The sequence below is a fragment of the Podarcis tiliguerta genome (genome assembly GCF_965153285.1).
Source record: "Podarcis tiliguerta genome assembly, chromosome: 2".
NCBI lineage: Eukaryota > Metazoa > Chordata > Lepidosauria > Squamata > Lacertidae > Podarcis > Podarcis tiliguerta.
This window is the reverse complement of record NC_139535.1, coordinates 78270973-78401648: the sequence shown is the minus strand read 5'-3', so window position 1 is coordinate 78401648 and position 130676 is coordinate 78270973. Positions and strand designations below refer to the sequence as shown.

At 42.2% G+C, this 130676-nt stretch overlaps 3 long non-coding RNA genes across 9 annotated transcripts; 2 read left to right on the top strand and 1 right to left on the bottom strand.

The window, feature by feature from the left end:
- The first annotated feature begins 32429 nt into the window (after positions 1-32429).
- LOC310673106 lies at positions 32430-40922 on the top strand. Its single transcript, XR_014508857.1, has 3 exons — positions 32430-32704; positions 38233-38361; positions 39615-40922. It is a non-coding gene; the product is annotated as an uncharacterized lncRNA (long non-coding RNA).
- A 16606-nt stretch (positions 40923-57528) lies between these two features.
- LOC310673089 lies at positions 57529-121118 on the top strand. Of its 2 annotated transcripts, XR_014508834.1 has the most exons (5): positions 57529-57766; positions 118201-118241; positions 118630-118665; positions 120683-120925; positions 121034-121118. It is a non-coding gene; the product is annotated as an uncharacterized lncRNA (long non-coding RNA). The 2 variants fall into 2 exon arrangements; XR_014508835.1 differs by lacking the exon at positions 121034-121118 and having other exon boundaries at positions 120683-120965.
- Positions 103211-127334, bottom strand: LOC310673071. 6 transcript variants are annotated; one of them, XR_014508803.1, is made up of 6 exons: positions 126653-127334; positions 125882-126008; positions 109989-110182; positions 105849-105941; positions 104689-104853; positions 103211-103518 (listed from the first exon to the last, which is right to left on the bottom strand). It is a non-coding gene; the product is annotated as an uncharacterized lncRNA (long non-coding RNA). The 6 variants fall into 6 exon arrangements; XR_014508804.1 differs by lacking the exon at positions 105849-105941 and adding an exon at positions 105266-105495; XR_014508805.1 differs by lacking the exon at positions 105849-105941.
- Between the last annotated feature and the right edge of the window lie 3342 nt (positions 127335-130676).

Sequence of the window (130676 nt, the reverse complement as noted above, 5' to 3'; positions counted from 1 at the left end):
CGCCGTTGCCCAGTGAAGGGTCATAGTGAAATCAGAGTGCTTGTCATAGCAGGTAGTGTCTGTAAAGGAAATATGGAAGAACCCAGCCAAGTTCTAAAGGGAATGAGTGTGACGTGACTTCAGTATGTGGTTTTACATTATCTCCATCACACGCCTCTATTTACATATGGTTGATGGTTTCATTCGGAGCATCATAGCCACTAAAGATAAATGGACACTTTAGCTAGTGATCTAATATCATGTATGGCATACAAATGCATTGTCATTCCTCTCCCTCCTATGTTTTGTTGAATCTCTTGTGCTCTCCCTGCCTCAGAAGAATGATTTTCAGACTTTTTTTTTTCAAAGCAACAGTGCTTCTTGGAAACCTAACAGTGATTCTTAACAAGATCATTAATACTGGACAGCTTCCCTAAGGGAAATTACCAAATCTTCCCCTGCAATGTGCACAGGAAATGGCAATGTCATATCCTAGGACTGCATTCTCAGTCTGTGAAAGGCAACAGCAGAACCCAACAGATTTTGCCATTTCCCCAAGGTACCAAAGAGTGCTCCCTCAGAGTCTTCTGTGCAATGCACAGAAGTTTAATGGCCAACTCACATTGGTGCAGGCATATCAAAAGGGAGAGCTCACTGAAGATCAGAAGTTTGATGGGCAGCAAACCAATGGGAAACTTGGAAAGGTGAATTTCCACCATGACAATTCCACCTGACAATTCAGCTCCTCCATTGGAGGGAAGGAAATGTTTGGAACTAGCCATACCAGCAAGTTGCAAGCAGCGACTTCCCAAATGCATTCTCATACTTTCAATCAAACACCAGAAGCACTACAAATCACACTTCAGTCCATTTAAAAAGGAATCTGCAACACTTGCCTTCCTAACAATATTTCCTAATAACTACATAATCCAGGTGCATTTGTGAGTATGGTGCAGTACTTTCTTTGATAACTCCCTCCTGGAAAGAATCTGACTGTGATACATCTCATTGCCGGCCAACACACATTCACCATTGAGTCCCCTCCTGTTGCATTTATGTAATATATTGATGGCAGCCTACATATACAATTATATGAAGGGGAAAAGCCAGTCCCCTTCCACTGAATTTCTAAAATCTGCAAGACCCTTAGACTAACTTAACAGCCATGACCATTTTGTTATTTAACAAAATCTATGTGTTAGAACTATGATTAGCCACAAATGGGTTCACACCAATTTGTTGAATGGGATGTAACACAACAACAATCTTCACATTTAGAAAGAGAGAAAGATCCTCTAAAGGTGTTACCATGTCTGTGGTGTCAACAAGTTGCAGCACTTACATGTTCTCTACAACAGCAAAATTTGGAACAGGGAACCATCAAGGAACCAAGAACTATCAGGGAGGTCTGGAAAACATAGCTGTATAATCAGAAAATGCTGCAAGTTTCAGAAAATCCAAGGCAAGGTCAAAGAAGGGCAAGTGAGTGAAAGAATTAATGTGTGTGTAGAACAGTCAAAAGCATGGATTATGAAAGAACAGAGTCCACAGCGTTTGGAGACAGATTCTTTTTTGGCATCTTGAGTTCCAGAGCCTTTTGAATGTGCCTAGCCCACCAGAAACTGCCACTCAGAGGAGAGTCCAGTGGATGTCATTAATATGACAGAAGGCTGAACCTAGACTGAGTTCCTTCAAGACACCCAGCAGAATTGAACATAATCTGTAGAGGCACCCAGCATTACATATTCCACTTCTCCAGTGGTTCCCCTGGATTTCAGACATCTTTCCTCTGAGACACCCCCTGTTTTTGGAAACCCCAGTGCTCAAATCTGGAACTTTAATGTGCTTTTCCTGCTGACAAGTATGATCTATTATATGTCAGATCAATTATCCTTATAGCTCATTCTATCAAAACTTCCCAGCACACCCACTGGCCCTTCATAATATGACTGAATATGGGTCTTCCTACATGCAAAGCATGCTCCCTACCACTCCAGATTCAATTTTCTTTCTTCCCTCTAGTACAGCTCCACTTGGGCTGAAAGTAGGTTATTTGTTATTTTAATCTGTAGACAAAGTACAAGGTATGGTTATGATCCCACACTTTTGCAGAGCTCCTGCTGTTCTTTTGTTCCTGCTGTTGCACACAGTCTGCTCTCTAACTCTGTGCAGAAAATAATATAGGGAGGATGAACAGTCTAAGAGAACATGGACTTTCTGGCCTTGTGTATGGTCTTTGCACACTTATCTGACCTTCTGTACAGAGGGTACTTCTACAAATGCATGCATGTTTTAGTCCCTCCACCCTCCATTATTTCAAGAGACTGCATAGAGAGTTCCACCTATATAGATGTAGGCTACGTGCAGAGGTTTGAATAAATGTATGGCACAGGGCAAATGGGCAGCATGACAATCCATCTATGTTTGTTGCTAGATTGTATAAGGGCTTCTGGATTTTCACTGTCATACATAGCTCAGTTGGTAGAGCAAGGGACTTTTAATCTCAAAGCCATGGGTTTGAGACCCACGTTGGGCAAAAGATTCCTGCATTGCACGGTGATGACCCTCATGATCGCTTTCAACTCTTGAATTCTATAACCCTATGCTTCGATGGAGGAGAATTTCATTTAGTCCACATTATAAAGTGGTCCAGACTAATTTTCCAAGTGTGGATTAGAACACAGTTAACAATGGGACTGTTGAAACTGCAATGCAGTTTTGATTAAAAAGTGAATGCAAGTGTGCATATTGTACAGGGAAAATGAGTGCAGAATGCATGCAAAATTGTGTTTTAGGGGGGAATTGATAGAAAAATATACAAAATTTGCATTTTAAATAAAAAATGCATATCATTTAAATGAATTTGCTTTGTGTGTGTATTTAAAAAAATAAAACAGAAATCTGCAGAAAATGGCCCAAAACAGACTTATGATTAGACACACGTAAAACTGAAATGAAACAGAAATATTCTCAGCTATCCATCCTAGTTGAGCCTGGATTAAGACAATAGAAATTCCTGTTGCATCTGACAGTATGTACTGGCCCTAAGGCTCAACTACCTACCACATGTAGCCTAATTTGTTACTGGAACAACCTTTTCTATGGCAATGGAATTTTCATTGTACCATTTTCCCATTCTTTTCCTTTCCCCTCTCACTCAGGGAAGCCCATTGTTCAGCTTGTTATCCTTATCTGTCCTTTTTCATATCTGCCCATTGTCTGCTAGCAAAACCAGCTCTTTTGAAAATCACTACCCTGACTGGAATTCAGAATCTTTTTCTTGCTCCCATTCTGAGGGGGAAAGAAAATATTGTGGAGAAACTTAAAGGAGCAAGTGGGCTTTCAGAGTTGCAGGTTTCTATACCTTTGTAGGAGCATGTACAGCTATAAAGCCATACTAGGCTCAGATGCTACAATGTCTGGCACAGATAGATGTGAAATCTGCTCTTCCTCCTAGGTTTGCAAATGCCATAACATGGCTTCAGATGTGCCCCTCTAGTTTGGTCTTAGAATGTGTTTCTTTCTACAGAGGAACAGCACGTGTTTATATGCCAAAAATCCTAAACTCATTTCTTGTTATGGGGCTGGGAGAGACTCCCTATCCTAAACCCCGGAGCACCAGTGTCAGTAACAATAGAGAGCTAGATGGAGACATGTTCTGACTCTGTTGAAAACAACTTTCTACAATATTTGTTGTTTCGTTAATAAAGCACACATGATGCCCAGGTCAGCATGCAGTAAACTCATCTTGAAATAGGATTAGAATCATGAGCTGGAAGTGGCCTCTAAGGTAATATTTGTCTTCCAATGTAGGAAACCCACTGTCAACAACATTTTGTCATCTTCTCTCATTTAAGTAGGCTGTTCACACCACAACGTCTCTTAGGAGGCGGCAGGGGTTCTTTGGTAGCATTCATTAGAACAGACTGTGCTCCCAAGACTCTCTAGGGACTTTAGTTTGTTAGCATATCGTTAAATGGTAGAGGTTCAGTCATCTGACAGGTAATAGAAAGCAATGTAAGTAACAAAACCTTTGCTAAACTGGCCTTCCACTAAGCCTAAGGTAATGAGGGTTTGCTTAAAATGTGGATTCGTGACAAAACCCTCAGGATATAAAATGAATCTTATTAATGGGCACACAATCATACATCACTCAGCAAAGTGGTACTTTCCCCCACTTTTTTACCAAGTTTGTATTAGAGGTGCACACAAACAAGGTTTAGTTTGGATCAGGATTTGGGCTTTGGAAAAAGGCTGTCTCAGTCTGTGGTGCAGCCCATTTCAACTTCAGATCATCCTAGTTTACTTCATCCCTCCATTCACTATTGGAAATAAAAAAAAATGTCAACAATTCCCCCCACCTTTTGACAGATGTGAATGAAATGTATAGGCAAAATACATTGATGAAGCCTGCCAAATTACAGGATTTTTTTTTCTGGTGACATTTAAAATGTAGGCTTTGTTATTTTAAAGTAAAAGTCTATGGCTTTATTTTATTTGGGGGCATGACTGAATGAAATTTGCAGGCATCTCTCCTTCTTAGGACATGAATCATGTCAAATTCCAGAAGGATAGCTGCTGTAGTTTTGCGCACAAGAGTAGCTATTAGAATTTTAAGATGGATAAGAAAATTAATCACTTAATCTCCTGCAGTGTTTTGTGGACAATTGGCCTTAAGACTGCAGACATTAGATGGGGGCCCCTGGGTAAGAAACCTACCAAATTACAGGCAAAAAGTCCAGAGCTGATGGGCTAGACCGCTTTAAAATTATTTGGGGAGGAAGAACTAAATGGGCTTTGCTTTCCAGTTGAAACCATTCCCTATAAGGCTATAATGGAGCTCTCCCTCTGCCCTCTCCCACTCTGGTGTTTGCTCTGCCTTCTTTAGCATCCCCACCTGGCATTATTCCTTATAAAAGTGATCTTAGAGACATTACTTTTACTTTTAAGAGACACTTGACTGCAGCATTTTTTGAAATGTCTGGATTTTCAAGGAGCAGCAGAACACTGCAAGAGTCATGTGTACACAGATCCTGGTATGCCTCAGACATGCCCAAATTCCCTCTGGAGAACCTTGTTTTACCTCAGGATGCATCCAAATCCAACACGCATCCCTAGTTTATACTCCCTGGTCCTGAATGGAGACCTGCTGAGACCTGGTCCTGCTGAGACCATATAACACCGGTCCTGAAAGACCTACATTAGCTCTCAGTATGTTTCCGAGCACAATTCAAAGTGTTGGCACTGACTTTTAAAGCCCTAAATGGCCTTGGCCCAGTATACCTGAAGGAGTGTCTTCACCCCCATCATTCAGCCCGGACACTGAGGTCCAGTGCCGAGGGCCTTCTGGCAGTTCCCTCTTTGTGAGAAGTGAGGTTGCAGGGAACCAAGCAGAGGGCCTTCTCAGTAGTGACACCTGCCCTCTGGCACACCCTCCCGTCAGATGTCAAGGAAATAAACAACTATCTGTCTTTTGGAAGACATCTGAAGGCAGCCCTGTTTAGGGAGGTTTTTAATGTTTGATGCTTTATTATGCTTTTAATTCTGTTGGGAGCCACCCAGAGTGGCTGAGGAAACCTAGCCAGATGGGCTGGGTATATAAATTAATTATTATTATTATTATTATTATTATTATTATTATTATTATTATTATTATTATTTTATATGCCTTTATTTTAAAAATTGCATCAAGTAGGAATGAACTCCACACATCAAAAGAGCAATTCTATAAAAGGGCAAAACAAGAATAACAACTGGCAGGGTGGTAAAAATTAATAGCTCAAGTACTTTAAAAATATTTCCAGTTTAATAAGGCTGTTTTCTTACGTGTATTTACTTTGATTCAGAGGCATTTGCATCTGAACACAAAAGCTTTAGATTCTTACTAAGAGTTTGCCAACTTCTTACAAACTGCTGTTCATGTGCCTTTGACAACAGTTTCTTTGACACACATTAACACAACCATCACCATCTTGGTGCTATCCATACATTTGGAATGAAAACTCTAACAGTTGGCCATTCTGGCTGCAAATGATGGGATTTGTCATCCTAAACCTTTGGAGATCACAGGTTGGGAAAGTCTACACTAGTGGTTAATGGTTGTCATCTATATGTAACATGCCACAAAAAAATTCCCCCAGTTGATTCTTGAAGTTCAATGTGCTCTAAAAGGCAAAGGAGCGGGACAGTTCAAAGTCATTTGGCAACACTGCTGTGCTTGAGGTCTTGAAAAACCTCTTAGCATAAATGATTGTAGGAAACCCCACTACAGTATTATCTCCACTCCGATAGCAATATTATGTATGATTTATCAAGCTTGTTCACATAGAATGGCAGCTTATAGTTGTATGGCTTAGAAAATATATGTTCTTCCATAACACTTTGCAGAACCCATTCAGATTCTTACTATTTTTCAGTTATGTCAAATAAAAAAAGTACTATAAACATTTATAGGGCTATTTACTAGTTTATGAGACAATACTGCTAGTATATAGCAGCTATTCTGTTCATAATGATAAATCAGAATTCATGGGCAGCTGAATTATGCTTGAGTTATGAGGCAACATTAACACAAGAATGCCATAAATAACTGTGCTCTATAAACAAAATGCACAATATAGATTGAATCTCATTTGCCATTGTGTTTCTCATTCAACTAGTTGAGAAGGGTCCTCTTTATGGTCTGCTTGGGTTTTTACCATTCTGAAAAACATAGTGTTCTCCACAAAGTTGGTTAACTTAGTGCTCATCCCTGACTCCAAATCACTTATTAATAAATCATCCTTGGGAGATGCTTGCTTCCCTCCATTATGAAGTTGAAAATAAAGGAGGACATCAAATGAAATAGATTGGAAATTCAGGTGAATTCTCCTGCAATCCCTGTTTTCTCCCTCCTGTCCTCTTCCTTCAGGTTGTTTTGATTTCTTTTTCTTGGTTATCTGCCTACCTGACCTCTACTGTTGCCATGTCTTGTTAAATAAAGAGAAAGGAATCTTTTGTGACAGACAGAGGTGAAGAATGTTGGGATGCTCTGTCGTACATTTATATATATACACACACACACACACATACACACACACTGGTATTTCTAAATTGACTAGGACATGAACAAATATCAACACAATCCAGTGTTATTCTCATCAGTGAGGTTTCTTCAGTCCTCTGCAGTGTTCTTATTTAGGAGAAGATGATGAGAAAAGTCTAAAAATAGAGGGTGGATTGCTGAAGGGAGCAACTAGCTTGCTCTATTTAGTTAAACCTTATTTGCAAAGCAGACTATGAAGGCTCCTTATAGAACCATTTTTTTAATACGTTACAGAAGGCACCTCTTTTCTGTATAGATGTCGTGTCATTTCTTCTTATAGCAAACGTAGGTGGGTCTGCTGCCTACCATTTTAGTATTGAAATGGAACCATCCCAAAAAAAGATAGCAGTCTCTATTCCACCCCCCTTCCATCTACTATTTAGAAAATAGGCATCTCCCCACAAATGCAGAAATACAGAAATTTGTAAATTAGAAGGAAAAGAATTGCTAGGTTGTTTTAATAACAACAACAACAACAACAAAACCCTCATAAGAAGAGCCTTGACGAAAAGCCAGGTTTTTAAAAAACTTGAAGGCAGTTGAGGTAAGAAATAGTTTACACCTTGGATAGATTATACAACCAAAGTCAGCTATCTGAGGCACCCTGCCTAATGGTAGAGCCAGACCTCACAACAGAGAAATGCCTCATGGGTGGAAAGAACAAAATAGTGCATACCCTCCCAAGATTTCTCCAATGAAAATGGGGACTTCCCATTTCATAATGATAGTTTTACTATTTATAGCCCACACATTTTATTGGGTTGCCCCAGCACTCTGGGCAGCTTCCAACGTATATAAAAACATAATAAAACATTAAACATTTAAAAAACGTCCCTATACAGGATTGCCTTCAGACAGCTTGGGAAGGGGGGTCAGATAACTCCATAACCTCCTACCTTTCTTCAATGAAAATAGGGACATCCTAAGGAAAAGTGGGACATTCCGGCATCAAATCAGAAACTGGGACGGCTTCTCTAAATCAGGGATGTCCCTGGAAAATAGGGGCACTTGGAGGGTCTGAAAGTGGCCTGGCCCACACTTTTTCTTTTTTTTTGACACACACACACAAACACACACACACGGCCTGAACACGGCTTCCAGCTAGCTAGAAGAATTATTCATACGGGGTGGACATGCACTATAAAAATGTTGCTTATTGCAGGTTTTTTTTGTGTGTGTGCATGTGCAAGTACAAACAAATACCCACACACACATGTTTGTGTGCATGCATACTTGTGTCCATGCTTATCAGTTGATTAAGAGCTTTGAGAGTATTTATCGTGAGAAAAGCTTTGCAATTATGCCAAGACATAGCACAACCAAACTAGTTGCATACCGTCCACTTACGCTGACAACAGCTGACAAGGGCCTCCAGTCCTGCCACTTGAGAGCCTTTCTTGAACCATCTGCATAGAACCTTTGTGGTGTAATGGTTACAGTGTTTGACTAAGACCTGGGAGACCAGGGTTCCAATCCCTGCTCAGCAATGCAACTCACTAGGTGACCTTGGGACAGCCAATCACTCTCAGCCTAATCCTACTTCACAGGGGTTTTGTGAGGATAAAATGGTGAGAAAGAGAACTATGCACACCACCTTGAGCTCCTTGGAGGAATGCTAAGATATACCGTATTTTTCGCTCTATAAGACACACCAGACCACAAGACACACCTAGTTTTAGGAGGAGGAAAACAAGGAAAAAAATATTCTGAATCTTGGAAGCCAGAACAGCAAGAGGGATCGCTGTGCAGTGAAAGCAGTGATCCCTCTTGCTGTTCTGGCTTCTGGGATAGCTGTGCAGCCTGCATTTGCTCCATAAGATGCACAAACATTTCCCCTTACTTTTTAGGAGGGAAAAAGTGAGTCTTATAGAGCAAAAAATACGGTAAATGCAATAAACAAATAAACAAACACCCAGCACAAGTACAAAATAAAGAATATAGGTTCCACATTGCCCACTGATGCATCAGGAATGTGCCATTCATTACTTGACTTTCCAGAATAACCAGGGTCTATTTAACATGTTTGTTTATTTCACGTTGCATGCATTGCTCCCTCGCACCATATGATACCCTTGATTGTGGGTTGCTTTGTACATTTTGATCAAACTTCTACAACAATTTAATAAGCTGAAGCTGAGTCATTTTTGTTCAATCTCCATTCTTGACAGAAATGACATAATTTGATTTCTTAATGAAAACAGCTCAATGTGCAGACCCAAAGATGTGTTCTTTAATGGAGAATAAAGAACAGGCATTATGGCAATATAGACAGGGACTTAATTTTTTTGAAAAATAATGTAATGTTCTCAAGGCTCATTTCCTTCCACGACTGGATCTTCAAATCCTTTCAGTTGGCTCTTATGCCCTAATTAAATGAATTAGTCTTAACTATGGTTTAAAGTTTGTTTTTTTTATTAACACATCTGCTGAAGAAACACTCAGAAAACATTGGTAAAGTTATCACTACAAAGCAACAAAAGCAGCAGCAGCAGCAGCAGCGTCTTCAATTAGAGCTACCATATAATGCTACCCTTACAAATCAAACAATAGATATTAAGACCACAGCAGACAGCAAGGTGTGGAATGGCTTCAGTCCATTTAAAACCAATGAATTATCCACAAACACGTTACCATAAGCACCAGGCAATCTCTCTGAGACCACAGAATCACAGAGCTGGAAGGGACCACAAGGGTTATCTAGTCCAACCCGCTGCAATGCAGGAATGGTTTTGCCCAATGTGAGGCTCGAACCCATGACTCTGAGTTCTACCAACTGAACTATCCTTTGTACAGATGAGTACTGAATTCCAAGTGAAGCCTCCTCATGCTTCATGTTGTTGTTTAGTCATTTAGTCGTGCTGGTACCTTCGAGAACACTGTCCAACCATCTCATCCTCTGTCGTCCCCTTCTCCTTGTGCCCTCCATCTTTCCCAACATCAGGGTCTTTTCCAGGGAGTCTTCTCTTCTCATGAGGTGGCCAAAGTGTTGGAGTCTCAGCTTTAGGATCTGTCCTTCCAGTGAGCACTCAGGGCTGATTTCCTTAAGAATGGAGAGGTTTGATCTTCTTGCAGTCCATGGGACTATCAAGAGTCTCCTCCAGCACCATAATTCAAAAGCATCAATTCTTTGGCAATCAGCCTTCTTTATGGTCCAGCTTTATGGTCCATGCTTCATACCAAGGATAAGTAGGAGTAGACTCACAAGTGGCAAGTGCTGAATATTTCAGTGTGAGGCCCAAGAAAGCCTGGCCTTGGTAAAAATTCTAGCTGTGTCAGAGTATACTAGAGCCCCATCTGAACTATACTTTCAGAGCATTTCCAACATGGCTTCCATAAAAGAATCTTGGGGCCTGTCGTTTGTTGAGGGTGCTGAGAGTCATTAGGAGGCCCCTATTCCCCTTCAGAGCTACAATTCCCAGAGTGCTTTAAAAATCATTCCCTCTGTGAGGGAACTCTGGAAATTGTAGATCAGTGGTGTGGGCAGGGGTCTCTTAACTCTCAGCCTCCTAAACACTCTACAGTCCCCACAATTCTTTAGGGGAAGCCATGACTGTTTCAGGAGGCATGACACTGCTTTAGGTGTACAGATGGAGCCTAGGAAGAAGGGTTGGGGTAATGAGGGTTTCTGGTGGATCCAACCTAGCTCATTGGTACAGGCTTGTGTCCCTGGGAACCAATACTAAAAGTTAAAAGGAGAGTGAGGGACCACTGGAAAGTTTTTTAAGCTGGGAAGATGAGAAGAGCTCCACCTAGAAACCTTTTACAGTTTGAGGTCTTTATTCCCATCTGAGCAACTTTCTGAGAGCCACATGCCATTTTGGGGCTGGGGGGAGGTAGAGGCAAAAGCAGGCAGAACATTAAACATATATTTCATCTTTGTACAGCAGGCTAGTTTTGACACAAAACCCTCTTTTCCACCCACACAACCAAGAAGCATTGTCAGATGTCAAGGCCATATTCCAGTCAGGCAAAAACACTCTGGATGCAAAGCATGGCCAGTGAGGGATGTGCCCCTGGGCAGAGGGCATGAGGCAATCTGTGGAGAGTTCCAAGGGCCAGATAGAGAGACATTGAGTACCATATTTGGCCTCTGGTCAGGGCCTGAAGTTCCTCATCTCCTAAGGTTGCCACCAAGGTTCATCTAATACACGATTTGAAGCAGACTCTGTGACTCTGCTAATGTCCAATTGTGCTGTGAAATGCAGTCCTTGTAGATTGCAAAGTCGCCAGAAATATTTCACACAAATATTTTTGTTCTCATTAGTCATCTATCTCTGCTGAGCAGAGGGTTCATTTGCTCAATGTAATGGCATCTACCACATAGCCTCATTATTTTATTGCTACCAGACCTTTGTTTCTATATCAACGTGGAACCTATTCTTTCTGAGAGAAAGGACAGTCACTAGATACCTCACATTCTTAATAAATCAAATGACTGGCTTCAGTTGAAAGAATGCCCTTTTTCATAGTGTCAGGATGATCTAAAGCAGCTTGTCGGATGCCCATGAATGAACTCTGCTACCCTCAGAAAAGAAGATGATCCTATTAAGACCAAAATGAAGTGTGTGGGGAGGGGAGGGGGAAGCAGTCTGGAAGGAATAGGTTCAGTTTTGTACAATGGTTATTGTATGAAAATGGCAATGCAATCTCCCCTTTTCAATGGGTAGGAGACAGCCACCTTTCCATCTCTATGCCAGATTCCTTTATACCAGGCATAGGCAAACTCGGCTCTCCACATGTTTCGGGACTACAACTCCCATCATCTCTAGCTAACAGGACCAGTGGTCAGGGATGATGGGAATTGTAGTCCCAAAACATCTGGAGGGCCGAGTTTGGGAATGCTTGCTTTATATTATTTCACTGCAGCTAAACCATGCATGCCAAGCCTGGCTTACCGAGCACAAGGTATATCTGCTGAGTAGAAGGGCCCTTCAACGGCAAAAAATGGAACAGTAGCTATGATGTCACTTGTTATTGTCAAGTGTTACACAGCCTGCAAAGGAGTGTGATATAAAAGTCTGAGCTGCTCAAGTAAAAAAACAAAACCTGTTGTCCTCTAGTTTCTTAACCCTAAGCAAGGTTCTTTGGGACACCACCAGTGTAGCTCACAGCTACCTCTGCCTCTTCTAGTAGCAGACTTAGTGCTCTCAAATTTCAGTGGCACCCTGTGCCAGCCAAAATTTGACACTCCCCTACCTTTCGCCTTCTGCTCTACATCGTTGTTTTGGCACCCTCTTGGCATGGTGCCCAGTGTGGGTGAACCAGTTGCGCTCCACTAAAAATGCCTCGGGACGCGGGTGGCACTGTGGTCTAAACCACTGAGCCTAGGGCTTGCCAGTCAGAAGGTCGGCGGTTCGACTCCCCAAAACGGGGTGAGCTCCCATTGCTCTGTCCCAGCTCCAGCCAACCTAGCAGTTCGAAAGCAAGTCAAAGTGCAAGTAGATAAATAGGTACCGCTCCAGCGGGAAAGTAAACACGTTTCCGTGAAATGCTCTGGTTCACCAGAAGCAGCTTAGTCATGCTGGCCACATGACCCGGAAGCTGTACACCGGCTCCCTCGGCCAGTAAAGCGAGATGAGTGCCGCAACCCCAGAGTCGGTCACAACTGGACCTAATGGTCAGGGGTCCCTTTACCTTTTAAAAATGCCTCTGTCTCTTTCCATTTGTACTTTGTAGTCATAGCCACAAAGGAAGTTTCTGGTGAAGTAGGTGAGAAAACATAGCTCTCTCTTACCATAAAAAGGTAAAGGTACCCCTGCCCGTACGGGCCAGTCTTGACAGACTCTAGGGTTGTGCGCCCATCTCACTCAAAGAGGCCGAGGGCCAGCGCTGTCCGCAGACACTTCCGGGTCACGTGGCCAGCGTGACATCACTGCTCTGGCGAGCCAGAGCTGCACACGGAAACGCCGTTTACCTTCCCGCTAGTAAGCGGTCCCTATTTATCTACTTGCACCCGGGAGTGCTTTCGAACTGCTAGGTTGGCAGGCGCTGGGACCGAGCAATGGGAGCGCACCCCGCCGCGGGGATTCGAACCGCTGACCTCTTGATTGGCAAGCCCTAGGCGCTGAGGCTTTAACCCACAACGCCACCCGCGTCCCGCACATCTCTTACCATAGCAATATTCAATTAAACAGGTCTGTAAATAGTAGTGCTTTTTTCAGGGGGTACCCAAGGGTACACAGTACCAGCTCCTTTGGGGGGAGGGGGGAAATGTGACACTTACTGTAACAACTTCTCGGTGAGTACCATCACCTATTTTTTCTAGGAAAAAAGAAAGCACTGGTAAATAGTAGGCGACCATGCACAAAAAATTGGGTCACAATTCAAAATAGCAAAACGAGGCATGTTGCCCAACTCAAATCACCCCAAAGGCCATTGGAGTGAGAGAGGAATAAATACCGTATGTCTTGTATCTTAGATAATAGTTGGTTTAACTCTGAGGTGGGGAAACCTCAGTTTTCCAGTCAGATGCACATCCAAATTTCATGCAACCCTCTGGATTCTTTCCCAACTATTCTGTGGGAAAGAAGAAGAAGAAGAAGAAGAAGAAGAAGAAGAAGAAGAAGAGGAGGAGGAGGAGTTTGGATTTGATATCCCGCCTTTCACTCCCCTTCAGGAATCTCAAAGCGGCTAACATTCTCCTTTCCCTTCCTCCCCCACAACAAACACTCTGTGAGGTGAGTGGGGCTGAGAGACTTCAAAGAAGTATGACTGGCCCAAGGTCACACAGCAGTTGCATGTGGAGGAGCGGAGACGCGAACCCGGTTCCCCAGATTACGAGACTACTGCTCTTAACCACTACACCACACTGGCTCTCCAGTGTGAAAAGGGGCTTTGATCTTGTTAAACATCCATTGCATCTACTTCCTGTGTAAGACAATCAGCTAAAAGCAGAAAGGTAATTGTCTCGGCAGGCTTGCGTTCCTAGCAAAAACTAGTTCATGCATTTTGCAATTAAATGCATGCAAGTTTCAGGGTGAAATTGCATTTTGAAGTCTGAGAATCAAATAGCCGTAAGGCAGGCTCTGCATTTCAGCTGTGCATTGACTTAAGTCTGGGTGCTTCTGTTGGGACTACTGAGCTCTTTTTGCCTTTCCCCCCACAGTCAGAACAGATAAAACAGAGTTTGAAGAAAATAGAGGTTGAGATATAAGATTGTGTATGGGTCTGCCCACACCCACTTTGGGATTTGACCTTCCCCATGGCTGGAATGTCATTGAGCCCATGGATTTGACATTAATGGCTTGCACTTCCTACTTCCTTTTTGATCAGCTCACATTCTGGAACCTCCTATTTTGAAAATTAAATCCAGCCTACGGAGTACAGACATGCCTAGTCTGATTCTCACAAAAATTCAGTGTCATGCTCTCCTACAGCATGTTCGGTAATCTAAATTCACGTCTGCAAAGAATGCTTTTCTTGGTCAGGGATGAATCTTCTCACCTTTCAATTCAACTTCACACCTCCCTCTATATGCTGTGTTCTTGATGCCATTCACCAAAGCTTTTGGGAAGAATGGCTTGGAAGAATCTCATATGGACTGCAACTTCAAGTGACACCGTCTCGAAACCAAACAAAACCCATCATCAAATATTTGTCATATTTTCTCTTCGTACCCCCTCAGCAGATTCTGACAGTCTGCCAGGCTAAATCTCAGAATGTGTCAAGTGAAATATAAATTAATACTCCTTGACTATTGCCATTCAGAGAGCAAGGAGAAATTCAGGCAGGTGATGCCAGCTTGTCAGTTATTCCTTCAGAAAGTGTGGAGCTAGAGATACACGCTTGGGGTTTCAGTTTGCCTGTGTATCCTCTTGTCAGTGTGTAGCTGTGGGGAAAAAGCCTTTTGGGGGGTGTGGAGGCGGGGGACGCTCCAGCTCTCCTAATGCTAGAAACAAGCTACTGCTGCACATCATTAAGACTTTCACATGTTCCTTTGGGGAACATATACTGAGGATCTTTTTAAGAAATCTTACTGGCATTCCCCATATAGCTGCTCTTCACACATCCTAGGTATCCAGGCTCTGTTAGTTTGGGAAATGCACATTAAGGTTAGGAAACCGCACTCAAAAGATGCACATGGCCCCTTTTGGTTCCCTGCACCTTTTTGCATGCAATACATCACTGCACATTTGGTCATCTGGCTGTGGCCAAAATGGCCTTGATTTCAGCAACTGCCCATAGAATGTTCTAGAACAAAAATTCTCCAATTAATAATCCACAGTGCTGGCTGCCACCATCCCTTACTCCTAACCAACAAGGAAAAGCTGAAAGATTCTTCAGATCCCCTTGATCCAGCCTCTGAAGGAGACCTATGACCCATGAGGATGGCAGTAGCGTATTCACAGTCATCCTGAGAGCTTGCTCCCTATGAAATGAAAATGTTTCAAGTGAACAGAAGAGATTGTGGGTCTAATTGGTCCTCAAATACTTCTATCACACAGGGAAATAAAGCCATACAGTGGTACCTTGGGTTACATGCGCTTCAGGTTACATACACTGCAGGTTACAGACTCCGCTAACCCAGAAATAGTACCTCGGGTTAAGAACTTTGCTTCAGGATGAGAACAGAAATCGTGCTCCGGCGGCACGGCGTCAGCAGGAGGCCCCATTAGCTAAAGTGGTGCTTCAGGTTAAGAACAGTTTCAGGTTAAGAACGGACCTCCGGAACGAATTAAGTACTTAACCCGAGGTACCACTGTAATATGTTTTCCATACAGATGTACTGTGGATGGCCAGGGTTATCAATTGTATATTACCAGCCCACTCCAGAACAGCTGCTTACGAATTATCATTGACACTGAGCTTCTGCTATCCTGGCATCAATAGGCATCATAGAAAAGCTACAGACATATGGTTCTACCCTTATTTTAGAGAACCTTTTCTAATTTCTACCAACTTAGTTTAGTTTAGGTTTTTTTGGAGGGGGTGTTGATTCCTATTCAACCAGGTGCATAACAATATGAGACATTACATTCAATGTAATTTATTCATGCTCATTCAGGCATTCTGCAGTGTTTTGTTCCTTCATTCAGGTGCAGGTTGGGTTCTTTTCAGGATCACAAAGCATTTTTTATCTTTCTCGTTATACAGCTCAAAATTGCATTACAAATGAAGAGCCATTGACCAATCTCAGCCCTTTATTAATGTTTGTGAAATATCTATTTTTTCTGAGCAGCAAGCTGTAAAATGAAAACTTATTCAGCGTGTGAGCCCACCTGCCAGGTCAGGGCCTGTTGGCACCAAATCCCATACCTCTCTCATGCTTACTGTGACTAGATTATGCAAATGAAGCAGTGTTTGCTATTGAATTAAAATCAGATTCATTCAGTTAACAACTCTGTACCTCAGCAAGAGTTGTGGATTTAATGTTTCCAGGCTTTTGAATAGTCTCTGGAACTGTCTCTGCATGTTCAAGCTTAAGAGCTTTCTTCAACTTGGATCTCCATAAGTACACCTGGAGATTTACTTCCTTCATCTTTTCGGCATCACTGCCACCATTACAGTGGTCACAGAATTGTAGAATTGATGATTGGTAGAAAACAAATGTGAAAAAAGCAACCCACAGGAAAACATGAAAAAGTTATGGATTCTCAACACTTGCATGCTTGTCTCTTTGTTTTACCCATTCCTTCTGTCTGCCCACCCCCCGCCGCCGCCCCGAGGAGCAAAGGTTCACATTGCATCCAGTGGTTGCCATTAGCTTCACCTCTTTCCTATATCCAGAAATCCAAAGAAAGTGTATGGCCCACGCTTGTATTTAATGTCTTCATTTAGAGTTAACAAAAAGCTATGTTCCCTAAATTCCACTACATCTTCTGTCTGGCAGACAGAGAGAATAACTTGATTCCTAACCCAAACCTACTGCCTTGCGTTAAAGATATAAGTTTAATATGCATAAAATGTAATGTTTGTACACACTGAAGTTTGGGAAAAAAAACTTTGTAAAGGGTAGCATTTACAAAGGGAGAGAAGTTTGCATTAGGCAGGGAACAGACCTAGCTCAGAATGTTGGCAGAAAGAACTCCCAGCACGCTGGAGGAGAAACTGGGCTCCATGTTGAGTATCAAGCAAGATGCTTTCATAGGATCTCTCTCTGGGATCAGAGAGAGGAAAGACACTGAACCATTTTAAGGACTTAAATAAGACAGGACTGCATTGCTTTCTTGTTTAAGAGCAATGTGTTAACTTCGTATTTTTGCAGTTTATTTGTAACTAATTTAAAACCGTTTCCTGCAAAGCTTTGAAACTCATTCTTATGATGGAGAGCAAATTCATATCTACTCTGCGCAAGGTCTGGATCAGGGATTCTGCTTGCAGCAACTCTTAACACTTTGGACTAGGGATTAAACACTTGGAAATCTTCCAAGGGTTATATGCCAATGATGGGTGGGACCAGAAGTGAAAGTGGGCAGAGAAATGGATGTGGCCTTTACATTTGTATGGTAGACTACATTCCAGCTATGCAAAAACCAGAGGTTTCTACATGCACAAACATTTCCCTATCCTACAGCCTTCCAAACAAGCAAGAGAGATTATCACAATTCAAAGACACGTTCCAGCCAGACATAAGCCTTTGAGGGTATGGAGTGGGGTCAGTGAGACATCTGGTCTGGGTAGAGAGCTGTGACCAGGAGAGGGGATGTGAACCAGACAGAGTCTCAAGTACCAGAGAGAGAGAGAGGAGCTTGAGGAGATACATTTGGTCCCTGGAACACCCCCACTGTATAAGATGGCTTCCTATGTTCTCATGTTACCTTCACCTTACAAAGAGCTAACCGAATGGATGCCCAGTTCATTTACCAGCCTAAGTTGCTGTTGGACTCTAGTTTCCATCAGCAACATTTCAGCAGCGACTAAGTCCTCTTTGGCACAACATAACTTCCACACTGTACAATAAATGTAACAGCTAAGGATGCACTTCTAATACATTCATGTCCAGCCAATGGAAGGTAATTATTTCATTTAAAATAGATGAGAATCATTAGGCTGAAGCTGAATCCAGACAAGATAGAAATGAGTTTTGTGGGGAATCCAACTGTTTTGGGACAAGTGATTTATGGAGTAAATGTGACCCTATTGGATTAGGTGTGCAATCTGGACATGCTTCTTGATCTGACTATGCTGCTTGAGAAAAAAGGTGTTTGGGGTGGGGTCAATGTTGCCATTGTCCAGCTAAGCAGTTAATAATAATAATAATAATAATAATAATAATAATAATAATAATAATTTATTTATACCCCGCCCATCTAGCTGGGTTTCCCCAGTTTGTGCTGAGCCAGTGTGATGTAGGAGACTACCAGATTAGGATCAGGGAAACCACTGTTATTGAAATAAATGACCGTGGGGCTGTCATGATCTTTCAGCCTAACATAGACACCTGGGTTGTTGAGAGGTCAAGAATGGAGAGCATAGTTATTCTACTTTGAGTTCCTTGCACAAATAGAAAGAAACGCAGGTTAGGTGTGCAATAAGTAAGACTAAATTTATAAACCATCATAAAAGCAGAGCCCATAATAAAATCATAGAGCTGGAAGAGACCACAAGGGTCATCTAGTCCGGCAATGCAGGAATCTTTTGCCCAATGTGCTCAAACCCACAACCCTGAGATTGAGAATCTTGAGCTCTTCCAACTGAGCTAAACCAATGGGATTGATTGATGTGGTCAGTCTTTGATACTTTTCAATACAGCTTGTGAAATTTAGCTGAGCCTGGTTCCTGATTGCTACTTCCTGGTTGGGGCACAGAGATTGAATCATACTCTGCCATTGCTGTGAAAACCACACTGGCTTCACATTAGTTGCCAGCCCAATTAAAGGAGACAGTCTTAAACTCCAGTGGTCCTTATAACAGGCACTTTTCCATGTGTTATTGGATTAGATCCAGTGTTCCCATTACTCAGGATGCCCTCACTGAAAAAAGTGCTCATTTTTTTCCTGATTCCTCCTACCTGTGCCAAATGAATATCTGCTCTGGATAATTGTGAGCAGAGTGTGGAAGGGGGGCAAAAAAGGCAAAAAAAAATGGCTTCCTCCTTTTGTTTGTACATAGGCAGCTCAGTGCACAACCCAACAGGAAATTTTAGGTTAAAACATTTTGCAAATGTTGTACAGAGTGGGCGATTCCTGTGCAACACATACCCTCACTTGGCAGAAAGAGGGTTCTTTCATATATAATGCAGCCATGGTACAGTCAATTATGAAGATATACTAATTTATATGTTAATATATACTGCCATATAATCTGTTCCTACTATTGCAAATGTGACTTTGCCAGAGTTGTTGAATCCTTGGACAGTTAATAATAGACTTTAGCCATACACCATTACAAATCCATCTCCGATGTCAAAAAGAAAATTAAACAATGCAAAATTATAGTAGATAAAAATATATACATAAAACATAACTCGCTTCAGTCCTATCCGTCAAACTGTACAAAAATACACAATAAAAAACATAAACAGTCTCTACATCAGCATCTCAGAAACATTAAAAATTAATTTAGAACAACATTAGCTTCCACAAACTGTTGCCTGCTTCTGCCAGTGGCACAAGTACTGGATCCTGCAGCCTGAGGAGGAAGCTGGTGTAAGGCTAAGCATGTTTATTCAGTCTACCAAGTTCAGCAGGACTTACCCTCTGGTAAGGAATGCAGCATCAGTATATTTGTCTACTAGCAAATAATTCAATAAGTGGGGATATTTAAAAATAATAGTACTGTGGCTGCCCTAATCTTAGGAAGAGTGTCTGAACATATAAGGCAGGAATTTGATGTTCATCAGCAAACAAAGTTCTGTGTTTGCCTCTAATGTGCGGAGCAGAGCAGGAGAACGGGTTGGCCCAGGGCTTCCCAATGTGACACCTACGATTGCTACAGCACCACAGAGGTCTTTCCCTGGCCCACCTGTGACTCCCTCCACTCAGTGCCTCCTTGGTCATCAGTTGGTGAGGGTGGCTATCTCTTGAAAAATGCACCCATGGTTAATGACCCATGGGTTAATCAGTTCCTCCCCCCTAACACACACACAAATGGTTTCCCACAATGATCCATTTATTGGGAACATCAAGAGTAAGTTATTGCAATGAGCTCCATGTGGGGCTACACTTGGGCCTCGTCTGGAGGCTCCAGGTGGTTCAAAATGCTGTAGCTAGGTGGTTGGTGGGGACAGCCTATCACCTGCTGGCGCTCAAAAACCTACACAGGCTACTCATATGCTACTGGGCCACATCCAAGGTTCTTGTATTACTTTACAATGCTCTTCACAATTTGGATCAAGGGTACCTCAAGGACTGCCAAATTCTTTGCAGGGGTTCCAACATGAACAATTGTTGGAGGTGGAGAACAGAAAAGTCCCTCCCGCATAATCAATCACATTACGTAGTTCATGCACACCATTTGAATAGCAATGCCCATTATCTGGGGTGTCTCCCTCAAATATTTTATTTGGGGAATGAAGACCCTTCAGCCCCTAGGAGTTGGCTCCTATGATCCTTTAAAGCCCTGCCCTTTAAAGACCTGCCCTGCGACTTCAGGGGAGTTGCTATTAGTGGTCTCCCATGACTTATGTCCACCAGGTGCCATGCATTTAGTATGGTGGACCTAATTTTGTGGAGTCCCATTCCAACCCGATCCAGCACTTACTATAGACTTTTATTAAAAATTCCAGCCGGCATTTTAATTGAAGTTTGATTTTATAGTTTTAATTTTTTTTTTAGTTTTTGAACTGTATCTTTATAAACTGCTTAGAGACTATTACAGTGAAGTGGTATATAAATCATTTAAATAAGAAATATTCTATTTAATTATCACAATAATACCAGAATCATGGGGAACAGTTAGGAAAAAGAGTTGACACTGGCAACTAATGCCAGATTTAAGGCAGGGAGCACCCCAGTTTTTGGCTGTGTTCACAAGTAAATAATCCCCAGGTGCATTTTAAACTGCTGCTGCAGCAGTTCATGGCTCTGTAGAGATCAATTTACTGTGAAACACAAGCCAAAGCACTTCCCACAGCAAAACTAGCAGTGACTATTTGGCAGCAATCTCTCCTAGCTACAAATCAGTTCGGATGCTATTGTGCTGATCACTGTACAATGCCATCCAGAACAGATCTCATATCTCAGGTTCTGGATAGCATCACAAGGCAGACCAGGGCTTTCTTCCACCGCTGAGAGCATGCTATAAATGGGAAATAGCTTTATTCACTTACAAACTCTGCACCAAGCACAAATCTGCTAAAAACATGCTCACAATCCTTCATTGCAGACCCATTGCAGCTGAGAGCTGGGAATAGACCTGTCCAATTGTTTAGTAGTTGGTTTTCAGAGCCAAACCCACTATAAAGTAGCATACAAAGAGAAACAGAACTGCAGAATCTCAGGGTATGGGGCACTGAGGCCAATCACAGGCTGAGGCCAAATCTCAAACATCATTGGGTTGACCCAGGATTTGGCTGGAGCAAGTGCAGGCAGCTCTGAGTTGGACCAAGTCCACCCAGCACTATCCAGAACTGTCAAGCAGCAGGGGTGATGGTGACTGTCCATTAGCAAGGAGTGGAGGAGAGAGAAAAAGACACAGGCAACCTGCCTACATCTCCTCCTTTCTCCCTTTCCAAACATATATTTAAAATCCTCATTAAACACTGTGCAAGTCCCTCCATACAGTTTGGGCCACAGATCTGGGTCAGATTCATCCCCCAAATCCAATTGGGAGCAGGGTGTCAGCTCATTCCTAATGGATATATACTAGGGCTGTGCAAGCAATCTGACAAAGGCCTGAACTGAATCGGATCAAAGAAACTTCAAATCAGTCTGAACCAAATCAGATGGATCCTCATTGCTCTAGGAAGTATAATACCCACACTCTTGTTTCCCTCTTTTCTACTCCATTTCTCTTTCTGTCTCTCTAATTCTCAAGCAAGGTAGGCATGTTGTTGCTTGCCAGAGCTCTCTGTGTTCTATCTCCCCTCTCAAACCTATTTGGAATCAGCGTCTTCTTTTGTTTATGGCCTCCTGACATTAATTCATTGCTCCTGGTCTGATTTAAATACTGCTTATATTGTTAATAGTTTGCTTTTACAGCGACTTGTCCATTGATAATATTTTCTGGTTTTGTAAGGCATTTTATTCTTAGCTTTGGTTTGCTGCCTAATTCTCCTTGGTACGAGTGCAACTTGTGCACTGTGACTCTGAGCTCCAGACCCCAAAATGTGATGGATCCACGTGTGCATGGACATCTGTGCACATGTGAAGAAAATGATATAAAGTGATGCTATGAATGAGAGGCGTGAACCTCCTCTACAGGTGAAGCGTGTGCCCTGACAGATCACTTGTAGTTGTCTGCCCTTGTAGCAAAATCATAATGGTATCTTTTAGCAAAAACAGGAGAATGGCCTCCCTCTTGAATGCTACATTCAAGGATGAAAAGAGAGGCAAATCGCTGGCTCAGATAACGTATTGCTGGCTGGGACCAGCGCTGCGTATTGAAAGGGAATCGAGCTTTGCTGGGGGAAGGCAGCAGGCTATCTTCGGCTTCCAGCTGCTAAGACAGGTTACCACTGTGATCACTCCCTGCATTCTCCTGGGAGGCGCTTCTGTGCTTCAGTTAAATCGCACAAGAGAGAAGAATACCAAGGCTAATCCCCAGAGCTGCCTATCCTGGATGACAACCCTGGCATCCTACCCTTCTCTTTCCACAGTGTGTAAGCATGTCGTGCTTGCCTTTCCCCAAAGGCCAGCACAGGCAGCTGTGAGGAGGGAAGAGTGAAAGCAAGAAGTCCTTCTTTGTTGGCAAGCAGGAATAATTAACTACTAGGTAAAGGTAAAGTAGCCCTGGATGGTTGAGTCCAGTCAAAGGCAACTATGGTGTGCGGAGCTCATCTCGCTTCAGGCCAAGGGATCTGGCATTTGTCTGCAGGCAGCTTTCCAGGTTGTGTGGCCAGCATCACTAAACCGCTTCTGGTGCAACGGGACACTGTGATAAGTGCCAGAGCACATGGAAACACTGTTTGCCTTCCTGCCACAGCGGTACCTATTTATCTACTCTCACAAGTATGCTTTCGAACTGCCACTGCATTGACTTGCAAAACAGTACTGGAGTAAGAATCGACAAGTGTTGTGCTAACGCAGATTTAACTATTGCTGGTGCCCCTGTAACCTTAGAGATGCTAAATGCTGACCCCTTTCCACATATTATCATAAAGCAGGAGGAGGCAGTTGCTTCCCTGTTGCTTCTTTCCAGAGATCTGATTTAGGGATGCACAAGAAATTTGGACTTTGTGAATTTGGATACAAAGAGAACAGCTACAGACTCTTTTTTCCCTGTTGCTGTGCCAGCCTACAATCTGTTTTACATGAAAGGCAAATACATTTATTTAGATAAGCACTCACAAATACAGTATGTTCCACATGGAGTGTACGAATAGTTCATTGGCTATTTAACCATCCATGAACATTGATATTTGTCAGAGTGCCAGGCAGCCAGGCATCTCCAATCCCGGGTAGCGAGAATGGATTTGGTATAACACAGGGCTAATAAATGCCACCATTTGAGAAGCATTAATTATTGTCAGAGGCAATAGAAAGTACAACTGTGTGGAACAAAACAACTTGAAGGAGAAGTAGTAATTGTGGAGAGATACCAATTCAAAAATCACTGGCTTTTTTCCTTTTAAAGTTCTTGACTATCGCCATACATCCAGAAGCAATTTTTCAGAACTGTAGCTTCTCTTTTATTTTGCAGAGGAGATAAATAATTTTTGTTACCACAGCCAGGAAATAAAGAGGTGTGACACATTTGTTTAGGTAACACATAGAGCCATGTTTATTTAAATTCATGTAAATTAACTGCAGTGTGACTGTGTGGAAACCTGTTAACAAATCGGACGAGACCCACCTTGCCACGTAAAAGGGCATGGCTCAATCTCCACATTCTTCTGTCAGTCCCACCACCTTCCTGACTCACCCCCTGTTGGGGTTCCACAACTGAGCCACAAGTCAGCCCCATAGGTGAGCCTTACTCTGACAACAGGTCCCACAAACCCAAAAGGTACGCCTCGGGTGTCACTTTAAAACATGGCCAAATTAACCTGGGAAGCAAAGCCAACCCGACAGACTAGAAACCAAATTAACAATGCCAAATAGTCAAATCAACACTGAGTGAAACAGTGCAGAGGAGGCCTAGGGTGTGTGAGTGTGTGAAGCCAACCACCCAAAAAGAATGGGCAAATTCTTTTAGGGCGGAAGTCATTCTTGGCTCCCAGAGGTGGTCAGATGACCCTGCACTGCATGCAAGGTAGAGTGGGCAGGCACCAAGTAGAACTAAAGAGGTCAGCCTGGGAGGTGGAGTGAGCTTAAATAGCCATTGCTTAGCCCCGTCCCTCTGCACTGGTGCGGTATACGTTGGCACAGTGTGCATCAGTACCCTGCATGGTTGAAGCCATGACCATGAAGACCCATTGCCGCCAGATCGCTTTGAGCCCAGCAGCTGATCAGGGACAGGAGAGGGGAGGGGGGTTGGCAGTGCTGTTGTGTGGAATTAGGTTGCAGAAAGGTTCAGCATGTTGTGAAGCTGAAGATATACAAGGCAGATTAATCAAATCTGACCTACTGGTTTTTGCTAAAAAGCTCTGCTAGCTTGCAGTTCCGATTCCTGGTTGATCCCTCGCCCAGTTTCACTCCATCAGGAGATTGTCAAAAGTCACTCCACTGACTGTTAGGGCCATTTTAATATTCATTAGAAAACTCCTTTGTAGATAAATTTCTCAGTCAACATATTTGAGTTTTCCTCCCCATCTAACCCGTTTCATTTGGGAGAGTTTTTTCTGCGTAGTCATTGCCTCTTTGAAGTCCTCAGTGATTAATGAGGACAGACCTTCATCAGAAATCTACCATTTGGAGGATAAAGTGACACAATGTACCTTAAACTCTTCCTACAGTGCACTGTGCAATACTGAGATTATCGTTAAGTGTCTCTGTAAAGCGACTGCAGTGCTTTATTGAACAGTAGTAAATGTAGCACTGTTATCAATTCTTGCTACTTTACAGATGAAACTTCAAAAATATAAAGTCAAAATTCAGGATCTTTTCCTGACAAAGTGAGACTAGTACATTCTGGACGAACGGGTAACAGCCATCACATGTCAGTATTCTTATTGTAACATATATATTATTTACTCAGTGCTAAGTAGAGCAATGCTAATTCTGTCAGTGCATTCTGATTTTTTTAAAAACTGTAGTCTCCAAACGGTGTTATCGTTATCACAACACTATTCCATTTTAATTTTTCATCCGTTATAGTTTCACACATTCCCAGAGCCAGACATTCCTTACTTGCGGTCCACCAAGGCAAATAAAATGCTGTCACCCATATTTGTATTTTGGCCTACCAGGTATGTAGCAAAAACAGATTTATCCAGTGCCTGCTAAGCTACCAAATAATATGTCAAATTTAGTTCCTCATTTTTCCAGTTCTCCACATTTTAGCATCAGTTTGAAATGCCTTTTTTAACAAAGGAACTCCTCAGTCTCCTAATACACCACATTTTTGCATAGCAGTTTTTCCAAATATAATGTATTTCTGGATCTAGCCTATTTTCTCTTATTAAAAATCACAGGTATTGTAACATTTACTAGCCTTAAGGACGTTGCAAATTTTCCAACTTGATTAATGTTTCTTAGGAAAATTACTTCCTATAAAATACACATAATCCCAGCTTTATCACATACTATATGACATTAAAATATCAAAACAAAGTTACTTACACTTATTGGTTTCCAACTGACCTGCAGTGTACTCACAAGAGGCCCAAAATTCTATCTTCCTTGATCAGAGGAGGGGGGAAAACTCAACCTAGGTCACTATTTATATCAGCTGGGTCAACTTTCACCCACTTCCTTAAAGGGGCAGTGATACATTTGAATAACACCAATGGCCATCAAACTATCATATTCAAAGTGGAAATAAATGTTAAAAGAATTAACCTTATTATTACGGAACCACTGTTAAATTAAATCTCTCAGTTAAACCACTGGAAGTAACTGCCTGCAATGTAGCAATCCAATATGCTTTGTGTTGAGAATAATAAATAATTTATTGAGATATACAATTGCTTACATTGGGGAAGCAGTCCAGCTAACATGCTCATGCAAATGATGCTCAAACTGCATTTACTAAATACAGATAAACATTCAAACTATTTGCAAAGGTTCAGTATATAAATAGGCTGCCCTCCCTGCATTCATTTTTGATCAGTGAGAATTTCACAGCCTAATTATTAGAGCTATTATTAGACTTCATTTTTAAATGAAGTCTTTTAATTCATTTTGAAACTGTAGTCTTCTGAGCTAAATGAAATTATATTAAGCTTTATCTAGATCTGCATTCAAACCCCTATTTATTAATACTGTTATTTTAATTGCCCCCTTTTCCTATTGAAAGAACATTTTCAGCAAGAATTTACTTTTCTCGGGCATCTCTGAGTCATCAATAATTTTATTCTCATCAACAAAGCTACGTCTTTCTCCCTTTGGCTAATGCTGACTCATTTTGCTTCCTGGTTGTTCTGCTTCTGAATGTTGTTCTTTTCTTTTCCATGTAAATATACACCGTTAAGCTGTCCTGTATAAAGGAACACTATTTTCTTTCTCTTGTACGCTTTCTTTATATGAACAGTATGTGATCTATCTATCTATCATCTATCATCTATCTATCTATCGAGATTCAATAAGTTCATATGCTGGGCAGCTTGAATTTACTCATTGCTGAACTTTATGACTGCGTGGGCACATTCAATTAATTCTTCTGCATCTAGTGGAAATACCTGGTACAGTAGTGATTTGTGGTGGTGCTCGTTGCTGATGTACTTACATAAAGCATATGACAAAAATGGTCCCTGATTCACAGGTTTTATATGAGGACAGTGACGTTTTCTGGGTACCATTTCCCTCCAAGAGTCATAGAACAACAAGTCTATCTTTCTCTGAGGGTGGAGGGAGGCTGCTACATAGTACTCAAGGAGCCCCATGCAGGCCTTGGTGGCTGCTTTACCAATTTTAACAATTTAACGAAATGAAGTATCTTTAGATGAACAGAAGAGGCACTGCTGCCCTCAGACTACCTCTCAAGTCCTTTTTTTTTTTTACCTTCATGTTTCCATGCAGATTTTTAACTACCTTTCCTTTAAAATTAGCATGGAAATGGGCCGAGACTGACTTAGCCCTGGCCCCATGCAGAACTGGGATGGACTGGACGTCAATGGACTCATAAATCCCTCCTTCCTAAAGCTGCAATCTGAGAGACAGATGTTCCTAGCACTTTTCCAAGTTAAGTATCTGATGGTTTTGCCGCAATGCTCTAACAACAGTAATTGCTCAATTGGCAGGTATCAGGGACACTGTGAGTTGTTTCTATGCTTACGTGAAACCAGGTTACAAGAATCTCGCTATTAATATTCATTCCGGTGGACAAACGATGACACTGAACCTGTATAATCAGTGTGCAGCTTATATTAGATATTTTTAAACATCTCTTTAAAATGCCTGAAGGCACACATCTGGCATGACAGTTATGGCTGGCCCACATTGTGTCAGGCCAACCACAGATCTGCCTGGAAACAGTAAAGTGCAGCAGGAGCCAATAGGTTTTATTAATCTATCGTTTGATAAGAACCCTATGTGATATGTGAGTATCGTCTTCTGTGTCCTGCAGTGACTTGGGTCAGCGGAACTATAGATGCAAGCTTCATCTGCTTCATCATCAAGCTTCCATGAAGATATCCAGTGGCCATCCAGATGCCTCAGGGAAGTCCACAAGCCATGCTCAAAGGCAATAGCCCGTGTTCTGTTGCTGTTCCCTGTCAGCTAGAATTCCCTGGCATGCTGGTCTGGAAGCTCCATTTAAGCCAAGGGTGGTGGATAATTTTTTCAACCCAAGGACCAAAGGAAAAGTTCCTTGTTGCACTTGTCATCTTGAACCATGTCACCCCCAGCCTACATAATGTTTGTCTACATCCAGTCATCTCCTTTGCCAGATGCACAAATTGACTGCATCAAGGCTGCTTCACACACCAAGGGGAATGTGACTTTCCCTGGGTCCTCATTTACCTCACTGTACTCTCTAGTACAGCTGATTCTTCCTATTAACTGGGTACATCGCTGCCCAGCAAATATGACAGTAGCCTAGCCTAACGAACTGTATCCAACAAATCTGTTCCACTTGGAAAAAGGAAACACAACTTAGGAAGGAAAAACAAATTTCCCCTTTTTAAAACAACATTATGCACTTCAAAACGAAATCTAAAATTGTGACAACCATTCAAATGTTCTTAAAAAACCAAAACCTTTAGCCCATGTTTCTAGGGATTCAAGTTGGCAATGAAAGTTGCAGAAATAATCATGCTATCATGGAGAATGCTTGCCACCAGGGGGAGTCGAAACCTACAGTCAACAGTTAATAGACAGGAGGGAGCTGTCTATGAAGTCATGCAGAGAGAGCATGGTATAACATCTTGATGTCAGGCCACCTGTCTAGACTCGTAATGAGCCAACCCTTCTTGACTCGGTTTGGAAGTGATTTGATGGAAAGCTTTCCCAGCAAGCTTTCACACAAACACCAGCACTTGTGTCACCTTTCTGAGAGTTCTCCCCAGATTTGTAATGTTGGCACAAGCACAGAGTTTCGCACCTCTGCACATTATTCACTGCTCCCTGGGAACTGTGGATGTGTTCCAATTGCCTTGCACCAACCCCAAACACTAGGTATAGCACACAGCTATCTGTAACTTCAAATCTCCATAAATATGTAAGAGAATATTCTAGTTATGGAGAGGTAACAATATTCATGTAAAATACAGTGGTACATCCAGTTACGAACGGAATCCATTCTGGAGACCCGGCCGCATCCTGAAAACTTCATAACTGGAGGCGCCCTTCTGCACAAGCACGCGGCACGATTGCGCACTTCTGTGCATGTGCGCACAGTGAAACCCAGAAGTATACACTTCTGGGTTTGCCGTGTTCGCAACCCGAAGTTTATGTATCCAGAGGGATACGTAAGCAGAGGTATGACTGTATGTGCAAGAAACAGTCAAGAGAATTGAATAGCCAAATAGACAAAGGCTCACAGATCAAGTGGGTTGATCCCAAAGTTTACAGCAATCAAGAGTTTCATCAAGAGTGAAGGGGTAATATTAAAGAGCACATGTACCTACAATGTGGTTGGTTTTCAGTGCCAGTTCTTGTCCATAAATGCTCAGCATTGGGGTTAGTAAGATAGAGAAGTGCTTTTGGATTAAGTGGGGTTTGCGACAAAAAATGGCACAAAACCAGCACACCAGTTTGGCACTAGTTTGGAGACCAGTGCTGGCATTAAATTAAACAGTAAGGGAAAGAACAGGGAGGAGGTGCAGAACCCTTCCCACTTCTTGTTATTAACCAAGTAGTTTGCTATTGGTGCACTTAGCCGTGGGCCTGAAGCAGTGCTGCATCTGTTGTGGGACAACCCACTGAAATGTGTGCTGTGCAGCCTGGGAAGCAGCAGGGCTTCTTCTTATTTATTTGTTTGGAATTATAAAACCACAAGGGGTGATAAACTGGCCCTATAGGCATCTCTGATAATTAGTTAAAAACACAATTTAAATAAGCAGAACATAACCAGCAGCATAGTCACAAAGTTAAATACACTGCTGGGAGCAAGTAAACAAAATTTAAGCACCACTTCAGAGCAAGAGGTCCCTCTATTAAAAAAAGGAACCTGAAAAGCAAACAGGTAAGTCCAGGGCCTTTTTTTTGGCCAGAACTCACCAGAACCCAGTTCTGCAACCTCTTTTTCTAGAAGAATAGCACTGGGTACATCTACAACCACCATATTAAATCAAGACTGGAGCAGACTGGTTATGGCTTAAGGAGGGCCATATAAACCAGTATTTGCACTAACATGATACAGTTTCCATCTTTCCATCTTTAAACTTCCTATCAGCTTGTGTTATGCTGTGTTATTGTGTTACTGAGGATTAGATGCATTTTGGACCCTTGTCCTGCCCCCCCCCAATGGTTTTTCCATTTGTGGACATGTGGGTGTGTTTTTCAGTGACATCTCTCAATCCCCAGGAACTGCTTTTCAGGGAACACATAAGATTAAAGGGTGGAAGGAGAAATGTCAAACAACAACAACAACAACAACCTTGTTCCATCCTTCCTCCAGCACAGCCAAACTCAAAGTTGGTGGTGTTGCTGTTTTTAAAAAATAAATTAATATATAATAACCTTTAATAGAAGGGAAAAGAGATGCAGCATCAAACACATTTGACATGCTACGTATAATCACTTTAAAATTTTACAGACCTTACAGGAGTGGCTGTATTTCCTAGACCTTAGGAAAGCAGAATCCACAGTTTCCCTCCCACAAGGAGTATCCCGACTTCCCCCATTATTTTGTTTGGTTTTTAGGCTCCAAGTGCTGGGCCAAGGCTAGACAGTAGTGCCAAAGAGGAAGTAATTCCTGTTTCTTCAGGGAAATAATAATGTATAAAATCAAGCCTTTGTATCATGTATGAAAACATCCCTCATATAACCTTATAAGTAAACCACTTTCTCCCACACCAGCCTGTTGGTATTTTTAAAAAAGGTTTCACTTGTACATCTTGTCAGGGGTCCCCCCCCCCCTTAATGAAAGGGAATAGCACAAGTCTTCACAAGAAAATCTGCCTGCCTTGTGGTTCTCTCTAATTGGCAAGTGCCTCATTCAGTCATCAGCCTTCTGGCAAAGTAGGACAAAACATTTATGTAAAACACTGTCAAAACTTTTATGAGCAACACCAAACAAAGAGCTTAAGCTTGTGTTCTTGTTAACATGGCTGCACTTCCAATATACAAATCAAAGGCCTCTTTTAGATCTCCTTCTCTGACAGAGAACAGAGTGCCACCTCATGATAGTTTCACAACAATAGCTGTGGCTATAGCTCCAATATAACATTATCACTTTGGTGATTATTAATAGCAGTGGTGGTTGTGGGGTCAGCAAAGGAGGGATGGTGTTGTACACCTGGCTTCTGAACAGGCAGCACCACTTCCTGGGTGGTGGCACGGGAGAGCGCAAAGCAGTGCATCGCCATTACAACATCAGGAGCACTGATCTGATGCCACCACCTATGCTTGCACGGAGCTCCCTGTGTCGTGCCCCCACTGCCCAGTAAGTAGCAGCAGTGCTTACCCTTTGGTAGCCGGGAGCCCAAAACACCCTGCCTTCACTGCCCCACCAAGCATGACTGAATAACAGACCTCTTTGGTGCATGATGGTACAGCACATCCTTTCAGGACTAAGGAACTGCTTTGTATTCTACTATTGCTTGTCATACATGTGGCAGTAAGAGGTGTTTATAGGGCCAGCTCAGGGGCAGATTTAGGTTTGATGAGGCTCTAAGCTACTGAAGGTAATGGAGCCCTTTATATGTCCAGCTGTCCTTTGCCAACAACAAATTGTCACTGTTTTTTGTGTTGAATATATGCTATATGGTAATATATGGACCTAACAGATATCTAAAGCCATTTGCACATGTTGCCATGCAACCAGTCCATGCAGAATGTAGGCACCCTAGATAGAGAAATGAGCAAACCAGTGATATTTTAGGAAGCAGGATAGCAGACGTGGCCCATTATTTACATCATAGGAGCCTACACAAACACTGTTGCTGTATGTAGGTTTTATTTTATTTGTTTTTTATCTTACATTTTGGAAATGTACATCCAGTTTTCCCCCTTCAATTGGGGGGGGGGGCACCAAGAGAGTGGGGCCATAAGCTATAGCTTGTTTAAAAGGTAAAGGGGCCCCTGACTATTAGGTCCAGTCGTGACCGACTCTGGGGTTGCAGCGCTCATCTCACTTTATTGGCCGAGGGAGCTGGCGTACAGCTTCTGGGTCATGTGGCCAGCATGACTAAGCCGCTTCTGGCAAACCAGAGCAGCGCACGGAAATGCCGTTTACCTTCCCGCTGGAGCGGTACCTATTTATCTACTTGAACTTTGACGTGCTTTCAAACTGCTAGGTTGGCAGGAGCTGGGACCGAGCAACGGGAGCTCACCCCGTCGCGGGGATTCGAACCGCCGACCTTCTGATCGGCAAGTCCTAGGCTCTGTGGTTTAACCCACAGCACCACCCGCGTCCCATAGCTTGTTTAGCTTATACATAAACCTGGCACTGGGCCAGCTCAAGACATTTTGTTGCTTGAGGCAAAGGCCAACATGGCACTCCTGTCTGCCCCTTCCTGGTTTGGAGGCTCAGTGTACTGCGTGTGGAATCTTAGTTCAAAATAGGCAATGCCAGGGCACTTAAAAAACACAAATCTAAAGTAATGGCAAAACCCTCACTAGTTAAACCCCAAACTTCTTGACCACTAAAGGTACCATTTTCACTTCACTTAGCTTGTTTCTTCAGTATGAGGACATGGGTCCCTTTGCTCCTCTGCTTCTACCAGTAAGCTACCCGAGTGCCACTCACATTGCCCTCTCCAAAATGTATTGTTCAGCGCACCAAAGAGACTAAAGCAAATGGCAAGCATGCCCCCTGGAAACAAGGCGACCTTATGACCCAGCTGAAGGCCCAGATGGGAACTGTGAATGCCAGTGGAAATGTTAGGGCTCCAGTAAGGTAAAGGTGGTACTAATTGCTCACTTGGATAACTTTCTGTTTTAGAAAGTGTTAAATTTCTTTGAACAACATTTAGAGTGGAAGACACAGGGATTCCGCTGAAAGGCTTCATTAGGTGAATCCCCCTCTTAACATTAAAATACTTTTCGCGGAGTGGGTGTGTCACTGGAAGCTGCCACTGCCCTCACAGCATGTCCTGCCTGAGGCAGCTACCCCCCTCTGCCTAATGGTGGGTGATCGGGTCTTCCTAGAACAACCTGCATCGGCTACCAGACAAAAACAAAAACAAACCCTCTTGTTCATTAATGCTTCCGTTTAGGATAAAAGCCAGAGTTAATTGAACAGTTTCCAGTAGATGCTCAATTAAATAATGAATGCGTAAGCAATTCTTTTCCTTAATGCAAACAAAGGGCTTATTTGACCCATATCATTACTCTATTTGTAAAACTCGCTTTGATGTTGTATGGTTGTTTGATTTTCAGGAGGTTCTAGCAGAATTGTTCTCCAGTCTGGCAAATCAATTAATCAGATCTTATTAATGGATGATTTTGGCCACTGCAGCTGATGTAATTTTGTATTGTTTGCCTTTTATTTTTGACCTCTCGGAGACTTGCAGTCCCATTTAGCTAGACTTGAGTTGGCCGCGTGCAAATGTTGATTGGCTTTGGTGCTCTCTTGACTCTGACTTCACAGTAACATCTTTCTGAATGCCCAACTAATTTTTTTTTTAATTCTCTGTCTGCCTGTCTAACCCCCTCTGTCTGTCTGTCTGTCTGTCTGTCTGCCACTTTCTCTTTCCTCCCTTTTCCTACATTCATTTATTCCTGATTTGATGACCTCTGCTGGTTTGTTTTTGGTATTACACTACTTACTATGCTCTTCTCTGAATCTTATATCACAAGCAGTTACAGGTTCATTCTCATTCCTTTCTATGACAGATTGCTCCAGCAGGAGGGCTGGTTCTTTTTATATATTATAAACAGTTTTAAAATTGCAAAAGTTTATGCTCAGTCAATTTGTGCATTAAAAATCTATGTGGGTAATTTATTAAGGAGGTATGCAGCAAACATAGTTTTAATAAATAGTTCTGTTTGTACTTTTTTATAGGCAGCTTGGTGAAAAGGCTATTATTAGTATTTGAATTTTTTAGTGTTTTCTTATTGTTGTCTTGATTTGTTTTGTGTTGCATGTATGCTTTTTATTTTCTACTGTATTTGCAAGCTGCTAAAAGAAGATACTATTGACTTTACTGATGGCGTATTAATTTTAGAAATAAATAATTTCAGTCCTACATTACTGTGCCAAATCCACTACTCCCAACCATAGCCTTATAAAGTCAATGTTCATGTGTTAAATGAAGAATGAAATTCATGCCTTGACAAAGCACAGGTAAGAAAATTTTGTCATCAACACACAGCACAATGTATTAGGATTGCCATATTTCAAAAAGTGAAAATCCAGTGGTTGAGCTTTTTTTGCCCAAAGTTGTTAAGCTATTTTGAAAGAAATTCACCAAAATTCACATGGGTTGCCCAGCAATTGCCAGCATAATACTGTTTCCAATGGCAAAATCTGTAGCAAAATGTGCTATGGATTAACAGAGAGATAGAGACAGACAGACAGATTATATTTTGAAGAACTACACTATCAAGTCCAGAATTATGAACATTTTCATAGCATCTCCACTTCTTTTCCCCTCATGTACATGCAGCTAATTATAATATGTACAACTCTTGGGTTAACTTACAGCTTTAAAGATGCAAATGTGATTAGAGGTTTTCATTGCTTATCAGTGCAAGGCATAGGTAGTGAGCATACTGTTTTCCAAATGTTGTGGACTCCAGCTCCCCACCCATATTCCCCATACAGAGGTGATGGAAGTTGTAGTCCACAAAAGTGTTTGTTTCCCAGTGTTTAAGATCCACTGAACCTAATAGGAGAGAAACTCAATTGGCCACATCCTGGTAAGGAAACTCTTGTGTAAAAAAAAGGGGGGGAGCTTCCCCTTGGCCCACTATGAAAAGGAAAAGCACCACATGGCTGAAAAACTACACCACAAATTAAAAGTAGTGCAGTTTTTGAAGGCTGCCATATTGTTTTGGAAAGTGTGAATGTGGTAAGTTTGCGTTCATCATAAACAGTTTGACATAGCAGAGGAGTCATTCCATGGGTTGCCTTAACCCTATAGTCTCTGGGCTAACCCCTCCTATTTCTCTTCAGAAGGAGGGAGAGAAAGGCCTTCTCCTTTGGTGTACTTTGACCCATTTCAGTTTCACATCTTCCTTTTCGTTACTTCTTAGGAAAGAGTTGTGGGATATGAGTGTAACTGATAAAAATGCAATTTATTAATGGAGGAACTGTAAATCATAACATACAAATATATAACCCTCAGCTGCCAATCTGCCATCATGGTATCTGGTTTGACTTTGGCATGTAGCGCCAAGGTTTAACACACCTGAGAACTGAGAGCAAAAGCAGTCACGTTACCTTCTAAAGACTCTCTGGACACAACAATTTGTTTCTCTGCTTGCCTGAATTGCAATTGCGGAATTTTATATTGAGGTCTCCCATGTACACACATCTGCTGTATGTCTATTAGCATATGGTGTTTCACTAATTAATTGCTAGCTTTCAGCCAGCTTCCTACTGTTCCCATCAAATGGGAAATGTTTTCTAGGGTACTCATGGTAATGAGCATTACACAAATTATGCAATATAGGTTGCAGGAAGTGAAAGGCACCTCTCCCTCCCCACCCCACCCCACCCCATCAGGCTTTCTGCTGGCATTTGGCTCAGGTCTAAGAAATAAATGGGAAGGTCCAGTGCACCTTTGCTTCATTCTTTCCTTGTAGCCTCTTTGAAGAGCCTGGCGAAAACCAGTTTTTTGTTGAGACCCCGAAACCAGCCCCTCGTTAAGAAATAACACACACAAGGACACAGATATTTGATTAATGTTATTGGGCAAATTTTGGCCACAGCTTTATTGATTACAATATGTGAGCGGTATTGGCTTAGGCATTGAATGGACCCGACTCTATCTGACTCCTGCCCGTTGTGCAGAGAGTCCGGTAAGGGTAAACCACCAGAAAGGGGAGCCCCGCCGATGCAGACCAATTTGAGCTCCCCCAGGTGTTCCCCTCAGAGTCGTGTCATAGCCCCATCCCTTCCCCGGGCTTCAGACAAGATCCACACCCCTGGATTCCTTTAATGGAATACCTTAAGCTTAGAGGGGCAGGTGATGGCCACACCTCCTCTCCCCCCCTCATAAGGTCAAACAATGCCTAACCGCCAACCTAACAAAGTTGTGACAATTGCTATAAGGTAGGCAAAAACCCAATGGCCTGTACCAATTTTGTCAAGTGGAAAAATTCCTACCAGGCCCCTCAATGGCAACCAACCACGGTCCATAGCAAGACCAATGAAGAAAACCTGCAAAATAGGGAGGGAGGGTGGGTGGGAGATTGAAGAAGCAAGCCAAGAGAAAGCCCTCTGGCTCACGCCTCTGCTTAAATGGTCCCGGCCATGCCCCACCAGCCAACGGATTGGCTGGCCGGTCACTGACGTGGCTGGGATCCCCTGGGCAATGTGGGACTTTGTCCCCCGTCCCCCAAGGGAGAGTGGTGGCCACGTGGTCCACTGCAACTCCTCCCCACGGTGAAGTGGAGCTGACTTCTGGAAAGATTCACACAGAAAGTACCTGGAATCCTCATTGACTCAAGCAGTATCTAGCTTTGCTTCTGAGATTCTTCCCTCTGCCCAAAGACAAGCAAAGTCTTACCCAAAATAGATAACTGAGGTATCTATGAAGCAGCTACGCCTTTAACTGAGGGAAAAGGGAAAACAAGCTTCATGCATTTTGTTTCAGCAATGTAGACTGGTGGCCAAGATGCAAAAGTGGGGGGGGGGGGAGAAAAGTCCCAACAGAAAGCAACCAAGGAAAGGCATGTTTGGAAACATGCATTAGCTCAATAAATGCCTCCTTCAGGGAAAACAAGGCTAGCGATGAACTGGGTCAGATGATGACTTTCCTCTCTCAGATGCAGTGGCCCAGTTAGAGCAAATCCCAGTTTCCAACTCTGCATTTTGACAGGGAATGTGAATTCATGTGCGTCTTTGTGTGTGGGAGAGAGACTTTTTAATGTTGCGTTGGTTCTCATTGTTTTTCTTTCTACTTATAAAAATAAAATGTAAAAAGTAGAAATCAGTAATGAAGTGAAACAAGAAGGTTTACTTGAGGAGAACACAAGATCTTGAAAGAAGCAAGGCGGCAGGCCCAGGCAGAGCTTTCTGAGACCTGTGGCAATAGTTTGAATAAAGTTATGCAGTGGTACCTCGGGTTACATATGCTTCAGGTTACATATGCTTCAGGTTACAGACTCCATTAACCCAGAAATATTACCTCAGGTTAAGAACTTTGCTTCAGGATGAGAACAGAAATCGTGCTCCGGCAGCGCGGCAGCATCAGGAGGCCCCATTAGCTAAAGTGGTGCTTCAGGTTAAGAACAGTTTCAGGTTAAGAACAGACCTCCAGGACGAATTAAGTACTTGACCTGAGGTACCACTGTAGATTCAAACAAAGAAATAGCTGGTCCCTGCCAACCCCCCAGTCCAGCTCTGTAAAGGGATGACTCTTGGTGACTTGGAGGCTGTAGTGTGAAGATAGCAGTGGCTCTGCACGCTGGAAGGCTTGTTGCAGGTTCCTTGAACCAACGAACCATAGAATGGGCAGACAACTTAAAGACAGGTGTACACAGTTTTCACTCTCCTGCTCCAAGGAGACATTGCTTGTTGGATTCTCACTCTGTGTGTGTTTGGCCCAATACGTGTGCCATACATCATACTTCTAGCCCAAAGTACACCATTTCAGGTTTAGCTGCTCTGCTAAAATATCTAGCACGGAACCTATGTGGGAAAACATGGTGTAATCAAGCTGTAGAGCAGCAGAAGCCAATACAGTGCCCTTCAGATGTTTTCAAACTACAGCTGCCACCATCCCTGACCACTGGCAATGCTGACTGGGCCTGAAGGGAACTGCAGTCCCACTGACATTTCGAGGGCACCACGTTAGTTATCCCTGATACACAATGTGTTTGATAAAGTTCCACCCCTGTTGTAGAAAGTCACGGCATTTCAGCCAAGGAAGAAAGGAAGAAATGACTGAAAACTCAGGCCTTGGAAATGGTGCTCTGAGCACCAATTTCGACTTCCCATGTTGCTTAAGCTAAATTACAACCCATCTCAGTCTGGAATGTAAGAGCTAGTTAATGAAACATTAATACTGCTTTAACTGTCCTAGTGCAAATAGCCCAGTTGTAAAGTGCAGTTGCATTTCACCACAAGACTTTCCACTGGATAATGAGAGATCTGATGTGTGTGTGTGTGTGTGTGTGTGTGTGAAATAGATGTACAAGTGACCTTCCCCCAAAGCAAAAGAATTTCCTTTCAATTTGAAATGTAGTTAATGAGTCCGATTAGAAAAAACCTCTGCAGTCTCATTACGGCTTTAAAATTCCAGTGTTGTCTTCTAGACAAAATAAATTCTTTGGCATTGACGCAAAAAAAAAGAGCAGTAGCCTATGAAAGAAAGATACAGGGAATAGTCACCTTGAAAACGAGCCTGAAAATTGAACGGAGGTGTTGCTTAGACTGTAAAGAAGGTAGGTGCACGTTTATTTATTTATTTATTTTCTTCCAAATGAAACATTCTGCTTCAATTGAGCTCCTTTGCTGATAAGGTTAAAAACAACAACAACAACCCCTGCTGCACAGAGGCACAGAGTATGATACCATGGTGGGGGCGGGGGTGGGGGTTATATACTTGCTTTCTGGAACAGAGACATGCCTCAGTGGTGCCATTAATTGAGATTTTAACAGATTAGAATATGGGACGTTTCAGCAGATTTGCTTTGGGTGTGTAGATTCTGAAATCACCCCGAATGAATGCATTTAGTGAAACAGTACCCCTGGATTTATTAGCTTTGATTTCATGGCACAAATCGAGGAATAGTGGCAGAAAGCTGGCGTAATCAGTGTTAAGGAGGATGCATCAAAGGTTCAATTTATGGTAGTTTGGCAATATGTCTGCCATCAAACCTCAATTCCATTTGGTCTGGGTTTTGCATCACAACCATAATGCACCTAAGTCACAACCAAGTAGACCCATGGGATTGCATGGTTAGTTCACATACCAGCACCACACATCAATAGGCTGTTCCTTGTGGTTGCTACTTTCACATGCTATGGCTGCAACGCGTCAGAGCTGCAGGATTATTTTTGGCAGCAGTCAAGTTACCACCTGTCAGGAACTGGCTGGATGAGGAAGAGTGGTGGGCACCACCTGCCCAAGAGCCCCCCAGGGAGGACACAGAAGAAGAAGACTTAGACCCCGGATCATGGCAGTGTGACGCTGGGCAGCAGTCTGAGGAAAGGATGAGCTGGGAGGTGCTAGAAGCAGGAGGTTTGAGCGATCAATGGGGGGGGGGGGGTCAGAAGAAGGAGACCCACCCAGGACAGGCCTTGAGGCTTAGAGTCTCAGTGTGAGCCCAGACTAAAACAGAGAGGAGTCAGAGGTGGCCCCTCTACCCAGCAGCAGGACAGTCCCAATCCTTCTGGCTCTTCTCTTCCCCTGACATCCCACTTCAGGTGAGTCCTGCATGTTGCTGAGCAATGGGCCAGACAGGCCCAGATAGGCTTGGAAGGAAGTGAGAGGCTAGAGGGAAAAGGCAGGGCCAGTGGTCAGCTTCAGCAATGTCTCCAGCTAGATGGGACAACCTAGAGGACCTCTTGCTGTGTTGTTACTTTCTGTGAATAAAAGCGAATTGCCTCATGGTCTTTCCTGCCCTGTGGATGACCTGTGCTTGCCTAACAGCTCCTTGACACTAACCCACTTCTTTTCTTTTGCTTTCCCTAGAGATTCCAAGACCTTGCCCAAGATCCCTACCGTGTTTTTCAAAGTTCTTCAAACACAAAACCGCTTTGATGGTGTTTTCCACAAGAGCTGCTGAAAGAACAAATATACCCTCAGGCCCAATTTGTAAGACTAGGCTCAGAAAGAGATCAAACACAACAAAACAAATAGTTTGGCTTTATTACCACTACCATCCTTGTACATGGGAACATAGGAAGCTGCCTCAGACTGTGTCCCATCACTGGACCACCTAATTTAATATTGTCTACACTGAATGGCACTGAATCTCCAGGATTTCAGACAGGTCTTCCAGACCTCCCTGAAGATGCCAGGCATTAAGCCTGGGACAGTCTGCATGCAAAGCAACTGCTCTACCATTGAGCTATGGCCCTCCCCCATTTATGCTGAGCAACAGAGTGGTACAAGCCAAGCAAACCAAAGAAGTCAGAGACCCTTCTTTTTAAATCCCTTCCTTTATCATATTGTGAATCTGCTTTCTACACCTAAGCCCTTGCATGCTGCAAAAACACTTTCCGTGAGGAAAGCTATGTGAGAGTTAATCAAGCCTCATAGGATTAGCTCCCCGCGAATAAGAGTTATAACTGTGCACTATGAGCAGAGTTCACAGGCTCTGGGAATATCAATAATGATTTTCTCAAAATATAATTAGAAAACAACAGGTATCCTACCAATGACAACTTAAAGTCACAAGGCAGATTAAATCCATTGATTGAGAAAGGTTGGACACTCAACAGCAGAGACAGAAAAATGTTGAATTCCTCCTTCACAAGACCATTCCTTCAGATGTGACACTCTTCAATGACTCCTGTTCCTCTTGCCAAGCAACTGAGAACTAGTGTACCACTAACTCCCACAACAACCCCTCCAGAACCTTCCATGAACCCACCAGATCACTTTTAGAGATTGTTATTCAGTTCTTGCTCACCCCTAGTATCATTAGAACAACAAAGCATGTGCCTCCTAGGTCATCTCAGGGTGGCCTGGTCTGCAGAATAAGACTGCAGAATTCTGAGAACAGAAAAGGCATTGTACCGCTTCTTGTGGAAGGAATGCCATTTTGAATTATCCCTGTGTAAAGATCTACCTAGCTGGTGGGTTATTTGGTCAATGCCAAAGATCATCTAAAATGTGACACCCCACACTTCTTTAGTCTAAAGTAGTATAGTACATTTGGCACCCCATAATTCTATCACTTGGATCTCACCTCATTCTGCCACATGTGATCAGCCCAGTCTTAATGCTACCAAAGAGGGGTGGGATGTGACCATGGCATATGTAAACCACACCATCCTTATGATATGGAACCAATCCTTACTATATCACATTATAGTTGCTAAATCTATGGTCTATCCTTTGCCCTGTTTGAGTTCATTCATTTCATTAGACTCCATTCTTATGTGTTCATCTACCATCTAATGCTATAAGTACACCTCTAAAATAAAGTAATGAGAAAACTACAGTCTCTGATATAATTCCAGAATTGTGATGAATAATATAGGGAGCAGGGGATTGATGCCTTTCTTGTAAACACGGCTGAATTCAGAGCAAGAAGAGTAATATATTCACATCTTTTATCTGTAAGGTGACTTTCTGTATTTTATCTCCTTCACCCTCTCTTATTAACTATCTTTCTCTCTCTGCCTTCCTTTTATCTCATAAAATTGTCCATCCTCCTTTATCCTCCAGATATGCTTAGCTGTATTTTGCCTCACTCTCAGGGGGGGGGGGGGAGACGAAAACTGTGCTCTCGTAACAAATAATATATGAAAGAAAGAGAAGCTCTAAAGCCTTCAGTACCTTTCCTCAGGAAACTACCCTCACCATTAACAGCCAGTTTCAGCCAGTGAATTTGGTGCTAGAATATTTGGGACAAAATATACCTGTCCTTGGTGCTAACCTCCTTAGCTCTTGTTGTTGGAAGAGGATTGCAAGTTCCCAAAAGCTATTGCTCTAGAGAATTATACTTACATCCTTGTGATAGATATCAGCAACCATTGAGTACCTAGATAGAAACAGTGGATGATAGCCAATGTTTTGCAAGTGAATTTCCACATCCTCTCCTCCATCGCCAGACCACTGTCCCACCCTTCAGATCTCTTTCATAGAGTCCCCAAACCTTAACAAAACAGATTTGGTGGGCAAGTAGGAGGCTATAGGGCGAGGTAAGGAAGAAGTCCTATTGCGTGAGTGGAAGTCCATTCTGCTAGTGGATGGGCTCAGAGGGATATCATTTATTAGTTTCAAATTAATGTATGAAGGGCCGATGCCATCGTCCATGGGGTGGGGAGTTTACTTTTATAATGCTATTTGTATTATTAAATGGAACTCAGAGCTGTGCTGAAAATAATAATACAGAACCAGCAGAAACATTTAATAGGGGTGTGGATTAGCTCTGCATGGAGGTCAAATAAAGAGGTGAATCAGGGTGATTTGAGGAATGTTTCTTTTTGAAAAATTCCCTATTTTAGAGAATGTGGAACACAGACTCTCATTTTATAAACAGTGGCTCAGAACGAGCATGTACTTGACTTAGAAATAGATACATTTTTAAAAAAAATACACAGATACTAAGCCAATATTGGGGACTGTGCAAGATGCTTATTGTTGGGAACTGAAAAATTAAAAACATAACATCTATAAAGGACTAACTTTCCAATTATGGAAGGTAATGTTGAAGAGCAATATTGCTGCTTTGGCCAGATATTCATTCCGCAAAAGTTAATGCTGCATGGCACTTTGTGTAAAGATGGCAGCCATTTATTACTGGAAGACAGAAATGCATTGGATGGTATTTGTTTGCCAAATATTTTTTTACTGTTTTTATTTAAATGATAAATCTAATGTTATGGACAGTTTAGAAGGGCATAAGCTGAAATGTAATTAGGAGGAAAGGAGCACGGGAAAGAAGAGAGAAAATAGGGGAAAAGGGGTTGTGCTTTATAACATTATCAAGGATAATATGTGATGATACATTTCTCTATGTCATCCTTATACACAAATTGTAATGTTTTGCAAGTTTTAAACTGTTCTAGTTGCATCTTTTTTAATATAAAAAATGCTATAATAGAAAGGGATATACAAGGGGGAAATATGTTTGGCAACCATGTTATTTCCACATCCAGTTCACTCATATGCAACATATTCCCACTCCCCACTCCTCCTTTTCTTTCTTCCTTTTCTTTTTCTCTCCTCTTTCACATTTTTCTTTAACCTATGATGGCCAAGATGGTAGCCATTCTGGGGATTTGGTGCTATATCCAGCATTTTGGTTGTATCCAATGTTAGAGCAAACCCATGTTGAATGGACACAACTAATTTAGTACCATTCACTTCAATAGTGAGCCAGAGTAATGTAGTGGTTAAGAGTGGTAATCTGGTGAACCGGGTTCGCGTCTCCGCTCCTCCACATGCAGCTGCTGGGTGACCTTGGGCTAGTCACACTTCTCTGAAGACTTTCAGCCTCACTAACCTTACAGAGTGTTTGTTGTGGGGGAGGAAGGGAAAGGAGAATGTTAGCCGCTTTGAGACTCTTCAGGGTAGTGATAAAGCAGGATATCAAATCCAAACTCCTCCTCCTCCTCCTCCTCCTCTTCAGTGAGTCAACTCTGAACAGAACATAGTTGGTTACAAGCTTTGTTTATTCAGATAATTTGTTGATGCTGTTCTTTTCATTGGATAATTACATTTTAATTCTTATACATTTCCTTTAAAATGTGGTGTTAAAGCATTAGAGGAACAAAGGGTAGGGAAGGGGGAACGAAATCTACTGTTGACTAAATTTGCTAACTACATTAGCTAACATTACTTATTGGTATGTATTTATATCTAGTACCTAAATGATTCTGCAAATTGATCTGAAAAGGATCTCTATTTGACAGGAAAAAGAATGCATGTTTTCAGAATACAAGGTAATCATAACTTGTTTTTGTAAGGATAATGACCTGTTTGTGGAGCACATTTGGGTTATCAGCAGAGGCATGGGATTTATTTTTGACGAAGAAGTAGGTCCATTTTTAATGATGCAGACCTCATGCTTCTAGTCACCAAATTTTCTGTAGTTTAAAAGGCTGTTTTCTGTTTCAGTAAGTATAAATTAAGGAAGACACACTGGAAGTAGGTGAGAGATTAGTCATACTTCTTTATTTAGTGTGAAATGCCAATAAAATTTCACCTTTGCAATCAGAGTTCAAAGAAGTTAAAATTAAACTTTTGTTAGCAGTATTGAAGAACTGCCTGCCTTATGTCATTGTGACCTCTAACTGTCCTTGACTGCTGCTGAATTGCTACGGTCAATTGATTCAGAAACAAGGAGGGCAATAGCCTTTTACCAGACTGTTCCCAGCAGTTATCTTCAGTGTGCTCACTGACATTTAGTGTTGGATTTTGTCTATAAAAGCTGCTGTCAAGTAGGCACTGAAGTAGGGAAGTTACAGGTATGTTAGCAGCTAGATGAAAGCATGTGAAATGAATGTTGCTATCTTAAATATATTTGAATGTAGTATGCAGGTTTGGAAAAGTGGGCAAGAAAAACGTATTGGAGCTGAAGCCTTTTAGAAGCCACACTCAGGCTTGGTTCATAAAACTCTGAGAATGAGCAAGCAGCCAGAAAGGATTTCCTAGCCACTTTGCTTCTTCCCAGTTGACCTGCGTTGACCTAAGCCAAGGTTTGGCTTAGCATGTTGTCTGAGCCAAGGCCTGTGATGAAGTTCTCTTCTCACAAACCACAAGCTGTAACAAGGTTAGACCCAGTGCTTTTTTCTGAGGGTACGCAGGGATACACATACTCCAAAACATTTTGTGAATCTTTGTACTTTTGTCCATTTACTGTATTTCTTTTTCCCAATTTGAACTACAAAATGGTGATATTCTTGAGTCAAAATGAGAGTACTCCTAAACATTTTTTTTTAGAAAAAAAGCACTGGTTAGACCAGAGAGAGAGAGAGAGAGAGAGAGAGAGAGATGGGTGAGTTTTCCACAGCTGTGTTCAGATCAGCACAGATATGTCCCTGATAAAATCAGAAAAGTCCAGTGTTTTTTCTGAGCTAGTCTAGGGCTTGGAGAAAAACGCATTCTACCAGCCCTTCCCATCCCCCAAAGCCTTCCTAGCCCATGCCCCAATATATTTCCCCCCTTTTCCTCACATGCAAATTGCACGGTGAAGAAACCCTCAAAAGAAGTACATAACTATGGTCCCTTATCATGCCATGTTGCTACCCAGAAAAGGAGAGAAATAGGGGAAAATCCTCCCTCTTTCCCACGCAAATGCTGATTGTGCTCCACTTACCTCCCTTGTGAGCTACCTGAAGGGAAGAGAGCAAATACATTGGGCCGGAATAGCTGGGATGGGGACAATGAAGGCTAGGAGGGATGAATGATGATGGGGAGGAATTGCTTTGATCTTCATTGACTAAGAATTTAGGAGGCTTTAAAAGCTTACTTCTCATTTGAGCTGGGCTTTCACAAGCCCCCAAAGTTCGCATCCAAGCCAGGCTCTGGAGAATTTTGCCGGCGTTTGTACATTTTAAAAATAGAAGCCTGGAAGGAAAAGATGCTAGGAGGAGTTAGGAGATTATTCTGCTTATCAGAAAATATACATGCCTTAACATCCCAGGCCACGTCTTTGGGGGTTGAGTACTAGCATTGAAAATGGGTCCTGGAGCTAAGCTCTTCTGAAGCCTGGCTCAAACTCAGCTTTGCATTAAGGGCTTTTGAAAGAAAGAAAAAAGTCTCAGGCATACTCTTTGAGTTTCATCCTTTTGCCTTGCCAGTTATCACTCCTCTTATACTTGTGCATTTCATTTCTCTTTGCTATGTGTGTAATGCTTGACATTTGTTTGTATCAGGGGGTTGCAACTTGAATAAAATATTGGTAAGCCCAAGACACAGCACACACACACCATTTGAATGGCAATGCCCATCAACCTGGGAGGAGGGCATCTCCCTAAGTATTTTATTGGGGGGGGGCGGAGGCACATCAGCCACTAGGAGTTGGCTGCTATGGTTTGCACTGGAATGCACCTTATTGTTTTCAGCTCAGTCATCCAATTTAATTAAAAAAGTGAACTGCTTCAATGGGAAGTGTGGGGTTGTGTTTTTCTCTGCCAATTCAAAGTTTCAGATTTTTTCCTTTCTATGAAATGCCACAATATTTGGATGTCAAATTACAACCTGGCACAGAACCTAATTACTGCATGTCAGTATTTCTTCCAGAACAAATATCTATCCATTTTTTAAAATAAAAAAAGTCCTAGTACAGTATACTAAAGCCAATGAGAATTTTACACTTCTCATTTAACAGGGAGATGAATGAATAATCTCCCTCTGACTTTAATAAGCAGTGTTCATATTTAAATTTACAACCTATTTCCCCTTCCCTTTCTTTTTCTGGGCTTCACTCCCCACTCCATTCCCCCACTCCAGTTAGACCACAATGGGTATCCTAGTTTTATGAATATATATATATATATTTCAAATTCCCCTGAACTGAGGGTTATTGGGTAGTATTGCTCTCATGTCCTCTCTGCCATTTTCCTCTTATTACCCTAATCACTGTACTAGGGAATTATTTTCTGTCATAACCTACAAGCTTCATATTTTCTACTTTTCAAACTGGTGGAACTAATAACACTTATACTATGAATATATATTTATTGGGAGAAGCCTGATGATAACTGAGGAGGAAAAATGCTCCAGGACAGGCCAACCATATAACTTGCTTAAACAGCTTTGACAATGCTGCCATAAAATTCATACCAAGCTTGTTTTTCTTCCATTTCATGCTACTTTATATATAATAACTAACCGCTGCACTTTCTCTAAACCTTTCCTAAGTGCAAACAGAAGTCAAGGTCAGCCAGGCAAAGTCGCTTGTCTGAAGCCCTGTGATAAAAAGTGGCATGATTGTTCTAGGTGACAAGCTGTCAGAGGTTATGCAGATATATGTCCTTGGAATCGAGTAGATTTACGACTCTCAAATGACAGGATATGCGCACAAAGATCACAGAGGAAAACAGGATCTAGATTTAGAGGCTAACATATGCTGTGGTTGCTAGGTAAGTAAAAGGTACCCCTGCCCGTATGGGCCAGTCTTGACAGACTCTAGGGTTGTGCGCCCATCTCACTCAAAGAGGCCAAGGGCCAGCGCTGTCCGAAGACACTTCCGGGTCACGTGGCCAGCGTGACATCGCTGCTCTGGCGAGCCAGAGCCGCACACGGAAACGCCGTTTACCTTCCCGCTAGTAAGCGGTCCCTATTTATCTACTTGCACCCGAGAGTGCTTTCGAACTGCTAGGTTGGCAGGCGCTGGGACCGAACAGCGGGAGCGCACCCCGCCACGGGGATTCGAACCGCCGACCTTTCGATCGGCAAGCCCTAGGCACTGAGGCTTTAACCCACAGCGCCACCCGCGTCCCATAGGTAAGTAAGTGCTGTCAATAACTGAATTCCTAGAATCCTTGATCTTCTCCCACCATTTGCCACCATAGAATAAATTTTCAAGGCCAAGAAGCCTTGGTTAGTAGCATGTGAGAGTGAAGAGAAGCCATTTGCAAAACGTTTTCTTCTTCAAAACAATAGCCCAATGTGTTGTGTTGATCTGGGTGGGCCATAAGTTGTGAAGGCTTGATGTGCAGAGAAAAACAGCAGTGTGACATTCCTTGTGAAAGAGTTATTTGTTGAAAACACACCATTTGCTAGGCTCAGCTGTGTGAAGCGTCATCCAAGAATGTGAACCCCAGCTCATAAAGTGGTGGCACTGATCCCATGGAACTTGCTTGCCTGCTGAGAGCATAACGTATAATTAAGTCCAGTCTCTCTGATACAGAATTATGGTGCAAAGTGCATCATTTAGAAATTGGTGAAACTCAGCAACTCTGCTCTGGAAAAGACTTCTTCATTCAGTGTGTGGACCTTGACTAAGAATATGGCTCATATAGCAAGGATTGGATCACCTGAGTGCTATTCTCTACCTGTCTGAAGGCATGCTCTGCTTGAACAGCAACAGCAAAACTACTGCGCGTAGTCCTTCTTGCAGATACCATGGACCAGAGTAGAGAAAGGGGTATCCATACATTACATTCAGTGGGTGTACATTCCCTGTACTTGTGTACACAAATAGACAAGCCGTGTATCCATACTGAAATTCACATGTAATAGTCAAGAAGGGTACGGTCAGTGTACCTGTGTACACAGATGAACAAGTGTGCACTTGTTCACACAAGTTGTACCCATGTCCAGTGTAATGTGTGAACAGCCTTTGAGAAACTCTAAAAATATATAGATCTATAGTGTATGGAAAAGTAAGAGTACAGAAAAAGAGTGATATGAGATTTTTCTGAGGGTCCTGATCTAACCAGTTGTGCTCTGTTGGCAGTGTGGTTCAAATCAGGGAGGTGTGAAATCATGCAAATTCACCTTATAATTTGGCCCCAACAAGAACTGTTGCACATTCCAAGACATGCTCAAGATGCTGCTGCAGCTTCTGCTAAGCCCCACAAAACATGCCATCCGAAAACTGAAGCTGATTCTGGTAGGGGTGGAACTTGACACCCACCCTAGATGTGAACATACAATAGAGTGTGGTTCTTCTTTTTTATCGTTTTCATGCAAACAAAAAGCGAGAGGTTGGAGCATTAATAAGTAACAGAACCACACAAAGAAAGGTGTTCACTGTGACACTGTGAGTATGAAAGCATCAGTAGATAAGAGATAAATATTGGCAGGAGTCATCATTATGAATAACCTTAAACAGAGATGGGTCAGCATCCAGAAGTTCTCCTTGCATTTACTTTGCAATTACCTAAGCTCTTCTTTGAAAAACTGAAAGAATTTGAGGAATATTTCTAAGCTAGTAAGAGGTTTCAGAAAAATAATGCTAGTCTCAGAATCCTTTTTCTATCCCAGATAGCAACTGATTGAGTCATTAGTGTCCACAGATGTGAGAAAAATATGATGCAGGGACCAAATCAGGAGGTAGACGTCAAAGGCCACCACTGACATGGATGAACCCAAGGGGTCAGCCTTTGGCCTTATCCTCCAACTGAACATCTACAGTATCTTTTTCCTATGGAGAAAATAGTCCTCAGGGGAAAAGCAAGAGAACAGTAGGAACATAGGTAGGATGGGATTCTTCATTATCAAGTAGATCGAAAGGAATTTCACCTGTGCATCCTTTGAAATAGGCCGTGTATAATGTAATGGAGTTACCTAGGCCTATTCTATTCCACAGGGCCAATTTTGAGAGGCTTTGGGGGACTTTGGCAGCCCAAATGATGTGGCTTTAGCTGTCAAAGCCCCATGATCCTGGGCTGACAAAAGTTTTGCTCAGGCCATGGAAACCATTTGTCAGCCGGGGAAACCAGCAATTTCTCTCCCACGTGAACTTCAATCCATGGAGTAGAAGAATATGGGGGATTAAATGCTCACCTTTCCTTTAAGGCAGGCTGTTATGAGTTCCTGAAGCTCTTTTCCACATCTGGCACTGGATAGCTTCAGCATCCCTTGTCTCAAAGTGCTGAACAAATTGTGACTACAATGAGTGGTCCTCCTATTTCTGTGTCATGGGAAAGGGCACAGTAGACCAAGGATGAATGGGCAACCATTTGGCTACTCTGAGCATATCAGTGTGGCTTTCTTCTGGCACCATTTCTGCTGCCTTTTCCCTAAAATGAGCATTGTGGCACAGCTCTGCTTTGCAAATAGCATATGGGCATTATTCCCAGACTGGAGGAAGATTTTACAAAGAAAATGTAATCAAATGAGATGGCGCTTTTATCATCCAAAGCAAAAACATATTGATCTGCAAAAACAAAGCACACTTTACACTGTTAGCAAGACAAGAAAAGAGACACCAGCCCAGGAGAGGCAAGAATATAAAAAAGAAAAGAAAAGAAAAATATTTTTTTCAAAAAAAGAAATGTGGGGGAATTAAAGCAGTGAGTTGAGCAGTGTATGCCTCAAAAACAAAAGAAAAACCAGCAGCAAATACAGGGTGCCAGCAACATTGCCATTTTCTGCAGGGAACCTCCTTAAGTGTCTGCCAGAAGAGGTGATTTCTGCTGAGAGCTGTCAGAATAACTAAACTGAACCATTGGGAGGGGCTGATTCCCTTATCACCAGAAAGAGCTGATTTCTTGAAAAAATGACATATGAAATTCTCAGGTGCCAGTTGGTTCTGCGATTTGTTGCTCTAGTGTCTGAATATGTAGAGAGTGCTTCCCCTTCACATTTATCTCTGGCTGACTACAACCAACTTCCATACATTTGGGATCACAGGAGGAGGGAGGGTTTTATTTGTTAGTTAGTTTGTTTGATGTTTATTTATTTAGTTTCTCCTCAGGTGCTCAGGGTGGCTACTTAGGCATTACCGAGATAGATGAAACACATCACCCAGGAAAGAGGGCACTGATTTGCATACACTAACACATACTCCCAAGATAACTCAGTTGGTGGAGCATGAGACTCTTAATATCAGGGTCATGGGTTCGAGCCCCATGTTAATCAAAAGATTCCTGAGAGCCAGTGTGGTGTAGTGTTTAAGATCGATAGACTTGTAATCTGGGGAACTGGGTTCGCATCCCTGCTCCTCCACATGCAGCTGCTGGGTGACCTTGGGCTAGTCACACTTCTTTGAAGTCTCTCAGCCCCACTCACCTCACAGAGTGTTTGTTGTGGGGAAGGAAGGGAAAGGAGAATGTTAGCCACTTTGAGACTCCTTCGGGCAGTGCTAAAGCAGAATATCAAATCCAAACTCTTCTTCTTCTTCCTGCATTGCAGGGGGTTGGACTACATGGCCCACATGGCCCCTTCCAATTCTATGATATAGTGGGGGAAGAGACATTGACCTGCTCAGCCTGCTTGTGCTCTCAGCTTTTATATTTTAATTGTATTTGAACCAGCCCTCCAAATGAAATAAAGGTGGGGAAATGAATCTAATCAGTGAGTCGGATCTTTATCTGACTCCACCCACTGAGTTTGAGAGTTGAGGGGGATATGGTAAATAGGGGGCTATTTTTGCTGTGGAAGCCATGGAAGAAGGTAGCAGTTTTTCATTGGCTCTGTTTTATGCCAAGGATGTTACCACATGTGTATGTGTGGCGGGGGAATTCCCCTGTAGATCTATTGAGCTTCTCACGCAAGCACACTAAATGGCTCTAATGCGGTAATGAGGATAAATACAGAGTCTGCTTCAGAATGAAAGTCCAGTGGGATGAGACTTGGGACTTCTGACCATGAATTACTAGCTTCTGGTCTAATTTGGCCCTGAGAGTAAAATGAGCCATTTTTTATTTTCAAAATCAAACTAGACTAGAATCTAGAAATCTATCACCAGCTCTTCAGTCTCTGTTTGACCTTCACTATGAACAAAGCCAGGCTTTTCTTTCATCTGCTGGGATTAAACCAGGCTATTAAGGGAAGAAATAATGACTGTTCCAGTTAAAGCAGAACAGCTTGGCCATTTGCAACAACAATCCAATCGTAGCACAGGTGTATTGTTGCCATATCCATTGTCCACTGGCTGCCCATCTGCTACTGGGCCCAGGTGAGAGTTTGGTGCTTGTGTGATGGATATCAATGGCTCAGAATCCAAGTACTGAGAGGAGCAGCTTCCCCAATATCAACCAGCTGGAGCATTAAGACCTGGAGACCCAAGTCGGGAGACTGCTTACAACACTAAGCTCAACCAGCAGAGAATGGTTTTGGTCAGAAGTTCAAATAGTAGAAGACAGAAGGATCACCTTGGCTACCCATTGCAGTTCCCATCACCCTCCAAATTATGGAAGGTGAACTTCTGAAATAGGGAGCCTTCTGAATTGTGGATGGTCTCCACAAATTTTAGAAGTTTGCAACAATCAGGGTTTTAAAACACATGGGGAGCCTCTATGGGGCCAGAAGTCTCCCACTTCACAAGTTGGAAGCAACAACAATGGGGGACAGACCTAGCATGTTCACTGCTGCTTCTCCCCATGTGTTTACTCAACACATTGCAGATTGCTGTAGAGAGTCCCCATCTTTCATGGCAGAAACAGTTTTGCAGCACCTTAAGGACTAACAAATTTATTATGGTAGTAGCGTCTTGCATCAAAGTCCAATCATCAGAATGGCACAAAAGTGCTTTCATGTGAAAATACTAGTCTGTAGAATATTGATGACTATGACTGCTACTCTCCCTAGCAGCAGTCATAGACTTCGGCTTTGGAGACTTCTGCTCAAAAACAATGATAGCATAATGCCCTGAAGAAAAAACAATCTCTCTAACCAAATAGAAGGCTTCAAATTTCTCTATAATTAATGACTATTCCCCTTAATTTTGGTACCATGGCCTTGGTTATTTTTAATGCCTCCTGCATGGAGGCATTTTGTGCAATTTATAGCACAATTCTGTGCATGTCAACTCAGAAGTACGCCCCACTATATTCAGTGGGACTTATTCCCAGGAAAATGGATATAGGCTTGCAGACTTTCAAAGGGTGCAACACTATTCTTTATACTTGACACTACTTTTGCCAAAGGAATGACGATGACAAATGATGCACTTTAAAGATCAATTACTCTAGATTGGGCCAATAGTTGTTTTGCCATCAAAATATAAATCAAACTCATGGTGAGTAATGCAGCCTCAATGTTCGTCCAGATAGTGCCATGATCTTTGAGAAATTGGTAGCACCGACTCTAGTTGAAAGAGACCAGTGAAAATATTTGACAGGTGGCAACTGAGTCTAAGGTCATAAAATATGTGGCACCCTGAGCATGAGATGAGCCAGCTGCTCCACACTCAACTTTCCCTTCTAGTACATCTGTTCTTCTCTTGTGGCCAATGTCTAGGCATTGTGGAGGAAGGCAGTTGGGGTGTGTAGATCTTGCAAGAGAGGGCTCACCCACAGGGTCTTTGACCAAATAGAATGTAAGTATTTATCAGGTGCATTTTCATAATTATGGCCTTGGTAATTATTCTCCCAACAACAAAAACATTGCATGACCATGATGTAGTTGTCCCTTATTTGTTCTTTCAACACAGTATTTGCTTCTTTTGTGGAATTAGGTGTGTTTGTGTGTGTGTAAGAGAAAAGTCAATGCTTACTGAGCCAGCAAGAGAGATCCATACATGGAATGAGATGAACTTTCATGATTTGCATATCCCTTGATGGTTGAAGAGGTACTTGTGAAAACTCATTCTGCGTGCATGATTTGCAGGAACGGCAGAAGTTTTGTTCCACCCAAAATACTACCAAACACTATGTCATATAGATGCAAAACTAAACAACACACACAACATGACAGGCTTTTTTTAGAAATTCTTTTTAAATTTTTTTAAAATACGATTCAACATATTATATCAAAACATGTGGTTCTGTAGACCAACTTATCATATAAACAAAACATATTATTTGAAATTAGAGTCCAGCAGATTGACCAGGAGATACAATCTATTTAGTTCTTATGTTAGCAATATCCATGAGGTGGAATTCTTATATCAATCTTGTAATGTTCCACGTGAAGATGCTTTTAAGAATTCTGGCGTTCCTTGTATGCAGGTTACAGACGAAAGACTTAGAAGTTTAGTTTTGTTCCACCCAGCATCAAGTACTATGCATGTCCACCCTCTGAATGACACTGCTGATTGGGAATGGGGAACAAACAGGGAGAGGGATTGATGCAAAGTCCACCAAGGTATTGGGTGCTGCTGTGTATGCATCCTGAATACTTGAACATCCCATGTGGCCATTGGACTTCCTATGAAGCCTAAGCATCTTGGATGTGTGGGATTTGCCAAACGTGTACAGGAGCATCTGAAGTAGGGTGGCCACTTACACATCAACAAAAAGGACAAAAGACACATTTGCATGTGGTGATTTTTATGTACTAGAGGTGCAAATTTAGAAATAATTTCTATAATTTACATATAGCCACAATACATCTCATTAGCTCAGCCTGGGTGCTTGATCAGTCTGCTAATGTTCATTGTCAGCTTTAAAGCCCCTGTTCTCCTTTCCGATGAATCTTTTTCTTCAAATTGGACTTAGACTAGGTAGCCCATCAAACAGAAGACTCATTTGAACAGAGGACTAACAGCCCTTCAAATCAGAAGCCTGGCATCTGTGATATACAGCATGTGGCCATCCTAAAGAGACACCCTTCTTGGCTGGTCCATGTGCAGCAAGGAAGAGGGAGAAGACTTTGTTTGATCTCAGAGGGGTAGAATGCTCAAGGAGATATTTAGGGACCCGTTTCCGGATGTGCAGATTTTACACATAATACGAAAAAGGGGGGAATATAAAAGACCCTCAGATGTGAAGGAAAGATCCAAATGAATCTGGAATCTTGAAAATCTCCAGAGTTGACACAAATCAGTAGTGCTGAGAAGGCTTAAGCATGAATTTGGCAGAGAATGAATTTGCATCACCCAAGTGGTTTGCAGCATTCTTTCCACAGATATTTATTACACCTTCACTCTACCCTGTTGGCATTCCAATGTGTTAAAAACAAACAAACAAACAAACAAACAAACAAACTACTAAACTTCACCAAAGTATGATATAGCACTCCTCTTACAAATCATTCATGTCATTTATATTTTGAGTTCAATAATATAATAGGCTTGATTTGCTCCTTTTTAATGCTGCAAATCAACATTCTTGATGAATATTTATTTATTCTCTTCACAAACTTTAATAAATCCTGTGATTAATCCATTAGTTTGAGCTGGCCTTTGCCTCACTTTCACACCTCACTAGGCATATTTTCATTTTTCATTTTTCTTTCTCTTGTCTCTTCTGATGTGCCACAAACACACTATGTGACATTCATACTGAGCAGGGGTCTAAATAATATGGACCAACTGGGCAATTCGCTCTTCAGTATATTTTAGAAATTAAATAATGCACAAGTGCACATATTTGTGTGCATCTATGTCTTTTGCAGTGATCCTAAGTTTCTTTGCCATGCATTTACAGTTTTGCTAGGCATTTGTAAAATATAGTTTTCTCAAGATCAAAGGGAACAGAAAGGAATAAAAACTTCCAGAAAAAAGATGTATGATTACAAACTGCCCTTTACTATACTTTCAGATCACCTCATCAAGAAAAAACAGAATCACTTGTGTAGTCCCTGAGTACCTATATGCGTCTAACTTCCTCTGATTAATCATAATCAGGATTATTGATTTCAAAGGAAAAGGAGGAGGGGGGAAATCACAAGATCCAGTAGCATGTTACCGGTCAACATGTGAGGCCTACAGCAAAATGTTTCATACCAAACTGTGCCCATGTGCATATGTTGTTAAAGTGAATGATATCTCTAGACCTAAGATGCACACAAAGAAACATACAGTCAAGTAAGCATGCATATGATTGGCTGGGTCCATGAACAGGCTCTCATCTTCTTCTCTTTCTCCTTATTTTAACATTTATTTGCCACCTGTGCATGGGCATGGAAATCAGGGGACTCTGGGGCACCCAACCTAGTTATTAACTTAGGGTCACAATATTTATTTTTTTATTTGTGTTAGGACAGGCTTCCTCAGACTCGGCCCTCCAGATGTTTTGAGACTACAGTTCCCATCATCCCTGACCACTGGTCTTGCTAGCTAGGGATCATGGGAGTTGTAGGCCAAAAACATCTGGAGGGCTGAGTTTGAGGAAGCCTGTGTTAGGATAACAAAAAGCAGCAGACCTTTATTTCATTTTTAGGAAATCAACTTTCAATTTCTTGTTATTTTATTCAAAAAAATTACACACACAGAAACACCATTGCTACAGTAGACTTCAGGATACCTCATATTGGCTGGTGTTGTTGCTGCTGCTGTTGCTGTTGCTGTGTGTTTGTTTCATTTACTCTTGGCCTGGGTGCTTAACGCTGTGACAATCCGCAATTCAATGTAATGCGTTGGGTGTGCCATATCATCTGTCAAGACTTATCTTCTCAAGCCACATTTCTACCCATGCCTGTCCAGGACAAGTGCCTTCTTCCTGGGACAAGGGAGGCAGCCTGGCTGCCCATGGTACTCCTGCAGCTCACATCCATGTGGCCTGTGCATGCAGGGCAGCCAAGTGATGCTCTGTTGAGATGCCCTGTTGAGATGCCACCATTCTGTTTCCCTCTGGTGTGTTCTCCACAGCAACATTGTGGGGCTGAGAGAAGAGGTTCCCAGAAGAGAACGATCCATGGTCAATGGGAATCCAGCATTGTCAGTGCAAAACAGAAAAACTGCTTTCATCACTTCCCCCTGACATGCTCTGTATCTCACTATTGCCTCTACCAAGGCTGAATGGAAGATAACCACAGCCCTGCCCCACGGGCCCAGATCTTGATCCTGCAACAAACTGAGGTACCCACTTCAGGTATTGAAACTGGGGGAGTTTCACTTTGGGAAGCAGAGTGAGGTATCCATTTCAGGTGTCCATTATAGGGGAGGCATTCTTGCTGAACTTGGGAGAGGTTTTTATAATATTATGAATTCCAGCTGACCTTGATATTCCCCCGAATCTGCTGATACTATCCTTTGTTCATGGGCGGTGCTATTTTGGTTACATCAGCAATTCTCTCCCTGCAGATTGAAAACAGGAGTGATTATTTTCACTGCAAAAATCTGGTTGACAATCGCATACAAATACCACAAGCACAGTCTCTGGGATTGTTTTTATTGCTTTTCCACTTGTTAGTTGCTGGGCTCCTTTAGGAAGACGTTGTTGTTGTTTAGTCGTTTAGTCGTGTCCGACTCTTTGCGTGGGGTATTAATTAATTACTCAGGCTAGAGCCCAGAGTCACAGTAGCCTAGAAAGCTGATGGGTATTCTAGAGTGCCTGGTGTTAGTACAAGCTTCTTCAAGCAACTTTTCCAGGAATGGAAGATTGGGAAGAGAGCAATTGGTAACTAGCTGCTACAGTTTTAAGGCAATCCAGCAACCTGACTTTCCTGAATGAGGAATTAATAACTGAGCAAGCATCCAATTTCTCCTGATCTGCCTACACTATGAGCATGCAACTGTTTCATCCTTCTCCTTACATAACATAACATAAAAATGTATTGATGTTATAGTTTATTAACTTTGTGGGTCGTGCTATGTAAAACAGCTTTTTGGTTGCTTTTAGGCTTTTGAAGGACTTTACAGTTTAGTTCTTCCTTATAATGAGGAATAACATTTATCTTTTAATCATGCTCTGTATGTTAAAAAGAAACGAAAAAACCCTTTAAACCGGCTCCTTACACAGTGTTTGTTTGCAGGCTTCACACCCACATCTATGAAACAATGACAGCCGTTTGAAGAAAAAAGCAGCGTACTTTTTCATCTTGTGTAGGAGTCTTCCACAGGTAATTGGAGAATTTCCAAATGTTTCTGTATTGTGACTTTGCAGCAGATCCACCGCTTATTTGTGGGTGCTATACTTCAGAGTCCCTAATCAACAGTTGTTAGGGTGGCCACTTGCACGCTGTCAAAAAAAAAGAGAACAAAAGAGGGCACAGAATGACAGCTCGTATGTGCTGATTTATCCAGATGGATGCAAATTTACAAATAACCGCTATAATTTAAAAAGAGAAGAAATACAATGCATTTCACCATACTGGCAGAGGCTGTAGCCTGGTGACCTGCGAGCCAGTTCAGTCTGGGGTCCAGGTGCTGTTAACAGGAAACTTTAAGGCCCTGTTCTCCCTCTGTATGGCTCTTACCTTTAACAGACGTGCCAATGGGGTGGCACAGGCAAGGCAGAGTAGCGTGTCTCTTTTCCTGTTGGCGAGTGTCACTGCTGTTTACAGAGAGGGGAAGGTGGAAGGTGCAGTGAGCTGGGTGGGACAAAGGAGCAGCACATTGTCTCTTTCGTGCCAGCACCACACTGAACTCTGCACTCTTCACCCCTCCCTCATCTGTTTCCACATAGGAGTTGCAGAGGAAAGGGGGAAATTGGCAAAAGTCGTTCTCTCATCCTGCTGCATTCACAAAACCCTTCACTGGATCAAAGAGTGGTGGAAGGACAGTGCTGGATATAGTCCAATATTACTCTGATCTTTTCTCCTTTGCCGCTGTCAGGGATAACAAGTGACACCAGAACCTTACAACAAAATAACAAGTCTCTGTATTCCTGTTCCTCATCTAAACTGGTGATTCCATCCAGAACATATGGTCCAGTGATTTTGTAGAGGTAAGGATATTTTGCTTGTTAAAATGAACGTAGGCCTCATATTGCTCATATTGGACTTTTATTCTATAACCAGCAAAATGATTGTTGTTCAGATAGGCTGCAGTTACTTTCTGTTATGAAAGTCAATGGAAATCTGCTGTCCTGGTGCTAAGTGTTGAGGGACAACTTTAAGGCTCCTGCTAGTTGGACCAGGCAGCCTGTCAAGTAGACTTTCAAATAGAGGACTGTCTTCATGTACTTTGGCCTTAGGTTCCCTGAATCAAGCCCCAACAAGGAAGTGAAATAGGGAAGGAACAATCTCTATGGAGCAGGTTCTTTGCAGAAATGAGTGGAGGAGACAAGGCATCTGTTCTCCTCACAGAGCTGAAGTTCTCAGCGTGGTTTAACAATAAGTCCCTCTTCCCAGGGAACTCTGGAAATTGTAGGTCTGTGGGGATAATGGGGGTCTTTTAACAACTTGCAGAACCCTTAACAAACTGCTGCTCCCATGATTCTTTGCAGGAAGCCATGACTGTTTAAAGTGGTATAATACTGCTTCAAGTGTATAGTGCAGATACGTACATTCGTACGTATGATGCTTTGCAACTTGAAAATTCTTTTAAGTCATAAGAAATGTGTGATAATTTTCCAAGTGTGGTCTCTAATCTTTTGGTTTTTGTTTTAGCCTGGTACTATCACAATCTGAAGCCTTGTTCATATAGCACTATCTTACTTTTACTAGGGTGATGATTATGTGAGGGATACAATTCTATGAGTCTATGACTGCTTCCTGAGTTAAGTATTGTTTCCTGTTCACCTGCTCAGCAAAGTTCCTACCTAGCTTCCTGCTTGTGCGGAATCCCTTTTCCAAATGCTTATCCAGACATAAGCATGTGACAATAAAAACCTGTTCCCTTGGTAACTGTGTCAGTTTTGCTCTACCCGCGACACCTTTTAATTGCCTAACTGGCATGGGTGCTATCGTTTTCTCCTTAACTCTATAAATAGAGAGGGTCTTTAAAATTGCTTAAAATGGTAGGCTGCTCAGAAAATGTTGTAGTAATGTCGGAAACATTTCTCCAATGTAATTTTTCTGCCACTCAGTCCTCCTGTGGACATAGTCAGGAGCAGCTTAATTCATTGCCGCCACCAATATTTATAAATAGACCAATGCAGCAAGTGCCATCATTATCTAGCAGGTGCACTGCAATTCAGGGAATGTTTAAAAATACTCAAGAGGCACTTTAAAGAGAGACTCTGTGTACATTTCCATTCAGGAGCCATTTTAAACTTCTGGGGTGCAACCATGCAAATTATAATGGAAAAGCGGGAGAAACTTGGAGGGGCGGGTGTGAGATGATGGTAGATTGATGAAGATAAAGGTGGAAGGGTGGCAATGTGAACAGAGAGGATGGGGAAATGTGTACAGAGAAGCCAGGAAGGTGATCTCCATACCAAACTCCTGAAGCTTATATGATTAACAAATTAATTCACTCCCTAAAGGTAAAGGTAAAGGGACCCCTGACCATTAGGTTCAGTTGTGGCCGACTCTGGGGTTGCAGCGCTCATCTCACTTTATTGGCCGAGGGAGCTGGTGTACAGCTTCCGGGTCATGTGGCCAGCATGGTTAAGCCACTTCTGGTAAACCAGAGCAACGCACAGAAATGCCGTTTACCTTCCTGCCAGAGTGGTACTTATTTATCTACTTGCACTTTGACGTGCTTTTGAACTGCTAGGTTGGCAGGAGCAGGGACCGAGCAACGGGAGCTCACCCTGTCACAGGGATTCGAACCGCGACCTTCTGATCGGCAAGTCCTAGGGTCTGTGGTTTAACCCACAGTGCCACCTGCATCCCTAATTCACTCCCTACATAGCCCTAATCCCACCAGTTTACAGGCAACCCCCATTTATGCACATTCTATTTACACATGACTGGGTACATGCATGGTGCCCGGTACCTGGAAATGTTACCTGGAAATGAGAGCACCTGGTCAGCCAAGCCCCAAAGGAAAGCACAGCTTCCTCAGTTGAGGTGTGGGAAAGCTTCTTTCCACAGGCATCTCCCCAATTTATGTCATTTCACTGAAGCATGTGGGGGTCCATAACGTAACCCCCATGTAAATGGGGAGTTGCCTGAGAAGTGTAGGTGGGTTCAGGCATGACCCAAGACTGAGATTCAGCTCAGAAAGGATTAATTGGAACATCAGGAACAAGAAGAACAAGAATGACAAACAGGGGCACTTGGCCCAGTTTATATACCTTAAGCTGGCCCGGGCAAAACACACACACTGTCTGCAATAGGTCGCCTTAATGCTGCAATTAGCGAATCACAACACTGGCCCTATCTCAGCAGGGATTGGCAGCCTGCCAGCTACTAACAATGTCGTTAGAGGGTCATAACAGCTCGTATAGTGTAAGCAACCAACAAGCTAATATACTCAAACTTCAGTAACTTTTCCGTTATTTCCTAAAATTTATAAACTCCATGATTGTAAAAGGCCTCAAAGCAGTATCTGTGTAAATGAACACCATACATGTAACATGAGTACTGCACAGAATATAAATAAAAAATATTATATTTTATTTCTTCACTGATTTTACTCACAGGACTTGCATATGTGTTATATGTGTAACTTATAACAGTTATAAGAACTGGCAAAAGAGCTTCTTCTGTAATGGTGAAATTAAAAAATTCCACTTTGAGGATATGTTTTAAATCTATTTGTAGACTAAAGCTCACACATCTTTCCATGGGTAATATCCCTTGGTTCTCACTTTGCACATTGCAGTGGAAGTCCAAGTCATCCACATATCCTGGTATGTGTAGCTTTACAGCAGTAACAAAATATGAACTCTATGGATGTTTAGAGGTCAGTATATAGCACTAGTGGTTCTACTTAGTATCTTTGTTCTGCAGCCTAGTGAATCCAATAGGAAATATTTAAAGAAAACCTGGGAAGTTGCCCATTCATGAGCAGTTCTACCTTTGTCTGTTGGGACTCTTTGGTTGCAATCCTATGCACACTTAAAGTAACTTCTAGGAGCATAGGATTGCACTGTTTTGAGGCGCTCAATCTGCAGATGCTCTATTTGCCAAGTGATAATGTACAACTGCACAAATATAAGGGGGAAAGGTATATACTGTAGATAAAGGTTCACATTTGTTTTTCTTTAACAAGGCAGCTGAACTGCAAAATGTTGAAAGGATCACTGGCTTTTGCCCCTTGGGAAGAGGAGGTGTTCAATTACAATCCACTGTTTTCTAAATGGGCATTACTCTGACCCTTTCCTACCATGGATCAGCAAATTTAACAATTAACTCTAGCATGGCAGCATTCCAATTGGGTTAAATACAAAGGTCACCGCACTGTGGGTTAAAGGTAAATGAAGTTATAATTGGCTCTAATTGGTGCTCCCATAAGCTTCACTTGATAAAATAGAAAATGGCCTTCTGAAACCAGAGAAAACTGACACAAGATCTTTCTTGCAGCCAAAACTGTAGTCAAGAAGAAAAGTATAAGAGAAACACATAAACACACATAGTTATACAGTGGTACCTCAGGTTAAGTTCTTAATTCATTCCGGAGGTCCGTTTTTAACCTGAAACTGTTCTTAACCTGAAGCAGCACTTTAGCTAATGGGGCCTCCCACTGCTGGTGCGCTGCCGGAGCCCAATTTCTGTTCTTATCCTGAAGCAAAGTTCTTAACCTGAAGCACTATTTCTGGGTTAGCGGAATGTGTAACCTGAAGCGTATGTAACCTGAAGCGTATGTAACCCGAGATACCACTGTACCAAATTTTACAAACAAACAAAAAATGATTAACACAAATAGTATATGGTAGAAATATCAACTTGGTATTATACTCTTTGGAAATAGATTAGAACTTGAATTGCAAATGGACTCCTTGAGTCCAACTTTTTGCATGTTTCTACAACTCTTCCAGCATCTTCATGTCATGCTTGCAGATATCTTTATAACACAGAGTTAGTGCGCCAACAGGCCTGGTACCTGAAGCCAGCTCCCTGTAAATCGCATCCTCTGGGACCCTGCCATCTTCCATTTTGTGTATATGAAGAAGCCAGCATAGATGTCACTGAGACAAAGTGTGAACAGGCTGGGGATGTGGGCTTGGAAAAGTACATCTTTCTTTGAGACTCTGTCCAGCCATGTGGTGCCCAAAATCTTCCTGAGACAGCGCATATGGAAGGCATCGAGGCAGCGCTCCTGATGGTTGTAAGTTGTCCATGACTCACATAAAGGAGCATGTTCAACACACAAGCCTGGGGGACCTTCATCTTAGTATTGCCATTGCCATAGCTCAACATCAGAGAGGTTGCTGGTTATGGTGTCCATGTGCATTCACACTGAGATTTGTGTGTATCTATATGAAGGCAAACGGCATCCCAGATGGCAAGACTGATGAGTGAATCATTATTGTATGTCTTTCAACTATGGTGTGAAGATGGGAGAAATGCTAGCTCACCCCATGAGGGAAAAATCTTCTGTATTTCCATCCTGTTTTAGCGTTGTTGCTGTTTTGAAAATAATATTCATTTGTGCTATAAATTTTTATATTCTGAATTCTTCTCCCCACCCACTACAAGAACAATGCAACGGGATAAAAAAAAAATACCTGTACTTACAAAAAACAAACAAGTTTTAGTCCTTACATTAGGAGTGGGGAAACTTTTGCAACCTGAGAGCCACATTCTCTTCCAGGTAACCTTCCAGGCATCACATGACAGTGGCGGGCAAGACCAAAGGCCAAAGTAGGCTCCTCAGATACCCTCCTGATAAGTGTAGAAAGTCTCCATTAGATTATTTAAAGACACACACAAAGAGGGCCGATCAAATGGGGTGAACTTAGATAAGCCTTCAGTGGGAAGATAAAATTAGGAAATGGCATATTTGTTGGTTAAAATCCACAGATTACTTGCAGCCCAGAAAGGGCTGGCAGTCTGTACTGTTGAAACACTATATTTCTGAAAATGACTGAGTGGAAATTGAAACTCTTTTCTGCCAGATATCAAGCTTTGTGTTGAGCTAGTGTACTGCAGTCCTCCTGAATCGATGAACTTGTATTGGCCTGCAATTATGGAAAGAACAATGTATCTGTAGCTATTGTCTTAGCAATAGTTTGGCAATTGTAAAGTTAGTAAAGGCACAATTGCAAACAATTCCAAGGAGAAAGAAAAATAGGAAAGCCAGTATGACTGCACAACAGGCGTAACAAGGAACTACAAACACACACACACACATTTAAGAAAAGGAAGGAAGGAGAATTTGCCAAAGTCCAATATAGAGGAGCAGCGCAGACTTCTGGGACCGTGTCAGGAAAGCTGAAGCTCAGGATGATGCTAAGAGCAACAAAAACATCTTTTTCAGATATGTTCAGAAGAAGAGGAAGGAAATGATAGGCTCACTGTTCAGTAATTAAAGTAAAATTTTAATGTATGACAAAGAAAGGCAGAACTGCTTAATTCCTGTTTTTGCCCCTTCTCCTGAAAGGGGAACTGTGGTCAAATCCACACTACACAGTTAAAGCAGTTTCTTTGAGGGAAGCCGTGGTATAATAGCGCTTTAAATGCCTGGTGTGGATGTGGCCTGTGTCCCAGCTTGCATATGTCATGTGACTGGTGGTGAGGGGCTGGGATTGGCATTCAGACTGGTAAGGAATTGGTCAGGAAATAGCTAACTATCTGAAAAGTCTTTGGGGCCAAAATGAATTCCATGGTACTAAAATAATTTGCTGATGTGCTCTCAGAATCTCCTGGAGAATGAATGAGATGTCAGAGGATGGAGACTTGGCATTTCAGTATCGGTTTGTGCACAGGTTTTCTATCCCCTCAAACTGAGTGTTCAAAGACTGGATCTGCTCTTCTGTTGGTGCATTGGATGAGAATTTGTAGATGGGATCAAGCAAATGTTAAGCTCTTTCAAGTTCTGTCCATTTCAGTAGGGCCATATTGTATATCCCATTGGATTCAGCTGGGTTTACTTCTCAGTACGTAGGCATGTGAATGGACTGCACATCTTTTGAAATAATTGGCTGAGAAGATCTGTGTTGCAATATTCTGTAATCATGTCCCATGAAAGGATCCAAGGGTCACCTGTCTAACCCCCTGCAATGCAGGAATCTGAACTAAAGCATCCATGACAGATGGCCTTCCAACCTCATACCAGAGATCACTGTGAATGCCCTATAACTCTTACTGCCATGACTACGCTTTCTTGAAGGATACACTGCACCCTTTTTTTGTATTCATTTACTCCAAAAGCCTGTCCTCCACTGATTTAAAAGCCAAGAAGGTGTTCTTTGGGTTAAATGTCTGTTAGGAAAGAAAACATACTACATTATTATCATATCAGTATCGACTGCCTCAGCTTTAGAGTGCGAAATTACAGGTTGTGCAAGGGCATTCACAGGTGCAGTAAAGACAAGTTGTGTTGTCTTCGGAGATCTAATTGCTAAAGAGGGGCTGAACTCCCAAGAATGGCAACTCTAGCAACTTACATTTACATTTTCTTTTTAATCAAGCACTTTCCAAAAGGAAAGGAAAGAAATTGGGTGCAAAACAAGGATACTGATTTGCCAAACACAAGGTCACTTCCACATACAGTATCTGAAAGGTGGTATAGTGTGAGTTGTGAGGCAACGTGGGAAGTCCCCACATCCTCAGACACCTGCCTGCTCAAAACACATGGAATAGAGTTCTATGCATGTTTCAATGCACATGCATAGAGTTCTTCCACATCAGGAAGGAATTTGATTGGGCCAGGATCCCTCCTCATCTATGTTCTATGCACACACAGGCTGCCAGTACAACCCATTTATCCCTTCTTTCATTGCACGGATGGGATTAGGTGAACTACCCTATGAAACAGAGATTGCCCCTTATAAATGGGGATAGTTGGAACATATGACATGTGACTCCTCTTTGGCCACATACACACCATACATTTAAAACACTATTATTCTTATTTTCCATATAATTTCTATTGAAGTTTTAAAATTACAATAAAATGAAAAAAAAAAATGCAGAAGGAAAATAAGAAAGAGAAAACAGAGATAAGATACCGGGGGTGGGGGAGCACACTGCAGCACCAATGCAGACATGGAACATGAGTACAGCAGAATTTTATTGAGGTTGAACAAATACTTGTAGATATTTGGAAAAGAAAATACCACAGTAATTACCAATATGTTGAATGCAAGGTGAGTCAAACAAAAATGTTACTCTTAATTCCCTTGCTTTCTTATTATATGAAGACCATATAAATCGAGATATAATAAGAATAAAATATAAGAAATAATAAAAGAGCATGGGCGTGCTGTATCTTCTTGACTGTATTTTCATCTAGCTCATACTTCAGCATAAGCTGGATAAAATAAGGTAAAGGTAAAGGTACCCCTGCCCGTACGGGCCAGTCTTGACAGACTCTAGGGTTGTGCGCCCATCTCACTCAAAGAGGCCAAGGGCCAGCGCTGTCCGGAGACACTTCCGGGTCACGTGGCCAGCGTGACATCGCTGCTCTGGCGAGCCAGAGCCGCACACGGAAACGCGGTTTACCTTCCCGCTAGTAAGTGGTCCCTATTTATCTACTTGCACCCAGGGGTGCTTTCGAACTGCTAGGTTGGCAGGCGCTGGGACCGAACAGCGGGAGCGCACCCCGCCGCGGGGATTCGAACCACCGACCTTTCGATCGGCAAGCCCTAGGCACTGAGGCTTTAACCCACAGCGCCACCCGCGTCCCATCTTTATTAATAAATGATATGAAATTGAACCATCTTTTTTTACTAGACCCCCATAGAGACTTTCAGTTTGAGGGAATATGGGGCTCCTAACAACTCTCAGCACCGCTGACAAACTTCACTTCCTATAATTCTTGGGGGGGGGGGGACTATGTCTGTTTAAAGAGGTATGATACTGCTTGAAATGAATGGTATGAATGTGACCTTTCTCTTGTCCTATTTCCAAGTTGGGCTATTGCTGATGCAGAGCAGATCCTAAACGAAAGTCCTTTCCTAAGCTTGGTAGAGTGCCACTGAAACATTGGATAAAACTCCATTCCAAATCCTTCATAAATGTATTAAACCCAAGATAAAGCTAATTGGGTACATTGTCTGAAACTCTTGATTTTTGTTCCTAGCCATTCTTCAGGTTCAAAGGCACATATTGATTCTGCCTGATCTCAAAAGTTAACAAAATTAAAAAGCAATGATACCAAGTTAGTGTGATACTAGAATTCAATTTCTTCACTTTATCCTACCCACTAATCAGCAAAAACTTTATTTTTTGCCTGAATGACTTTTCAAGGCTAAGAATTAAGAACATAAACTTTCTTCCATCATTGCCTATGGCAAAAACATTGCAGGGTTTATGAACTGAAATCTTTGCAAGCAATATATATGGAGCAATGATTGGTATATTGGATCTGCTGTAGCCATTTACTCAAAGCATGGGCCAGAAATCACACAATGTATTTTTCTCATGCTGTGTATGTTTCAGGTGCAACTCATTCTGGTACCCTTTCCCCCTCAAATTCTACAAATCTATCTACATCTACATCTATGCAAGACTCAGGAACTAACTGCAGAAGCTCTGTAACTGAGCTCTGCCTGTCATTGGCTCAGGCTCCACCTCCTAATGGCTTCCATTCTTCCATCCTCCCAGTCCCAATGGGCATTAGCTACTACTGTGTCTCTGAATACCAGTTTCTGGAGAATGACAATGGGGAGAGTGGTTTCACACTCATGTCCAGCTTGTGGGCTTCCCATGGGCATCTGGTTGGCGACTGTGAAAATAGGATGCTGGACGTAGAGTGGATGAGCCTCTGGTCTGATCCAGCAGTGCTTGTTATGCATTCAAAAGCAATGATTCTGTTCTAAAGCAGGACTGGTCCAACTGAAGAAGGTTGAAACAAAAGGTTGCTTGGTTAGATAGTCCCTAGTCAAGGGCAATCAATGAGATTTGTGCAAAACAAGGAGTTAAAAATTAGTTACTTATGTATCACCTGGCTTGCTTGCTCCACTACATCCAACTATTATTGATTATTTTTGCAAACGAATGTACCCCTTGAGTTAAATAGTGCCTGCACCATCAAACTCATTTCTACATGATCTGTCACTGAAAACGGCCAAGATAATGCCTATTCAAAATCTGATTTTCATAATGAGGCAAAGCTCTGAGTAATTTTAGTTTTGCATGGTACTTCCTTGGGGATTCACAATGACTGTCTGTAATCCCCCCCTTAATAGAACAGGAAAGTCCCCCCCCCCCCCCGAGGTCTCTGCAGATTCACAGTCCTCCCCCCCCCCCCGGGCTTTTCTGAAACCAGCATTTTGTGGACTTTTCCTCCCCCACATTTCACACGATGTGACATTTCTGGCTGAAATACAAACTGAACTCAGCAGATCACTTTGGACATGGGCTGGCACCAAGCATACTGGCAACACTGACAACGAGGGGTAAACTTAATAGGGAAAGACTTTCAACGACTTCCCTAAATATGTATCTTTTATACAGACAAAATGAAGAGGAGACAGAAAATAATAGTGTGATGGCGAAACATCCCCAGGCACATTAAAAGCAAGCTCTGTGCTTGCTCAACTTTGTCAGAGTGGAAATGTTTGTAAGAAGGGGGACAATAGCAGCCTACATCATGCTCTTGGCATTTTGGACATGCTCTAAACCCGATGGAGGTTGGTGCCCACTGGAACTAGTAGGGAGGGAGGCAGGGAGCCCAACAGTAGGCGGAGCCAAAGCCAATGACAGGCAGAGGCAACGAATTCTAGTCTTGCTCCCAACCTCTACAAGGGGCAGTGCTGAGGCTGAGGAGCAGGAGGAAGCTGACAGCCAATTCACCCCCTAGACTGGTTGTAAGGTTGGTATCCACCAAGTTTTACTCAAGAGTAGGCCAGGGCTTTTTTCACTCCCTCTGTGTGTATACTCAAAAGGGCACTTTAACCATGCAAACTGGTGTTGTTAATCTTCATTTTATTTATTTAAATAAATAACACATTGAAACGTATTTTAATAGTAAATTATTGTATCTTAAAACACCTGTCATTTAACATGTAATTAAAAATGTCCATGACATTTTTTTCCCCTTTTACAAAATTCCAATCAGCATAAACCTCTGCAACAGGCTGGCATTGTCCCCTGTCACTGTCTAAAAGAATGGAGACAATGGCAGGCCAGGGATTATAATAAGCTGCACTGATCCCATTCAGGGCTATCTTATCTTATTTATCTTATCTTTCTATACCACTTTATATTTTTACCAAAAAAAAAAAAAATCTCCAAGTGGTTTACAACACATTAAAACATTAAATAAAACAATCCACAACACAATATTATTGAAGGGAATCAAATAAGTATGCATTCAAAGTAACAAACTTAACAAGAAAATAAAATATTATCAAAACCATAGATTATATCTGCTGCTGCTAATCCTGCCAATGGTGGTTTGTGTTGGGCGGTGGCTATGGAAATTCAGGCTCAAGAACTTGGACCTGCAGTAAGCGACAGCCAAGATGGCCTCTTCAGCAGCCTCAGCTTCTGTTGCTGTCCTTCCAAGCCAGACAGAAAAAGAGGCCTTCAAGGCTGTGAGCGGGTCTTCCAGGACTCATAGTTAAGATGGCTTGTATTACCAAGTCACCATGTGTTCGCTGGGACAGAACTTAAGTCCTGCCTGTAGCTGCTCAGATGTTTAGCTATTTTTAACAGTTTGTGCTGCCGTACTGGTTCATTTGCCACCCATTATAAGTTTATGGAGAGACACAGTTCTTTCAGTTTGCAACCAGTGTGGTTAGAGAACTGCGACTGCTGCCATAAGTTTCTGCACTGTGCCAGAAATTATGAGCAACAGCTGGCGAAGATGCACAGATATTGAACATCCTAAATCACTCCTGTGTGGAAGATGGGGCACTTCAGAAATTATTTACTATTGCTCATATGCTTCCTTCCTTAGTTAGATTTAAAGGTGCTAACATAAATTCCCAGACCAATGGGAAGATATTGTTCCCCTCCCCCAGCTTGTTGACTTCTACATATTTTTTTATAGAATGTGCAATAAGGTGGAGAGCTTTTAAGTGGATTAGAACCCAGGAGACCAGGATTTAATTTGCCATGAAATTCATGGAGAGATCCTGGGTCAATCACTGTCTCTCAGTCTAACTACAGGGTTGATGTAAAGAGAACATGGTGAGAGAAAGAGCCACGAGTGCCACAATGAGCTTCTTGGAAGCAAGGAATTTAATCTAATAGTCAATGCCTAATATATCCAGACTAATTGGTTTTGTCGCATGGTTTTGCCTACCTCATAGCAATCGTCACAACTTTTGCAATTTAGGCTTTGGATAAATTTTAGTCTTTTGGTAGAGTTTCTGCCTGCCCTTCCAGACTCCAGGAGTATCCCATTAAAGTTGCTTCTGTCCAGACACCCAGGCAGGGGCAAAATCCATAGCATTCCTCAAGGCAGCAGTCCCGTGAAGGCTTTCCTACTTGTCCTAGCACCCTTTTGCCCTGGGCTGACCCCGGAAAGGGATACCCCAGCAGGTGGGCTACTGGTTCAATGGTTATACCCAATGCCTATGTAAAACCTCTACATTTGTAATCAATAAATCTGTGGTCTGATTTGACCCAGACTAATGTTGTCCTGGGACGCGGGTGGCGCTGTGGGTAAAAGCCTCAGCGCCTAGGGCTTGCCGATCGAAAGGTCGGCAGTTCGAATCCCTGCAGCGGGGTGCGCTCCCGTTGTTCAGTCCCAGCGCCTGCCAACCTAGCAGTTCGAAAGCACTCCCTGGTGCAAGTAGATAAATAGGGACCGCTTACTAGCGGGAAGGTAAATGGCGTTTCCGTGTGCGGCTCTGGCTCGCCAGAGCAGCGATGTCACGCTGGCCACGTGACCCGGAAGTGTCTTCGGACAGCGCTGGCCCCCGGCCTCTTGAGTGAGATGGGCGCACAACCCTAGAGTCTGTCAAGACTGGCCCGTACGGGCAGGGGTACCTTTACCTTTTAATGTTGTCCTAAACTAAGAACATGGCCACTGGTCCCATCACCTCCTGGCAAATAGAAGGGGAAGAAATGGAGGAACTGAGAGATTTTACTTTCTTGGGTTCCATGATCACTGCAGATGGTGACAGCAGTCACAAAATTAAAAGACGCCTGCTTCTTGGGGGAAAAGCAATGACAAACCTAGACAGCATCTTAAAAAGTAGAGACATTACCTTGCCAACAAAGGTCCGTATAGTTAAAGCTATGGTTTTCCCAGTAGTGATGTATGGAAGTGAGAGCTGGACCATAAAGAAGGCTGATCGCCGAAGAATTGATGCTTTTGAATTATGGTGCTGGAGGAGACTCTTGAGAGTCCCATGGACTGCAAGAAGATCAAACCTATCCATTCTGAAGGAAATCAGCCCTGAGTGCTCACTGGAAGGACAGATCGTGAAGCTGAGGCTCCAATACTTTGGCCACCTCATAAGAAGAAAAGACCCTGATGCTTGGAAAGATTGATGGCACAAGGAGAAGGGGACGGCAGAGGACGAGATGGTTGGACTATTCTCAAAGCTACTAACATGAGTTTGACCAAACTGCAGGAGGCAGTGGAAGACAGGAGTGCCTGGCATGCTCTGGTCCATGGGGTCATGAAGAGTTGGACACGACTAAATGACTAAACAACAACAACAAATGTTGTCCTGTCTGGGAGTCAGACATCAGGAGCGGGAGTGCCTGACCCATGCAAGTTCCTAAATATAATCTAACATTTAAGAGTTGGGAGGGCTATGCTGGCTGAGGCCATGTTCCACTGAACTCAGTGTGGCCAAAGTCTGAGCAGACATACATGGCTGAGAATTCATTTTTCAGCTTAAATTGGCTCAGTTTAGATGCTTCCACACTACACCATTTGAATGCTGGTTTTTCCATTAGTGATTGTCTCTGCTGCCAAGGCATCCATCTCATGCCAGGAGTTGCTGCAGAAGCCCTGCAGCTCTGGAGAGTAAAGATGAATTTGTCCTAAATGTCATATCTGGGTTTCATGAAATGTGCACTTCTGTGTTAAGGGAATAATGGAATGGCATGACAACGCAATGATGTATGCTGAGAGAGCTCTGTTTCTGCCCAGGGATTTTGAATAAGTGTGCTTGCATCACCCATATATCGTATTAGCAATAAAAAAAGACTACCAATATACATCTCAAATTGAGACCTTGAGTAATCAAAGCGAGAGGATTTCCCGAGGCTTCATTTGGGAACTTCTTCAGTTAATGTGCTTCTGGGGCGACTGTGTAATTGGTTGACATTTACAAATTGATGTGGGTTTCTGTTGTAAGGCTTGAGTGGCCTGAGATCCTTCAGTACCTGTGTAAGCAAACAGAAACATTAAGATGACCTTGACCTCCCAATTGGAGGGAAGCAGGAGAGACCTTTATTGCTGGCATTTGTGCTCACGCTGGGCAACAGCAAGTCCTGATGTGAAAAGATCACACTGAACGTTTGCTGAGGTAAGCATATGTAGAAAGTTTGTGCATCTTAGTTCACAGCTGCCTTCCTTGGCCTTGATCTGGAGCTGATGTTTGATCCTTGCAGCAGGGCTGAGTATTGCGCAGAAGAAGAAGAAGAAAATGATCAGAGAGGGGAGATCACAGGATTGGGCTGCAGAGCTGCTATATTTGCATTGTGTGTAAAATGGCTGCTGAAGGGACACCAGCAGCTTCTCTTCGAGCAGTGGTTGATGTATGTTCACAGAGGACCAGCCAATCACACCAGAGGTAACTTCAAAGCTCAAACAAATAAATCCGCCCATGCCCTTTCACAAATGAGCCTCCTAGCTGTTTTAAAAAAATGTGTGTTATGTCTCTCCATGGCAATGATATCTGTGATCAACTTGACAGAGCGACAAGGAAGGAATAAATGTCACCCAAGCATCATGCCAAATGGGCCTTTGTTTATGTATTATGACAGCTGAAATCATGTGCTGAATATTGGAGCAAGCATGAGCATGGGTTTTTGCATCCTGAGCTCTGGCCTCAGCCAAAATAACCTGGGGGAGGGGAGAATCACACTGTTGGATGGGGGAGTATTCAGCTTTTATTTTATTTTTTTAGTTTACAGCAGGCATAGGCAAACTCGGCCCTCCAGATGTTTTGAAACTACAATTCCCATCATCCCTGACCACTGGTCCTGTTAGCTAGGAATGATGAGAGTTGTAGGCTAAAACATCTAGCGGGCCGAGTTTGCCTATGCCTGGTTTGCAGAATGAAGCTATGGTCTGACTCTGTAGCTGCACTCATGAGACAGTTTGCAACCTGTTGTCATTATTTTTTGTGGGGATAAATGCTCACCCACCATTATTTGTCCATCTTTGTACCATAGCTTTCAGGCTGAACACTAAACCAACTATATTCTACCAAGAGTAAACACACTGAAATTAATGGACCCAAGTTAGTTTTGTGCATTAATTTCAGTAGTATGCACAACAGGCATGCCATATGGAAATCCTTGGCACATGCTTATTTTAATGCTGGGTACATATTTATGTTAGGATATTTCCGTTCCACCTTAAAAGGGAGCAGGCTTTGTGAGTCACAGAGTCTGCGTATTTCCTGTTCACAGGAAGTTTATATTGTGTCTTTGCTTTCGTTGGCAATTTGGTAATATACAGAGAAGAAGCTGATTAGAAACAACACCAGTAGGTGCATGGGAGAAGTTTGAGAAATTCATGGGATGAGCAATGGCTCACCAAATATGACAGATAATGTGACAGAAGGCAGGAATTTATTTCATTTCATTTATACACCACTTCCTATGAAGTATCCCAAAGCAACTTCACAAAATAATAATAATATATATATAAACAATTCCATATATAACAACAGTTAAAACAACTGCATATATTAAAAATCACGAAAAACCATAACATATATGAAAACAATTTCAAATCTAATAAAGATGGCAAGTGGGATAAAAATCAGGTGCTCCTTGAAAATAGCTGCATTGTACTCAAAGTACAATGCAGCGCTCAAAGAGAATCACTCTTAAAATAGTTTAAACCTTCACTTTCAGCACATTAATAACTTACCATCACTCTCAGGGTTGTCTCATTCATCACGATGAGTTGTGAAAAGATGCCGTTGTCAATGTGTTAAATTTCACAGGGATCTTCCAGATTTTGGGGAGGCAAGGTGAAGAAAAGGGAAGGCTCAAACCTGGTAGTGTTAGAACTCTTCCTGGAACATCAACGCACTCACACAAATACACACAGCACATCCTTCTAATATATGCAGAGTCCATTGCCCTCCCTTCTTATGAACTCCATTCTATGTCAACAAACCTGGGATGCCAAAAGGTTTGACTTTTACAGACTTGCAACTTGACATTTCTGATGGTGCCACTGAGGGACTACACAAGCCATGTCCTACCGTTTATAAAAATGAAATGAAATAAATCACAGACAACTTTCAGAATCCATGAAATAGCCCTGCCCAATTTTTGCCACCCACAAGTGGAGCAGCAAAATTCAGGGTCAAAGCACATTTGTACTGTAATACAGCTGAAAAGATTGAGCCATGGTCTGAGATGCAATGTTTAAAGGCCTGCCCAGATTAGAATACAAGAAAACAGCAGTCAGTTAAATGAGGTTTTATATTTATACATTGGTGGGTAAAGTAAAAACGGGAGGAAGACTGCACAAACTTGAGAGGATCAGCACAGGCCAAGCTTTGCAAACCTTCTCACACTCTGCATTTCAGTCACAGAGGCTGGGATTTGAACAGGTGGAACCCACCTGTCAATCATGTGACACCATGTGGTAGCACATGATTACAACATCAACAGTTATGTAACATTGCAGTTGGCCCATAGGGAGCGACCCAAAAAGTTTCTCTAGTCTAATGGGTTAGTATGTGGAGGTGAGGTCTAGAGGTTGGCTGGCTGACTGGTGGGGCAGGTTTTTGGTGAGGTTGCTGAGCAATGTGAGCTTGGGCAGAACCCTGAGGAAATACATAAATGGCAGGTAGTTCATCTCTGAAATGAATGTTTTGCAACATATAAAAGAGAAATAACTGAGCCAGGAACAAAATGTTCCTGTAGGCACGCAGCATGGGAGGAGCTGTTCAACAGTGAAGCAGATGACCTCTGAAGGTGGTAAATTCTCCTTCATAGGAGGTTTTTAAGCAGAGGTTGGATGGCCATCTATCAGGGATTATTTAATGGCAATTCCTACATGGCAAGGGGTTGGACTAGTTGGCCCTTGGGGTCCCTTCAAACCCTACAATTCTACATTTCTGTGACTTCAGGGAGCATGGCTACTTTATTTCAGCTGAGGACTATTCAACCAAAATTGTACGTTTTGTATTTATAGCACCTTGCCTGTGAAATGAATACACTGGGATGACCTACTTTGGGACAGGTCCACCAATATGTACTATTGCTTTTCTAGAAGAAAAGGAGACAAGTTTGGTGCAAGTGTCAAACATGGGTCGGACACACCCTTCCAAATCATCTAAAACTTACACAGTTTCACCGCTTACATCCCAAACTCTCCATGATGTAGTTAAAGAGGACAGCTTCAGTGTATGTTCTTCCTAGGATATATGTTGTTTTTCATCTTAGCCACGCAAGGTAGAAACTAGATCAGTCACCCATGTGTCAGTGGTCAAACAGGAGCACGTGCACAGCTATAGACTCCTGTAGAATATTTGCACATGCTGTTCAAGCTGTGGACCATCTCTTTGTCAATGCTCTGGTGACAACCCATGCTTTCCTCCTTACATTTTGACAGCGAAGGGCATAATCACTCTGTTTTAGCATAGCCAATAAGGTTAGTATTTCAAAGAGAATATTTACATTGTTATCAAGACAATCAATTATGTAAGAAAGGAGAGGGGGGAGAGAGATAGAAAGCCATGGCTGAGCCCTTCTTTTGTGCTGCTTCAGTCTTCAAGCTTTAGTGCCTTAAGTTTTCTGTAAAGGGGCCAGCACTTCTAAAAATGAAGATGGAAAGGATAAGCCTCCATGATTGCTCTAAAGGGCCCAGAGGACAATACCAGACAGTTGTGTTCTCTCATAGCTGGCTGCTTGATTCTGACTCATTCTGCTCTTTTCCCTGTGGAGGCAAGTTTGACAGCTCAGCCGTTCCTATCAGCAGGAGGACAAGGCTCTGGAAAAAGAAATCCATAACTATATACAATTATCTTCTCTTTCATCCTTGCTCATCTCTTGCTTTAGTTTACACAAGTTTTGTTAAAACTCCATCTATTTTCTGAAATTATTTGCTTACTATTTTTTTTGTGGGGAACTACTCCAGCTGAATCTTTCCTTCCAACAGATTCGAGAAGACTTGCAATTTAACAATTTATGTATGCTCCATTAGGATTTTGCCAAATGCAAGAGATATTTTGGATTCAGCAGCAATGGCACCACCAGTGGAGAGAAGTTCAGTGCTTCTATTAAGTAATACAGAATGCAAAGCAGGGATACAGTCATTAAGTAGAATAACATAACATAAGCAAGATAAGATACTTCCCCCATTTGATTATCAGGAGCTCCAGGGAATAGCAACAGAATGACTCCAGCTGACCAGCACACAGAACACTGTCAGTCTGGGGCTTCAGTGAAGTCTGAAAGTCAGACGCCGTCTGAGAGTTTTTTATCTTTCAGACCCTTAGTGACTTCTTGCTGTCCTGATACCTAAATTCCTCCCACCTGTTCCACTAATCATTCTTGGGATGGAGTGAGGGATGTTACATCACCTGTCAGGTAGGCCAACATCCTCCCAAACACTTATCCATGAAACACGAACAGTAAATCAAGACAATAAAGCAAACAAAAAACCCTCAACAGTCCTAAAAGGGTATAGCCAATAAGCAAGGAGGAATAATGGTACAGACCACTTAAGCTATTTCTCTGAAATACAAAGTTCTTCTGCAATGGGTCTCTCCCATAATTACCCAAATATTTCATTAGGGTAATATCATATCACTTTGCTTGATAGAATTACCTCAGTGAAGAGCCACCATATCCTTAGCAGCCAAGATGGTAGTGCTGTGGGTGGGACTTTGTTGCAAACCTAGCTTCCCAACATGTCGCTACCAGTTACTGAGAGGGAGGAAGAAACAGGGAGCTCAGCACAGTGCCGGCACAGCATTAAGAGTGTTGAACTGGCCCCATTGTTGTGGTATCAGTTGGTGTGCAGCGTTTGGAAGCCAGGTCAGCCATGCAGCCATGTACTGCCAAGACAGCTGTTCTTGTCCTATAACAAGACATGGCAGCTGTTTTTTGTTAAAACAGTTCTATAACAAATAAATCCCAGTGAGTTAAATGCTAAGGGTGTGCATAAGACTGCAGCATAAGTGTTTAAATGCTGGAAAATATTCATTACACTCTTCTTTCATTTTTAAAATAATATTCGCTCTGCTCTCTTTCCTGTGAAATGTAGCTAAATAATATTGAAATTTGTCTGATTAAGATTCAGGCTGAAATCTCAGCTAGACCTCATTGCATTGGTTTCAAGGTAAAGGATCATTCATACAGTGTTTGGAATTTTAAAACAGGAAGGGAAAACCTCAGGACGGCAGCCCAAAGCAGCCACCCAGCCCTCTCTGTCTGCTCCTCAGGATACACTTCTGGCTCTAGGTCTTCTGCCTTGCCAGCACTGTTCCACACCATGAGAGTGTTTTCCTGGCTGGAATGTGTCCTTGAACTTTTGTTTGCCTGGATGGAGGATAGAGAGGGGTGTGTGTATGTGTATGTGTATACAAACTAACCTGCTATTAAAAGGTAAAATTTACATTAATCACTCCACCCGCTTGGCCTCTGGTCCTGTCCACCACCCGCATGTGGCCCCTGAAAGCTTGCACAGAAGAGAATGTGGTGTTCAGCCTGAAAAAATACCCCCCCCCCCAATTCCTTTTTTAAAATCATAATGATGGAGGAGTCGTTCTGGCAGACTGCTATCAGGCCATGTCTACCTGGAGTAGATCTGAAGTCAGGACACAAAGAGTAAAGTAAGCCAAGAGTATAAGTGCCTACTGTTACCATGTAGACACAAGTTATTGAGCGTGATCATTCTTTTCCAGTCGAAACTTACAGCTCTTATATATTATTTGCCTCGTATTTTTAAAAACATTTAAAACCTTCTCTGTGACTAATGTACTTCCATATGCCAAGGATTAAAGAGTCATTTGGTGCAATACAATTGGTCTCTGCTGCATTCCAATTAATCTTTCATAACTAATTCTTCTCTGGGTTTAAAGATTTGCATTAGCTTGGATCATGTTTAAGGTTTTGCAGGTAGCTTGCTCTAATATATAGGCCATAATCTCAATTTGTTTTACTGGATCAACAAGTCATATTTCCAATATGTTTATATATTGTTTCATTTGGCTTTCCTCTGTAAAAGCCACTCAATGAGGTTTTGCAGTCACTGATGTTCCAGTGCCTTTTTATTTTTTAAGGATGACGTGTGATTTAGACTGACGAATAATTTCAGGTGGGAAAGCTTCTGTAATTTCTGAGTGGAGCACCACGCTTTAAACTTTAATTCTTCAGAAACAGGTGCAAGTATCAAAAAACCAAATCTGTAATCGGGTCATCTAAAAAGCATTGCAACAGCAGATATGACTAAGCATCTTGCTCTTCTGTTATTATTTTACCAGGCCAACTATTCTTATTATTTTTCTGTGGCCTTCACATTTGATTGCCTAGTTGAAAACTGATCACTGAAGACACAAGTAAAATATTCTGACCTCTCTATTGACTGCTTGACTGCTCTTTCAAAGTCATTGATTATTTTGACAGGAAAATTAACACTGGGTTTCCTTTCATATCTCATAAGTGAGGTACCTTGTAAAAATTACTCTTCTGCTATGAACCAATGGGAAAGTGGTCTTTCTGATACTACGGCTAAGTTTTAAAAGGTACCTGAGACAGTTTGCCCCGACCACCAGCCTTACCTCTGGAATGGATTTTTTAGAAACATAATTTTCTTTCTATTTGCATTAATAATATGTGTTCATTTCTGGCATCAGTTTCAAAAACTATGAAAAGCTAATGAGCATTTGCTTTTCTTGGGGACATCTCTTTGCTATGACAACCCAAGCCTGCCATGTATTTTGTGGGCCTAGAACACAATTGTAAAAATCTTCTTCGCTCCCATTCTTTTGCACCTAGCTTCTGAATATGTGACAAGGGACACAGGTGGCGCTGTGGGTAAAACCTCAGCGCCTAGGGCTTGCCGATCGCATGGTTGGCGGTTCGAATCCCCGCTGCGGGGTGAGCTCCCGTCTTTCGGTCCCAGCTCCTGCCCACCTAGCAGTTCGAAAGCACCCCTAAAGTGCAAGTAGATAAATAGGTACCGCTTTATAGCAGGAAGGTAAACGGCGTTTCCGTGTGCTGCGCTGATGCTAGCTCGCCAGAGCAGCTTCGTCATGCTGACCACGTGACCCGGAAGTGTCTTCGGACAGCGCTGGCCCCCGGCCTCTTAAGTGAGATGGGCGCACAATCCTAGAGTCGGACACGACTGGCCCGTACGGGCAGGGGTACCTTTACCTTTACTTCTGAATATGTGAATGATTAAACCAGGCCTATGGAACTTGTGCCCCACCATGATGGACACAGCCTGCCAGTCCTGTATCCCAAGCCATCAGAGCTGGAAAAGAATCCTGTTTTTGCCACTTGCCTAAAACTGTAAAGATGGGAAGCGAGATTGTCAAGCACAGCCAGGATGTGTAGCTGGTGGAGTGTTGCAATTTGTGCAGGCCTGTTATAAAAGTATTTACATTCATCGGTCTATGAAGGCTCTGGTACACAGAACTCTGGGTTGTGTGAAAAGATCTGTTGAAGACTGATGGAAATATGAAACTGCCATTCAACCCTGAGCCTTTCAGCACTAATTCTCTAAACAAGAAGGCAGCAGATAATAAATGTGGTAAACTGTACCAATTTCATCATCAACTAAATGTAGTCCACACAAAAATGTCTTAAAAAGACTTTAGCAGCTTTTTACACACCCTCTGAAAACTAAATATGAAATAAGGTATATATAAATGCTATTTTGCTATCATAAATCTAGTCCATATTTTGGTTTATGGCTGCAATCCAGAATGTATTAGGTGATTATTGGGATAATTGTGCCCTAGATGCAGCCAGACCCATTTGAGTCAATGGAAATGTTGCCTCTCTTTTGAGAACGGATAGAATATGAAACCAGTTCATTTTGACAAGAGGTGGAAACTGAAAAGTGAAGTTGGTTTTAATTGCATTCTCATGTAGTTTTCAAGTGGGTAATCTTTCATATTCATGATTAAATACCTTTGCACTCAGGTCTACAGACAAGTCAATTAAATATATATAACAAAATATGGTAAGGTCAGGAAGACATGGGAAGCATAAAAAGAAAAATACATTTATGAGATAAATATTTTAAAAGAAGATAGATGCTTTTCTTTCCTCTTTTAGACACAGTGACACTTCAGCAGACAGGATGGATAGAAAGCAATGATTTTTAAAACAACAACAGGTATAAATGGATTTTAAATATTTTATTGGACTTCTTTTGGGGGGCAAATCAGTTATATTACCCATCCCTTTAAAATGACCTGGTTTAAAATCACATTTCAATACAAACCAACTAATTAAAGTCTTCCCCTTCAAATTTTATTAAAATCTAATACATAAGGAGGCCTTTTTTTTGCAGATTTTGGTTTGGTACTGTAGGCTCCCAGGGTCCTCATAAAATCTGGAGACCTGGAGGAACAACAGGGCAACATAGAAGACAGGAGCATTGCTTGGGGGGGCAGGGGGACTGTAGTACCAGGTACATGATTTTAAGGGGGCATGAACCAGGCACCCCCATGCAGGGATCACCATCCTGCCCTGCCTGCTGTCAGGGGTCTCAAAGTTCCCTTAAACATGCAGGAACAATATAAAGTTAAATATAAAGTTATATGCATTATCAAATTTGCATTTTCCCAAACAATATGCAAACTGAAACATAGCTGTCCTTTAAAACTCACAATCTGAATTTCGTGACACAGTTCTCCAACTGAACAACAAATGCTTATACTGAACAAAAATGTTTATATTAGAGGGAAAGTGTGCATTAAAATGTATAAAGTAAAGGTAAAGTGACCCCTGACCATTAGGTCCAGGCGTGGCTGACTTTGGGGTTGTGGCGCTCATCTCGCTTTATTGGCCGAGGGAGCCGGTGTACAGCTTCCGGTTCATGTGGCTGGTTCATGTGGCGAACCAGAGCAGCACACGGAAACACCGTTTAACTTCCCACCGGAGCGGTACCTATTTATCTACTTGCACTTTGACATGCTTTTGAACTGCTAGGTTGGCAGGAGCTGGGACCGAGCAATGGGAGTTCACCCCGTGGTGGGGATTCGAACCACTGATCTTCTGATCAGCAAGTCCTAGGCTCTGTGGTTTAACCCACAGCGCCACCCACGTCCCCTAAATATATATATCAGTAAAAATAACAAGCAAAAATGCATTCTATTAGGAGAAACTGCTTGCAAAAATGTGTACAATTTGGCAAAACTGCATAAAAATGCATTTATTAAGAGAAGTTCACACTAAAATGCTGGAGAATTTTCCTGACGTTTGTTGTTTGTTTGTTTTGCAAATTGCTGCAGAAATGTGGACAACATAATTTGAGTTTGGGAGGGAAATGAGAAACAGAGAACTGACATAGGCAGATCCTTCCATTTCTAGTTAAGACAGCAGGCTTTTGGGCAGAAGGATGTTTCCATTTCAAGATGTCGTGAAAATTGTCTTTTTAAAAGTTAACCAAATCTGCCACTTGTTCCTTAATTATTAATTAAGTCAGCTAATTGTTCTCAGAGACACTGCTAAGTTAATAACATTAGAAAACAAAATTTCAAAGTCTGGGATTTGATTGATAGCTAATTTTTTGGGGGGAAAAATATTTATTATTGTATATTTTTGAGACTATGTTTCACTGACTCTGGGCTTGGATCAATGTTGCTGTTGTTATGAATGGAATATTGATGCACTAAATTTACCCCATGGCAACAAAAGCTCCCATTTGAGGTTCTCAATAACTAGGAGTGTTTAGAAAAACCTATTTATCATCTCTCATTCTTGTGAAGCAACTTTGCAATCGTTGGTAAATTTCCACAGGAAAGGCCAATTGAAATCACATTAATCCAGATGCTTGGAATTATAAACGGTGAATCCAATTCCTGCAGTGAAAGGGATGTGTATTCACACACAGTCCCTATCAGTTCAAGGCTTCATTCTGAGTGATTTCCAATGCAATTCGTTCCAGACCAAAGAGTTTAAGGCCAGAAGCAAATGTCTTTTAAATTTCGTTTGATTAATGTCCCTTGCAAAACTATTTGTCACCTCCACAGGCATCCACATGTTTTTCTTGTAGGCACATTTTCTCTGTAGTGTATTTGGAAAGAGCTGGTGCCAGTCAAGCCATTTCCCACAAATGCTGTTAGGCCGTTATGTGGCTACCATTCAGCAAGTTACTTTGTTTAACCGGAATTAAATGTCAGACTTCTACATAATGTAGGTTTTCCTTTTATTTTAAAAATTTAACTAACTCTGATATATTACAGCAGGGAGTCCTGATTTAATTGGACTACTTTTCTCCAAAGGAAAGTCAAAAATTAACAAGGTTATATGAGAGTTTTCAAAACCAACTCCCTATTTTCCCAATTACCCATTTTCTTCTTGAAGTTTGTCAAAAGATGCTTCCTGTCCAATATATGTTTCATGGAAAGAAACAAGCCAAATTGCAAATCAGATTGGATACTAGGGGCTGCACCCTTGCTTCGGCTGTTCTCCAACTCTACCTGCTCCCCAGTCTCCCTATAGCAGGCACCCCCAAACTCAGCCATCCAGATGTTTTGGGACTACAATTCCCATCATCCCTGACCACTGGTCCTGTTAGCTAGGGATGATGGGAGTTGTAGTCCCAAAACATCTGGAGGGCTGAGTTTTGGGGTGCCTGCCCTATAGTAACATCATAAGCCTTTCCCTTCCCACTACTAAGCCTCCTTTTTGCCTTTCCAACTCCATTTCTGAAACTCCTTCTCGCTTCTATTCTGCAGCCCCCTTGCACCCTCGTATTCAGTTTCACCCCAATTTCTATGCATGTTCCTCCCCCATCTTTTTATGCCATCTTCCCATGCACACAGACATCGTAAATTCCTGGATATTTCTCATCTCACACAATGCAACACCTATGCTCCCTTTTCACCTTCCCCCAATTCTGAAGCACCCACCCCTTCTTATTTTGCAGTTCCCTTTCTATTTCGGTTTTTATCTTCAGTCCCATCCCCACCCCTCCTCTTCTTCTCTTCCCACTGCATCAAGAAAGCCAGCATAATCCTAGCTCACACCACCCCTCCTGCCAGCTCCCTCTGTTATCACTATGATATCCCCACCCCTTCCTTCTCATACAAACATGGAGATCTCTCTGCCTCCCACAGCCCCCTTCAGGAAGCCCGCTTTAATCCTACTCCCCACACTTCCACCAGCCGTGTGGTCTGTGCAGAAGCATGTGTGTCCCAAGAGGTAGCCTTCAAGAGAGCTATTCAGCCAAAAGACAGTGGGGTTGCTGATTGCCTGAGCCAACAGAGCTTACTGGACTAGAGTGAAGACCACAGCAGAAGTCCTTCTAGAAGCATGAGAAATTCAACCGTGAAGGCTGCACACTGAGTCCTCAGAACCTACTTGATGAGTGTTCCCTGGTAGAAGTGGTTGAGGGAAATTGGCTATAGGGTTTAAATTGACAGAGGAACTGACTCTCTCACATCTCCTTAAAAGAAACAGTTACCTCAAAGTGTAACTATTATCAACAGTCACCAAGTGAAGTTCAGTGGTAACTAAGTGAAAGTCAACAATCAAACGTCACCATCTGTTTATAAGAACAGTTATTTTAAAATATAATATAACTGATTTTGTTCTCACTTCAAAGTGGAGTCTATGCTGTTTTGCCCTATGCTTATCCATAGCTCCAAGTAGGTAAATTGAGGCATAAAATTGATAATAATAATAATAATAATAATAATAATAATAATAATAATAATTTATTATTTCCCCCCCGCCCATCTGGCTGGGTTTCCCCAGCCACTCTGGGCGGCTTCCATAGAAACCAAAAATACACTAAAATATCACCGATTAAAAACTTCCCTGAACAGGGCTGCCTAAAGATGTCTTCTGAATGTCAGGTAGTTATTTATCGCTTTGACATCTGATGGGAGGGCGTTCCACAGGGCAGGCGCCACTACCGAGAAGGCCCTCTGCCTGGTTCCTTGTAGCTTTGCTTCTCGCAATGAGGGAACCGCCAGAAGGCCCTCGGCACTGGACCTCAGCGTCCGGGCAGAACGATGGGGTGGAGACGCTCCTTCAGGTATACTGGGCTGAGGCCGTTTAGGGCTTTAAAGGTCAACACCAGCACTTTGAATTGTGCTCGGAAATGTACTGGGAGCCAATGTAGGTCTTTCAAGACCGGTGTTATGTAGTCTCGGCGGCCACCCCCAGTCGCCAGTGTAGCTGCCGCATTCTGGATTAGTTGTAGTTTCCGAGTCACCTTCAAAGGTAGCCCCACGTAGTGCGCATTGCAGTAGTCCAAGTGGGAGATAACTAGAGCATGCACCACTCTGGTGAGACAGTCCGTGGGCAGGTAGGGTCTCAGCCTGCGTACCAGGTGGAGTTGGTAGACAGCTGCCCTGGATACAGAATTGACCTGCGCCTCCATGGACAGCTGTGAGTCCAAAATGACTCCCAGGCTGCGCACCTGGTCTTTCAGGGGCACAGTTACCCTACTCAGGACCAAGGAGTCCTCCACACCAGCCCGCCCCCTGTCCCCCAAAAACAGTACTTCTGTCTTATCAGGATTCAACTTCAATCCATTAGCCGCCATCCATCCTCCAACCGCCTCCAGGCACTCACACAGGACCTTCACCGCCTTCAGTGGTTCTGATTTGAAAGAGAGGTAGAGCTGGGTATCATCTGCATATTGATGGACACCCAGTCCAACCCCCCTGATGATCTTCCAGCAGCTTCATATAGATGTTAAAAAGCATGGGGGAGAGGATGGAACCCTGAGACACCCCACAAGTGAGGGCCCAGGGGTCTGAACACTCATCCCCCACCACCACTTTCTGAACACGGCCCAGGAGGAAGGAGCGAAACCACTGTATAACAGTGCCCCCAGCTCCCAGCCATCTAGATTCAATCTAGATCTGGCATCTAGATTCATAGGGGCAGCAGGAAAAGGATTTTAAGGATAAGTGAAAGGTTATAGCTTTAGGAAAGATGCAAACACTGCTTTACAAGACACCCCTCCATAAATAATAGCAAAATAAATAGTTAATGAAGGACAGGTGGGGGTCACCAAAATGTGGTAGCAATGGGGTGGGATGACCACAAATTTGGGTGGAATCAGATTCTCCACATACTGCAACTCCCATCAGCCAACCTGTGCAATAATCAGGGCTGATTGTAGTTGTAGTCCAACAATATATGAGAGATGACAGATTACCCCCCCCCCCCGCTTTACAGTAGACTGATTTGCATCGTATTGTCACAATCTTCACTGATTAGTTTCCCCATGCCTGCCTTTTGCCTGCTGTGACTGACCAGGGATGTGGTCAGTGTGAAAGTCTGTTTCTGTTACCAGTGGATAAGAGACATCCTTAAAAAAAACACTAATTCCATCTGTTGCTCTTTCTTTTCTTTCTTTATTTCCCCAAAAGCAAAATAAGGCACATAGTTGAACCTCAGAGCCAAGCCAGTACGTGACTGACTCCATTTTGAAATAACCTGAGACAAAGTGTTTTTGGAACTTAGGTAACTTTATGGGACTCTGCTAGCAATAGCACCTTAGCCAATCAGTGCAGAAAGTCAATTTTGGCAAAATAAGCTTGCACTTTGTTATTTTTTTGTCTGCCTTTTTTTTCCTCTAGAAACTGCTTCTGTACCGATAGGAATTATCTCTCTTTGGGTGTCAGAGTGTTGAAGCCGCATTTGAAGATAAGAGCCTGCCTTAGACTGCACAGTCAGTTAGACTCTTTCTTGAAAGGACTTCATGACCAAAGTGGCAAAGTTGAAGGAAAGGACAATGTAGTCCTAATCCTTAAAGCAGTTTCCCCCCACCCTGTGTGTTTATTTGGGGGCATCAATATTGGCCATAACAAATATGGTGGTGGAAGATCACCATTGTCCCTTTAAATTTATTTTTATTATTGTTATCTTAAGGGGAATGGCTGTGAGAGCAAATGCAGAACATTAGGAAACGCTGCTGTTTGGCTCTGTGCCTAACACATTGGGAGTGGAGGTAGAACATGGCCATTGTGGCTAGTAGGCACTGATAGTCTTATTCTCCAAATTTTCCCCATACTCTTTTAAAGCTCCTTTCAAAGCCCATGAGCTGTTCCTGACACCTTGCCTATGCAAAGTCTTTGTGCTGCAACTGAGTGGTGGTCCTCCCCAGCAGTCAAATTAAAATATAAGGCAGTGCCATATGTTCCTTAAGAATAATTACCACAAATTATGCATATGATTTAAGCACCACTACTCTGTCTCTCTTCTGACCAAATCAGCACCATCATCATCAACCTGGGTTACCACTGATAAACAAATATTGAAATAAAATCCCTGTCCATCTGACGATTACAGATCAGGAGGAATATCTTGGTAAAACCCTACGGCTCCATTTGCTATTAGCAGAGAACAGTGCTCACCCAATATATCTCCGTTATTCATTTCCATGGTAATTGAGGTGTTGTGTATTTGTTTAACGTTTGTTTAGTGGCAATAAAATTAAAACTCACATAACTGCTAACTAATTGGGAAGAAAGAGTGAAATGGAAATTAAGGTTTTTAAAAAAGGTGTTCCTTTACCTACCCACCAAAGTTTGAATCTTTCTTTCTTTCTTTTTTATAAAACCTGCCATGGACTATTTTTTCATGCTCTTGAGCTAATGAATAGGGAGCGCTGAGGAAGATCAAGCTCTGCCATAAAATAATGAGGTTGTTTCATCCAAGAAGGCACTCTCCCCCCCCCCCCCGAAGCTGCTGTCTACCTCCTGCTATGTGATGTATGGAGCAAAGCTGGCACTGGTGCTACGCTGAGAAGCAGAAGAAATGAAATTGTTTTAATCTTGTGGACCATTCCTTTTAATCATCTCCTCATCTCTTTCCCTTTTGTCAGACAGGACTTAAACTGGGGGTAATTTGTTTGGTTGGCTTATCTGCATCGTAAGCTAACCTAGCAAGCACAAGACAAATGTCCCGTAAAACAGCTGGATTCGTCTTTGCTTTGAAAGTCTACACCCCCATTTTATGCAGTAAACGTTCCCTGCGCTTACTGCCAACTTTGTTTGTGGACATTGATCACAAGGCAAGGAGAGCCTTCTTCCATGGCTTTCCATAGCATTTTTAAAAACAAAAAATGGCAACCTTCGGCCGTATTAGTGGTGCATCATTATGCACAGTGCTGAGAAAGTGTATACAGTGAGGTTTTTCACCTGCTGTCATAGTACTAGAATCCAGGGTCATTCGATGAAGCTGAATGGTGGGAGATTTATAATAGATCAAGAATTTCTGCTAGAATTGTGTTGCTTCCCAGTGTGATGTACTGTGGAGGTGGCAAAAAGGGTCTGGCCCAAGGGCTTCAATCACCCTTTACTCACTTTCTAGGGGTCACAAGCCAGTGTGACCATCCACACTCTTGCAAACACCCATATGCATACATCACCCCTCCAGACTCCTCGAACAGTATGATAACCAGGGCTTTTTTTCAGCTGGAACCCACCAGAACTCAGTTCTGGAACCTCTCAGGTGGGCTCCATTGCCATTCTAAGAGAACAAAGAAGAGTTCTGGCACCTGTTTTCCCAGAAAAATAACACTGTTGATAACTAAGGAAGGGATAATTTGCATCCAAATCAGGGTTCTGGCTGGGCCATCTACAGCACTGTGTATAATTTAATGTCCCCCACCCTTTTGCTATGAAAACAGTGGGATCTGGGGGGCAGCCAAACTTGCTTGGTGACATAGCTGTCAACTTTTCCTTTTTTAAAAGGGAAATCCCCTTATTCCGAATAGGATTCCTCGCAAGAAAAGGGGAAAGTTTACAGCTATGCTTGGGGATCTGAATTGACCCCTTGGGCCAGGGTTAGCCACCCCTGTTATACAAGAATGGCTGTAAAGAGAGCACTATTCACCAGAGAGTAGCACCAATGAAGCTTCATGGCCCATCTCAGCAGAAGATGAAATTGCAAGGTTTCAAAGATTTATGTAAGAATTAGGTGCAATGTGCATTTTGAATGAAGCAATATATCAGTAGCAGAATTTGTACAAATTCTTCTGCAAGTCTAAATTGAAGTGATATTCTGTGGTGAATTTTTGGTCAGAGAGGAGTTTCGACATCCTGTCAGGCATTTGAAAACATATCCTGACGTTATGGATCATTCAAGTACGGTACCTGAGAAATTTCACTATCTATAGCTTTCCTCCCATATTTTGAATACAGACATAAAAGCATCTTGAAGAATGATTAGCGTGACACTGAGGAAAGGTCATATAGTGAGCTTCATGGATTTGAACCCTGGTTTTTCCAGGTCTTAAGTCTGGCACCTTAACTATGACACCACATTGCCTCTAGATGTTGTTCTTTATATTCATGCCCATACAGTTTTTCATATGGGACACACACAGGTGATGCTTAATTTTGAGAGGGAAAGTATCTTTTTTTGTTTTACAAGTTACAAAGATGTCAGGTAAAAATTCAGGACTGTGGTGCATTTGAACACAGTTGTTTTCGTGGTTTTCAAAATGCACAGAGATACAGAATCATTTCATCTCTTCAAGCAACAATCTCTTATCCCTTTTTGCCTTGTGTTATCCACACACACACACACACACACACACACTATTCTATACATCCTATCTATACATTATTATTTCCCCCCTATTGGCTATCTTTTCCTCTCTCTGGGATGATTCTATTCAAACACCAACACAATGAAGTCTCTTGTACCAAGTGTTATCAGAGTTAGCTTGCTGAGCTGTATAGATAATCGTTGCTCAATAGAACACTCCCAAATAACAAGGGGAAATAGACTTTTGTGGTTAAAACTCAAGCCAAAGGGTTGGGGGCGGGAGCTTGGCTAGTTTTGTCAGTAATTTACAGTGTGGTATTATACGAGGGTTTTCAATCTCAAACAAGCCTCTAAAATATCCTTTCATGGGAACCTGGAAACAAAGTTTTATGTTTTTGTTAAAGTCAAACTATTCACATTTATTAACTTAATTAGTTAAACTTAATTAAACTTTTTGTTTGAAATGCTCCTGTTCAGGGTTCTAGCCAGAGAGCCTCTTCCAGACAGTCTACTCCATTCTCCCTCAGCAATCAGTTGCCATTCTGTGTCGGCTGAACATGCTCACTCCTCCCAGAGCTGTGTTTGGGCTTCTCTTAGTCTCCCCGTCCCCTGCTGTACTTGGGGTTCCTGTGAGCCTCTAATATTTCCCTTGTGTTTATTTTATGGGTGGTGCTGTTAGGGCTCACAGTGTGCCAGATATATTCCCTGGCCACATCTGCATGAGCATTCATCCCCTGCAAAAGTGTGGGTTTGGTGGAAGTATTTGATGGCATTTGAGGTGGTGATGGTTGAATTTAAAGAAATCTCACCTTTTTAAATTTGTGGTGATCAAAGGTTCTAAAGAATGAAGGTGGGGAAGCCGTGTCCATACAGCACAGCATCATTTGGGGTGGATGATTGCTGCATTTGTCATGAGCCCTGAAGAGATGTGAGTTCAAGATGAGAGGAGCTCAGTGGGTTACTGGCTGGTGATCCAGGAGGCGGGGGAACTCAGTGGATTGGGATAGGAGAACCTGAGAACCATTGGAGCTATCTGAAGGAGACACAGCAGGTGAGGAATCTGATCCCGTGGAGGGTGTCAGGAGCTTGTCCTACACTCAAGTAGGACCCTGGCAGAGACACATGCCTGACTGGCATGTTCTATCCCTCCTGGTTAATCGTTCGGGAGCTTCAAAAGCTTTCTTCAGCCCGAACATTGCAGCGACCGATGCCAATAGACACCGGCACACTTAGGGATCTGCAGAGTCTGCGCAGTTCACGTGACAGACCTCAGCAACTCAGCATTTTGGCTAATCTACTTTATTTACATATAAACACACATGGAGTACTGCAACATGGCTCCCTCTCTAGCATCAGACAGCAAAGAGAAAAAGAACAAAGGACAATAGTCCCACTTCATGGAACACAGTAACACAAACATCCTGTCTCCGTCACTTCCCACTTTGTGGAGTCAAAACATACACCGTCATGTGAAAGACAACAATCCAATGACTGCAATCATGGAGCAGGAATTCTAACATCGGGACCCAGTGGCTTGCCATCCCTTTGTCCCTTGCCAGTCCCACCTGCCATCCTATATCCAAGTCACCCCATACCAATCATGCCTCCAGCCTCAGCGCTGCCTCCTGCATTGTCAACACCTGTCCTTCCATCAGTTCCTACAGATGAGCCTCTGCCCACACAGGAGACATGATACACTCTGGCTGGATCTGAGCTGCCACCTTCTCCATCGCCTAGGACAAAGAGACACCAACACTGGTGCAAAACACAGCTCAAGCCCCACCCATCTGGAGGAGTTTGCCCAATGCAAACAAACACCACAGAAACCTAGGAGTCGTGTCACTTATCAGATCCATGTCATAACCTGCTTAGTCACTTGCTGAACATTTGACCCTTTCTTTGCTTATGTACTGCACTAATCTGAGCATTTAAGGTTCTGGCAGATAACCTAATCAGAGTTCAAGTTTTTCATCAAGTAGGCGCTAGGAGAGCACCCATTTGTCACATCTACTGCATTTTGGATCTCATTCGAGATGCTCTTCGTGCATTTTTAAATCCTTAATGGACTACGCCCTGCATGACTTTGGAAACACTGCTTCCTATATAACACTGTGCATAGGACTGCTATCTTAGGAATGACCCACAGCAAGTATTTGGCAAAGATTTATTAAAAATCAGAGGCACAGATAATTTTCCGTGGAGGATTGCTAAGAGGCCTTGTCAACACACTTCTGTGTTAAAATTAAGAAAGTTCAAAGATATTTCTAGCAGTGAGTTTAAGGAGAAAGACAGAGGACATCTATGCCCTTTGTGGCTTAGGAGCCTCATATTTACAGGACCGCCTCTCTTGGTATGCCCCACAGAGGACCTTAAGGTCCGTGAATAACCATAGTTTAGAGGTCCCGGGCCCTAAGGAAGTCAGACTATCCTCCACCAGGGCCAGGGCCTTCTCAGTGATGGCTCCAAACCGGGTGGAATGCTCTGTCCTATGAGACTAGGGCCCTGCAGGATTTAACCTCCTTCCACAGGGCCTGTAAGACAGTGCTATTCCACCTGGCTTTCAATTTGAATTTAGCCTGATCTTTTATTCCCCTGTCCCCTTTTTATGAAGATTACCTGCTCTGGGACCCCTCGGCTAATTCTTCCCTGGCCTCCTCTCTGGCCCAAATAGGACTAATTTAGCCAGCTAGCCCTGGTGACCATCTAATGTTTATTGGATGGATTTTCCCCAAAATTGATTTTTGAACTTTGAATTTATTGTTATTCATGCTTTTATACAGTATTTTATGCTGTTTTTTGTTGTATCACAATTAAGTGTTTTAAATTTGTTGTTGGCCGCCCTGAGCTCGGTTTTCTGAACCGGGAAGGGTGGGGTATAAATAAAAATTTATTATTGTTATTATTTATAGGGAAGAGGAATGTGGAAAGAGGAAAGGAAGCACACAGACCTGAAGGAAACATGGAAGATTTACATCCTCAATTCTCTTTCATAGTAGAAAAACATAAAATGAAGCTAAATGTTCCCTCAGTTTTCTTAAAATGTGCCTGCCATTTGTATTAAGATACATTTTTAATGAGGCATGAAAATACATCTTGCCTGAGCTGTTTTCCTGTTTATACAAAGGAATGCTTTATCAGCACTTTCTTGGCTATGCATAAAACATTGACTTGAGAGCACACTAGGTATACAGTTTCAAACAACCAAGAAGTGTATTTGGGTCCACTTGGGAAATTTCATTTTGTACAAGTAGGGTTTTTAAAAAAAACAAAAAACAAAAACAGAAAAAGGAAAAGGAAAGAAAGAAATGTTGATGCATTAGCCTGGAACAGGCTGTGTGAAACATTATCCATGGTACTGATAGTGAAAAAAGAGAATTTCAAATACTGGAACTGAATGGTAGTACCAATAGTATTGGTTTGAAAACAGCATTTTTGAAAAGCAATAATAAGTTTATTTATGGTGCTCTGAGGAGAGAGTCACTCAATTACTTGGATCAATACATCATGGGGAAATAGTTACAAAATGTCAATTTGGCACCACAAAGGAAATATCCAGGAAGGTCCTCTGACTTTTTCCCGCAACTCATGGATGGGCACCTAAGTGATGGATGAGCACTTCGGCATACTGAAACAAATTGTTTTGATCCTTCCATTTTATTGAAAATATTCTTTATCCTTCATGGCGTGTCTTGATTCCTTCTGTGCCCCATTTGATTGATTCAGAGACCATCCCCACCACCCACAATTGGCTTTATTTGCTTTTGAAGATGATGTCACATGACCCAACTGGACTGGCCTTGTGGACATGTGTAATGGCCTCCTGTTCAGTTTGTGATTTCCTGAAAGCCTCAGGTCACCCACAGTTCTAATCCAGAAGGAATGGCACAAAATGAGTAGTTGACAGGGAAAACTGGTGCCTTACTGAAATCTGTATCACAGTTTATCAAATGTTTTCTTCCCCTATAAAAATAATAATATAAAAACTGCTTCATCTGCCAGATTAGTCAGCTTCTGTACATGTAATTGGCAGGGGGAAGGATCTCATCTGCCCCAGGTAGCAAAATCTCCTGGGCCACCCCTGGTAATGCTCAGGCAAAGAGACGGTGTGCTCCCCTTTTAACCCCAATGACTTTATGCATTTGGTATCTGATTTCTAAAAAGAACATCCAGTTCAGAACAAAATAGTGTGTTATTCAAAAACTCTTTGCCATCCTTTCAACCACCCACAGTTTGATAAGCTACATCCTCCAGGTCTACCTCAGTAAAAGCATTTTAGGCAGAAAGGATATACAGTTTGCATTTGCTCATATAGAATCCCTCCGCTTAATGTGGAATCTGTTGTTCACAGGGGATACCTTAGAAAACATTAATATCACACAAATAGCTTTGAAAAGGCAACATGTAAAAAAGGGAGGGGTAATATATTCTTGGCTGAATAGCTATTATCTGTTAACTGTTGAAAATAGTATAAAAAGACCAGTGATATTACAGTGGTACTTCAGGTTAAGTACTTAATTCGTTCTGGAGGTCCGTACTTAACCTGAAACTGTTCTTAACCTGAAGCACAACTTTAGCTAATTGGGCCTCCTGCTGCTGTCACGCCGCCAGAGCCCGATTTCTGTTCTCATCCTGAAGCAAAGTTCTTAACCTGAAGCACTATTTCTGGGTTAGTGGAGTCTGTAACCTGAAGCGTATGTAACCTGAAGCGTATGTAACCTGAGGTACCACGGTACAAAAGTTTGTCATAACTTCTCATAAACAAGCTTTTCTGCTTTGGTGTTAAACCAGCATGTTGTTTGTCTATGTACAAGAATGTATATAAGGAGCAAACTACATGTACAATGGCACCCTGTCAGTTTTTTGCTGTTGACAGAAGCTTTCATTTTGAGCAATGAAGTGATGGTGATGTATGTACTTACCGTATGCCTGCTGTTTGACTTACCTGGATTATGTTCCCAAGTTACTTTTCACCCTGTGGTGTTCCCAATTCACAAAAAAATTACTGGTATTCACTTCCTGGTTCTGGTTACCTACATAATTCATTTAGAAATGGGGGATATTTTAATATCTGTAAATGATATAGTTTAATATAATTTTACATAAATGACATTGTGCCTAGACTTGGTGATGGGACAGATGAGTGCTAATACACTGACTCTGAATCCTAGCAAGATGGAGGCACTGTGGATGAGCAGTTCCCAGGTCCAGCTCAATCGTCTACTTTGGATTGGGCTATATTCCCACTGAAGGGACAGGTTTGTAGTCCAGCAGTGCTCCTGGGTCCATCTATTACCAAAGGTCCAGGTGACCTCATTGGCTATGAGTACTTTTTACCAGAAACAGCTGGTAAGACAGCTGTAGCCATTTCTTTACTGGGATTTTCTGACTGCTATCATTCATGCACTGGTAACCTCTAAACTGGATTCCTGCAGTGCACTCTGTGTGGGGCTACCCTTGAGATTAACTCAGAAGCTGCAGCTAGTGCAAAATGTGGAGGCTCAGCTGCTCACTGGGGCAGGAGATCATCAATGCACAATGTTGAATGAGTTGCACTGGCTGCCACTTAGCTGCCTACTTGCACGATGAAACTGCTATTGTGCAATGAGACTTAACAGTTTCTAGTCTCCCCTCACTCCAGCCCCTGCACATCCCCTGAGTTGTGAAAGTGAACCATCAAAGCATATCAAATCCAAATGTTCTTAAAAGAGTATTGGCTAATTGTAATACACATCTACCTCCAAAATGATATACAACATGCAAATTTATCTAAAAGAATTGCTGGTTTTTCTAAATATGTAACTGTGATTTTTGGCAACAGTGCCGATGAGGAGCAGCCTCATATTTATGTACATTTTTAAAGCAGTGAAAAGAGATATTTTGAAAAAGAAAGAAAGAGGTGGCTGGCTAATCTTCAATTAGCCTTTCTTTTCTCGGCAAAGTTGCTTAATAGAGACTGTTCAGCTCAGTTCCAAATATAAAATTGTATATATCTATACACACACCCATACATACCCAAAGGATAGTATTTAGTTATCTTCAGTGAGTCCAGAGAACCTAAGAAATGAAGTAGGGCAGCAAATTCTGGCTAGTGTATATTTACAGCAACACAAGGAAATTGAAGACTAGTGTTATTTAAAGGCTCTCAATTTAAAGAACATCCTTTCCAAAGCAATTCTCTAACTCAAAGATGCACAGCTGTAATTTCCATGCCATTCATTGCTACTGCTCTTTGAACCAGATAGGGAAGCAGTTTGTTCATATTATTTAGCCAGCTGGTGCAGGTGTGGTGGCAAAAAAAGTTGGTGGAAGACATGAATGGCAGATCAGAAGAAAAACCCATGTCTCTAAATGGGATATTCTGAGTTTTAATTATTCCAGTAAGAAGCAGCCATCAGCCAACAAAACAGATGGCAGTCTTACTGCCCACTAGATTTAAAAATATCTCTGGGGATTTGAAACAATGAGCAGGCTTTCTGCAATTAATCTAGCAACTAAGGATTGTATCTGGAGCACTAATTAAAAGCCTAGCTTTGAATAAATGAGTTTTCTAAAAAGGAAGCCTGGGTTCTGAAATTGTGTTAACTTTTTGTCTCCTAATAGAGATTACCGGTATATTATAAACAATTTGCCAGAGAAAGTGGTGGAGTTCTGTTTCACTTTTTTTAATCATCTTTAATGAGCAATGTAGCAACTTTTGAGCATTCAGTCCTTTGGGATTAAACAAATGGCCCTGACATTGCTTATCACAAATTTCCAGTTTCCATAACACAATTAATGAATAATCTTAAACCCAGAGTTATGGCATAACTCCAGAGCTATGGGGTTGGACCAGATGACCCTTAGGGTCCCTTGCAACTCTTACAATTCTCTTACAAATAATAGTAATAATAAATCATAATGGAATAGGACACCCCTATTTTCACTGGAGAAATGTTGGAGGGTATGCAAATACTGTTTCAAGAGTACAAGGATTTCTGCATGTGCAGCGGAACTTCTTCTCATGCACCAGTGTGTCACATGTTCTCTCCTAGTTTGCTCCAGAGGATTGTGGGAACACCAAGAACAGATTTAGGGGACAAGCAGGAGGAAGAGAGGGGGAAGAATGTTCTCTTGCACAAGCAGTGATCCCTGAGCTGACAGAATATTCGTGGAATGCTTTGTTGCGTACAATTCATGGCAGTCAATATGGTTGCCTCTATATGATTTTGGATTACAACTTCCATCAGCCCCAGTCACCTGTAGTACAGCAATAACTGGAGGCCACCCCCTTGACTCCCTTTGGTCTACACCAGGCATGGCTAAACTTGACCCTCCAGCTGTTTTGGGACTACAGTTCCCATCATCCCTGTCCACTGGTCCTGTTAGCTAGGAATGATGGGAGCTGAGGCCCAAAACAGCTGGAGGGCCAAGTTTGGCCATGCCTGGTGTACACTGACTAGCAGTGACTCTCAGAGTTTGGGGTAAGGGGCTTTGTCAACCCCACCTGCAGATATGAGGGTTTGTATCAGGGACATTTTGCATACAAATCATCTTCTCTTTCATTGACCTACAACTTTTCCCACTAAAAGAATTTGAAAAGGCAATTTTCATTCAATCTACCAGCCAAAGTGTAATGCAATTAGTATTCTTGGATCAAAGAACACTACAGCAAAGTGCAGACCTTAAGTATAATGAGTAGCAAATCATATAATTGTATAACCTGCTAGCTGTCGATTGCAAGTTCAGGGCAGGTGACAATTCTTTATACCTCCAATCCTCATAGCACTCACTGATATTGCAATATTACGATACGAAAGTGAAACGGAAAGGTGGTGATTGATCACCCAAAGCCATGTTGCGACGGCTGAGTGCAAATTTGAAGCCAAATCTCCAAAGACCTGCTCCGCACTCTACCAGAGGCAGATGGTTTGTGGTAAAATGCCTGCACCATTCTACATAGCAAAAACACACACAAAATGCTGGAACTCCTAATTAATTTTGAGGCTGCAAATATTTAGTAAAACATTTGAGCTCTGCTGTGGCAGCCTTTTGAATGTTCATCATCACTGTTCGCTGAAATCTGTTACCAGGATTGGGTGACATTTTGCTGAAAATGTTTTGGCAGCCACTATCCTTGCTATATCATTCCCCATCAACAGCAATCTTTGCAGTGACAGAGATGATACTCACAAAAAAGCATCCTTTTCACTGCTGTGTGCTATGTGTCTGACTTACCATTCCCAAACTGTGATAAAGCAAACATTTATGTAACCAGCACATTTTGCCCATGCGTCAATTGTACTTTGTACCCATTCTCCTTGACCGCCCAAGGAAGCAGGTACTAGGCAGCCTCCAGTTACAAGCAATGAACTCAGGTCACAACCACACCCAACCCTGAAAGCATCATTGGACCACTGCGGGCCTTTAAAACAAATGATGCCTCTGTGCATAGGTGCCAGTTGTGCAGAACATAAACTGAGCGTTAAAAAACAAGCATGATAAAACCATCACAAGCAACAACAAAGAACATTTTCATACCATACACTTAAAGCACTACTAAAAAAAAGGTAAAGGTAAAGGATCCTTGGATGGTTAAGTCCAGTCAAACTTGACTATGGGGTGCAAACAGCTTTCTGGGTCATGTGGACAGCATGACTAAACTGCTTCTGGCACAACGGGACACCATGATGAGTGCCAGCGTGCATGGAAACCTATTTATCTACAGTGGTACCTCAGGTTACATACGCTTCAGGTTACAGACTCCACTAACCCAGAAATATTACCTCGGGTTAAGAACTTTGCTTCAGGATGAGAACAGAAATTGTGCTCCAGTGGCGCAGCGGCAGCAGGAGGCCCCATTAGCTAAAGTGGTGCTTCAGGTTAAGAACAGTTTCAGGTTAAGAACGGACCTCCAGAACGAATTAAGTACTTAACCTGAGGTACCACTGTACTTGCACTGGTGTGCTTTTGAACTGCTAGGTTGGTAGAAGCTGGGACAGAGCAACGAGAGTTCATCCCATCATGGGGATTCGAACTGCTAACTTTCCGATCAGCAAGCCCAAAAGGCTCAGTGGTTTAGATCCCACTTTAAGAGCCAAAGACTCCTGAGAAGTGCAGGTTGTTAAGGGTCCCCTTATTCCCCTCACAGAACTACAGTTCCCAGAGTGGTTTAACAGTCAATCCTTCTTCTCAGCTCTCAACATCTTAACAAGCCTTAGTTCCCAGGATTCTTTGGGGGAAATTATGATTGTTTGAAGTGGGATCATAGTGCATGAAATGTATGGTGGAGATGTGACCTCAGATCATGTACAATATATATATAATTGAGTCATTTGATGGGTTCCCCCACCCTCAACACATCTACAAGTACTGTCCTTTGTTGTTATTTGTGTTTGTCTGTTAACAGCAGATGCTCAAATCATGTTCTTTGCAATTGTCCCCTGTGAGTGGAGTGACTAGCAGTGTAGCATATGTGCATATTTCTTTCTTTCCTTTTTACTTTGGTAAAGTCAGTTTCAGAATAGCTAGCATACAAAAATCTTCCACCCTCTACAATGAAAGAGTATTTTTATTATTATTTTAAGGGGGGGAAATCATGTAATGTATGAAACATCTTTAAGGTCAAGGGAAATTTTTTTCGATGGAAGCAGCTATTTTGGGGGAGGGATAGTAAAAGAAGTCACTAAAGTGTAGGGAAAGAGGAAAATGAAATTAATAATCCATTCTAAAGAAATTATTATTTCAAAACACAGCTGAATAATTCGTTGTTGAGACAAGAATGAAATGCTGAATATATTGACACACACATGTTGAAAATCTAACTTCAGATATCCTTGTAAAATGAATGGAAATTAAGTGCATAGGGACATTGGCTGTGTTCTCATACAATGCTAAACCATGCTAGCTACATGATATATTAAGCATCACAACCCAATCTATAGCTTACTGGGACCATGCAATTATGCTGGTTATTGGGGAGCTGCTAATGGGTTGTCTGCTTCTCCCTAGTCCTATTTTTGTTCCTGTGCTGAACAGATCTGAGCCAAGTTTGGTTTAGCATGTCATCAAAAGCCAGGCTCTTAGCTAAGCTGTCTCATCACCAACCACAATCTGTAGCCAGTATGAGAAAGCTCATCTCTCAAAATTAGCATAGTTCGACTTACCATGCTGCGTGAACCAGGCCTTTGTAAAATGTCTGAAAATAAGCTTTGCTTTCTAAATAAATCTCATTTTAACTACTGTAATTAAATGGTACTTGTTATGAATAAAATACCCCCCGAAAGGGAAAAGAATAGGCATGCTTCCTGCCATCATCAAAGGCTTATTATATAAGAACCTACAGTATTAGTCACTTGCAGTCTGAAATAGCAAGCTTAACAAGGAGAGAAAGCCATCTATTTTAAAGTAGTCTCCTGATAAGAGAATATTCTTCCTTATTCAGGGGTTCCTTGTTTGGAAATCATGGTCACTGTGATAAATTTGAATGAAAGCAACCTAAACCTACTAAAAGATAAACTTTTGTTATTGAAATATACTTGGAGTCCTGCAGTGATTTCATGCTCTTTATTGCAGCTTGTAAAACAGTGATTGAATTCCCCCCCCAAAAACCTCAGGCTTTTATATACATCATTTGCACAATGAATCCCATCTGATTGGCTGATTCTGCTTCCCTCCTGGAGCCTGATTGGTCTTCTCCTGCAGGCCAATCAGTTGTTGCATTCTACGATCCTACCAGCCTAATAGGCTGATTAACTTTCTCCTGAAGCGTGATTGGTCTTCTTCTGCAAGCATTCTAAGACCCTACCTGCCTATTGTTCCAGGATCTAAGCTTAGTACATAACAGTTATGAATGATTGTCCTATTGTTTCATCCAACTTTCTGTGTTTTGTACCGCAAACATTTGGAAGAGATAGAGGGAGAAGCTAGCTGGTTGTCAGGAATTGCACAAAGCTGCTTGGGACAAGTCCCACCCTTTCAGTCAAGCCCCACCCTTACCTTATGACATCAGGTGTAGGGTGAGTGAACATGGCTTTCCCAAAACTGCCTCATTTGCCAAAGGGGAAAGGCCAAAAATTTCTAACAAACCAGAGGTTCCTCACCCATAATTTACAGTAGAAATGGGGGGGGGGGGAGAGGAATCACCTCAGACTCAGAAAAGAGCTGAAGGTTACTTGCTTTATCTCAGCATTGCTACCTGACCCCACCCCGCTCACCATTCCCCCCCTCCACCTCTTTCCCCCTTTTTTCCTAATGTAACACTAATGTCTCAGCAAAGGAAACTGATCTGTAGAAAACGTAATTTGAAAAAAGAGACATTGTGCATACTTTTGTAAACCAAGAAATCTTTAATAAAAATATATTTTAAAAATAAGAAAGAAACAGGACAACATGTAAAAGAAAGATCAAGACAGTTAAAAACAAATACTGTGTTTTTTGCTCTATAAGATACACTTTTTTCCTTCTAAAAAGTAAGGGGAAATATCTGTGCATCTTATGGAGCGAATGCAGCGGACGGCAGAAGGATCCCTCGGCTGCTGCTGCAGTCATGAGCTGAGGGATGCCTCCATAGCCAGAGCCATGGCTCCTGTCCATTGCTCACTGGCTTTACAGTGAGGCAGGAGGAGGGATGGACGGGGCTGCCATCCGTCCCTCCTTCTGGCTCATTCTAAAGCCAGCAAGAGCCACTGCCGCTAAAACTCTCTGCGCAGCTCTCGCTTTAAAGCAACAACCGTGCAGAGCGTGCCTGCGGCTCTTGCTGGCTTTACAATGAGCTGGAAGGAGGGACGGATGGCAGCTCCATTTGAAAGTGACTTTGTGCAGGTAGCTTGCAGCAGGATCAAGCCCCAACACCACCCCCTCCCCAGTGCTGCCACCTCCACCCCACAACACCCACCCCACCACACAGGTCCAGGTCCCCACCCTATTCCTGCCCCTGCACTGCTTCCAGCCCCATCACCGCAATGGTACCCACACCTGTGGCTGTGCTGGCTGCCACCACAACACAGCAGTGAGGCTGTGTGGGGAATGTGGGCGATGCCTCAGTGGGGCTGGCAGCAGTATAAAGACAGGGGAGGGGAGAGGCTCAGATCCACTGCCTGAATCAAGTATCTTCACTTCTGCCCTTGCCTCTGATCCCTGCACTGTATGTTTTAAGACCCACCCTACACTTGTGATTGTAATCCAGCTCACTGTGAAGCCAGCAAAGCAAGAGCTGCTGACACGCTCTGCACAGATCGTGCTTTACACATGTGTAATTCAAGCAAAGGGAGAGCCGCTTACACGGCTCCTGCCCCGGCGTCTCCTCCTCCTCTTTTTGCTCTGGTTCCGGCATCAACTCGGAGGCGAGGCAAGGCAGCTGCCCGCCACAGGAACACACAAATGTGAGCTCTTCCTCTCTCTTCAGAATATTGTTTTTCTTGTTTTCCTCCTCTAAAAACTAGGTGCGTCTTATGGTCCTGTGCGTCTTATGGAGCGAAAAATACGGTGGTTTAATATAAATTAGAGTTAAGTGATATTAGCTGAAACACAAAATATTATGCAAAGAAGCTGACAAATGTTACATAATTCGCTATAGAATTACCCATTATGTATTTTATCTGCAAACTATTAAGTCCAGTTTTTTTATTCGGCAGAAATTGCGTTATAGCCGCCTTTCAATTTATTTACCAAAATTAGAAACTTTATTCGATATCTGTGTCTTTAAGCATTTAAATAAATTATGTTGGCTCAACAAAAATGGAGTCTGTTAAATGCTTTGCAGTCTAATACTGTTGCCAGGAATTCAGTCAGATTGAAATATTTGCTGCTATCTTGGTTTGATTATTTAAGAAGAGAACTGGAATTGATTCAAGTTCAATAGAATGACTAGACAGCAGGAACTACAATAATCTAGTAGCAAAACTGGCGGATTGATGTAACTGATCAGATAATAACAGGATTGCAGAGAGAAAAAGCCCTCAAGTGATTAGCCAGCAGGAGATTGGACTAAAAGGGCAATTGAGCTTGCAGCAGTAGGAAGTGGGCAGCTCATTCATTGGAAAATGTGAAACAAAGATATTGAAGGAAACAGCAGTACCAATATCCAGAAGTGGGGAGGGGGGATTTCTCTGAGGAAGGCTCAGGCAGGATATAGAACAATTAGATACCAAGAACCACTCAATGGAAGAAGGTGGAAGAAGGTTGAAACCAGAGATGTAAAAGTTAAGAAAAGCATCAAAAGCAAGAGAAATAAACAGAAAGCAAAGCACATAAAGGCAATTGAAAAGCTGCAATATTTGAGGGGTGAGAGTATTAATCAGACCTGTATGTATGGGAGCTTTTGAATAAAGACTTAAGTTTACCATACATAGGTCTATGCAAATACCTAGGACAAGATCCAACATCACACAGGTGGTCTGTGGGGCAAGTGGGGCACACACCACAACTGAATACCACTCATATAGGACTGCAGTTTATTTTATTCATCCATCCATCCATCCATCCATTCATTCATTCATTCAACTGATGGATTTGTTATTTCTTCAACCAGTTCAACTAAGATTTTAATTGATGAACTGATGGGAGTCAGTCTTGTGAAGTTTCTAAGTTTCAGAATGGTGTGTGTGTGTTCAGAAAAGTCACTTCCTCCTTATCTGCACCAAAATTCTTTTGAATATTGCCTAAGTGTCAGGTCCTACCAGTGCTTATCTCCAGACCTTTTCAGAAGAAGAGGAATAGGGTCCTGCAGTGGCCCTCAACACTGAAGGGGACCTGATTAACATCCTCTCTGGAACAGCCAAAGGCTGACCCCTGTCTCCAGTGACTCTCCATTCTGGACTATTGCCTGGCAGTATCCCCATTCTTGGGATTTCAGAAGGTCAGATCCTGCTTGTCAACCCAAGCGCCCTTCTCCACCCAGCCTGCTCAAGGCCCAGCCACACACTCTGGATCTGGAAGGGAATCCCCACATCTTCAAAGAAAATGGAGACTCTCAAATTCTACCAGTTCACCAGTGAATCCCACGTCCAGTGCCTTTTCTTTCTCCCCTGACCTTCCTGACAAAATGTGGGGAGGGGGAGGCAAGAAGGCTTCTGTGGGGAGTAAGGACTGGGAAAATGCTCTTGTACAAATAGAACTCTTCTCACACTTCTCTGGGCCCAGTTCTGTGTACATGGAACATCTGCTCAAGGACTTTTCTTTGAACTTTAAGAGCCACTTAGGTGCAGTTTTAGAGGCTGATAGTTTATTAACATAGAATTATTTAGTTGAATTTTCATAAGCCACCTGGTGAATGTATATGTAGTACAGTGCACAGATTCTGAGGATGATGATGATGTGCGAGTGTGTGTGTGTGTGTGTGTGTGTGAGTGTGTGTGTGTGAGAGAGAGAGAGAGAGAATAACATTACCATTGCTGACAAAAGGTCTGTTTTGGTATCATTAAAGAATAATCTGACTGCATGAAAAGGTTAACAGGTTAGACAGACAAGACGGGCTACCTTGCTAAATATACTGAGCTTCCCTATTTATTTGTTTTGCTGTCAAGTTAAAAGTTTATTATTTACAAAGAGCTTTTAACATACTTGAGTTTCAGATTTAAAATGTGATTGAATTTGTTGTTGTTTTCTGACCTTTTCTATACTGTATGAAAATATATCCTTTATGAATTGCACATTGTTTTTAATAGATAAGCAACTTACAAAAAAGAGAGCAAAGAAAGAGCAAAAGAACCAAAGAAAGAAGCTTAATTTTTTAGACCTGAGAATAAAGCAGCCAAAGGTCCTGATTAGAATGCAGTAGAGCTAGACTGCAAGCGAGAGGGAGCAGGGTGGCGAGAGAGAATGTACTGTAAGAATAAAGAATGGGAAAGGGCAATCAATTATATTCTGACAGGAGCCAATCAAGGGTGATGGCTGAGCAGTTAGCCTGGTAAAACGGCTGTAAAAAGGACTACTAATTGCACAAACAGCTTATCCAAAAGTGACAAGCACAGAAGGTGGAACAGCTGATTGGATAATGCTAACAATGAATTAATCAGTCAAATGACTGATCAGAGATCAGTTCACTTGGACAGGGCCTGATAAAAGAGTCCAATGGCTGAGGTATGATCTCATATCAAAATAGCTCAAGCCTGAGCATGGCTGAGCAGCCAGGTCAATTTGTCACGCCAGAAATAGGATTATTATTTTTTTAAAAAATGTAACAGATCAGAAGCAACTCCTCATACAGAGAGCATACAGCCCTGGGCTGGGGAATCTTTCTTAAGAGGGCTGTATTCCCTTTTGGGTGACATTTGAGGGAATGTATGTCAATGATGAGAGAGGCAGATGAGCAGGGCTACTGATGTGACTCAGCTTGTGTGTGTGTGTGTGTGTGTGTGCGCGCGTGTGTGCGCACACACGCACTCCATCCACCATCTGGGCAAACAAGAGGCATTGGAAGCATCCTCTCCAGGAAAAACCACTAACAGATGGGGCAGGCCAGGGTGGTGAGAGCTGACCTGGGGAGACTCCTGAGGTCTGGAGCGCCATCAAATATGTGAGTCACTGTATGTGCACAGTTGATGGTCAGAAATCACGTAAGCATTGAGAGTAGGTTTTCTTTTAACTGGCCATAAAGACAAACAAACAACAGCAAATCTTTGTAAATGTGTTTATAGTAATTTGTCAAAGGAATAACAATTATGCAAAACACTGCAGGAGTAGAAGATAGAGGGAGAGGGAGAGAGAGGTTTTATTTGGCTGGCAGAATTTGCCACCTATTTTGTAATTAATGGTATCGTTTTCATGCAGCAGGAGCACAACTACGCCAGGAACAGGACAGTGAAGGCTTTCTCTTTTGAAACAAGAATTTCATTCCAATCCTATGCCTGCCTGCACATTCCTCCTTAAGTATGTATCTGATTGCAGCCTTTCTCATTTTGCCCTGCAACGAATGTTTGAGCTTCTGCCCAAAGGATAACAAGACACTCAGTTGGCTCAAATTCACAGATAACAAATAAGCAACTTATCTCACACAGGAAAAAACAAAACAGAAGCTCATCAGGGCAAAAGAGCCAAAGAAACCAAAACCACTTCCCACCACAGATGCTAAGTCATGTTTCATGAGTAGCTCTGCATACCACAAAAGGTATTTCTGTACATGCTGTGAAGACATTGTTGCAGATTGAATAGATCAGGGGTTGTCAACCTGGTCCCTACAGCCCGCTAGTGGGCATTTCAGGATTCTAGGTGGGCGGTAGGGGGTTCTACGGCACAAGCTGAGTTCTCTCTTCCATCAAGCACTGGTGGGCGGTAAGGAAATTTTACCATCAAGAAAGATGCATTAGTGGGCGGTAGGTATAAAAAGGTTGACTGACCCTGGAATAGATGCCACATCGCAAGGCATTTCAGGACTGAGGTTTAAAATCCTAATTCCCACTTCTCTCCCAGCAACAACAACTACTACTGGCAGTTTATTCTTTAGCAAGCACTGGTGCCCAAAGCTTTTAGCCTGAGGCATCTCAATTCATAGTGACTAAGGATAGGGCCAGGCCTGGCTCATCCAGTTGAATAAAGCAGCAATATCTTTACATCTTAATTTGATGATAGACTTGGCAGCAGAAAGCCTTTTCGGCACCAGAGAGCGATCATATTTTAGCAAAGAAGTATAAACCAGTGAGCGCCATGCAACGCTGTATCATTTGGCCTTATTGTTTCTGAAAGGAACATGGCAAGCAACCTGCTGAAGTCCATACAGGACAGTTTGAGACAGCACCATATGCATGGTGGCACTGTGGTCTAAACCATAGAGCCTAGGGCTTGCCGATCAGAAGGTTAGTGGTTTGAATACCTGCAATGAGGTGAGCTCCCTTTGTTCGGTCCCAGCTCTTGCCAACCTAGCAGTTCAAAAGCATGTCAAAGTGCAAGTAGATAAATAGGTACCACTCCGGCGGGAAGGTAAACGGTGTTTCCATGCACTGCTCTGGTTCACCAGAAGCAGCTTAGTCATGCTGGCCACATGACCCAGAAAAACTGTCTGTGGACAAACGCCAGCTCCCTCGGCCAGTAAAGCGAGATGAGCGCCACAACCCCAGAGTCGTTCGCGACTGGACTTAACAGTCAAGGGCCCCTTTACCTTTTGATGTCCTTGTATATTCTTGGGCCAGTTTGAACAAAATAATGCAGCAGCTGTAGATGGTGACTGCTAGGCCTTGGTCCATAGCAACCTCTGTGTTTCCACCTCCATCATTCAGCCCAGACACTGAGGTCTAGCCCAGAGGGCCTTCTGATGGTTCCTGCACTGCGAGAAGTGAAGTTACAGGGAATCAGGCAGAGGGTCTTCTTGGTAATGGTGCCCACTCTGTGGAACACCCTCTCATCAGATGCCAAACAGATAAACAACTATATAACTTTTAGAAGACATCTGAAGGCAGCTTTATTCAGGGAAGTTTTTAATGTTTGATGTTTTATTGTGTTTTTATATTTTGCTGGAAGCAGCCCAGAGTGGCTGGGGCAACCCATTCATATGGGTGGCATATAAATAATAAAATCATGTTTATGATTATTACCATGCCAAACCAATTCACCTGTAGCCTCTTAAGTGCAGCATAATGTTGATGTAAGATGGAAGCATTTGTGCTGAAAAGTGTACCACCAACACACCCCAATTTTAATATTCTGCATGACTGTATTTAGGTGATAAAAAGTCCCACCCTTAGCTAAAAAGCCATTGCTAAAATGTTGCATCTGTTTTGGTTTCTTCTTTGCTCTAGGTCAGGGGTAGGATCCTCAGTTCTGGCCTCACTATCTGGCCTTCAGGACTTTCCCCAGGCAGTGCTGCATCTACAGACTGGACCCCTTCTTCTGAGACCCCACCCCTCACTGGTCCATGGAACCTCTTCAGGTGCCTTTGCCTTTCCTTGCGATAGCATCTCTTGCTTCCCTGGATGGAGAGAGATGTGTGTAGGAACCTTTATCATCCGTTGCAATGCAGCCTATTATACAAGGGTTACTCCATCCACTTTTGCCTCTGGCCCTGTCTAGCACTTCCATGTGGCTCATGGAAGATTTCCCATGAGGCAATGCAGTTCTCAGGCTGAAAAGGGCATCCCACTCCTGCTGTAGGTTTCTCAAGCCAACATGCTGTATTGGGTGATAATTTCATGAGCACAATGACCCTCTCCTCCCATCCAGCACACTCACATGTACCCTCCACACATTGGGATGGGGGGAAATCATCCAGTCCAGTCCAGTGTGTGTCCCAAAGTGTTAAATCTCTGCTTTTGAAATGCTCACCATGGCAGGGAATCCGTCCTATCTGCATAATGTGTTGTGCTTGAGAGCCTTCCTAACTTCTTAGCAAGTTTACATTAGCTCTGCAAAAGGAAACTTTTGACAATGGGTATTAGTTTAATTCAAACTTATCTGACATAGTTGAAGTTTAATTTACTTAAACATAATGTTGGGCTCTCGCACAATTATTTCAGTGCTGGGAATCTCAATTTATAGCTGAGGCTGAATGAGCAGCACTCAGCTTCAGCTCAGGACGAACTTCTAGGATCCCTAGCAAACGGAAGTCTCTGGCAATTGAGTCAGCTCCCACAGATGTAGCACATCTCGAGAAATGGGAACTTCTCAGCTGGATGCTCATTTACACCCTATGATTAGAAAATGTACTTATCAGTTTCACTTTCATTGAAGCTCTAGCAAGAACAGGGTGATAGCAACATTAACAAAGTACGTTGCGTATTTTTAGTCACTTGTTCTCACGCAGCACAAGAACACCCTTGACAAGTAGCACCTACTTTGCCAGCCTTCTTGGGAATGTAACTGCAGTTGATTTCACATTGTGTCACATGCATGCATGTATTAGTTCCAGCAGTGGATATGTGAGGGATAGTGTTGCACACCACTAAAGACAATTATTCATTGGGTATCAGATTTGCACCATGCACTTTCTTTGAAGGAGATTGGATGGCACATGTAGAAACTACCATGTTATTCCAGCACAACAATAGCCAAGAGATACAGGTCAACCATTTGAATCCTAGTCTGCTTCATTCAAGCCCAGCACTCTCCCCACCCCCCCATTCCACATTGGCATGCCCATCCACTAGGAGCTTGTGGTAGTTGTACAGCTATATTCTATGCAAAAAATCACAATCAAAATGCATGTGCTAGCTGACTGGGAGGACACAAATTTATTTCTGAAGGTGCAGTGGTATCTCCCTGTGGAGATGTGGAGCAGTGCCTCCAGGCTTGCTCTTTCTGTGACTATGAAGTTTTTAAACAGCCACAAAAGAAGAAAATTAATGACAAGTTTAGGGTGTGAGGCAGGGGGATAATTTTGTGCTCCATATTCCCCCAATTCACCTCAGAGTACCAACTCAATGGTGGTTTGGCTCAAGTCTACTCACAATATCACCGAGTGTGAATAGATTCAGGTAGGTAGCCGTGTTGGTCTGACACAGTCAAAATAAATAAATAAAATTAAGAAATTGTCCAGTAGCACCTTAGAGAACAACTAAGTTTGTTCTGGGTATAAGCTTTCATGTGCATGCACACTTCTTCAGATACACTGAAACAGAAGTCACCAGACCTTTATATATAGTGGGAGGGTGGGGTGGGGTTTTGCTCAGAAGGGTAGTAGGAGATGGGTGATTGGCTCAATGGGTATGGTAAACCTGTTGACGACTGTTAATGACTGCAATTAGTCCTACAGGAAAAAGCAAGGGATAGTATGCAGATGACCAAAAATAGCTTTAGACACTCCATCAACAGGTTTACCATACCCATTGAGTCAATCACCCATCTTCTACTACCCTTCTGAGAAAACCCCCACCCCACCCTCCCACTCCATATAAGGGTCTGGTGACTTCTGTTTCAGTGTATCTGAAGAAGTGTGCATGCACATGAAAGTTTATACCCAGAACAAACTTAGTGGGTCTCTAAGGTGCTACTGGACATTTTTAAATTTCTTAAATTTATTTCGACTGAGTGTGAATGAAATCCATCCAGATTGAGAGCAATACTTCCTGAACATACAGCTTCAAAGCAACCACTCACAAACTGTTGGAAGTGAATGCTTTTAGATGTTCTGGTGGAGAAATGTTTGTGAAACACAGTAATTCTAGTTTAGCATTACTATTATCTCTCACTGGGTGATTATTTTGTTAAAAAAATGAATGGACAGGGCACAATCAATGAGGCTGAAATGAATACTTGATTTTTTTGAAGCACAACTAATCGTCAGTGGATTGCGTTCAGTGCGCCTGCACTGAATTTATATATCCTTTTGAAATATTATGCTTGTGAGCAATGAATTTGGAAGAAAAAATATTTCCATGAAACACTGTTTTCCTAATTCTTCAGATAGGAAATACATTTCATTTTATGTTTTGTCAAACATATGAGGTACGGTTCAATGCTGAACGCATCATTTCCATAATACGAGTGTTTGCAAGTCACTCATCTACATTGTTGTTTGATGAATACATGAAGAAGTGTTGCCTCTTAAGAAATATGGTAAGCTTCATTATGTCTCTGAGCATTTGGGAATTGAGGCAGGAAAGTTCCCATTTTTAAAGAATTTGTTCCCTTTACTCCCTTGAATAGACATTTTCTTGCAGCAAACCTTTCATTTTCTTCCTGGACATTCACCACTGCTTTTTGAAGTAGCGCTTTTTGAAGAACCTGCATCAATCTGCAAGTGATTATTATGATTTCCACTGCACTTGCTTACAAATCTATCAATTTCTTCTGCACACTTTTCCTGGTCAGATAGCCATAGCCAGGGGGAAAAAAATAGCAGTCTCAGCTAATAACAAATAAGCAAAAAGCAAACTCAGCTTGAAACGAACAGCAGGATTATCAAACCTGCACACTCAAACATCCCAGCCAGGACGTGCCTGCAATACCCAACTCCTTGAAGCCTCTCTCTTTCCATGCACCACTTCACATCCTCGTGACAGTCCTATAATTGCTTTCCCCAAATATGGAGAATAGGGGCTCAAAACTTTGTACAAGTCATACAAGACTTATGAGATGATAGGGTTGTTCACTAACTGCATTTGGCAGCCTGATGGATTTCATGAAATAACGCGAGTACCAAGGTCACCATTTCAGCTTCCCTGGAGAAACAATGAGCACTGGGTTGGGAAACAGCACCTTCCATTCCCGGTGACATTGCCAAAACTTCTTAAACTTTATGTGGATTTGTTTTGTAAAACAAAAATCTGTAGGACTGTTGCAATGTCCTGTTGTCAAGAAAATGCTCCAAATGGAGAATTTGGTTTTGTATTTTTCCTGCTATGGAACCCACCCAAGCTGAAATATGTTTACTTTCATGGGAGTGACATGCATGGAAGAAGCAGGACCTACTACTCGATAAATACTTTGGTTCATTCAGTACTATGCCAAGAGAATTCCTTGCAAGTGAGATTAGGCCTGCAAGATGCATTCCTATCAAGTGAGGAGTGAAACAAGGCTGTATTTGGGTGCCTTTTCTATTTAGTTTATATATTAATGATTTAATTCCTGGTAAGGCTTCCCCTTACCAGGGGATGTGGGTGGCACTGTGGGTTAAACCACAGAGCCTAGGACTTGCCAATCAGAAGGTCGGCGGTTCGAATCCCCGTGACGGGGTGAGCTTCCGTTGCTCGGGCCCTGCTCCTGCCCACCTAGCAGTTCTAAAGCACGTCAAAGTGAAAGTAGATAAATAGTTACTGCTCCGGCAGGAAGGTAAACGGCGTTTCCGTGCGCTGCTCTGGTTCACCAGAAGTGACTTAGTCATGCTGGCCACATGACCCATAAGCTGTACACCGGCTCCCTCGGCCAATAAAGCGAGATGAGCGCCGCAACCCCAGAGTCGGCCACGACTGGTCCTAATGGTCAGGGGTCCCTTTACCTTTACCTTTAAGGCTTCCCCTTCTTTCCCCCTTCCATTGGAAATCATGAGTTGTCCATATTGTTCAATGCCAATCACCAGGCTTTACTCTCCTTTAATAAAATTGACCTTAAAAGAAAGCTAACCAGATTTGGGCAACTGTGTAAAGAAGAACAGCCCACAGTAAACTATACAAAACTTAAGTTTGTTATATTTGGCAAGAGGGCACTTAAGTTCTGGTTGTACATTAGATGGGCATCCCCTTGAACATTAGCCCAAACTAACATTGCAAAACTTATTTTTCATGCCTCTGGCATTAGCTGTGATAGGCATCAATTGCAGGCTGGGATGATGATTTTGATGATGACTTACATTTCTAGACTGCCCATCAACCAAGTTCCTTTGCACACTTTACAAAATAAATGAAATGAACAAATACAACGCAACCTATAAAACAATGTCAACACAAAGAACACAAATACAAGAAATGCAGATTATATTAACAGGATGCACACTCAAAAACCAGCAAACAACAGTATATGATTGATTACCTCCACTTTCCCATATCCATTCACAGCAGGGATTTCTGTCCTAGGTTCTTATCTTCAAACATCACAGTGCTTCAGGGAATAAGCACATGTTCTGAAATGGCTGCACGCACAGCTCAAAATTGGTCACCTCCACCCATTTGAAAAGGGTTTCTTGAAGACTGCTTTGACTGTCAGAGGCCTCTCATTATGCTAGCCTACAATGTAGGGGTAAGAAGTGGAAGGCAGTTAAATATTTGTGTTTAGCATCAAGAAGATGACAGTGCTGTTTCATTACATTATTGTAGATTAGCTATATACACTTGGTACAGCTGTTACAAAGTTAATTAATAGCAAGAGGCACACTTTCTTTTCATACATTTCCCTGGATCCAGTGGAAATAACTGTCAAGGAAATGTTTAATCAGGTTAGTGCTTTTCATGTGCTGCGGTTTACCATTTAAAAGAATTTCTAGGATACAGTGAATTAACAGACCACTCAAAGGTGACCTGAAACATGGCCATGTTGTATTCCTCCTTCCTTCCTGTGAAATTGTTTAGAGGTGGGTGCAAAAGAAACAAGAAGTATTTCTTCTTGCTTAAAGGCTTCTATCTGAATAGGAGGAGCTCTTGTGCCAAGAGATGCATTAAAACAACATCAGTCGGATCTGTTTAAAGGATGTGCAGAGGGCAGGCTTCCAGGCATCACATCAATGGCTACTTTGTTGTTTTGCCCACTGCAGTTTGCATTTTCATACATTATGTTTACCATTAAATTGGCAACATGGTAATGAGCAACGATTATGCAGCTTATTGGAATGCACCCACTTCTGAATTCCCAGTTTTCCTGCAATGGAGTTTTAAGCTATGTTCTAAATAACTTAGGACATGGGTGGCACTGTGGGTTAAACCACAGAGCCTAGGACTTGCTTATCAGAAGGTTGGCGGTTTGAATCCCCACGACGGGGTGATCTCCCGTTGCTCGGTCCCTGCTCCTGCCAACCTAGCAGTTCAAAAACATGTCAAAGTGCAAGTAGATAAATGGGTACTGCTCCGGCCAGAAGGTAAACGGCATTTCCGTGCGCTGCTCTGGTTGGCCAGAAGCGGCTTAGTCATGCTGGCCACATGACCCGGAAGCTGTACGCTGGTTCCCTCGGCCAATAAAGCGAGATGAGCGCCGCAACCCCAGAGTCGGTCACGACTGGATCTAATGGTCAGGGGTCCCTTTACCTTTATCTAAATAACTTGTTTTGATATCTTCCAAGAACCTTGCATCTTGATGGGTTTTAAAGAGCCAGAGTTAAGCTGCTTGGTTTGGGCCTTTGCATGTTTAACTGTTAGATTAATAAAATTTTTTCCCATATTCTATTGCTACCAGGCTTGAGCCCTTTAGGAGAGGTAGACATTTATTGAATCATATCGTAAACATTATTTGCATTCTTGGCAAATAGGTGTAATGCGTTTCATAACTTTTGACCATAACGGCTGCCATGCTGGGGCAGAACCACCTTCCTAACACCAGCATTGCCAATCCAGTGCTGGGGCATCCATGCAACCACAACCTCATTGCCCTCCTGCCCTCCTACCCAGCTCCATGCAAATAAGCTATGGCAATACTAATGCTGAGAGGGAGGCTCCGCAGCACCAGGCTGACCATTCTGAGTAACATATTGGAAGGGATGTTTCTGATGCAAGACAGGGACTATGAGTAACATCTCAGTAGGAGTATTTCTAGGACTAAGCAGACGCCCCCATGTTAATTTTGCTATTGGATGCTGCATGTTGCGATATAATCTTGTTAAAATTTATAGAATCAAAATGTACTTTTTGTATGTTATTATATTTGTGTTTTGCTATGGACCCTAAAGAAGGCTGATTGCCGAAGAATTGATGCTTTTTAATTATGGTTCTGGAGGAGACTTTTGAGAGTCCCATGGACTGCAAGAAGATCAAACCAATCCATTCTGAAGGAAATCAGCCCTGAGTGCTCACTGGAAGGACAGATCCTGAAGCTGAGGCTCCAATACTTTGGCTACCTCATAAGAAGAGAAAACTCCCTGGAAAAGACCCTGATGCTGGGAAAGATGGAGGGCACAAGGAGAAGGGGACGACAGAGGACGAGATGGTTGGACAGTGTTCTCGAAGCTACCAACATGAGTTTGACCAAACTGCAGGAGGCAGTGGAAAACAGGAGTGCCTGGCATGCTCTGGTCCAAGAGTCGGACACGGCTAAATGACTAAACAACACAAATGTTATGAAATTGTGTGTGTGTGTGTGTGTGTGTGTACATATACATATACATATATATTATATTTTCTTTTTTATAAAACATTTCAAACATTACATTAACAAACCAACAACACAGTCTTTGCTCTGCCGAGTGTAAGACTTCCCAGCACCCCTCATCTGGTTTTCTATTATCAAATAAACACACTCGCACTTTAAATTATAGTTTTCTGATCTTAATAAATTTGACATTATCTCCTTTTCTCTGATCATGAAAAGTTCCTCAGTTTATCATTGCAGGATTTATTTCAATCCTGCTAGTGTCTTCACATTTTTGCAATAATTATTCATATAACAAGTAAATTTATTCCAGTCTCTTTGAAATTTTTGGTCACCTTGGTTCCAGATTCTACCGGCCGGCTTGGCCAACTCCGCATACTCCATCATCTTCACCTGGCACTCCTCGATTGTTGGTAATATGTTATGAAATTGTTGCTATGTTATTATTTTGCTATGTTATTATGAAATTGGTTGTGTGGTGTTTCTCTGAAATGTATCCTTGCTTTTTTGCAGTAAGCCACTTTGAGCATGAATTTGTGTGTGGAAAAGTGGCATACAAGTAAAATGAATGAATCAATGAATGCTGTGTTTTGACACTGAGATTGCTAAATGCTAAAGAAAATGAAAGTATCTGATAACTAGCAGCAGTATGGAAGTCTAGCTACCCAAGTACACATTACACTCAATGCATACCATATAGCTGCTTTATTCTTTTTTTACTTCTATTAATCACAGGTGTGCAAAAGGGCATCCTCACCAAATCATGTTGAGGAGAGAATTATGTCTTCCAGCATGAATGGAACTAACACTATCCCTCTGGTTGTGGCTAGAATATTTGGAAAAATCTTTCTCATCCTTGCCCTTGAAGCCACCAGAATTGTAACAGTAGCAGGAACCATACCTAACTTTCTCTGGAATATGCCCATTTACATTATTTTCAGTAGCTCTAACTAGAGCTTGTTTGTACAGCAGCATGCTGCTTCCTCTGTTTTGGCATTTCAGGTGTTCAGCACAAAAATAAATATGCAGGAAACAACATTTGAAGGTATAAGGGGGGGGGGTAAGCTGATGAAATATGAAGCATTGCTTCTTTCCTATGTATAATGTGCCAGCTATGCTGATCACCCAGCTATTTCCTTGGAGCCACAAACTGAATCAGACTGGAAACTCTGCTAATGTCCTTCCCTCTCATTCGAGAAAAATCAAATTTGCAAATTCATAATTCATAGTCACACAGGATTTTCCCAATGGAAGAAACTGCTACCAGGAATTCTAAACTAGAATTAAAACTCAATGACTGGTGGCTATGTGCTGATTCTAGGATCCAATCCATACCTAAGGGGACTAAGAGCTGTGACTCAACAGTTAGAACCTCCGCTTTACATGCAGAAGGTTCCAGGTTCTGTCCCTAAATTTAATCTTCATGTGAGGCTGGTTTTCTGGATCAGTTTTTGTCTGGAAAGCCCATAGGACATATATTAATTGCAACACTTTCCATGGGCTGAGATGAAAATTAATCTCAATGAGTTCATTGCCCTGATCCATGACCTCTGCAGAGAGTAGACGGGGCTTGTGTGACCTTCTTCCTACTTCTTGATCTCTAATTGGCTTTTGATGTCGTTGATCATCATATCCTCCTGGACAGGCTCTGGAGAATGGGGTGATACACATGAGTAGCACTAGGGGGAAGCAGAGGGGGCAAGTGCCCCCCAAACAAGGAGCTTGCCCCTATTTGCTGGCTTCTGTCATTAACATATAGTGCTATTTTCTTTCAGAGATCTTAATGTGTGCGACACAGCTCACCCACCTAAAAATATACTTTGTCTCTTCCAAGCCCCACCTCATTTTTTTTTTCTGGTGCCACCACTGATTCTACATGAAACTCCTGCTGATTTGGTTACCCTTCCTCTTGTTTTGCCTCCCTTGTTAGCACCAAGATGAGCAGAAACTACTGCAGCACACTCCAGAGTCTTGTGACACAAACTGGCAAATTGTGACTACACAAAGTGTGTGCTCCCTTTCTAACCACTTGACATGAATGGAAAATTCCTGGTCAATTCTTTTCCAAAGCAGCTGTTTCAAAGATTTGCAAATCTCTCCATGAGTTCTGAAACTTTGTTCTGCCCTCTATTGAGTTAAAGCCAGAAATCCCCTTTGCATATGCAAACATATATTCAAATGTGTGACTTTCACACTCGGCTAGACATGATTATTTATATTGTTAGTGCTTATCAATTGTTGACAGTGTGCACAGCAATATATATACATATAGAACGCGACATTGAAGCATTTCTTCAAAGCCCCTCTAAGAAAGAGCTTGTTTTAGGAAATATTTGGATCTCTTTTCTGGTAGTTCCATCCACATATTTTTTTTACAATGAATTACTGGTGAAAGTAATATCAGGGAATACTTTAGCTCTCATTGTGAGTTCCTCCAAAATGTATAGCGTTTATTCCTTCTACAGTTATAACTAAGGCAACCAGATGTGAGAGAAGACAGGGCTCTTGAGGAAAAGGATGTAGCAGAATGGTAGTGCATCTGCTTTGCATGAAGAAGCTCTCAGATTCAAATCCCAGCCTCTCCAGGGCTTGAACCATCCTCTGCCAGAAACCTTGGAGAGCCTCTGTAAACTCTACTGAGCTAGTGGGACCAATGGTCTGATGCTGCCTGAGACAGTGTCCTATGTTCCATAAGGTACTTAGCTGCATTCTATGACCACTGAGCATACACAGTCCTCATTGGGCTGCTTTGGAAGTCCCCTCTCCCCTAGGATTTTTTTAATGGGAGTATTTCTGCTAGCCTTGGAGTTTTCTCCAAGCCTGATAATACTTGTGTGTTGATGCAATCCTTAGGATCCATGATTGGAAAATTAGTTTTTTAGTATATAGGATGTGCTTACTTTTTTAAAACAACAACAACAGCTTCTGTTTGCATTATTTTTAATTTTGTGTTGTTTAATAGCAAATAATTATTAAGCATTATATCATAGAAACACAAAGCTATATTAGTTTTTACTGTGGATCTAATAAACCCAAGGTCCATTTAGACCTTGCTGGTCTCTACAGTATGCCGGTATGTTTCCTTAGTGGACTAGATTCAGCTTTTCTCCAAGGAGAGAGGTGGTGGTGAGTTCTCAGAATCACATAATTAATGCATTTTCTTCCATCTGTGATAACTTTCATAAAACTCTATGGATTGGCTAGTCACCAACTGGGAAATAAACATTGGGTTTCATTTGGTTTGCAGTTTGTTTTTAAAGTGTGGGTGACATATGCAAACCATCCCTTAACCCCAAATTGGAAAAGTTTGTGCAAATCAGGAGTGACTCTTATATCATGCAGCACCAGCAACGTGATACTTTTTGCTCACAGTGTGGAAGAAGAGAAAAATATGTCTTCTCTCTCATCACACCACAAATGTATGGACCACTGAGATGCTGGAACTTGAAAGAGGAAAGGGAGGAAAGCCACTCACCGCTTGGTACTATTCATTTAGCCACACCTAAACACACTGATTAATGGTGTTAGACATACCAAATTCTGCACAGACCCAAACTGTTGAAGTGAATATAGCTTTCATGATACATAAGATACATAGCCATGTGCTAGTTACTAACTAATGTCCAAGACAAAGAATGGGGTTATTAGTTCCTAGTCCGTAGAGTACTTGGTTATTTTGAAAATATAGAAGTTAGCAGAGCTAGGCCCCTGCCATTTAGATTATGACAATATTAATTTTGTTACTGGGCATCTCCTGGAAGAGAAGATGGGTACATTTCTGTTCATTACAGTTTTATCTCAGCCTTCCTACAAGGATCTCAGGATGGCAGGAATTTACCTTTTTATCCTCACAATAATCTTGCTAGGATGAGAGAAAGTGATTGGCCCAAGGTGACCCAATGAGCTTGATGCCTTTGGAACCCAGCTCTCCCTAGTTCTTAAACATTACATCACACAGCTTCTCTGTTGCTCTCTACTTCCTCTGCCTAAGCCACCTTAAAATGCTAAATTCTGTTTTGTTGTTGAGAAAAACTCATCACATCTATCTTGACAGAATCCCCGCAGACCTGACTGTGTGCAGTGCTACAGAAAGCAAGGAGTGAAGCTCTGCCATGCTTTAGATCCTGCTGATAGGATGCCGCAAGGCACTTGTACGCAGAGAGGAATTCAAAGGAAAAAATAATAATAATCAGACAACTTAGGAGCAGCTCATAACTCATTCTAATCAGTATACCACTGTGTTGGAGATGGCTATTACAAACAAATAAATACTATCAATTATTCTCCCTTTTTGTATTTAGTATGATGCTCTCAGCAGTGATTGCCTGTATTATGGAATTACAATGGTAACCTAAGGGCTGTTAAGAGATGCTGATGCTGTGAAAAAGAGGAAGTGCTGCTGTAACGAGAGGCCTCATGATCAAAACACAGGTGTTGGCACATCTGTATGGGGTAGTGATTCCCAAACAATAGTCTGGAGAGAAACACCTCTACTGTTTTTAGAGATGGCTGAATCGTTTGGTGGTCATCCTGAAAATCAGTGGTGCCCTTTAACTAATCCTGCTGTACATCTGAAAAACCCTGAGGAATGTTTGAAGCATTCAAAAGGAATACTTGAATGATCCCAATTGATGTCCCCCCTCTCCTGGCTGTGACCTCCTACTTGAAGGAAAAATAAATCCCTACCTTGGTTTGGACACAGACAGGAACCTCTCCCTCAGGGGAGTGGCATTTAAAACGTATTTTTACATGCCACCCCAATCTCTGAGCAGTGTGGAATTTCAGGTATAGCAGGAGCACTTACCAGGGTCTGTGTTCCCTTTTGGACAATGAGGCACTGCAGAGTCTGTGATGCCTTTATGATATATGGTATTATTTACACATATACAACCTGTGTCTACTAAAGCAAACAAAGCCCACCAATTAAAAAACAGCCCAGGTACACTAAAAGCAGCAGCTAAAATTAACCACTAACACACATGAAATGTCCTGTTAGATCTTTCTTTCATCCTTTTTAGCTCTGCATTTTACAGATGAATGTCCTGTTAGATCTTTCTTTCATCCTTTTTAGCTCTGCATTTTACAGATGAAATATCCTGTTAGTTCTGGGACCAGTATATGTGGCTTCTCTGACAGAATGGGATGAATCTATTTTTAAAAATCCATTCACGTAAGGAAGCCCACTCCACTCTTGTCTTTGTGTGTGTGTGTGTGTGTGTGTGTGAGAGAGAGAGAGAGAGAGAGAGAGAGAGGGAACTTTAAGTTAGGAATGTATGCCTCCCTCACTATCTGGCCCACCAAGAGAAACTATCTGTCTGGGCCCATGCACCTTACTTGTGCTAAGCCAGACAGACCATTTCTCCATCTAGCTCAGATGTGGGGGACCTGTAGTCCTTTAGATGCTCTTGGACTCCAGCTCCTTCCAGTTTCAGCTAACATTGTCAGAAATTACGAGAGTTGCAGCACAACAACATCTGGAGGGCCACATGTTCTCCATTTCTGATCTAGACCACTATTGTCTACCCTGACTAGTACCAGCTCCTGCTACCTGAAATCTTTTTAATCTGCATTGACAGGGATTGAACCTGGGTCTCCCTGTAAACAATGCATGTATTGCACTGAGCTGCTGTCCTTTCCAGTCACTGTGATCACACTGCTGTTTCTTTCTTCATCCTTTTCAATCCCTCCCTTATACAACTTAACTTTGAGTCCCAGGACCAGCCTTCCCTGATCCGGTGCCATGTTGTTGTTGGACTACAACTCCCATCATCCTTGACCATTGGGGCAGATTAGAGTTGCAGTTCAAGAACATTTGGAGAGCAGCAGCTCAGGGAGGACTACCCTCGGCTAAAGAGCTAGAACCCAGAACTTCCTGTTCTCAGCTGAGAGGTAGGAGAGTTCCTGCGGTTTTTACTAATTCTTACTACCTATCTTTTCACAAACTTTTTAGATAACACAAGTTGTAGAAGAACCCTTCCACAGCATTTCTCGGCAAGTTGTCATTAAATGGGGTCATTCATTTAGATGCTAACCCATGCATCAAAAGCTCCAGGTCTCCAACAAGGATTTCTCTTGTCCAAAAATAATTCTAGAGATAAGTCATTTTTAAAACGAAATCCAAGCAGAGAGAGCCATAAATCAATGTAAAATAGAGCAGAGTGTATCTTTTTCATGAAGAGTAATTTGTGTGCTATGTATAAGGGCAAAGAAAGGGTAATTTCTATTCCCTGGGCAGAACACATGCATGCCCCTAATCTTGAAACAAAGTGATCTATGAGTTTTATCAAGTAGCTATCTCTAATCTGTTTGTAGTGGCAATTAATACTGTATGGATAAAAAGTCCTAAATTAACTTGAGCTGTGTTGATTACTCCCTACAGTGATACTTGATTGGAGGACGTGGGAGTATTGAACAGGTGAGTGCTTATAATATAGGAAGTGCTTTGGATAAGATACTCTTGATAGTCTTTACTTGCTGTTCAGGATTAGATACTATAACTTCATTAACATTTTGAAATGAAACAAGAGTTGGAATTAGTTCATGTTAAAACTTCCCATTTTCTAACCCCTCCAGTACTTTGCCTTTCCAACTCACAGTGAGGGGTAGCTGGTTGTGTCTACACAAAACCTGTTGAGAAAATTAGAAACACTTAATAAAGGCCGATGGGACACGGGTGGCGTGTCCACAGAGCCTAGGACTTGCCGATCAGAAGGGCGGCAGTTCAAATCCCCGTGACGGGGTGAGCTCCTGTTGCTCAGTCCCTGCTCCTGCCAACCTAGCAGTTTGAAAGCACGTCAAAGTGCAAGTAGATAAATAGGTACCGCTATGGCGGAAAGGTAAACGGCGTTTCCGTGCGCTGCTCTGGTTCGCCAGAAGTGGCTTAGTCATGCTGGCCACATGACCCGGAAGCTGTACGCCGGCTCCCTCAGCCAAAGCGAGATGAGCGCTGCAACCCCAGAGTCGGCCACGACTGGACCTTTACTAATAAAGGCCCATGGGGAAGTGCTCCCATTCTTTCTGTGTTGCTGTTGTTGGAAAATAGGTTTTGGTATAATGAAGATGGCAGAGGAATCTGTAAGGCCTCCAGGGCCTCACCATGTATCTGGAGCAGGCCAAGGCCTGAAGCTCAAAATGGTGTGAGCTTTGAGGCTAATTCATGAACTGAGTATCCCCAAATAACTCATTTTAGGAGATAGCATTCTGACTGATTCAGGAACCCATTGCTCACTACTGAGAAGTTAGCACATCATGGTGACATGGAGAAGGAAGAGAAGGGGGGAAGTATCCTTCCTCCACTTTCCCTGCTGCTACTGCTTGACAGGTAAGTAAAGGGAAGTGTTTGGGGAGTCAGGGACTAGCAGGGAAGACTTTTAAGCAGACTAGCAGATGTCTGGGGTTAGTAATTCTTCTCCTGCTCAGATTTTGATCCATGCTGAAGAATACTTTGTGGGCTTTAAAATTTCTCTTCTCACTTGAAGTGAGCTTTTATGAGTCCCCCAAGTTTTCATTCAAACCCGTCTCCATCAGCATCTCTGGTCCTTTGGGGATAACATAAAGTCCCCTATGAAAGGTGGAGATGAGTTTGGATATGGAGAAGAAAATAGAGTCACAGATTTGGGGTACCTTGAAGTTAAGGGAATGGTTATTAGATCAGCTAAAACTCATATGGGCATAAAAGCAGCTCATGCTACTCTTCTCTCCTAGTATGTTATGAAGAATCTTTGCTAACCATATAGTTCAAAACAGAAATATCCCCATGTTTCTGCTTTTCCAACAAAAATTGCCAGTTGCCTTTCAGAATATGAGTTTCCTTTAAGACGTTACACTTAATACGGAATTTAGAAATCACAGGTGGGATATATACTCCACAAAGGTCCCATTAATAGTTACTTCATCATTAATTATTGCTGAAGGCAAGAGTAAATTTTAAATGATTTCTTTCTTGTGCAAAATTAATACATGTCCTAGCACAGTCCTTCAGTCTTGGAAAATATAGGAACATTTTTTTTCCTGGTGTGAAGCCTTTTAGTAACTCTTTAAAATGGCTTGGGAGCCGGTGGACTCTGGAGCAAGTCTTTTCATAAGTGCCTGTTGTATAACAGATTGATGCAAGCTTACAGCTTAAATTACACAATGACGTAGATGAATAAGGGCTTCAGTCACCAAAGCTCTTTCTTCTGGTGAAAAGTCTCGCTTCCTTAATCACTGAGACTGTAATGAACGGACTTCTTATGTCTGCCTCTCATCTTATTTGCTTCCACTTAAAATGGTAATTCCATCTGGTCCTTCAGAGATGTGTCCAACTAAAGTTTTAATTTCTGCTGAGGCCCATTGCCCTTTGAACGATAAATTACTAATAATAAAATAAGAAGAAATGAACTCTTGACCTCTTATGTAACCCAACTCCTGATTTTTATTTTTATTTTTAATAGTTTTGTAGAGGTCAAGGAGAAATCTACCGCCTACTCAACTAGTTCCTTTTATGACATACAAAGGAGCAGCAGTTTGCTTCTTGGAAGATGCACTTGATGCCACAAGAATTGCTCTGAGGTTATATGGACAAGCACACCTAGTGTGGATACCTGCTGTGAAAGTCTTACTTACAAGGTTCCTCACTTTGGTGGTAAACACCAAAGAAATACTTGATGCTTGTTCTTTGCCTAATTTGACTGAATGTTTATGCTGCAGTATATATCTTGTCCTCTCATACTTTCTGTAGTGAACACCAAAGAAATACTTGATGCTTGTTCTTTGCCTAATTTGACTGAATGTTTATGCTGCAGTATATATCTTGTCCTCTCATACTTTCTGTAGTGCAGAAGCAGCCAGCATGTTGTCCTCCAAAAGTTGTTGGTGCTGCCCAGTGGTCAGGGATGTTGTTGGATTCCAAATCCTATTATCTGGAGGGAGCCACATTGTCAGTACTTGCTGCTTTGCACATGTGTCACTTACAGGAATTACTTTAATTCTGCAAATGGTAAAAACCAAGAATGTGCCATTGCATAAAATGCAGAAAAATTTAAGATCCCTGGATAAATGATATTTGCCACATATTGTACAAATTTTGTTTTCTTCACCCAGTCTCTGGAGTATGATTAGCCTTCAGGTATTAATAAAGCCTGTTGTCTTTGTCCATGGAGTTTTCTTGGCAGGGATACTGGAGTGGCTTGCCGGTTCCTGCTCCAGGTGGATCACGTTTGGTCAAAACTCTCCACTATGACCTGTTCATCTTGGGTGCCCTGCTCGGCATAGTTCATAGCTTCTCTGAGTTCTTCAAGCCCCTTCGCCACGGCAAGGCAGTGATCCATGAAGGGGAGGAGTGCCTGGCGTGCTCTGGTCCATGGGGTCACGAAGAGTCGGACACGACTGAACGACTAAACAACAACAACAAATTAATAAAGCGGGTGGCACTGTGGTCTAAATCACAGAGCCTAGGGCTTGCCAATCAGAAGGTTGTGGTTTGAATCCCCATGACGGGGTGAGCTCCTGTTGCTCGGTCCCAGCTCCTGCCAACCTAGCAGTTCAAAAGCATGTCAAAGTGCAAATAGATAAATAGGTACCACTACAGCGGGAAGGTAAACGGCATTTCTGTGAGCTGCTATGGTTCACCAGAAGTGGCTTAGTCATGCTGGCCACATGACCCGGAAGCTGTCTGCAGACAAACGCCGGTGCTCTCAGCCAGTAAAGCGAGATGAGCACCGCAACCCCAGAGTCATCCGCGACTGGGCTTAACAGTCAGGGGTCCCTTTACCTTTACTATTAATAAAGAAGATGGAGAAGATCTGCCTTGGGTTTGGAAACTAATCTAGTTAAGCACCCAGCTACACATATCTTTGCTTAGAATCTTTATTAATAGTGACATTTTCATGTTGAATTAAATGATCACATCCCTTCAGATAGTGAGAGCACCTGGTTACAATTAAGAATTTTATATAAAAATACTTCTGTTTGCTTTGTTAAATAGTTTAAGGCTGGAAATCAGAAATTAATTTGGCAGACCATTCATTGGTTGTGTTTGGACAGAGTTTTATATTTTAGCCTGATGTACATGAGCAAAGGCCCACCAGCATCCTCCAGTGTGGACACAAGGAAGAGATGAGAAGCTTTTACATACTTTTGTTTAGTTTTTAATTAACTGCAGTTTATCATTATGTGAGAAGCTGAGGAAACTGTGGTTAGATTAACCAGGAATGTTGGAGAATATGGACGAAAACAGAAATGGGAACAGAAATTGTTGATGTTCTCTTATTCACCCCACATCCAGAACAAAAATCAATCCAGTGAATTTGATCAGTATTTGCTTTTGGTGTGAAAATGATACATAACTGATTACCCATCCCACCGCCATTTGCATTGTGTCTCCTTTGCATCAAAATGAATGTGGTAGAATAATGTGATAGCAGTGGAATTTATGTAATTCCCATAATCTCACCACAGCAGACAGTAAAATGAATACTGTAGTGTTGGGCGGAGCAAAAGCAGTGCTGCATGTGATAAATACAGGGGGAAATGTAAAACAATGCCGTCTTACATCGCTGCTCTTAACTATAACTTACTGGAACAAACCAACAAGGTTTCAGACAAAACATTAAACTGTACTTAACTGAAAACGACAGTGATACATTCTGATCCACTCCTTACATGCTGGAGAAGGGAAAGTGGGACTGCATCAGCCTGGGGCTTGGTCATGTAATGTGATGTCACAACCAGATCATTGAGACAAGAAGGAGAAAATATGTTTCCCAGACATTTGTTGACGAAGGCTGCAATCCTTTATACATTAACCTGGAGCATGTCACAATGAACTCAGTGGGGACAAATTCAGACAGCTGCTCACAATTAATATGCTCCACTTAGTCCCTTGTGTATCAGTGGATCAGCTCCAAAAGGGAAGAACTAAGCATAGTGGCCTGATAGGAAACACAGGGAATTGTGCTATGGAAAATCCTCTTAGTACTATTATTGGACAGGGATGTCCAACAGGTTGATCATGATCGTGGGGTGTGTGTGTGTGTGTCCGTTGTTGATTGTGAGTTGATCCCCCCCCCCAAGAAATTGGTAGATTACTGCCAACTTTTTTTATAGCGGGAGTAGATCACAGTCTCTTGGAAGTTGGACATGCCTGTTATAGCTATGATCTGCTAAGCAATGTGCTAGTCTCCCAAGGGCTTTAGTACTTCATATTGGGGTGGCAGTGTAAAGGCAGAAGGGTAAGGTGGAAGCGCAAGTGTGATGCATTATTGGAGCTGTGCTTTTATATAAAATGTTAAAGAGTCTTCTATAACATTATCTTTCCAAGAGTGGTGCATCATCTGCTTTGTAGACAAAATATTTCTGGTTCAGTCCCTGGCATCTCCAGATAGGGCTGGGAATGCCCCTTATCTGAAAAACTGAAATGTGAAGAACCACTGCTAGCCAAGTTTAAAAGGCCATAGATTGCTTAATTAGTCAAAGGCCTGGGAGAAGAGGAATGTTTTTGCCTAAATATATGTAACAAAGGTACTAGGCGAGCCTCCCTGGGGAGAGCATCCCACAAGTGGGGAGTCATGGCAGAAAAGGCCCATTCTCATATTGCCACTCTCTGGACCTCTCATAGAGGAGACACATGAATAAGGGTCTCAGATTATGATCACTGTGTCCAGGTTGGTTCATATGGGCAAAGGCAGTCCTTGAGGTATTGTGGTCCTGAGCAAAGTGGATAATACTGAGTTAGATGGACCAATTGTCTAGTTCTATATAAGGCAGGTTCTTATGTTCCTAAAAGATAGGTACCTATTATTTGAATATTAGTCCTTTTGTGTGGTCACAGATGGTCTTCCTCCTTCCTGACAACCACCTTGTAAATAGTGCACCAGCGCAAACCTTACTGCCAGTGTAGACTTTGGTGCGCACATATAAACCTATAGCTCACCAAACAGTCTGTTTCGTCCATGAAACTCCAGGAGTATAAAGAAATTTCAGTGAGTCCATATGCCATTCTATCTTATTAAAAGATAATACACATTCTGTTCCATTCCACATTGTCTGCCTTTGCAATTGCTTTTCCAAATGCCGCTATAGAAGTCACAGTTTTGTATCTGCTCCTCTTTAAATGCTACATCTCCTGTTTGGGGCAAAACAATTTCAGGAAGAATAGTCATTATTGAATTTACCACCTTCTATTGTCACAGGAATAGTTGTAATACCAGTCATGTAAGCCTACAAAATAAAACCTTGACAATATAATAAAGATAAGCAAAGAAATATCTTACTTTATTAACCTTTTTTGTACATATGCTTTTCTGTGTCTCTATTCTTTCAACAGTTCCATACATTTCCTCAATATAACACCTGGGGTGACTTACTGACTTTCAAAAATATCCATTAAGGTTGGAATTAGATGCTTGGTGACAAAACACAGAATATCCAATGCAAAGTGGAGAGGGTGTTCGTAATGGAAAAGTAGGAGGCAGGAGGGGTTTCGTTAACTCTTCTCTCATATATTGCTTTTCTTCTGCAAAAAACCTTATTCTGGGTTGTTTTTCTCTCAGAAATAGAGAGAAGGGTTTGCCAAGAAAAATAGCACCCAGGGAAATGTTAAGTACTGCATATTGTTTCTACCCTGAAAATGTCCTCTATATTATAGGCGAACATTACCTTAGAATCCTATATAATATAGGTCATCTGCAACTCAGTCCACTGAAACAGGAAGTGTCTCAACAATCCACTGCTGGATCATTAGGAAGTAACTGCAGCTATTGGTGGACCATCTGTTCTTCAAGTAGGCATCTTCAAGTAGGCATCTTCAAGTAGGAATAGCCGCTCACCTGGGGCTTGGGAGGAAGGTGTGTTTGCCACACAGTGCAGCCATGGTTGGTCTTGCATGGCTGGGGAAGGGAATGGTCACCTGGTGCCATCCACCTCCAGCCATGTTGGACCCTCCAGTCAGGGCGGGCCTCACCCACAAGTCCAATCAGGAGAGTCCATTCTTTTGGTTCACCCTGCATCAGCTGCAGATGTCATGTACCTGTCATGGCAAATTCCTCTCTCTGAAACCCCGAAGAGCTGCTGCCAGTCAGCATTTAGAAAATACTGAGCTGGAAGAACCAGTGTCCTATCCCAGTTTAAGGCAGTTTAGATATGTAAGGCCCTGCCAAAGCTCCAGTAATTAGGTAGCAGCAGTCTTTCAATTAGTGGTATCAGTGAGATCAGTGAAGCCATCTTGCCTGGACTCTTTCTCTCTCTCTATCTCATGCAGTTGCCTCATAAATCTTGCCAATCTTCATCTCCCACTCTGCTGCAGCTTGGATTTTCAATCGTGGCATTTTCTCTGCCTGTTGTTCCATGCAGCACCCTTGGAGGAAATGATTGCTCCTCCAGTACACCTCCGAGAAGACACACAATCATCACCTTTGCACAAGCTGGAGTGATAGCCACACTTTCAGAAATGGTCGAATGAATTGCCCAATAACTAAAACCTAGCCATTGCTCAATCAAACTAATGGTTGAATCATTACTAAATGCAAACAAAATCTCTTTACCTATACGGATAAATGTAAACTAGAAGGCCTGGTGGATTACAGCGAAATTGCTTAAGAGCACATTTCTAAATGAATGTAACATTAAGAGATATTTAAAAGTTGATAGCTTACCTACAACTATATGGCTCTCTTGGCTGAATCCAATATGTGAATGCTCCACACAGCTTGATTCTTACCTGCTTAGCATTAAGATGCCAATCTCAGATGCACTAAAGCCACAAGCCAAGCCTTGATAATCCTGTGATAAAAGGAAAGTATAGTTTTTGTTCTTTCTCTATCCCTTTCTGTTTTTTGAGATTTTAAAGTACAAAGCTCTCTGGGAAGGGCAAAGGGCCATGGATTTTGATTGTTTACATTTGAGCTCATGGGTTTAGTATTGTATGGGAGCAGGATGAATGTCATAAAGACTTCCAAAAGAGTAGCCATATTAGACAGGAGAGAAACGAAAAAATGTTTGCACATCAAACTAAGGAATTGCTCTATGAACGCCAAAGGATTCTGTCTTCTCTTCAACTTGGGACAGAATAATGTGGTTGTTTAATAGGAGCAGATAAAACAAATAGTTGTTATGGCTGAAATATGAATTGAGTGACTGGTGTAGGAGAGTTGGGTCTCTAATGGCTTTTCCTCTCATTTTATTGTTGAAAATTCCTCCTGCAAGTGCTTTTATAGAGTGGCTGGGGAAACCCAGCCAGATGGGTGGGGTATAAATAATAAATTATTATTATATTATTATTATTATTTTATCTCAGCTAGTGTAAATAGAGCTGGTGGTCGGATTCTTGGTGGGAAATTTGCACTAGGGAAAAATTTAAGTCTTCTCTTCTGTGCCAGCCCAAAAGGGAATCACAACACTACCATAATGGGCTTATCTACATTTACCTTTCCTCTGGAATTTAAAGCTCTGTGTCTGAGTGTGTGTTTCTCTCTCTGGTGCTTTCCCTGTGAAAACCCACTCTTTACCGCTGAATTGGAGCAAACGGAAATGCACAGAAAACCCAATTTCTCATTTGTTGTGCTTCAGCTCTAAAGAGCACTCAGACACAGAGCTTTAACGTTTGGGCCTGTGCCTAGAAACAGCGGGGCAAACAGTAAGTGTGGATAAGCCCAATGTGTGCTTCTGTCTTCACCTTGCTCCCAAATCAATCTAGGTTTCATTTAGAACTCACACAGACCCCATTTTACTGTAAATAGCTGCACTTGACTGTCTGTTCATTTCTGTTAATGTTAATGTTTAAAGCCCTAAATGTCTTAAGTCTCAAACATCTGAAGGACCACCTCTAGACTGTCTTAGGTGCTGAGATCTTGGAGGTTCTGCCACCGTCAGAACATGAGAATGGGGTGGCCCGAGAGAGGGCATTCCTTAGGGCAGTGATGTCCAAACTTGGCCCTCCAGCTGTTTTTGGACTAGAACTCTCATCACCACTAGCTAACAGGACCAGTGGCCAGGGATGATGGGAATTGTAGTCCTCAAACAGCTGGAGGGCCAAGTTTGGCCATCACTGCCTTAAGGTGTGGAATCCCTCCCTGCAGAGGTATGTCTGGCACCTTCACACACACACACACACACTTTTTATTTGAAATTGTTTTAACTGATTTTAATGTTGTATTTTTATATTGTACTTTTACCTGTCCTGGGACCTTATGGTGGAAGGCAGATTTTAAAGAAATCCAGTAAATTATGACCACCATCATCTCAGCCCCCAAATAAATATATGTTTCACAATTCATGCCTGATGTTCACCACTGAGTCTTAAGTATATATTTGTGTGAATGGCTGACACAAAGGTGAATAGGGAAGAAGAAAAGGAGAGGGTATTGTTCAGGTGAGGGAGCTGAGCATTTTGGCCAGTATAGGTTTAAAATTTTGATTACAGACAAGCAGCCCTAGGCCTTGTGGGAATTAAACTCTCATTCCCATTTACAGAGTTCTGCAGAACAGAGCCCAGGTCATTTGACTCTTTAATTAGTTCCCTTTTCCCTCCTATAAAAACTATGCAAGACAGTAAGTTTAAATAAATCATTTTTGCTCAGTGTGCTTGCACTTGTTTGATTAAATATACAAGCCAGGTGTTACTTATGGTACTAATACATATTACATAGATTTGTATCTAAGACAAAAACTGTTACAGATGGACTAACTCTGAGGCAGGCTGTTAATAACTGCCGTAACTGTACCAACTGAAATAACTGCCTCAGGCTTATGACATCACAGAGTACTATGGCCTTGGTGAGCATTAAGCCTTGACTTAGCATTTTGGATGCTTTCATCCCAGAAGCTTCATGTGCCTTTACAATACAACTCATGGTGACATTTTGCATTCCCTTGCTTGCTTGGCAAAGAACCTGATGACAGATGTGAATGAATGAAAAAGATGTTGAAGGTGATGAGGCCTTTTCGAGAGGCAATCTTTCGAGAAACCAACAGCTGAGCCACAATACATGTCCACAATACAATACAATACAAGCCGCCCTTAAACATCTTCATTTCAGTGAGGGGATTCAGCAGCCAATCTTATGTGGTGGTTTAAGGCAGGTCATTGTCTCTCAGCCCAAACCATATCATAGGAGCTGCGAGAATAAAAAAATAAGCATTGTAAAGCATCTTGTACAATAAAAATCAACACAGAAAACATTATCTATCTATCTATCATCTATCTATCTATCTATTTCAGATTTGCATCCCATCCTTTCTCCGAAGAGCACAAGGTGACTTACATAGGGGTTATCTGTCTTTTATCCTCCTCTTAGGCAGTTTAGAGCTTGTTCACACATTATACTGAACACAGATAACAAGCTGTCTCTACACATGTACAAATGCTCTTTGACCTGTTCAGTTGAACTGTTGTGTACACAGGTACAGAGAGTACCACCCATTAAACATTACATGTGAATTACTATATGTGTGTACAACTTAATTGTTTGTGCACATAGTCCATACCATCATCTAATGTAACTTGTGAACATCCCCTTAGACTAAAAGGTGTGTCATAGACACATTTGGTCAAAGTTGCTCTCTCCATCCAACATGGCTACACCATCACAATGGCTTCATGTTAGCCTGATCATGTGCCCTACTTAACAGAGACACTTTGTTTCAAGGGCTGTTTGAACGAAGTCTGGTGTAAAGAGAAAGAAAGGAGAGAAGGGACTTGGAGTATCACATCAACAGCATCTAGGAAGCAAACTAAGCAAGCACACTGGTCCCATGGCCACAGCCTATTTCATTATGAGTTCTGCTGTATACCAGGCATAGGAAAACTCGACCCTCCAGATGTTTTGGGACTATAACTCCCACCATCCCTAGCTAACAAGACCAGTGGTCAGGGATGATGGGAATTGCCTATGCCTGCTGTATACTCTTTCACCCTCTTTCTTTGGTGATTGATTTCTTTTTTGGAGCAATGTGTAAGCGGCAACCCTGATAACATGAGCAATTATGTTTTCATAATGAGCCCAAAGTGCACAAACATGATCTGTACCAGGCTAGGGAACCAGCAGCCCTCAAGATGTTGCTTTTCTCAAACTCTCATCAGCCCCAGGCAGCATGGCTGATGGTCAGTGATGATAGGAGCTGTAGTTCAACAACATCTCGGCCACAGATTCCCTAGCCTTGATCTATGCATGACAACAGAGGTGGAGAACCTCCAATCCACAGGCCTAATTTAGCCCAGCATGAACATTTAATCAAAGAACACCCAGTAGGGACACCCAGTAACCATCATAGCTGAACAGGGACTTGAACCCAGATTTCCTCAGTGGATGCTTTCCATTCCACCCACTACATCATCCAGGCTCTCATAAGCAATGTGTGTGTTTGTCTACACAATGTGGATCCTGTTTGGGAGAAGCCAAATTACTAGAGCATAGTAACATTAGAAGCCATTGATGAGATTGCTCAGAATTTGCACCTAAACCTGCAGTGCTGCGTTTTAAATTTTTTAGATGTCATGCATGCTGTTTTCTAAAACCTTGTTCTTCATTTAAAAACAAAGACATGTTTCATGAAGGATTATCCAAAGTCTTCCCCTGCCCTTTCATAACTCCTTATTGTGTAAGGACATTCTCAATCATAGTTGAATGGAACCAAAACAATAGCCAAGCAGCTTGCTGGGCATAGATTTAGACAAAACAACTTTGCCAAAATCTACTGGGAATCTACTCTAGAGAGGGCAACCACCATCCTTCCAGTTCTTGCCAGCACAATTCTGCTGGCACTCATGTTGGCTCTGATTTGAACTCTTTGCACAGGCCTATTGCCATTTGCCTTGAAGTACTTGAAAACAATTGGAACAGATGGGAAGGGAGCAAGATCTTCTCCTGACTGCTGCTCAGCCCTGCAATTCCATGCAACCAGGATTGGGACAGTTTCAAAAACAGAGAAGACATAAACGGCACAGGGGCAGATGCTGTACATAGTGTTGAATAATACAACAATTGCCTCCATTCACAGCTCCTTCACATGCAAGAGACATTTTGTTGGATGAATGGCCACAGATGAGAGGGAATGACAAGTTATCTCTTTATTGGGCATGCCTGGTTCCTTCTCCCCCTCCTGCCGAGAGGAAAATGTCCATTGGAAAGCAGAATGCAAAGGGCAAATGAGGATAAACAGTGAATAACACACACACACACACGCACACACACAAACACACACCCTTGGACATCATGCAGGCACCAGCATTGCCAAACTAGGCTACTTATCCTAGATTATGAGATAGTTTAATTGAAACAAGATTGCAAGACTTGCTTGGTCAAATCAATATATTTCTAGTTCACCATTGTGTCTTAATAACAGCCAGTCTGATGCTTCTGGATGCTCAGAAGCAGAACATGAATGTGATAGTCTTCCTGCTATTTGTCCCTGGGAACCTGGCATTTAGAGGTAGACTGCCCCTGTACATGA